This window comes from Diorhabda carinulata, chromosome X, assembly GCF_026250575.1.
Source record: "Diorhabda carinulata isolate Delta chromosome X, icDioCari1.1, whole genome shotgun sequence".
NCBI classification, from domain to species: domain Eukaryota; kingdom Metazoa; phylum Arthropoda; class Insecta; order Coleoptera; family Chrysomelidae; genus Diorhabda; species Diorhabda carinulata.
In genome coordinates this window covers 16,321,954-16,466,132 of record NC_079472.1, presented here as the reverse complement: position 1 = coordinate 16,466,132, position 144,179 = coordinate 16,321,954, and the positions used below count along the sequence as shown (strand labels likewise).

Genomic DNA, 144,179 nt, shown 5'->3' with positions numbered 1-144,179 from the left:
AAAATTGAATATCGAGCTATCATTAATGATTTAATTTTGAGAGACAAAGCGCCTACGAAAATTGAAGGAATGCAAATTCAAAAATATCTTTATGAAAAATCTAATTCGATCTGATAAACATTAGTTGACATACCCCCGTACATATTGTTTGCTATAATTTTGTTAACAATTTTTTTTTGAAATTTCTATGGTATTTGGGATATTCTACCTGTACGGGGTTGATTTATTCAAAACAAGAGAATTTTTATCTGGTTGATGGCTTAGGCAATAAATTTGACAAGTTAGTTCGTCTCATTGAGACACTAAACATGAGTCTGTCCCTCAGCTGGACATTGTCTTCCAAACGGAAGTCCTGTCCTTCTCGAAATACTTTACAACTTCTTCGGCGCCTCCATATAATATATACCGAGTAGTCGCATTTTCTTATCCTCGAAATGCGAATTAAAAATTTAACAAATGCTAATAGCTGTTGAAGTAGACAAAAAAATTAACGCATCTAGTTATAAAGACGATTTCATATATAGGTGAATTAAATTCCAATACTTTGGAGACACTCTGTATAGTTGTATTCTATTTTTATACCTCAATTGATTGTTGAATTAGTTTTCTCGATATTTTCCATCTTCATCATATTCTTTACTTTTGTTAATTCGTCTTCTATTTAATATTTTTATCTATCGACTATGAACACCTTTTTTTTTTCTTCCAAATACTATTTGATATGAAATAAAAGGACTTCTGCTGTACATCGTCCCCCAATTCCCAGCGTCGCGGCGACGTCGTCGTACTTCGAATTCACTTACATTCATACACAGTTATGCTTTTAGCGGACTCCGGGCTTTTATTCCGGCCAAGGGGAAAATACCCTCCGTCTCTCAGTTACTTCTCATCATCTACAGAGGCGTACAAGAAACGATGCTTAAAAAATTTTACATAAGTAACAGGTAAAATTAAGAAAAATCAATGAACATATTTAATGATATAAATAATAATATCAAAAATCGGTAATTATCTAGATTAGGTGTTACACCCCTCCGATTTCGTTAAAATTTTACTATGTTATAAAGAAAATACTTAACCTAACTTAACCCAACCTAACCTAACCTAACCTAACCTAAACTAACCTAACCTAATTTAACTTAACCTAACCTATATACTTCTCTACAAAATGAAATCCAATAACAAGCAGGGGTTACTGTTATCGAAAACTCTTCCATGGTTTTTTCTTTATGAGGTGGTCGACAACAAATAAAATAAGCGATGATTCTACATACAGTTTGTATATCTATTTTATTTATTGTCGACAACCTCATGAAGAAAAAATCATGGAAGCGTTTTCGATAACAGCAACCCCTGCCCTTGTTATTGGATTTCATTTTGTAGAGATGTATATAGGTTAGGTTAGGTTAGGTTAGGTTTCAACGATTAATTTAAATATTACAATCACTGAAAAATCATAACAATTATTTGATTCTAACGAAATCGCAGGGGTGTAACCTAATCTAGATAATTACTCACGAAATACACAGAATTAATGGATTGCGATTTTTTTTTAAAACTATTGAAGATAGAAAAGTTAAAACAGAAAGAAAAGCAAAAGTTTTAAATCAACCTTTCGCTGCATATCACAATTACGAAGCAACATTATGTGAAATTGTTTGTCTTCGGTTCCTGAAGATGATCATTTGCTTTTCGAAACGTGCGCCTGAAATTGTAATCGTCATGTGTGGAAGTAGTGAATAATGACAACACCGAGAACGTGCAGTTTGGAATACATTTTTTGTGTAAATTGATTCAGTGGGTTTGGGCTCTTTGTTGAGAAATGATGAAGTCAAAAAATGATAAAATGCTCATTTTATTGAACAGAGTTTCAAAATGTTAATCTTGTTTTAATTAACAAAACTCTTGCGCTAAACAATCGTCGAATTGTTGCTCAGTACTTAACAATTCTTGAAATTACAAATTGTAGCACGTTTTCCTGTCACCATTTCATTTCACTTTTTTTTTACTGTCACTTGAACATATCAAAAAGTGCTTTTCGCCTGCCAACTTAACTAAGTTGAAATTAACATGAACATGGTTACCAACTTTGATTCTATATGAAACAAAATAGTGTCTGGTAAGGATCAAGGTTGGGTTAGGTCGCGTCAGTTGTCAATTTGATCAATTCTCAACAAAAATGGAGTAAAATTTGGATTTCTATGGATTTTTTTGGGCACGACGTCATCCAAAACGTCAAACGGTCTTTCACCATAGTAGCTTTTGTAGTAGTCCTTCGGTTATCAGTTATTACCTGGTACTAAGAATACATTTGCAAGGTGTTTTAGAAAAGATGTTGATTAAACTAAATCCTTTGCACTTTTTTAGTGCTTATCCTCTTAAAGTATGTTCAAACAACTTCTGGTTTGTTTGTGGAAACGATATTCACAGATGGAGTAAAATCTGGGGTACAGTTTGCATGCTGTTGGCATGTATGGGGTTGGTTTCTTCAAAAATGAAACCGGGGGAGGTTATTATATGTTTGAACAAGATGGCGTTTGCTTGTTAAATGTGTTTTAGCTGACACATAACCAGGAATGCTTGAGAAATTTGGCTTTTTGAACAGTTAGATGCCCAAACTCATTGTTGAAAATAAATATGTGATAACAGAGAACGATGCAAACTAAAAGATATCAGAGAATGAATGGTCTGCAAAAACCAGTTTTGATTGGAAAAATAGCAGCGATATTTCGAATTAAAAATTTTAGCAGCTTAAATCTAGAGGGTTTAATAAATTGTATGTACGCCCCTGTTTTTTTCTATGGGATAAATATGGGATGTGTGTCACTGCACTTATTCAGTGTCATTTCGAGACTCAGTTTTGGGACTACTTAGTGCGTTATTAAGGGGGTTACACACTTGATATATGTGCATTTTGTTTTATTTTCTTCAACGCTAGTAAAATTTTGGGGAACATAAAAAAAAATCGCCGATATGTCAATAAAACTCGAAGTAATTGTGAAGCTTTTCGCTCAGCTTTAAATACTACGTTAATACGATTCATAAACTTGACTTTCCGTTTCGATTGTTATGTTAATGGTCATCCCTGCTTTACTCCTTTGGTTATTTAGAGCATATTTGATATCATTTGATGCTCCTGTGTTTGCTCTAGATCCTTGTTTCTCTATGGTTGTGCCTAGTTCATGTTCTAGTCTATTTTCTATTATTCTCGTCCATATCTAGCTAACTATACACGAAGTTTCTTCATCTAACACAATGGTAAATGTTAATGATCATCTCTGCTTCAATCCTTTCTCATATATTGGTTGTAATTATTGTCACTTGTCAATCTTCTGACTCGTCGCGCCTGCGTAATATATATCTAAATGTCCCCATAGAACAGTTTTTACACAGTTTTATTACAAGTACTACAAGTTTTTTGTCTGCATGAGTTTTGTAATGAAATTGGTCGAATCAAACGATTAATTCTGTGATAAATTTTCCATAATTGTTTCATTTGGACATTTTTCTATATAAAAATGAAGCTTATAACATTTGATGAACGTTTCTAGCCCCTCGCTCTCTTTATCAAAGTCGCCCCATAGAATTATCACTTCCGACAATTTAGTTATTACGAATCGCTAATAAATTTCGACGTCGGACGTCGTTCGCACTCCCCGAGAGTCCCATAAGAACCGTGCGTCCGACTCGGTTTCATACATATCCTAATCAACAAATATTCAAAGTCATCACGTATATAAAATCGAAAAATAAGCTACAACACAATCGACACTAGGTCCGAAAATATCGCCCTCTTTGTTCTACTCGCTATAAAATCCTATACGTCGATAGGTAGCGAAGCGAGACGACACACTTGCTGGTCACGTGACCGCCGTAACTTCGCTATCCACACGTGGCGACGCCCTCTCGCCGCAAATTGCTCTTTTACCATCAGACTGTAACTCTATAACATGTGAGATTAATAACTGAATATTGAAAATTGTTTGATAAAGATCAAAATTCCAAAGTTATTTCTAACTAAAAATACCTAAAGTCGAATGATTTATTAATAAAATCATGCGAAAAAAGATCTAAGTAGGAAGTTTAATACCAAACACAAATTTTTTAACAACGATGGTTAACATAACCTCAATTTGCTTCAACCCTGATATTTGTTTAATTTACACATACTTCCAAATAATGATTTTACAAATATTAATTGATAAAAAATTCTAGTGACAAATATAATAAGTATAATAGAGCACAGAAAAAAAAATTGTATATGTGAGTTACAGTCTAAGCGTTTTGTTTTTGATGATCGTTTTTGGTTCATTATCCGGTCACGTGTCTCAGCAGACGATGTTTATGGAATATCACGTACAATTATGTTGAATTTTCGAACGCATGTCAAGGGAAGGTCGAGATGAATGGGTTACGTATAAGGGTTGATTAATATTTTTATGTATAAAACTAATTTTTGTTTGATATAAAATCAGTTCGTTATTTCAAAATGTTAAAAAGTTACCGATCTAAACATATTGTTGCACTGTGAACAAGAAACTATTAGCTTTGAGATTCTACTAAAAAAAATACAATTTCGTATTCAGAGCGTAATTAAATTCTAATTGTTAGACTGTAACTTTATGTTTAAAGTAATCATCAGATGAAGCCAGTCGTTTCAAAGAATTGATGAATCACTTCATCCTCCGCATTTAGCTTAAAGACTAAACAGAAATCACACATGGTTAATCAAGTCCATTGCAATCATTTTGTGGTTTACCTGTTCGTCAATCTTCAAACTTAATTGCTCCAACTAATACTGTACTACGAAAAAAAACTGCTAACATAACTTTTTTATCAGTGTTGATGAATCTTCATGATTGCACACGGACTCTCTTGGCGATTTTTGTACGAATCTCACTCGATGTTTTTTATACGTAGCTTGAAAGACAACGTAACTTAACCTCACTTATCTAAAATTGGAAAAACTTTCTTTTACTCATACTTGTAACTAAATATGGATCCAATATAGGCTTTTACGAGGGTTTTTTTAATTAATTTAAAAAACATACCCAGGTGTTTGGTTTGTTTCTTATATAATAACAGTACATTTACATTTTAGAGTTTAATAACTTTTAACGACACGCTCAACGTTAACATTGTTTAAATAATTAAGAAATATGCTCAAAGATCCCACTTTATTCTTATAGATTATTCATACGGGCAGATGTGGCTTCACTTTATTTCATATTTCTCTCAAAATTCTTCTTCTCTTTCTGATATCTTTATAATTCTAAATTACAAGAAACTGCGTAGTTTGAGATATTTTAGTGAATGTTGATTGCACTTTTACTTATCTAATTCATTTAAACACTTACACTACACTTAACTAATTTATTTAAATTCTTTTGTTAGTTATCTATGTCTAAACTAACTAAACTTCGCTAAGCCTAACCTAACCTAATCTAACCTAACCTAAACAGGCTCGATTTTATATCAAAAACGACTACAAAAACTAATAAATAATAACACCTTCCAAGAAATTAGTTAGAAATTAGTAGCAACTCGCCACTGTTTATATAAAAACAGCCGACAAAAATCAAACGAGTCGGTATATATGTATTTTAGAGTTCTATTATAACAGGACCGGCTGCACGGCTCATGTCGTTGACTTATTCGTAGCAATAGTTATAAACTGAATTATGCTGATTGTATCAAATCTGACATTGCAATCGAAAAGTTTGACATTTGACACGTGACAAGTGGTGTACATTTCACTGAAACAAAAATAAGATAAAGTTTTTGATTGTTTTTATTGTAGATATGTCGAAAATTTGATTGATTGTGTTGAAACCATAATTTTTTGTAAAAGATTTAATCAAATTGAATGACGAGCTTTTTTCGTAAATCGAATTTATTACCCCATCTTCTTTTTATCATAATATTACACCCCCATAACAAACATCGATTTACCAAACAGATGATAATATAAAGACGTAAACACTATTATACCCAATTTGAACCCTTTATCGAACCAACGTATAGTTCGTAAGGCATTAAGGGCATCGGGCATAACCTAATAAGGGCTCTGTTGTCATCTAATTGCAAAGTCGAGAGTGCTTTGCGTTAGATAATTGAGTTTCGGCCCTTAGTTACCGATCGCCCTGTAACTAACTCCTTTTGATAGTAATGAAGTTTTACGTTAGGTCCTTCAGTTACTAGGGCTATTTATTATAATTAAAGGGTCGCTTTTCTCTAATGGTAAAAGTCAATTGGTAAATTGTCTGTACAAATTTTTTTTATACAAAATGGACGACATGATCGTGATCGTGATGAACAGGTGAATATTTGACGTTTCGACCTACTTCGGTATTTATCAAAATATGCTATAAGGCTTTTCAATAGGTTTCCAATTAACTCTTTGGCTCCTGGCTCCAAACAGCTCCTATTTTTCTATCTTTTCAGCAGAATGTTATGCTATCATGATTGCTCCAAAAAAAATCTCAAATTCCAAAATCTCCAATCTCCGATTCCCAATTAATTGTATATCTAAAACATTCTCCTTTTCATCGTTCAATCCCTTCATTCTTAAAATTAGGGAAGTGCTTTATGAGTTTTATCAGTAAGGAAAAGAGATCCGAAGACAGGAAGAACCATCAGACGTTCTATCTTCCCTAGAGGACTTCACTCAGATGTGGTACAGTTCCATTAAAAGTGGTACTCATTATTGACAGCACTCAATTGGCCAGGAGGAAATTTATAGAAGAATACGATCCAACCTCTATGCCACTTTGGTCTTTTTATATATTTTTTATAAATGCTCGTTCAATAACTCTAATATTAACTCTATCCACAGTTCTCTGGAGACTACGAATACAACTTAAAGTCAATTCTTAGTGTTTTAAAACATACAATTAATATCAAAATTTTCAAATGCTTCAACCATGAAATTATAATTCTAGAGCTTAATTAGTATTAACAAGTCTACAATGTAAATAAACCCGAATATTAACCATAAATAGTCAGATAAAGTCACTAAAAAGCAGGCCGAATAGTCCTGTCAGCGGATACTTTATCAGCCTTAAGAAAAAGAAGAAGAAGGTTAAGCGCAGGGTATTGGTCAAGAGTATAGAACTTTAAGTATAATAATAATTCATTTTTTTATATTAGAACCACAGATAGTAGCGTCTGCTTGTGAAAAATATGTCTCTAAATATCGCTTGTTTTGACTAGTACATAAGTTCAGATATCGATTAAAATCGATATCTCGAACAGTCAAAAACTTAATATCATTCCTTCCTACTCTGTACGACCCACTTTTGCACGTTTAACAACCGCACATCTTCTTTGTAAGCTTGTCCCAAAATTGTGAAAGAGGATTTCGAAGCTCTTGATTCAGATCAGCCGACCAAAATAATAATGCATGGACCAAAAGCGCATTCGAATCAACATATCCCAAACCTTGAAACAACTTGGATGCAGTAGTACACTCCTGGAACGAAAAAACCATCAAGACGGTGGATTTTATATGAAGAATTTGCTCCCTATGAGTCTGAAACGTTTGCATCTTGTTAGAAAATAGAAATCTGTATAAATAATCAACGTGGCGTCTTCTACTTTCGATTATAGTAAGCAATTAGGCGCCATCTCTAGGTTAGGCCAGATACCTCGTAACGTCATCACGGAACCTCGCCATCTTATTTACTTATTTGTCATTTGACACATTTTAAAAATATTATTTCTTGTTATCAACATACAAATTGTTGGAAATCTTCTGTAGTTGTATATATAATAACATAAACACCGAAAAAAAAAATTGTATGAAGTGTTTACAAGTGATAATATTCTTCATCGCACCTTATGGTATACTTCAAATGATAATGTTTAAGTACACAAATGTTGGGGTAAACGATATGGATATGACAACGTAGAGCAGTGCAATATGGTTAAAAAAATGTCATTTGATAGCGTTATCTTTTTGTAAGCGAAAAATAATAAATAAAGTGGGTTAATAGGATCGATGTTCTTTTTTTAATAAATAAACTTGATAATTCTACAAATTCCGGAATGTTTTAATAGTCCCGGGAAATTAGTAAACCATCATCAACTTTTTTTCATAAGGAATTTTATATCCCTATCCCACATCATTTTTCTAAATTCTCTAGGTTACTTGACAAGCTGCAAGACAATTTGCATGCGATTTCTCGCATTATTTTGCATAGATAAATATTGCACGTTGTCTGACATTACGCATGTCTCTTGTCATTGCATCATGGCTGCCAATAAAGGCCGTTTGACATGATGGAAGACAACGTCAAATGCATTACTAATTTTATCTAACTGTCATTTATATTTCCGGTGGACATTTTAAATTATTGAATATAAGCACAATTTCTGATCATTATGATCCCCAAATTAACTGTGTGGGTATTTCAAGACGAGTTGAATCTAGTAGAATTTTCGTCAAAACTCTCACATCGTGTCCTATGACTTTGGCTTTAGCAACTGTGATGTTAAAGTAAACTGGGTTAATAGTATCGACGCTCTTTTTTTAATAAATAATCTTGTTAAATATACAAATTCCAGAATGTTTTATAGTCCCTGGAAAGTAGGAAACCATCATTAATCGATCCCACATCATTTTCTTAAATTCTCTAGGTTACTTGACAAGCTGCAAGACAATTTGCATGCGATTTCTCGCATTGCTTTGCATAGATAAATATTGCAGGTTGTCTGAAATTACGCATGTCTCTTGTCATTGCATCATGGCTGCCAATAAAGGCTGTTTGACGTGATGGAAGACAATGTCCAATGCATTACTAATTTTATCTAACTGTCATTTATATTTCCGGTGGACATTTTACATTGATGAACATAACCACAATGTCTGGTCACTATGATCTTGAAATTAACTGGAATATTATTATGAGAGAGAATTTATTCTTCTATTGATGGGAAAAATATTCCAGAGGAGGATCATCCGTGAGAAAATAAAATAGGTAAGTCAATAAGTTTCAGTCTCTGAAGACGATAATTTGGTTCCAAAAATTCTAACTTAGTAGATAACTAAGATTGTGAGGTTATGAGAATATGAAAAGAATGATTAATACAACAGATACATGAAGCACGAGGAAAAATCTAATCAGAGAAGATCGACGAAAAACTAGAACAAAAAATAAGAGAAAAAACGAGGAATAATATTATAGGAAATAAAACAAAAGACATATGATTGGAAATAATGGAAATAGATGTGGAAAAAGCCCAATCCAATCCTGATAAAGTGGAAATACATGTAAAAAAAATATGGAAATAGTATTGATATGATAAATAAATTTGTTTTTGCTACTTTGGTTAATATGATGTATTAAATTATATTGAAAAGGCACGAGACTGGAAAATAAAGAAACCAAACTGAAATAAAATAAAAAAGGTCCAACTATTTATTCAGTGTAGCCTGTCAATAGTGGCTGACGCGTTCAGTGGGATTAGTAGATGAGACGATAACCGACCGATGAACAGAGGGATAAGAACCTTTTTTTTTCGGTGTTCTACCCACTAATTCTCGATCGATTGTCATCTGGACAACGATATTTTCGAATTCGAGACACCTATCTAGAAAGGTATCTACATAATATCTTGCAAATTAGTAGCTTTTGTGCTGTTGTGATGACTCTTTTAACGAAAATAGATTGACTTGTCCAGATAAGGTGAAGGTGAATTTCAAAAATTTCAAAGTTTTCTTTTCAATTTATGCAGACAATATTGTTGATAATCTTTACGTTTAAACCCGTTATGGTTTTTCAACCGAACCACCTTGTAACTTTATAAATCTATAATTTTTAGGTACATAGATTTTGTGATAAGTCATATATCCTATCATTTATGGTCAAATAAGACTAATTAACCTAACTTAACATATCATAACATAACCGAACCTAACCTAACCTAACCTAACTTAACCTAACCTAAACATTCTTAAATTAAAAGGTTTTCTTGTGAAAAATCATAATTATTTCGAACTTATAACAAAAATTAATTCATTCTTAGAAAAAATAACTTTTGTACAATATTTTATATAATATTGAACATTTGCTCATTTTGGAAAATCTTAGATTTAACCTAACCTAAACATTCTTAAATTAAAAGGCTTTTTGGTGAAAAATCATAATTATTTCGAACCTAGGACCAAAAATGAACTCATTCTTAGAAAAAATAATTCTCCCCATCAATTTTAGTTCAATATTTCATATAATATTGAACATTTGCTCATTTTGGAAAATCTTAGACCTAACCTAACTTAACCTAACCTAAACATTCTTAAATTGAAAGGCTTTTTGGTGAAAAATCATAATTATTTCGAACCTAGTACCAAAAATGCACTCATTCTTAGAAAAAATAATTCTCCCCATCAATTTTAGTTCAATATTTCATATAATATTGAACATTTGCTCATTTTGGAAAATCTTAGACCTAACCTAATTTAACCTAACCTAAACATTCTTAAATTGAAAGGCTTTTTGGTGAAAAATCATAATTATTTCGAACCTAGTACCAAAAATGAATTCATTCTTAGAAAAAATAACTTTTCCCATCAATTTTTGTACATTATTTTATATAATATTGAACATTTGCTCATTTTGGAAAATCTTAGACCTAACCTAACTTAACCTAACCTAACCATTCTTAAATTAAAAGGCCTTTTTGTGAAAAATCATAATTATTTCGAACCTAGTACCAAAAATGCACTCATTCTTAGAAAAAATAACTTTTCCCATCAATTTTTGTGCAATATTTTATATAATATTGAACATTTGCTCATTTTGTTCAATCTTAGATGTTGCTGATGGTTTTTCGATTCGTCTTAATGATAATAATTATCCAAAAGTTCGAATGTTTGCACATCTCCAGGACTAACTTCGGCAGATCAAATTTTCTTATGGCTTATCCTAAGCGATTTCTTCAAATGTAGTGAATGCAGGATCATCCGCTGGCATGGCCATCCAGAACGTTGTTCGTCATGGAAACTGTATGAATTCTCTGCATCATATACTTTTCCCATACACCTCACAGAGTTGGGAATGAATGTCCACCAATCATCAGGATGGAAGCGTCATCTTTCACGGACACCAAGACAAGAATGAACGTTATGTAGACAGTTCGCCGGGAGCCAAGCTACACGTAAATTCCGCTCAGTAGCGTCCGTAGCTTCTTGGGAACCTCATATTATGAAAAACATTTGCACTTGAACTTGTTTTGAGCCCAAAATTTTCCAAATGCAGAACTTCCTGTAAATTTAGGTCCAAGTGCAGAACCTTCAAGAATTATTTGTCTCTTGAAGCTAAAGAAGGAGTGAACAACGTCTACTTTGGTTTAATTTAACGATTTATTCAAATCTAAACCAAACAGCAAGAGAATACTCAAGGTACCATATTCTTAACTGTGCAAAATATACTGCATAACCTCAACTTCGATAGAAACATCCGTTGGAACTGGAGATGACAAAAAAACAATCTAAACTTCTTTCTTCGATGCAATCTATAGTGTCTAGTTAGTCTGGACATTTAAATCCCAGAGCTTTGATGAATCCCATTATTAGGAAAACTTCGATCTCAATAAAACTTCATTCCAGGGTGTGATACCTGTTATTTTGGTGCATGCAACCACCATCTTCTCCAGTAGTTTCAAGGTTTATTTTCACCTGACAATTAGTCCAATCAAACTTTCACGGTCATAGTTTCCGAAGAACTGGACTGTCTAAGATCCTGACATGGTATACCGAAGCTAGTTACTCCTATCACGCTCCACATGAATGTGGATATAACTCCTTCTTAAAAACAACCTCTATTTGAGGTAGTTGTACCAATCATTTGGAGGTTGTATCATCTACTGCAATCGCATCTACTAATATCTCGATGGCATCATGTTGATTGTTGTCAAAGGTGTTTTTTCCACGTCGAAAAATGCATATATTTTGGTTCCTTTTTACGTCAGAGCAGTAATCGACAGCTTCTTTCATCGTTTTGAGTGAAAGCAATTTTGGTATAAGTGTCTCAGAATGGGCGCTGTTGATGATGCAACTAGATTCTTTTTAACATTATTGCCTTGCTTGTACCACACACGATTTTGTATATTTAAAATTTCGTGATCAAGCTAGTGCATTTCCATATTGAAAATTCGAAACAGAGAATTCAATTGACCGGAGGTAGCGAAAATCAAATCGGATAAATACAACGATTTATTTGTGGGTCACCGAAACCGTGGGTATAATGAAATATCTAAATCAGAAGAGAGCTTTTACAAAGATTTCCCGAAGGATATTTCATTTAGCCAGATCCGGTCGATGGAAGCTCGGAATGTCGTCGATAGACACGCGATACAACAATGGGAATCGCGATTAGGGTAGTTGAAAATCGAAGTTAGCAATAAGAAAATAATTACATGAATAAAAGTAATTTAAGTACTTTGCAGGGAAACTTTTTTAGTAGTAAGTTAAATTTTATTAAAAAAATATTCCGAAAGAAAGGTTATACGAAAATTCGTGAACAAAAACTAATAATACAGAAATAGAAACAACAGGAAAGGAAAATAACAAAGAAGAAACTTAAGGATGAGATTATTTGAAAACAATCAGAAGCAGAAGTTTAGAAATATTGAAAAAAAGTTAAAAACACTTGTAACAGAATACGATAATAAGGAACAAAGCAATAAAAAAATGAGGTAGGTATGAGAAACTCAAATAAATAAAGGAGTAGAAAAAAACAATGAAACTAAATAAATTACGAAGTAATAACCATCTTATATATGTTATGATGAAAAAATTAAAGGAATTATAAACAAAACATATAGAACAAAGTGGGCTGGGATAGTAGAGGTAGAGGTTGATTGAGTAGGAAAAGAAGAAAGTAGAATGAAGAAAAGTTAATGACGAAAATGATGAAGTAGAATAAAATGAATAAGAATCGTCAAGATACTCAAAATAGCCTTTAACTACCGCCGACATTGTTGGAAAATCTTTGACCTCCGAGATACTTTTTCAAGTCTGGGAACGGAAAATAATCCTATGGGGTTGAATCTGGTCAAAAGGGTGCATGAGGTGGCAATTCAAGCAACACTTTCTTCTTAGCCAAATGCGGCTGTTTTTGCTTGATTTTTTCGATCTCGAACGTTGTAATAATTCTCGTAGTTGATAGTTTTTACTGTTTTGGAATAATCAAACCGACGCGATTACCTTGGTGGAATTTACAGATTGTTCACAATTATTCAAATTAAGTTTATTTCAAAAAAATCTCAAATTTTGATTTGGAAACTAAGGGTTTCTGTAAGATCCTTGATTATTTTCACAAAGAAGAAGTTTACTTTTTAAACATCGTCTTTTCTAAGTTTAATTTTGTTAATTATTGTATTATTTGAGTTGCATTTAGTTGAAAATTAGCTTTTTCAAGTGAAACGTGTTCAAAAATTGGATTTTCTACATTTAATTTTGACATAATAAACTTTTTGAGTTCCATTTGGTCAAAATTTTTTCGTTATAAATTAAATGTTGTCAGAAACTAGTTAATCCAAGTTTAATTTTCAAAAATTTACAAATTAAATTTTGTCAAACACTAACTTTTCAAGTTTACTTTTTAAACATCGTCTTTTCTAAGTTTAATTTTGTTAATTATTGTATTATTTGAGTTGCATATAGTTGAAAATTGGCTTTTTCAAGTGAAACGTGTTCAAAAATTGGATTTTCTACATTTACTTTTGACAAAATAAACTTTTTGAGTTCCATTCGGTCAAAATTTTCTCGTTATAAACTAAATGTTGTCAAGAACTGACAAAAATTCGTTTTCCTGATAAAATTGTACTTTTTGAGTTCAATTTGCTAAGAAATTCTTGATTATTTCTGTAAGATCCATGATTATTTTCACAAAGAACTGTTAAAAAAACAATAATCGAGCAAAGTTGAATCATGTACTACTTTAGGATGGTGAGGTATGTTTTAAAACTAACCAACACTTATATATACTTTGAAGGAAACTTTTTTTTATTAAATTCACAGTTTAACAACAAAATAATTAATTACGAAGATTGTCCCACCAGAAGTATGTGACCCAACAAAGAAAACACAAAAATTCAGGCTCATCAAAATAGCAATTAATTGCCAACATCAGCTCTTCATTGTTGGAACATCTTTGACCTCCGAGCCGTTTTTTCAACTCTGGAAACAGAAAATAATCCGTGGGAAATAAATCTGGTCAAAAGGGGTAGCAATTCATTAATTTTGGCCATTGCAATAACGGATCTTTGATCTGGTGCATTGTCTTGAAGAAACAACACTTTATACTTAGCCAAATGCGTCTGTTTTTGCTTGATTTCTGCTATCAAACGATGCAATAAGCTTCTACAATTCTCGTAGTTGATAGTTTTTTCTTTTTTAGGATAGGTAGGATGAAAATTATACCAAGCGTGTCCTAAAAAACCGACGCCATGACCTTACCTGTAGATGAAACGGTCTTTGCCTTCTTTGGAGCCGGTTCTTCTTTTTCAATCCATTGTTTTGATTGTTATTTTGTGTCAGGTGTGAAGTGATGGACCCACGTTTCATCCATAGTTATTAAACGGTGCAGAAATTCGATGGAAACATCTTCACGACACTTCTTGAAATAAAATTTAAACAACAAATACAGTGCGTCCAATAATTCGTCCAGAGACTGTATATCATGGCAGATTTCCCAAAAATTTCCTATTTTGTTCGTAATTGACGATAATAATCCTTTTGATTAATTTCTTTTCCTGTGATTATAATTTCAGTTTTTTGTATTTTTAATACTTAAAAGTCGTGTTTCAATGTTTTACCAAATACAAACACAAATTAATGTATTTCCTTTATAATAATAGTAATAATAATAAATTTCTGTTTTAATCTTCTTAAGGATTAATGAACAAAAAGAAAAAATTGTAGATTCAGTGGAAGCCCGATTCGTCTATAGATTAGTTTCGGTTTGACACGACTTCGTAATCCTTATATACAAGAGAATACATAACTAACATGAATATGGAGGACAACATTAGCCTTCGGGCAAACGCGATAATCCCGTGCTTATGTTGACTTTGTGGGGCCACAATAAACACACAAATGGCCAAATTCCTGCCTCTATTCAATTATACATGGTGTTATTGTAACCTTACTGTAAGTAAATAAGCCTAATTTCTTTTATGGATTATTATAGCAGTAAAGATATCATAAAGGGGTCGTTTGTAATGTTTATTCATTATCCGTATCTTAGAAATAGTCGAAAGTGAAATGAATAATCGAAAAAACACGCAAACAAGAAGGATTTAGAAGGTGTTGATAGTATTTGATGACGTACCATATAAGAAAATGATAATGTTGTATCAAGTTGACTTTTAACTTGTTTTTTTAAGTTTAGAAGATGGACATTTGATTCATTTTTTTTTGCAATACATTTTTTTTATATATCCCCCCTTGTGTTCTTTTCTTTATTTCAAAAATCAAAATTTTTCTTCTTGTTAAGTTATTAAGCATTATTATTATTATCAACTTTGCAAAAAATAAAAAAAAATTCTCGCAATTCGCAAAATTTGGAAATATGGACTTGAGTGAAAATTAATGTCTCAAAGTTCAATTTTCTCAATTCTCTAACTTCAATTTGATTGGATATAGACTTTTTTGTAAGAGTTGGTCAAAAATTGCCCCTTCTAATTCAGTTATATGAAAAAATATGCGTTTTGAGTTCTTTTTGGTCAGAAATAGTTATTTTCAAGATTAAATTTTACCTTTTTCAAGTTTTTTCAAGAAAAAATCTGTTATGAATTCAACTTGGTAAAAATGGGCTTAATTAGGTCAAAAATTTTGTCTTTCCAAATTTAATTTGGGCTACTTGGTTTTTCCAAATTCAATTGTCATTTTTATATCAAGTATGTTAAGAAATTAGTTTTATAAATTACTTTTTATAAAAATTCAACTTCCCTAATCTCATTTGTTTCATAAAACAAGCTTCTTCAAGTAAAATTTAATTGAAAATTGGCTTCAACTTAATTGAATACCTCCCCATTCTTTTAGATCTTTTTGGGTCCAAAATTTGCTCTTTTTAGTATCATTTAATCAAAAACTAGCTTTTCCATATTCAATTCAGTTTAAAAATCGATTCCTTGAGTTCGATTTCGTCAAAAATTTTTCTTTGTGACCATATTTCGTCAAAAACTGAAAATTGGATTTATCGATTGTAACTTGATCGAAAATTGGAGTGAGAAATTGGATTTTTCAAATTTAATTTGACAGGTCGTAGTCTAAAATTCTCTTTTTTATATTGTGTATGTCAAAATATTGGCTCTATGAGTATTTGGTAGAAAATATTTCTTTTTGAGTTCTTCTTTGAGTATGAAACTGCATTATTGAAGGTGAAATCAATCGAAAATTGATTGCTATTGGATGGACTCGACATTTTCAAACTGTTATTGGTCCACAAATCGTAGTATAATTTACTTAAAAAACAAATTATTTTTATTTAATTTACTCTAAATTTGTCTTTTATATTCAGTTTTTCGGTTTCCTGAATTGAATTTGGTCAAAATTTTTCTTTTTGTAAACTAAATTCTGTCAAAAAGTAACTTTTCAAGTTTAATTTTTAAACATCGTCTTCTCTAAGTTTAATTTTGTTCACTATTGGATTCTTTGAGCTGCACCTTGTTGAAAATTGGCTTTTCCAAGTGAAACTTGTTCAAAAATTGGATTTTCCAAATTTAATTCTGATAAAGCAAACTTTTTGAGTTTCATTTGGTCAAAAGTTTCTCGTTATAAACTAAATGTTGTCAGAAACTGGCTTTTCCAAGTTTAATTTGCAAAAATTGGCTTCTCCAAGTATAATTATGTCAATTATTGGATTCTTCAAGCTCGATTTGTTAGAAAATTGGATTTTTTAATTTAGAACTTGGCCGAAAATTGGTTTTCCTGAATCCGATTTTGACAAAATTGTCCTTATTGAGTTCAATTTACTAAAAAATTTTTCTCTATAAACTGAATTTTGTCAAAAACTGGATTTTCCAAATGTAATATCATAAAGAATTGTGCAGAATTTGTTTTCATTATCCAAAATTTGACTTCGTTGGTAAAAATTTAAAAAAAAACTGGCTGTTCCATATCCAATGTACTCTAAATTTGTCTTCCATATAATTTTTTTTAAAATGGATTACTTGAACTCTACTTGGTCAAAAATTTTCCTATATAAAATACCTCTCTTCAAAAACTGGCTTTCTAAGTTTAATTTAGCAGAAATTGGATATTATATTGTCTTAACTGAATTTCATTGACACAAAAATGCACTTTTTGAGTTCCATTTCGTAAAAATTACATTTCAAAGTTTTCGTCTATATATTCAACTTTGTGGACATTAACTGTTAGTGTTCAAAAACGTGCCTTCAAAGTTGAGAATAGGAAGAAACTGGTTTTTCCTAAATTTAGTCTTAGACTTCAATCTTTCATTCATACATCTTGAAAAATTGGTTTTTTGAGTTCATTTTCGTCCAAAATTTATCTTTTTTAGTTTAATTTTGCTTAAAATTGGCTTCTACAAGTTGAATTATTTCAACTTTTGGATTCCTTGAGATCGATTTGATCAAAAATTGCTATTTTTAACTAAAATTGATCAACTAATTGAGTTTCATTTGATAAAAAAAGCATTTTCCAGTATAAGTTTGTTTGAAATTGGCTTCTACAAGTAAATTTTGATTTAAAAATGGCTTCAACTGAATGGAATACTTTAGAATTACTTTCAAAATGTTCCTGCTCCAAAATTTTTCCTTTTTTAATATAATTTATTTGAAAAAACTGAATAATTCGTGTTTTCCCACCATAATTTAATTTCGTTTGAAATTGGATACAGTCGAAAATTGTCCTTAAACTCAATTGATTTAAAAATTGGCTAATCTGAGTTAGATTTGGTAACAAATTCTCTGATTTTTTGGGCCTCCCTGTAAGTGGTATCCGTTATTACATTCCAGCAAATTGGTGAAATGGAAGTAGAAGATTTTTTTGTATAACTAGCAAGATCTCCGGATTTAACACCTCTAGATTATTTATCTATTATTACAAAGGATGAAAATATGAAAAAAAATACGGGGAACGAATCTATCTTTTCACTATTTTAGTTTCGCCTCAATTTTCACTTAATTGAAATGATTTCAATAAACTGAACTCTCTGATATTTAACGAATAAACACTTAACGTCGTAACAAAAATATGGGTAATAAAACCTCAAAGCATCTACATAAATCTATAATAAAACGCACGAATGATTCTGAATAAGTCACATGACCAGGCACTTATGGTAATGTTTCCGCAAGTCGACCGCAAAAATCACTCATTCAAAAAATATCCTCGTCGCCAAACAAACAATTAAATAAATAAAACATCCGGTATAACGGCAGCTTCACGTTATAAATCACCGAAAAAAAAAAGATTCCAAGTGGGGGATGGAGAGATAGGGATGATTTGCCGAAGGTCATTTGTTATCTGGACAGACGCGCGCGTGCCGGAAGTTAAACTATCCCGGAATCCGGGATCCATCCAGAAATCCATGGAGAAGAATTACTTGTGGTGTTTTCTACTTTCCTAACGTGAATATACGGGGTGGACGATAAAAATCGAAGCAAATTTATTTGGAAAATGATATTTGAAATGTATGTTATGCGTCCCGATTAAATATCGAAACTCTCCCCTCGATAAAATCGAGTTTTGCCTCCGATTATAATCGAAAACGCCACGAATACAGAGAATTGAAGTGTAAAGAAGAAAATCTCCAATTTCTCCATACAATAACTTGTAGTAATCAGTGACGTGCCGTTTAACCTTTGTTCGAAGAGTTTTAATCTCGATAAGGGTGGGCCGCAACTCCTCCCCTTTCCCCCCCCCCCGCAGGGTGCTGATTACAGAGGACATGTAATAAAAACCGGGATACGACAAGTGTAATCAGGCCATTCTATTGAAACGCATTTCAACAATCGTTTTGTGTAAAATGCGAATCGGTATTTACGGGGTAAGAACAACGAGAAGACAGGGATGGAATTTGGCTTAAGAAGTGAGATTTCGTTGGGTTATCCCTTTATTACCGTGGAAAATGCATCGATTATTATTCTGGTACCGTTAAATTGCAATAATGTTTGTTCTCTGGTATCTTATTGGATTTGCAAATCTATTTATGACAGGTTTTTCAAAATTTTCACATATTATGGTTAAAGAAGGAAAATAATAAGAAAAAAACATTAAAAATCATCTTATTTAGTCCGGAAATTACACTTTTTACATCTCTTTGTAGAAAATAAGATAATGGAGTGAAATCCATTTATATAGGACATCTTTTCAAGGGTAAGATCAGATAAAATAAAGGGTTGAGAGAAAATTGAGCAAAAAGTAATGATTTGTTTCGATGGTGAAAAAAATTGATTATTTTTCAGAGGATTATGAAGGCTGAAAAGTTATGGTAGATATTGGGATTCGATAAATCCTAGTATTGAAACTAAATGCCGGAGATTCAACCGGTTTCTAACGCTGTCTTTCCGAAACTCGAACTAGAAAACTAGAATTACATTGTAGGACGATTTAGGGAATTTTATTTGACAGAATCTTGTAGAAATCGATTGTAAAAACGATAAAAATAGTTAATTCGATTCAGTCTTACGCTCAAACTCAATCAGTTCCAATTTGACTGTTTCACAATCCACATTAAATGGCAGGACGAAAATTTCCAGATCCTGTTAGATAACTTTGAAATCTTGAAATCTTCATTCAAATTCTTCATGAAAACATTTTAACCTTTTTTCATAGCTCTTGTATTTTTATCTTGAAGAACTCGAATAGTGTTTTTGGAAATAATATCAAACTATTTTTTCTAATATATATAAACTAATATTTTCGTATCTCCAATAATTTGAAAAGATTGATTTTGACAGAATCTTGTAGAAATCGATTGTAAAAACGTCGAAAAATAGTTAATTCGATTCAGTCTTACACTGAAACTCAATCATTCCGATTTGACTGATTCACAGTCCACATTAAATGGCAGGATGAAAATTTCCAGATCCTGTTAGATAACTTTGAAATCTTGAAATCTTCATTCAAATTCTTCATGAAAATATTTCAACCTTTTTTCATAGCTCTTATATTTTTATCTTGACGAGCTGGAATAGTATTTTTGGGAAATAATATCAAACCATTTTACAAGAATCATTTTTTCCTATCAATTAATTAGGAAAGATTGTCGAATATTGATTTATTTCTTTTAATTGTTTGACAAATATTTTTTTAAAAATTTGGCGATTATTTTCGAGTCCGTTACTGCGCATGATGATTGTGTACATGGGGATTTACAGAAACTACACTTTTATCCAGAAAATAAGAGATAGGGAAGCAAATAATACCGATTGAAAAGTCAGCAATATGTATAGAACTGAATGGAAGCACTCCTGCCATAACGATTATTTCCGAAACAATGCGTGTCTTATTGGTCTCAAAGGAATGATTTCAATAAAAAAAATACACGAACTTGCTGATAATATTTAATAAATGAGCTATTAAATACTAGTTTCCTACCAAACACAAAATTACTTTGACAAGAAATTGGAGATTTTAATTTTCAACAACTTCAACAACGAAAAAGGGTTTTATTATAAAAATTATTCCACATTCGAATGCTCCCCTTCAATATATTTTCCTACCCTCACCACACACCTTTCCATACTTTTTTTTCCATTAATCGAAGCAGTGCTGGAAGTCCTCTTTGGTGATGGCCTTCAGGAGCTCTACTTTACCGCTTCCATCGAGTCAAATCGGGTCCCTTTCAAAGCAGATCTTTTTCTAACCTTCTAATTTTTTAAGAAAATCTAAGCAGACCAGTTGATGTAAGAGCTTTTGATCAGAAGTCAGATTTTTTGGCACCAACTTTGCACAGACTTTTGTCATGTGTAATACCTCGTCTAAAATTTTTCTAACCGTCCTTTTTTCGGCGTTTACAGCCTCGGAAATCATCTGGATACTCATTCGACGATCTGCACACACAATTTGGTTGATTTTGAGCACTGAAGATGACCTGAGCGCTGGTCATCTTCAAAGCTTTCTCAGCTTTCATTAAAGCGCTTACAACACTCAAAAACACGCGCACGAGATAGAGGATTGACCCCATAGAGAAAAATCAAAATAAAGAGATTATAATCATATTTAATAGCATAGAAATAACCATCTTATGATTTGGTTAGGTCTAGCATACAAGGGTGGTGCCAAAAGTATCCGACGCAGTATAAAAACCTCGAAAATGTTTTAAAATAATTTATCGCAATATCTTTCATCTCTATACACTTTTCCAATTGATGTTAAATAAATTCGATGAACTTTTCGACAAGATTAGGAACAGAAAATACTACGAGGGGGCTATATGGGAACTATAATTCATTAAATTTAGCTATTACAGAACGAGGTTTTTGAGATCGTGTGTTATTTTGATGAAGAAACGCCAAATGCATTCGTTTTTATTAGATCTTCGGCTGAAACGTTGCAATACGATATTGAAAACGCGCCTTATCAGCAGGTGAAGTGGTTTTACTCTTCTTCGTAGCCGAATCTTCCTCTTAAATCCAATGATTGATATGGTTATTATACAGTCATCAGCCTATACCTGCGATGATAATTCTTGTGCTGATCTCAATCACATTTGCTTCAGATGCAGCAATCACAATCATAAAACAATTTGCTACACTTACTTTTTGAACAAAATTACTCTTTATCTCTAAACCTCACACACCTATCAAGCAGAAATATCTGACGTATTTTAGATTTATTAGTAAATGTTATCATGGATATGAAAATTAATATTTGGGTAGAATCATTAGAAAATGGACTCGCTTCCAAGCCATTTCCTTCCGCAAATACCCACACAAACATTATTGAGAAGGACATGTTGAGAATTCTTGTTCTAGTCGTATTTAAAAACAAGGAATTCAACAAGAAAAAGCAAGATTACAACCAAAAGATCTGGTAGTATAACAAAAGGAAATTAGAATACAGTAGTTTCAACTACTGTTTACTATCTGATCTATTGATTGAGTTTCTGGTCAATTGAGGACAACCAAAGTGGTTACTACTATCCAAGTGATCATTCACACTGATCTAAAATGTCTATGTACCAGATTTCGTTAATGCAAAATGAAATAGTGAGCTTCAATATCGAGATATTCCTAGTGATGTAATCATTATTATAATCGTTCTCAATATTATTCTCAACAGCCGGACAAAGACGATGAATCTTGTGCAAGAAAAGTTTTTTTGAAAACACTACAGACTACTTTATACCAGGTTCCACTGCGCAAATGCCAAAAGATTCGCTATGAAAAGCGTTAAAAGCAGGAAGATCCAGAAAAACATTGCAGGAATGAAATTCTGTATTATGTTCTGTAACAGTAGGTATTTGTCGTTGCGTAAGATGTTTTTCTTATCTTAATAATTGTCTTTGGAAACCAATTCGTCGTTGGTGATTCTGTCACTCCGGGGTATCTTCAGGATGCGTCTATGGACCCACATCTTAAATGCCTCAAGTTTTTTTGATAATTTCAGCTTTTGAGGTCCAGGTTTCCACTTCGTACAGCAGTACTGACCACACGTAACCTTCCATGAATCCTATCCTGACGTGGAGGTTTAGATTTCTGTTTCATAATTAACAACAGCTTTCTTTTGCGACCAATTAGTCTCAGTACTTCGTTGTTAGTGATTCTGTCAGTCCGGGGTATCTTCAGGATGTGTCTATAGAGTCACATCTCAAATGCCTCAAGTTTTTTTGATAATTTGAGCTTTTGAGGTACAGGTTTCCACTTCGTACAGCAGTACTGACCACACGTAACCTTCCATGAATCCTATCCTGACGTGGAGGTTGAGATTTCTGTTTAATAATTGTCAACAGCTTTCTTTTGCGACCAATTAATCTCAGTACTTCGTCGTTAGTGATTCTGTCATTCCGGGGTATCTTCAGGATGCGTCTATAGAGTGACATTTCAAACACCTCAAGTTTTTTTGATATTTTGAGCTTTTGAGGTCCAGGTTTCCACTTCGTACAGCAGTACTGACCACACGTAACCTTCCATGAATCCTATCCTGACGTGGAGGTTGAGATTTCTGTTTGCAAACATTGAGGAATACTTGACAGATGGCTTTCGAACCATTTCAATTTTGATTTTGATTTCTTCGTCTGGATCCATTTGTTTATGATTGAACCAAGATCAGTGGCGGCGCAAGATCTAATCTTAATGTGGGCAAGGTACATGAGGAATGGCCCTCTGATGGTGCAAAAAAAGCGAATATAAAATAAAAAAATATTTGAAATATAACAGTTTTCTATTCATTAAGAAAAACTTAATTTTTATTATTTATTAATGATTGTGTAGTTATTTAAAATTGGGGCACCACCTCAAACACACTCCAAACATTTTTTAGTGCATATAGGGTTGTTTTTTTAGTATTCCTAAAGTACTCTAAGGGTGGGGGAGACACATGTTTCCGTCATAACAATCATTATCTTATACATATCAAATGTCAACAATTATCCAATCATATCGGAATACGCGGTCATCTATAGGTTAGGTTAAGTTAAGTTAGGTTAAGTTAAGTTAGGTTAGGTTAGATAAGCTTAGGTTAAATTAGGTTAGGTCAATATTTGAAATCTCATCGTGAAATATTTATGTATTTCTTCCATATAATATTATAGGTATCAAGGACGTGACATATGGATCATATTAAATTCAATTGTTAATTATTTTATAATTGTCGATAATTCATATAATGAATAAAATAACTTTTTATTGATGTATAAACAAATCATGAAACAGTCAAATGGAATTATCTTATTCTATCCCCTAAAAGGATCTGAAGTGCAGCAAAAAATTTTTGGAGTTACTTTGAGATGGAGCCCCATTTCTAAATAATTACCAATAATTGTTTCGTAATTTATCTTATCTAGATACTTGTATTTTTGCACCCATTCTATTTGTTTTTAATTCAGTGTGAGAAAAGGGGTTAATATTAAAATTTTGTTTTTCACTTATAACCACGAATTTAGTTTTTTCAATATTTATAGTGAGCCCTACATTTTCACATTCTCGATTGATTCTTTCTAATAGGATTTGAATGTCTCTCCTCCAGTACATTCTGAAAAACAAACTGAGCTGTGGAGGAGAAACGCAGCCTTGTCGAACTCCCTTTTGAAATTGGATTTCATTCTCTATAAGTTTATCGCATCAGACTTTATCAAAAGCCTTCTGGAAATCAATGTTTTTTAATTTTTAACTACTATAAATTACTGAATATCAATAGTTATTTCGTTTTTATTAATAATTACGTGTTTTCTTTCGTAGATTTTCGTCATTTATTCACTTTTATCAATTTCTTATCCCACTAAACCTTAATTAATTGATATTTACCTATATACATATTTCCAATACGCCCTTTATCGCATCGATTTTCAATTAGGGCCGATTTCCTGGACGAATAATTATTAAAAAATATAATCGGCACGCGAAGAGTCAACGCTGGTTAGTTAACTTTTAGCGTGTTCGGTCATTTCGAAAAAGGGGCGATCGGAAGGGGTAGGGGGGGTGTTCAACACACTGATAGCATTCTAGCGTGATCCACTAGGATATATAGATGGACATCGTCACCGTAATTACTGACGTCGGTTTGGCTTTTCGCCGCCTACGATGCCATAAGCGTCGATTTAAAACTACACATTAAAATCTATTTTGAATAATAGAAAAAAATAAACTTTGGTTTGGAAATACACCTACTGTAAACTTGGGCTAAAATGGCCTCCGATATCTTAAGCGAATAATTTTTTTATCTCATATCGCGTTCCCCGAAGAAAATTTCTTAGTTTCTAAACGAGGAATAAGTGGCAGTGAGCCAAAACTAACGAAATCTAGTGGCTGAATCATGAATCATTTCGTGTTTACCAGAAAAATCATTTTGGAATGTAAACCTCAAATTTATGATGAAAAATGCATGAACTGACTGCCTACAAACGTGGTTTACTCTACGTAGAAGCTTCAAAACAATCAAGTACCATTGAACTTTCACCATAATCCAAGAAAACTGTAAGTTTCGATCGAATTTGATGTGGTTGAACAGCTTCGATCCCGTCTATCACCAATAATGATGCGTTTTATGAATGTCTTTAGCTACGTTGTTCAGTTTCATTTTTTGGATCTTTCGATTTAGCATTTACGCTCTTAATACTCAAAACAGTAACCAAAATATGTCAAAAGTTAATCCACAAGAAATTGAGGGTCTCAGGTATCTCTAGAATGCCGTAATGACGTTTTTCGAAAACCATTTCTTCAACTGTTTTGATGTTATTGACGTTAATAGAAGTGACTAATGTTTTCGATGTTCACTAAATCCTTTTTACCACTCGTATACTTACCTACGTAAAAAAATTGTCTTCCCAAAACATCCCTGACCATTATTCTTATGTTACTTTAATTTTTAGTCTAACATGTGATGCATCTTTGGAGTCAGAATGCGAACAAAAAATAGTCGGACGGAGCCAGATCGGAGCTATAAGGTGGGTGTTTAATGTCCAATTTCTGTGTAGACACATTGTAAGTCACAGCAATTTAGTAGTAGTCCACTGATTTAACGTTTTCTGTGTGTCATCTTCTAAAGTTTCTTAAGCTTGAACCAATTATTAATCACCGTAAACAGCTTACATTTTGTTTTTGATATGGGTTTTTGGAGTTAATTATTATTATTAATCATTAGTTTATTAATTGATATATCGTTCGAGCTTTGCTATAATAAAATAGTTGTAGTTGAAACTTTTTGTAAAGCTTGTTGAAGGCGTCCATAAAGATTTTTTCGAACGCACTCTATTTACTATGAGTCCAACAAGTCATGGACCGCACCGGGATCAATTATAATTACACTTATCTAAAGTACGTTATCTTGTTAAGTTACGTTATATCAATTACGTTAAATTCAATTCACAATATACAATTAGTAAGTATTGAGCTAGAAAGTAGGAAAAAAAAACATTTTGTACGTCTATGGTAAGCCTTCTTTCCCCAACCCCATCAAGAAGAGTCAAGTCATTTTAATTTTAGTTATATTTCGGTATCTGTTGTATCGATGGACACGCGATCACGTAGCCATATGTCACTACGATGATTTCAGATAATTTTCACTTTTCTGTAGACTTTTCGATCTAGTCCACAACATTTTTGAAAATAATTCGTGAATATCGACATGATTATTCTCAATCATATATTTCTATATTGGAAAGATAAAATTTGACGCTTTGACTTAAGCCTTAAGATTCACCTCTCGACTTTTCTTTAACTCTCAAGACTTAAGTCGAAAAAAATATATCAATTCATCTAAATGTTCTTGATTTTAGACCTCTACCGTTTTAAAATTAGTTTTTCTCTCAATAATTTTTGCTTGGAAGATAAAATTCGACGTTTCGACTTAAGTATCGACTTTTCTTTAAGTCTGAAGATTTAAGTCTCCACTTTTCCTTAGGTCTTAAGACTTAAGTATCGACTTTTCTTTAAGTCTGAAGATTTAAGCCTCGACTTTTCTTTAAATCTGAAGATTTAAGTCTCCACTTTTCCTTAGGTCTTAAGACTTAAGTCTCGACTTTTCTTTAAGTCTGAAGATTTAAGTCTCGACTTTTCTTTAAATCTCAAGATTTAAGTCTCGACTTTTCTTTGAGTCTGAGGATTTAGGTCTCGACTTTTCTTTAAGTCTGAAGATTTAAGTCTCGACTTTTCTTTGAGTCTGAAGATTTAAGTCTCGACTTTTCTTTAAATCTCAAGATTTAAGTCTCGACTTTTCTTTAAATCTTAAGATTTAAGTCTCCACTTTTCCTTAGGTCTTAAGACTTAAGTCTCGACTTTTCTTTAAGTCTGAAGATTTAATTCTCGACTTTTCTTTAAATCTCAAGATTTAAGTCTCGACTTTTCTTTGAGTCTGAGGATTTAGGTCTCGACTTTTCTTTAAGTCTGAAGATTTAAGTCTCCACTTTTCTTCAAGTCTTAAGACATAAGTCTCGACTCTTCTTTAAGTCTGAAGATTTAAGTCTCGACTTTTCTTTAAATCTGAAGATTTAAGTCTCCACTTTTCCTTAGGTCTTAAGACTTAAGTCTCGACTTTTCTTTAAGTCTGAAGATTTAAGTCTCGACTTTTCTTTAAATCTCAAGATTTAAGTCTCGACTTTTCTTTGAGTCTGAGGATTTAGGTCTCGACTTTTCTTTAAGTCTGAAGATTTAAGTCTCGACTTTTCTTTGAGTCTGAAGATTTAAGTCTCGACTTTTCTTTAAATCTCAAGATTTAAGTCTCGACTTTTCTTTGAGTCTGAGGATTTAGGTCTCGACTTTTCTTTAAGTCTGAAGATTTAAGTCTCGACTTTTCTTTGAGTCTGAAGATTTAAGTCTCGACTTTTCTTTAAATCTCAAGATTTATGTCTCGACTTTTCTTTAAGTCTTGAGACTTAAGTCGAAACATCAAATTTTATCTTTCCACCAAAAATTATTGAAGAAAAAATATATCAATCCATCTAAATTTTTTTGATTTTAGGTCATTTCGGTTTTAAAATTTTTTTTCTCTATAATTTTTGCTTGGAAGATAAAATTTGACGTTTCGACTTAAGTCTCGACTTTTCTTTAAATCTGAAGATTTAAGTGTCCACTTTTCCTTAGGTCTTAAGACTTAAGTCTCGACTTTTCTTTAAGTCTGAAGATTTAAGTCTCGACTTTTCTTTGAGTCTGAAGATTTAAGTCTCGACTTTTCTTTAAGTCTTGAGACTTAAGTCGAAACATCAAATTTTATCTTTCCACCAAAAATTATTGAAGAAAAAATATATCAATCCATCTAAATTTTTTTGATTTTAGGTCATTTCGGTTTTAAAATTTTTTTTCTCTATAATTTTTGCTTGGAAGATAAAATTTGACGTTTCGACTTAAGTCTCGACTTTTTTTAAGCCTTAAGATTTAAGTCTCGACTTTTCTTTAGGTCTCAATACTTAAGTCTTGACTTTTATTTAAAATCAAAAGCATTTAGATGCATTTGTATTAAAATATAAGTAGAAGATTCTTTATTTTTCCACCACCCACGGCCGGTATTGTGGTTTTATCTACATTGGGATGTTGGTTGGGATATAAATTATTAAAAAAGAGATTTTGAAAAGAGGTCATTATAGAGAAATTTTAGTAGTTTTATATCATTAACCACACGTAGGAAAGTTTTCCTTTTTTTTTCTTTTATTTGCATATTTTATGTTCGATGTGTACTTTATATAATGAATTTTTAATTTTTTTTATATGGCTCTAATACACCCCATACCTCACCTTTATATGATTCATACACGAGATGATGTGCAGATGTTTAAAGAGACCATCTGCGCGATTTATTGGTTTTACACACCTCGACCCTAAAACGCCCTACCTTGTTAAACTATGAACTGACCATCATACAAATTTAGTTCATCAAATGATACAGATCGACACGTCACGTTAAATAATATTCTGATGAATACCGAAACCTCAAATTTCTATAAAAAAACACGTTTTTGTTGATACGAAAATAGACAAAAAAACCGCGTAGGATTGGTTGAAAAAAAAAAAAGAAACACCTTAAATAAAATAAAGCCGAGTCATGAACACCCATCAAAAAAAAATCGTATAGAAAAAATAAAATGCATCAACGAAACAAAAATCACTAATGCCTGGGGAGGAGTCATCCTCGTAGCCCATCTTCTACTTGTAAGCCGCTTCAAAGATGATATCGGTCCCTCTTTTTTAGGGGCGCATCGCCAAGTGACTTCCGAAAGGTAGACGAAATGCATTAGCGGAGGCGGGACGTCGAGCGAGTTAAAAGGTGCACTGACTTGCATTTTCTCATCTTACCGGGGTCGTATGAAACATGGAAAATTTCAAAAAGTATAAAACTTATTCATAAACAAATTTCTGACCCTCACTTTTTTCATATTATTCTCAAAATATCAGCAATTTCTATAATTTACCAAATACTTTTTCACTATAAAGGTGTTAAATACATTGATTTATGTACGTTCATTTTGGAGTTTTCCTTAATAAAAGAACTACTTCTTGTCGAAACTACGAGACCTTTGTATTAGCATTCAAGAAATTTTATTGTTTTAGAAAACTCGATTGACTAAATTGCTTCGAGGTACTGGTTTTTTGTGCCTATGTCATTTTTGGATGTGTAATTTAGTTTTTTTGTAAATCTTTTTATCAACGACATACCATACGGCATAATTTTATGAATTCCTTTGATCCAGATTAAACAACTTTGTTTTTTTGTTTTTGAGGTCCATTTTATAACTCCTTTGGACTAAGAGCAAGTGGTTTTCAATTTAATAATCGACAGAGGATTCGAGCCTGCAATCTCCTTGTTGGAAATTAAGCACTTCGACAACCTAACCAACTACACGGTTCGAGACAAGTTTCGACGAGATGTAGGTATATAAGCAGCGAAGCCAATATACGAGGGAGGTAATAAATTAAATAAATATAGTTTGAAAAACTGAAGAACAAGCTTTCAAAGCACATCAAACTAAAAATTGAAAAATAATTTTCGAAATAAGCGTGGGGTACTTATTTCTCGTACATCGAACATTTTTTAGCTTTATAATGAAGGTGAATATAACTTGTTTCAACATGTTAATAGAAAATCATTTGGTTTTTCTTTATTTTATATTAATATTCGGTAATAAACTATTTGGTGTCCCTCGGTAAATGTTGTTGCACTCTTAAAAGCTATAATAATTTATGCACGTCGTCCTCCTGCCGATATGCTTTTGTCTTTGCTCTTTGATCCGTCTTAAAAGAGATAGAGAGAAATATGAGAAATAAAATGATTATGTTATGCAGATTCGGAGTTATATTTTATTCTTGTACCCGTTTTTTCAACGTCGTCAATAGACAACAAAAAAATTGTACAACTAAATAAATGTATTAGTTGAATCATCTGTCGTTGTGATGACGCTACTTATCAAAATCGAAATCTGTCAATATTAAAACAACAACGAGGTTTTCGAAATATGATTATTTTGTTCAATAATGAGAAAGTGAAGACCACACCATCGGTCAGTCTCATGGTTTCTCGAGAGTACCTCCGTTACCAAGAGACGGGTAACTAGATTGAGATGATCTATTCACTATCAGCACATCAGAAATCCAGCGCTCACGCTAGAAGTGACTGTGAGTAGTCGGACAGTCATAAAAAGCTAACTGTGAGCAAAAAAAGGCAGCTACTGGCTCCGAATCAACCCAAACTCACCAAGCAACCAGTCTACGATTGGCCAGCAAACACGTTAATTGGACTGACGAATAATGGGGACGAAAACAGAGTGTGCCTGCATGGTAATGATGGAAGAGGACGAGTCCCCAGAAGACCTGAACATTCGCACAGTTTCGCATAAAAGAAAACGTGACTTTCGGAGGAGATTTCTGGATGATTAACGGTGAAACAATACGTAGAAAAAGTTGTAGCCAGTTCTCATACTGCAGGTTCCGTACGGCAGTATTTACAGGATGTTGAAATTACCGCTATAGATTGGCCAGCGTGTAGCACGGACTTAAATCCTATCGAGCTATGGAATCGGATTTCAAAATGGCGCTCACTGGATAGGGAACACTGAATATTGATGACATGAACCATTCATTATAAAGCTGAGACTGATGACTTTTTGAGGTTAAAATCAGATAATAACGGAAGTTACAGCCGGGAGCGTATGATTTGAGTCGATTTTTTTGCTCACTAGTGTAGATTCATTGAGAGTGAGCAAGAAGAATGTATCGAAGCAAACTTCGTGGAAAACTATATTTCTGTTTGAGTCTCGGTATGTCTTAATACTTAAATATGGTGTATGCGAGACAAGCTGATTTAACAAACTGTTTCATATGCCTAGTTTTAATTTTATTACGAGCTACTAATGATTCTGGACTATAACCTAACCTAACCTAACCTAACTTAATCTAACCTAACCTAATCTAACCATGCTCATTATTTTCCAGCAAAGGACAGTTTCTTCTTAACCAATATTCTTGTTTAGCTCCGATGTTTTAAAGACATATAAAACAAGTGTATAATACCTAGTTTTGAAAAATTATTATATTCCGAACGGTTCTCCTGGTAAATTTTCATTCAAATCGGAGCATATTGAAAATTTGCCTTCTAAAATCGGTCCTTGTACTGGTTAATGGGCAAAATGAGCTCGGTTTTTGGAGGTGAAGGAGATGTCGTTGAAAAAAATTATAAAAGGGTTGCATAGGGAATCAAAAATGATGAATATTGAGATAGCTTCTTACCCCCCAAAAAAATCTTGAGGGGGGAAGTCCTTTTTGGCCATTTATCTAGTCATACTTTTTGATAGAGGGTCTGAATTATTTGGACAAAAAAATCATGCCTCCCTCAAGTAAATCTTGCCTCCTCCCCTCCATATCGAAAATAAAAAATTAAATAATTTTCTCAATATGTAAGATACGAAAAATTTGCAAGACACCAGGAAATGTTGGAACAATCAAATCACGTACATAGACTTATAGATATTGCCCTCATCCAACATGATTATCCTCGAAATTTTGAGAATTCGATTTGTAAAAGATAAGAAAGATTGTTGAGACCACTTTGTATATGACCACAAAAATTCTATTTTCCTACTCTATCCATTGATATAATTAACTGTACCTATCGGTACACGTGGCGACAAATTTTGAGGTTAGAATTTGCGCATATACTTAATTACCGTTTTCCGGTACCATTGGGTGACACTGTTGTTGAAGGTAGTGGGGGGAGGGTCATAAAATTACTTCGAGCTCAATTCAATTATAGGCACTAAAAATCCGAAAGATCTTCCGAAAATTACGGCTCCAGGTTCAATATTTAGCGATTCCTGGACCCCTCACAAAAAGGAAGAAATTTACTGTTATCATATATCAATGACTATGGTATAGTAAAGTCTTAAAATTTCGGAAAAACGCATTTTCCTCCATTAATCTCCCAAATGTCGTCCATGGAATTAAGGATATTTTTTTGTTTTCAAAACGTACCCTGTTTTCCCGCTATCGTGAAAGGTAAAAATTTCGATTTTTGGCATTTCCTAGACCCCCCAAAAAGAAGAAAAATCGCAAAAACTCGGATATTTCGAAATTAGAAAATTCAAGTCTCTCACGCTGTTCTATACATTTTGAGGAATTTACTTTTCAATTTTTTCCTGTATAACAACTTGGATGACCGAGAAGAATGTTCAAAATATTCAAATTGACACAAAGAGTTTTTGTTGCTGCTGTTTTTGATGTGATTGTGTTGCTGCAAGGTCTCTACTCTATAGGAAAATTCATCGACTGTGTTTGGTGGTCAATGAGTAGCATCGTAGCCTCAATTTGGAAAAGGATTTATCAAACAGAGTTCCTCAATGCGTCGGTCGATGTGCACATTACCAAGAATACGTAAACTACTTTTTTAGTTCTGTATTCATTTACATACCGAAGTTGCGTTTTTAGTGTTCCGTGCAGTGAAAGTGACAGTTCCGTACTGCAAAACACTTTCCGGACGCTCTGGAGTAGACAACTTCAATGTTGACAGTTGACAGTTTCCCTTCGATGATTTTGCATAACATTAAATTATTAATTTTCTGAAATTAATTGTTTTATCCGAAGTTTTGTCTAAATTAATGAATAACATTACTGGTAATTTCCAGATTCGTCCAACAAAGTAGCACTTTCAGTCCTTGGCATACAAAACGCACAACTTTCAGATGACTTCGTCTAAAAATAACTATTGTATCTATTATAAACGTTCAGTTAGTTAAAGATTTGACATTGGAATTTCTATGTACCGTAATTTCTTTTTTCAGATACCGTAGATTCTTTTTTTTTGGAATATGCTACATATTTGGCAAAAAACAAAACCGTCCAACCCATAGGAAAATTCCTCTACTATCCATTTGTATATATATGTTCCTAGTAGATCGTAGAAATTTCTTATAATTTATGTGGATGCGGTGCTAATGTGATTTTTTTTAAGGAAGAGCTTTTAAAGTAATGCGGAGAAGCTATTAGGGTGTCATGTCGCCGGCTTGTAACTACTTGTCATCTTCACCCATTTACAACGCTCTCTTATTCTTCTTCTTCTCCCACCCCTCGCTGTTCCATGTTCTACTTTTACGTTGTTCTTAAAAACGTTATTTTTAGAATTATTAGAATACCCATATCTCTTTTGCAGTATACAGTGTGTCTGTCTACTTTAGTGGAAAACTTTTTTACTAGTGGTTTTATCGAAAATAGTTATTCTTGATTAAATGTTCTGCGTGGTCCGAAAGTTAAAATGCAACCATCAGATATCAATTTTTTAAAGCAGTATACAAGGTTTGTCGAAAAATTCAAAGTAATTCAGAAAAATGTTATTAAGTTGTTTCAGATTTTAATTTTATTTACTAATCATTCCGTATTTTAATTATTCTGATTGGATACAATTTATCTCTCTTATCTGTTAAAAATATGAAATATTTGGAGTAATTTTTTGGCAAATAATCCTTTCCAAATGGTCTACATCATCAAATGATTCTCGCTGATAAACCTGCAGTTTTAAGTAACCCCATAAAAGCCAAAAAATATTTTTATATCTGTAAAACACCTTCCCATTAACCCGGCATTGGACAGGTGGTGTATGACAAAACCCAGCGTTTAAAAAATGCAGAAAAAATATTTAAATTAACCGCCAAACGACGCTAGCGCCTCAGTACCATCAAAATGAGAATTCCTCTACACGTGGCTGTTAGATTTAGCTCCAGCATAGACACAGTGCGAATAGGACCGTTTCAAAGTTGCTTGGGGTTAGGTTAGGTTTTTGAGAGATAGATAAAATTGACGTTTCGACTTTATCTTTATCACAATATAGTATTGACACTGACAATTTGTGTATTTATATTGATCAATGATCACCTTCATCATGATTATCAAAATAAGAACTTTGTTCTAATAAGAAAAATTAATTTTTCCTCAGTTTTTACATCTCAAATATATAGTAGTACTTATTCTTTTTTTTTCTTCGCGATTTAGTAAATTCTCCATTTTTATTTTAATATTATAAACAACAACTCATTCTGACATTAACTGTCATATAATCAGGGCATCCTAGATTGCATTAAATTTTATTCCCCCAGAATAATTGATACGGAATAATTAATAAATAATCACTAAACCTGAATTTTCATAATAAATAGCTTTTAATTCAAAACAATAACATTTTTCTGAATTACTCTTGCACAAAATTCAAATTTTTAGACAAACCTCGTATACTGCTTTGAAAAATTTATATCTGACGGTTGCATTTTAACTTTTGGACCACGCAGAACATTTTATCAAGAATAACTATTTTCGACAAAACCACTAAAAAAAAGTTTTCCACTTAAGTAGACACACTGTATGTAGATATGTTATTTTTATAGGCCAGATATTTCGTCGGGGAGTAAGAAAAGCTCTTGGTATTTATTAGTAGACTAAAATTTTTGTTATGACGTTTTAAGTACGTTGTAGTAATGGATAGTGTAGTTATGTAGGGTTGTATGTGTTGACTACCACGCGAATGGATTTTTCTCATAAATAAACTACGGTTCCAATTTTTTTTCATTACTTTTTAAATAGGTGTCAGAAAAACGTTAATTATTCAAAAATAACACCATCGACAGGCCTTATTGACTCATTGACCTCATCATTCATTAGAGCCCTTTTATGTATTTGATACTATATTGTTTTGAATTTAGGCTTTTTCTGAATGAAAACTAGATTTTAGAAGAGGTATCAAAATATTTCGACTCATAGTTCTTTTTATAAATGAAAAAATGTTGATAAAGATCGAAATATCAAGTTTTTAACTGTTTTAAAATCTAATTTCCATCTAAACGATACCTAAAATCAGTCACAGTGAGCTCGATGACTTAAAAACGTGGTCAAAAGTATATGTAAACCAACACTGACTAACGCGCATTTCGATAACAAACTTATCGTCTTCAGACACTGAAGGTAAACTAAAATCTAATGACTTGACCTGTTTTATACAAAATTTTCCCACCAATAAACCTTCTCCCGCGAAAATTAATTCCATCGGGACTATTAAACCATAGGCTGTAAGGAATTGGCCCTTTGTCACTATTTAAGCTACTCTTACATCTAGTAATTTCAATCCTTTCCAATGAAGATTATCACAAATGAGCTCATACTTCGAGAAAAATATTTATTAGACGACACCATCTGAAAGTTGTTCGTTCTGTTTTCATTTACATACCGAAAGTTGCGTTTCGATGTAGTGACAGTTCCATACTGCAAAACACTTTCGGAACGTTCTGGAGTGACTCTAGCCACTTCAATGTTGACAGTTGACAGTTTCACTTCGATTATTTTGCATAACCTTAAATTTTTAATTTTCTGAAATTATTTGTTGGTTTGTCTAAATTAATGAATAACAATGAATGATTATGAAAAAGAAAACATCAGCGATCTGATCTTTATTTATTTTTATATCATTACTTTAGTGTGGAACAACTTCTAAATATATTTTTTGATAATGAAATAAAGTAGACAATCTTTTTTGGCAGATTAAATGTCACGAAAAGTTTCTCAGACGTCATAACGTGAAGATACATTTTTAATTTTATCTAAATTCGTCTGGAAATGAATCACGAGCCACTATAAAATTCCTGGCGCGCGTAGCTTCGACATTTTTGTCTCTCTTATCAAAACGGTCAGAGTGCTTGTAATGATAACATTAAGAGACCTGTCTGTCTGCACTCTGATTTGATTCCGTGTAGGTACTGCCCGTCAAGATAATTCAAAAAGTTGACATTCGAAATTGGGTTTAAATAACTCGATAGGATATACGGGGTGACAATGAATTAAACAACATATTCTATCGATGAAAAAAATTCTATTAAAATAGGTATAGAATGCGGTAAACATCTAACAAACCGTCAGTCCACGTGGACATCGAATCGTAAACATAAATGAATCTGTCGGAAGCCTTATGTACACAATTTCTTCGAATAAACAGTGGCGTCACTAGGTAAGATTCATTAAATTCATAAATTTATTTTCTTTTATGGTTTTTGCTATCAAATTTCGTTTTCCAGAAAAAATAAACGAACCATTACAAAACAACTCAGTTCACGTCTGGTATCTTGTTTAAACCAAACTCCCTTACAGTCAGTTACATTTTATTCGTCTATTTACATTTTATAATTTAATATTCAGTTGTAGCAAGTTTTTAAAATGAGTTATCTACGTCTAGATCAAACAAAATAGTCGAAAAGGGTTTTTATAATCTGCAATTGATATTGGGATTCTCCTCAAAGATTTGGCTGGTTTTTATTGCTAACAAACAAAGGAATCAATATAGAATAATACTTATAACTAAAACAATATTCCCTGGTAAATCTTGATAAGAATATAAATTAATTCTGTTTCATTCAGAAGGGCTGGGATTCTGAAAGGCGTGTATAATCCTGGGACGATGTCAGTTCTCTTTCCCTTAGACACAATTCGAATTCACGGTCACGCAACTTCTCAAAACAAACACGAAATCAAATCGGAGGCACATCGGCAAATAGTTACATTGGAATTTTCTTTTCTAAGATACAAAAATAATAAGAAAACAACTAGTTTGATGTAAACATTGAAATAAATCACTTTAAGTAGATTCCAAAATCATTTTAACGTGCGAAGATATAAAAGTAAGGTTAGTTTTCATGAATCATAAGCGTAATTTTATAAAATGATTCATTTTAATGTTTGGGTTATAATAATAGTACGAAAAAAGTGTATATTAATAAAGCTTTAATATTCGAAAGAACCAACATTCAACACCCTCTTTGAGATCTTGGTAAAACCATTATTTAAGCTTAGATATAAAAAATTGTCGCACTGCATTTTCGGCATCTCCTTCCTCTGTAAATGGTAAAGGAAGTTTCTTATGAGGATAGGAAAATCAGACTGGAAATTCGCCATCAACTATATTGACTTTAAGCAGGCTTATGAATCCATTTTAAGATTTAAATCTTGCTTCAGTAAAAGAAAACAAAAGATGTTTCATTTCAAAACAATGACTAAAATAGGTTTTTCCTTTTAAATACTACTCGATCAAAAAGAAAACTAAATAGTCTTGTAATCAGCACAGAAAAAAAACAATATATATATAGGGTTGAAACTAAATATAATCGAGGAAATGGAAGAAGTTACATTGAAAACAAACAACCAGATATAGATTCGGGATATTCTACAATCTGAATCATCTAGAATCAACGATTAAGAATTATAAAGCAGATTTAAGACTTTTTGGCAACCACTGGTACACATTAGCTTTGTTTCTTTGACCGTTTCCTCGAATGTGAGTTTAGGAAATGACAAGGGATTAGTCAAAGATGTACTTTATGGTATTTGATTCTCCTCGGTATCTTCTACCTAACCTAACCTAACCTAACTTAATCTAACTTAACTTAACCTAAACTAACCTAACTAAAGTAATCAGGCATGCCGCAAAATGTGCAAAAGAGATATTGGGTTTGTAATAGGGTGCATTAACATATGCCTAAACCGAAGTTTTTTCTTATTTCTGATAATTTGAATGTACGCACCAGTACGCATAGGACGTTTGTTCGTATATTGTCTAAATGTGTGAATCTGAAGAAGATTTTGAATTATTTGTGTTTTGGATATAATCTAGTTATGATTGATCGTAATCTGAATATGTAGATTCAACCCTGATGATCTTTTCTACCCTGATAGACCAAATGCGATCATCTTTCAGCAAAAAGCCAAAAGTTCAGGTTCAGGTTCAGCTGATATATGACCTAATTGACCTCAGATCATGGAGCCCTAAGTAGAACAGCTATTGAAGTATTTTTCTTTTGAATATCTCGCGAAAATAGTATTAAAAAACTAGTTTTTCATCAGACCAACAAATTCCGTTTTTTCTGACATTTATGTTCGTTAATTATTTTTTGGAAAGACCTCTTTGCTTGTCCAATATACGAGGAATTATTTTCGTTTTTTTTTCCTTCAATGAAGTCTTTCAGTGAATTGCATTCTTCGAAGCCTTTGTTAACAAATTGGTGTCTTTAAAGCATCATTTTTAATAGAGAAAATAGTCAAAAGTCGCAGGAAGTTACAGGAACTGTATGGAGGTTAGCGAAGTTGTTTACAGCTTTGTTAAATATTTCTGTACGAGATTTCATAAATTTGATGTTGGATTGCAATGGTGAATTAATGTTTTGTTCGTCTGAAAATGCTGAAAATATACTAACAAAATAAATGAACGAACGCATACGAAACCACCACGTTCGGGATTTTGAACGTGGAGATATAAAAGTAAAATGTACTTTGTAGATACATCTAAAATTCAGTTTTAAACAATTTTTTTTTAAATTAGTTTATAAAATTTAGGAGTATATTTACCAATTTTGCAAATCAGCGTGAGAAAAAAATTAAAAAATGGAATTAAAATAAATCCACAGCGAATGTATTAGGGAGATTGTGAGTGGTTATATAATACATTTATATATATACATAGGATGATAAATGATGCTTTCTAATTTTTGAAAGATTTGATTCGATGCGGCTTTCAGCGTGTCCTCTATTGACAAATGATGGGAAAATGGATGGTGTTCTAAATAAAGACGTTTTTTGGAAAGATTAACTACTTAACCAGATCAATCAATATTTTTATGTTGGCAATTCTCGACAATAACTATCATACTTGAATGGAAATTTAAAATTGGAATATCGAAATTCAAATTGTATTTGAAAAGTGTTTCTCGAAATTTATGTTCCAGAGCTTCAGTAATAATAAATAGATACAATTTGATTAATGAACAATTGATTTTCGTTGTTTTCATATATATTGATTCGTACTTTTCATTTGATTCTACGAAATCCATATTTTTGACTCTCTTTTTCATATTCAGACCTTGGAATATCGAAATTTGAATTATATTTGAGAAGAAAGCGTTAAACGTTCAGCAAGCTTTGTGTTCTCATAATTATGATCATTAATTCTTCTCAAAACATTTGTTCTTGTTTGCCAAACATATATTTTGTATAAAAAGATACAATTTAATTAATGTACAATTGATTTACGATGTTTTTATAAATATTGATTCATATTTTTCATTTTATACAACGAAATCCATATTTTTGACTCTCTTTTTCATATTCAGACCTTGGAATATCGAAATTTGAATTATATTTGAGAAGAAAGCGTTAAACGTTCAGCAAGCTTTGTGTTCTCATAATTATGATCATTAATTCTTCTTAAAACATTTGTTCTTGTTTGCCAAACATATATTTTGTATAAAAAGATACAATTTAATTAATGTACAATTGATTTACGATGTTTTTATAAATATTGATTCGTATTTTCCATTTGATCGTATAAAATCCATATTTTTAACTTCCTTTTTCATATTCAGACCTTGGAATATCGAAATTTTAATTAAATTTCGAAAAGAAATGTTAGAGTTTCAGTAAGCTTTGTGTTTTCATAATTATGATCATTAATTCTTCTCAAAACATTTGTTCTTGTTTGTCAAACATATATTTTGTATAAAAAGATACAATTTAATTAATATACAATTGATTTTCGTTGTTTTGATAAATATTGATTCGTATTTTTCATTTGATTCTACGAAATCCATATTTTTAACTTCCTTTTTCATATTCAGACCTTGGAATATCGAAATTTTAATTAAATTTCGAAAAGAAATGTTAGAGTTTCAGTAAGCTTTGTGTTTTCATAATTATGATCATTAATTCTTCTCAAAACATTTGTTCTTGTTTGTCAAACATATATTTTGTATAAAAAGATACAATTTAATTAATGTACAATTGATTTACGATGTTTTTATAAATATTGATTCATATTTTTCATTTTATACAACGAAATCCATATTTTTGACTCTCTTTTTCATATTCAGACCTTGGAATATCGAAATTTGAATTATATTTGAGAAGAAAGCGTTAAACGTTCAGCAAGCTTTGTGTTCTCATAATTATGATCATTAATTCTTCTTAAAACATTTGTTCTTGTTTGCCAAACATATATTTTGTATAAAAAGATACAATTTAATTAATATACAATTGATTTTCGTTGTTTTGATAAATATTGATTCGTATTTTTCATTTGATTCTACGAAATCCATATTTTTAACTTCCTTTTTCATATTCATACCTTGGAATATCGAAATTTTAATTAAATTTCGAAAAGAAATGTTAGAGTTTCAGTAAGCTTTGTGTTTTCATAATTATGATCATTAATTCTTCTCAAAACATTTGTTCTTGTTTGTCAAACATATATTTTGTATAAAAAGATACAATTTAATTAATATACAATTGATTTTCGTTGTTTTGATAAATATTGATTCGTATTTTTCATTTGATTCTACGAAATCCATATTTTTAACTTCCTTTTTCATATTCAGACCTTGGAATATCGAAATTTTAATTAAATTTCGAAAAGAAATGTTAGAGTTTCAGTAAGCTTTGTGTTTTCATAATTATGATCATTAATTCTTCTCAAAACATTTGTTCTTGTTTGTCAAACATATATTTTGTATAAAAAGATACAATTTAATTAATATACAATTGATTTTCGTTGTTTTGATAAATATTGATTCGTATTTTTCATTTGATTCTACGAAATCCATATTTTTAACTTCCTTTTTCATATTCAGACCTTGGAATATCGAAATTTTAATTAAATTTCGAAAAGAAATGTTAGAGTTTCAGTAAGCTTTGTGTTTTCATAATTATGATCATTAATTCTTCTCAAAACATTTGTTCTTGTTTGTCAAACATATATTTTGTATAAAAAGATACAATTTAATTAATGTACAATTGATTTACGATGTTTTTATAAATATTGATTCATATTTTTCATTTTATACAACGAAATCCATATTTTTGACTCTCTTTTTCATATTCAGACCTTGGAATATCGAAATTTGAATTATATTTGAGAAGAAAGCGTTAAACGTTCAGCAAGCTTTGTGTTCTCATAATTATGATCATTAATTCTTCTTAAAACATTTGTTCTTATTTGCCAAACATATATTTTGTATAAAAAGATACAATTTAATTAATATACAATTGATTTTCGTTGTTTTGATAAATATTGATTCGTATTTTTCATTTGATTCTACGAAATCCATATTTTTAACTTCCTTTTTCATATTCAGACCTTGGAATATCGAAATTTGAATTATATTTGAGAAGAAAGCGTTCAACTTTCAGCAAGCTTTGTGTTCTCATAATTATGATCATTAATTCTTCTTAAAACATTTGTTCTTGTTTATCAAACATATATTTTGTATAAAAAGATACAATTTTATTAATGTACAATTGATTTTTGTTAGTTTTGTATATATTCGTTCGTATTTTCTACTTTGTTCTATAGAATCCATGTTTTTTGACTGTGTTTTCTCAAATATTCTTCAAATGTGAAACATATAAAATTTCTACTTTCGAAATTAGATTCCTTCTAAAACTATTACTCTGTATATAGTAACAATGACAGACAAGGAATAATAGCGGAAATGATTCTTACTTCCGGCCAAAACCGGTAGTGGCACCGCCATTACGACCTTCAAAGGCAGAATGATACATCAAGATTCTTTTGTTTGTTCGTCTTCTCTTCTCCATTCGAATTCGCACAATACGAGATCTTAATTAATTACTCTTACCCCTATTTGTGATCTTTGACAACAGCCCTCACTCAAAATATACGCAAGATAATTTCCTCGTGAAAATATCGATTCGAATCTTCTATTTATTTTCAAAAAAAAAAGAAAGAAAAATCGCTATAATAAGACTTAGATTAAGATTTAACGGAGTAATTCTCCACAAATCATCCATCCATTCATATCAAACGTTTATTGCTTATCAAGCAGATTGCAGTTACTATGGGAGTTTAAAACTTCAATTTTACAAGTTCTCACTTATCGACTGGCTTAAAAGCTTTCTCAAAGGTCGATTGATCCAGGTAACTATCGATGAACACACCTCAGAAGCTTAACTGAGGCAGCTTCACATAAACTTGGACAAAAAAAGCTCCGCAATAGCTTCTAATCCTCTATAAGGCCCAGATTCTTCTATCTTTAGAATATTGCTAGGAGCTCGACTCCCAGGTATACCCTGAAGATGCTCGAGTCAGTTCAGAAGAGAATAGTTCGACTTATATGCCATCCAGAGTTCACCAGAAACTTAGACAGCTTAAAGTAAAGAAGAAAGGTCGATGATCTGACTCTGTTTGACCGATACTATCACTCTTCAGAGCTGTATAGATAATCCCACACCAAGAGCAGTTTCTGCAAGATCTACTCGACAGGCAGACGTAGCTCTTGAACACCTGCAGACGCCCAGAAAGTCTATTTACTTCTTTCGAGAAGTGCAAGCCTGTGAAATCAGCTACTAAGGCACGTTCACTACAACCAACAGGAAGTTCAAGATCAATATCCACAGACATCTTCAGGGTTTACCCTCTTGGTCTTCATACATAAAAAAAGTTATTTTTGATTTAGTTCGTTAGAGAGAGAATTATATGCGTGGCTAGTGGGGGTCCATGAAAATCTATTTGGTTTTGATGTGAAGAACTGAAATGTTGATTTGACTTCTCTTATCAACTTGTGAAGACTTGAATATTTAATATTTAATCGGGACTTGACGTCGCCGTCCAACTCTTGGACGGATCAATTAAAATTACTTGCAGTGTAAGTGCCTATGATCTTGCACGAACTTTACTGATTCTTCATCAGTATAAACACGAATACCAAGCATCAACGTTCATCATTTGTGTCAAGAATTTCAAAATAAAAAGTAATTAGATATTAGAGTTTGCGGGTTTCGGAAAAGTGCTACTTTATTTTCATAACAAGCCTATTTCAATTAATTTTTGCGAAGTTTTGATATCAAAATTTTATTTGAAAGTATTTTTGGAGAACAGTTAATGTTACCTACAGTTGAATACTGTTCTGTACAAGTCTTCATTTAACTTTAACTGTACAAAGACGTATTGATGGAACGAGCTCTGATTTTGTGTAAGTATCTGCAATGAAGCATTTTTATTGGAATATTTTCGCGAAAACTTTGGAAGACAGACACAAGATCCAAATTTTGAAAGTGGTCTATGAGAAAAATGTTTGGGAACATCTGAATTAAATATAAGTTTTGTTTTTACAGCCCGTTCTGTTTATTCGGGGTGAAATAATAAATAATCTTGTTAATTATAAAAGTGGTATTTCTTGCTCCGGATATAAATTCTAAAACCTTTTAGCGAGATCTAAATTTAAATCTGAAGCGTCTAAAGAAAAAAGTGACGATGTACCGAAGTGGCCGTATCCTAGTTTAAAAATATGAAATGTTCATCTTTACATGTGCTACTATATTTTATGTGGCGCTTAGACGTTAATTTCATCGTGTCAGGAAACCGAAATAAGCAGAACGAATATTTTACATAATATATATTATCGTATAAATTTTTTTGAACAAATTTTGAAATACGAGGATGTATTGATATCTAGTTGGCCTAGACCAGCTCCATGCATAAACAAAATATTGCGTTACCATAGCAACGAACAATAACTTATTAGAAGTGTCAGTGTAAAGTTTGACGTCAAAAAAGTAAACCAGAGCTACGCAATAAATTAAAAGAAAAAATATGTCCACTTAAATTGGGGTATCGAGCCATCATCAAGTAGGTACCTGTTATTTAAAAGGGTTAAGAGGTAAGTAGATTTATTAAGATACGCTTAATACTCTTGGTGATCAATGTCCTTCGTATACGACCGTGAAAAATTGGACTGCAAGCTTCAAAAGAGGTGAATTTTCCATTGAAGATAATGACCGAACGGGAAGGCCAGTTTCTGTGTCAGTACCCGAAAATATCCATGCAGTTCATGACATCATTTTATCATGATATTCATATTTCATACGAACTCGTTCATCATATAGTTCACGTCAATTTGGACATGAGAAAAATCGCTGCAAAATGGATCCCCAAATGTTTGAATGTTGACCAAAAGCGTTTGATCTGTGCTCGATTTGAAAACGATGTAGACTTCCTAAACCGAATTGTTACTATGAATGAGATTTGGGTACATTTCTACGATCCAGAAACAAAGCAATAATCGATGGAATGGCGACACTCTGGTTCTCCAAGACCTAAGAAGTTTCGTGTCCAAAAATCTGCTGAAAAAATTCTTGCTTCAGTTTTTTGGGATTGCCATGGAGTAATCATGATTGATTTTTTGGGTAAGCGTAGAACAATAACTAGTGATTACTATTCTACATTACTGACCACTATACGGGAGAAAATTAAAGATAAAAAACGCGGAAAGCTGTCCAAAGGTGTTGTGTTTATGCAAGACAACACCTCTGCAGACAAATCTCATGTTGCCAAGCAAAAAAATTCGTGATTCTATCATCTCTTTCCTCAAGTTAAAAAAGAGTTTGAAAGGTCGTAAATTTTCTTCCAACGAGGAGGTCTAGTTTGCAGAGCAAGAAGAAACATTTTTTTTGAAAGGTCTAGAGACGTTGTAGGTTCGCTGTAATGAATGTATCCAATTAAGAGAAGAATATGTTGAGTAATAAAATATTTTGACATTGGAATTTTGTTTGATACTACAGTAAGCTAAAAATTTTTCAATATATCCTAGTATGTAGAGCTTTAGCAGGATATTTCGAAGCAATTACTTTTAGGCGAAGAGCCGGCCGCTGAAAAAAGCACCTGATCGGTTGAAGGACATATATTATTAGCAAAGGTAATACTCAAATAGACGAAAACAATGATATAGGAGTTGTAGTCCTCAGTAAGTCACTTATCTAGGCAACCATTTTTTGATTTTTAAATTTTGGTATAGATACTTAGCTTATTAGTTAAAACATGATTTTGGTATCAAATGAAAGCTTGAACTTTCTAGTTTTAGAGAAAAAAATGGTTGCCTAGCCTCTGACTGTTAGAAATTTTGGCAGTCTACTTTAAAAACGGGCAACCCAAGTGTACGCTATAATTATATCAAATTATTTTTTATATTTAAAATATTTAAGAAATAAATAATGTAATTGATTGTTTTCTCAATCAATTTTATTATACTAATCCTTGAGTAGGTAGTCAAACGGTTCAAAGAAAATATTTGGTTATTCCAACCAGAGAATCAAAATCGTTTAAAACCCTTAACCAGTTCTGTTGGGCGGTCTGCATGGGGCGTAGATCAATTTGTATCGGCTCTTATTTATTTTAATCTTTCAAAGAGACAATATCGATTTGTGCTTTATAGTGTTGAAGATCCAGACGCTACCCCATAAGTTGAATTTAGAACATTCTAATCATCATTTTTAAGGAATAAGCAAATTAAGGGTTTGGAGTTACCTCAAAGGGGTGTTTCATTGCGTACTATGGACAGATTTAGATCAACAGCGTTTATATTGAATGGCGCAGTTAATCGGATCAGCTGTAGACATTGAAATGATATATTTGAAAGTGAATGCGATACAAATACTAGATATATTCGAAAATATAAAAATAACTGCGATTATTTCCTTCAATAAGAGATTAAATGACATTTGGCTTCAGCAAGTTGAAAGACCAGCAACGATGAAAAAGGCGATGTTAACAACTTGAACAACATATGTGTGATTATTGATAAAATGAATTTTATTAAAGCATCAATAAAGGAAAGAATATTGGTATAGATTAGCGCCCTATAACTTCAGAAGCATGTGGCGAATTCTTCCACGTCATCGGACTCTTTATTTAAGGACTTTTAAGGATTAAGGGTGTATAGGGCATTAGCGTAAGCTCCTACAGGGGCGTAGATAGAAACAAAAATAGTTGAATTCGATGGTTTATCAATTTTTTCAATGAACTTGGTTAGGAAATTTCACTTAAATATGAAGGTAAACTGGCAGAAAATTTCTATTTTTCTTTATTTTCAATATTTATTTGTACAATACAAGATTTTCTTTAAATGAACTGCTGCTACATGAATCCCATTGTCCGTCTCAGAGTTAACATCGAATATATTGTTGATCTATTGGATCTAAATGTTGACTGGGTATCAATTATTGTGTTGTCTACCTCCTTTATTAATCTATCTTCAATTATATATTCGAATAGTTTGTATGTAATGCAAAGTTGTCATATGTCTTCATTATTTTATTTCATTTATTCACGACGCTTTTTTTATTTCTCCTTTTATTTGTTGCCGATTTTCCTTTCCAATAGTTCTTCATCTCTTTCTGTTTCTATATGTCACGCTGTTAGTAACTACTCAAAGTTTTCCTTCCATCTGGTTAAAATTGCATTATCTGCGTATATAATATTATAGTCGTCAAGCTGCCTAATGGATTTTTTTTCTGATTAACCACCTGCGTTTTCCTTCGTATTCACTCCAAACTCTTTCCCGTAGCTTACTTTGTGTGTCCTGTAACTGACACACAGATAGCGCTGTCCATATGACGTTTACGAAATACCAACTTTCAAAAGGCTATGTGTCAAATTTCATGACATTTCGATTAGTCAGAAAAAAGTGACAGCTATTTAAGTGAAGTTACTTTTATTATTTTCAAAACAATGGATTCTAAACAATTTCGTGTGTTAATTTATCATTGCTTCTTGATAAAAAAATACTGTACAAGCTCAGCAATGGGTTCCAAGTGTTATCCGAATTCTGCAGTCATATGTCCAAGAAAAAACCATTGTTTCACAAAGACAGTGCACCTATTCAAAAGTCGATGGCTAAATTGAACGAATTACATTTCGAATTGCTTCCTCATCCACCGTATAGTCGAGATCTAGCCCTCAGTGACTACTGGTTATTCGTTGATCTAAAAAAAATGCTTTTTGGAAAGAAATTCAGCTCAAATTGAGAAGCAACTGCTGAAATTGAAGCTTATTTCGAGGCAAAAGACGAATCCTTCTACAAGCATGGAATCGGGAAGTTAGGGAAGCGTTGAAATGATTTGCAGTTGTATTTTTTCGGAATACAATTTAAATAAAGTTTGTTTAGAAATATGCAATTCGTTAGGCATTGAAGAAACAAATCAAATAACAATAAATGGTAATTCAACTAACAATTTGCCACGACTTTTTTTTTAATTTTGTCTTCTACGCCGCTGGTTTGGATAATGAGATTTGATATCTACATTGACATATGCACTGTAGAAACATATTACGAATGTTTACGTATCCACTAACGAGGTGAAAGGAATTAATAATCGGGAGTTTTTATTCGTTTATTGAGTACTTTCCAGTGATTTAAACTCTTTTATATTTAATGAGAAGGAAACTATTTGATTTTATTGGTACATTGAATAATTGTAACAAGGGTTGAAGTGAAGATTTCACAAATGACATACAGATAAAAACTTGACATTGACAATGACATTTTGAATTGTAAATTTTCGTCTACTATTACGGTTAAAAAGAAAACTTGAATGATTAAAATGTTTTATTTGGTGTGTGCTATTGTAAGAAACTTGATCCTTGAAGACTACAAGAATCAACCTATAGAAGCATTTCAAATGTGGTTACATGGACAATTACTAAGAATATCATGGATATGCAACAAAATCTTAACTAATGATAAAAAAGTTTTTGCCAACCCCATAATCCATCCGTTCAATAAATTTTAAAATAATACACTTTAAAAAGTAGCTTGAGCACAAAGACCAAGATGGATAAGTCACATTGCTATAATGCCACGACAAAGACTTGTGAAAATGGTGCTGGAAAGGAGAGAAGAAGTGAAAAGAAGAAGATGTTAACCAAAGAGTAAATGTCTACAAGAAGTTAAACTTGATACAGAGGAAGTAGGCATTATGGAGTAGAGAGAAGAGAAGAAAGAGTTTTTAATAGGATAAATACAGTTTGAGAATAGTTAAATGTTGTAAACTGTCATACCTTGATCATGTTCTCAGAAGAAAATGGTTACCGGATTCTATAAAATATATATAAACGGTAAAATAGAAAACCTCAGAGGTGTAGAAAACAAAAATCTCCTGGTTGAGGAAAAAGAAACATTTTTTAAATTGTATTATAACAAAAAATGGAAGTGCAAATCATTCCAACGTTTCTCTAACTTCTCGATGCCGTGCTTGTAGAAGAATTTGTCTTTTGCCTCAAAAGAAGCTTCAGTTTCAGCAGTTGCTTCTTCATTTGAGCTGAATTTCTTTCTAAAATGCATTTTTTTGAGATCAACCAATAACCAGTAGTCACTGAGGGCTAGATCTCGACTATACGGTGGATGAGGAAGCAATTCGAAATGTAATTCGTTCAATTTAGCCATCGACTTGTGAATCGGTGCATTGTCTTTGTGAAACAATGGTTTTTTCTTCTACATATGACTGCAGAATTCGGATAACACTTTTGAACCCATTGCTATGCTTGTACAGTATTTTTTTATCACGGAATTGTTTGGAATCCTTTGTTTGGAAAATAATAAAAGTACTTCATAACTTCACTTAAATAACTGTCACTTTTTTCTGACTAATTGAAATGTCATGAAATTTGACACATAATCTTTTGAAAGTTGGTACATCATAAACGTCATATGGATTTGACAGCAGCCATCTGTGTATCAGTTACAGGACACACAAAGTAAGCTACGGGAAAGAGTTTGGAGTGAATTCGAAGGAAAACGCAGTTGGCAATAAAATCATGCGATATCAAATTTGAGGTCAATCAGAAAAAAAGCCATTAAGCAACTCAAAGACTACAATATTATATACGTACATAATGAAATTTTAAGCAGATGGAAGAGAAGGAGGAGTTACCAACATAAAAGCGATGTAAAAGCGGAAAATGATGAATAGGAAAACCATCGGGAAGATAGACTTATAAAGAAGATAGACAACACAATAATTGACAACACAGTCAACATTTAGATCCAATAGTTACACTCGATGTTGACATGTTGCAGCAGTTGATTTAGTATTTAGAGGAAATCTTAGATTGTACAAACAAATATTGAAAATAAAGGAGAATAGAAAAGTTACACTAAATTTTCCTGTTAGTTTACCTGCCTATTTAAGTGGAATTTTCTAATCTCCTGATTAAAGATAAAGAAACTTTTTATAAATTGTAATTTTCAATAAATCAGATTCTCGACCAATCCAAACCTATTTCTATTGATCTGTACAAGTTTTAAAAGACCAATGGAAGCCCGAAAATTTGTATTAAGGGGATGGTACTTGGCCCAACGAAGACAACACAAAAATTTTGGAAAATAATATATTTGTAATCTCCTTTTAGCTCCATACACTTTTCCCAGACATTTTCCAAAAGTTAAATACCTTTTTTATCATCAACCCTTTATTGTTGGGAAATATTTGACCACCGAGCTATTGTTTCAAATCTGGGAACAGGGTTAAGACTTCTTAAACGTAGTCAATAAAAATGATCCATGAACATGACCTTGCCAGCTGATGAAACAGTCTTTGCCTTCTTTGGAGCCGGTTCTTTCATTGTTTTGATTGTTCTTTGGTTTCGGGTATGAAATGATGGACCCACGTTCCATTCATGGTCACGAAAATCTTTGAAATATTGTCAAACACTCGATGGAAATATCTTCACCATGCTGGTTTTGTTTGCCTACAGACGGAACTGTCTTTGCCTTCTTTCGAGCCGGTTCTTCCATCTCAGTCCATTGTGTTGATTGTTCTTTTAATTCTGGTATGAAGTGATGGACCCACATTTCATCCATGGTAATAAAGCGGCGCAAAATTCGGCCTCATTTCTATGAAACATTGGAAACATCTTCACGACGCTGTCCATCCATTAATTTTGCGTACAGCTTTCTCACGTCCAAATTATCAGCTTCAGCACTTTTTGAAATACCTTCCATGTCTGGTAGCTCGCGCACTTCCAATCGTCGATCAACCAGTGGATTTTCTTCTTGCTACCTTGCTACCCAATGTTTTACAGTTAATAACGAAAGAGCAGTCTCATCTAGGTATTGTATTATACAACGAAGATCAATTTTTCCTATCTTTACAAAGTCATTGAAAAACGTGGCGTATTCAAACTTGAAACATATGCTGTATGGATTGTGGTATTTTTCAAGCAACTACCGCCATCTCTAGATGAGATCCTCGAAGTTCAGGTACATTTACGAAAATCCTATAATAATATTTGAAAGTTTTGCATTGGAAATTAGATTTTATTACTTTCTTTTACATAAAATTAGACTACATGAACTCCAATCTGTTCGCGCGAAGTTTTTGAATGTATCGTTCGCGCTAAAATTAACATTGTTGATACAAAGTAATCTAGATTTGAAAGAAAGTCGTTTTTGTGTGTAATAAATCAAAAAATCATAAAATGATCATTTTTGCAATATCGTTCTATTCATTTCCGAGAAAGATCTGATTTTTTGTTATCTGTTATCATCAATTAAAACCGATATGAAGTCGGACATGACAAGAGCAAAATTAAAGGCAGAAATTCGATAGAATCGGAACGCACATTCTAAGTCGAGTTAAATAAACAAGTCATGATTAATTCATAATGTAAACAGTGATTCCATTTAGAAAGAGCAGGAGGAAATACATCAAACGTCGAGGGGAAAAGACGGGAGGAATGTAAATGACGGTAATCGATACTACTGTAAATTTCGAAGACGTCCATTGCCTATAATACCAGAAATTTTGACGTTTTCTCCATAAAAACACCTTAAATAGATTTCGGATAAAAAATATCTGATATGTTTAATCCTATACCGATTATATGAGATAGATTATAAAGCAATTTTGATCTACACTTGAATATAGCTCAAATTCAAACGAAATATAAAAATTTGTCAACGTTCTGCAAATTATTTCAATTGCAGGTGACTTGAAAGTTGAAATAAAATTCTCACGGAATATAGGGGTATATAAATTATGTTTGTTTCCTTGTCAAGAAATATTTAAATCGACATTACAAGCTGAATGCTACTAAATAAGACGCTTTACTTCGATCTAAGACATGGGCGTACCTTAAAAAATAAAGTCGAAAAAAAAGGTTTTTGGTGACAAAATGAACAGTAGAAAAATAGACAACGCCATCGTGTTCTAGGGGTTAAATAAAAGTTATGCGCATAAAATTCAACATTTTTTGTCTATGCGTTATTTTTTTTAAACAATAAAAACACCAAAGAATCGGTACAAATTTTGTTTTTTGCCTTTTGCGCTAAACCTATGCAAAATTTGTCTTTGTTACTATGGACAATATTGTAGAGAATTGAAAAATCTTCAAAATAAGCTTTTATAAATTAAATTTCGATAATTTATTGATTAGATAATTTAACCGAAAGGAGAAACTTTTTAATTTTTTAAATTGTTTATAATTTGTTTAAATATAAATATAAAGGTTTCTTATTCATTGAAAACCGAGAACTCGATGTACTTAATCAATGCTCTAAAGATGGGCCCTGTGACCCCAATAGTTTTTGCAAAATGGCAATTAAACCTTTTTTTCAAAGGGCTATTCTTCGTCACCGTACGGTCCTATCATTATTTGGATAGAAGAAAAGTTGAATTAAAAATTCCTTATTTCATTTTTTTAATTTTTTTTACCTCAAAAAAGTGTTCAAAAAAGGGGTAAAAACAAATTGATAAACAATTGATTGTTTTTTAAACATTTTATAAAAATATCGTAATACCAATGTCATATTCGGAAAGCTGGCAGTTTAATTTGGGGCGAAGTTAGACATTTTTTTTTAAATTCACTGCGGCTTTCTTTTCCAATATTAAGGAATATTTTTTGCGTCATTTTGTAAGGGAAGCTTGAAATTTTTATCGATGAAAGTTTCAATAATATATTATTGAAAATGTGTATTTGGTAGCAGTATAAGTGACACTGTTTTTCTTCGCAAAGGCGGCGCGCTCAAAAATGCTCCGACAGACTTCAAATCTGCGGAGCGCTGAAAAATATTAATTATCTCAGTACTATTGGGCCGATTTTTATCTTTTTTTTTCAACTGGGCTAACTCGTACAGCTAAAATTAGTTGTCGCATTAGTTTTTTGCGAAAATTAATCATTTTCCCAGAATTTTGCAATTTTTTGTAAGACTTATTTATTTACTAAATAATTCATACTGGCATAAAATACTTTACATTCTAGGTGAAAATATTTCCCCATAAAATTTAGTATATGACGCAAAAAACATTCTTTAATATTGGAAAACAAAGCCGCAGTGAATTTAAAAAAAAATGTCTACCTTCGCCCCAAATTAAACTGCCAGCTTTCCGAATATGACATTGGTATTAAGATATTTTTATAAAATGTTTAAAAAACAATAAATTGTTTATCAATTTTTTTCATCTCTTTTTTGAACACTTTTTTGAGGTCAAAACAAAAATTCAAAAAACTCTTGTTTTTTCCAACGCGACTTTCCAAATGATTATAGCACCATCCGGTGAGGAAGAATGGCCCTTTGAATAAAAGGGCCTCCTATGGTTTAATTGCCATTCTGCAAAAACTATTAGGGCCACAGGGCCCATCTTTAGAGCATTGATAAGAAACCTTTATATTTAAAATTAAACAAATTATAAACAATTTAAAAAATTGAAAATTTTTTCCTTTCGGTTAAATTATCTAAGCATAAATTATCGAAATTTAATTTATAAAAGCTTATTTTGAAGATTTTTCAATTCTCTACAATATTGTTCATAATAACAAAGACGAATCTTGCATAGGTTCAGCGCAAAAGGCAAAAAACAAAATTTGTACCGATTTTTTGGTGTTTTTATTGTTTAAAAAAATAACGCAAAACTTTTATTTAACCCTTAGAACACGATGGCGTTGTTTTATTTTCTAGTCAAGTAATTTCGAAATGCTCTGGCTTACATAGGATGCTTTAAATAAAGCAGCAAAAGTTTTACTAATAAGCGTCTCCTTTCACCAAATGATCTACTGTCATTGTCGTTGAGAAAACTAAATAGCAAGACGACAAAAAACCTCTTATGCACGAAAGCCACGAATGGCTTTTCTAATAACCTTCCTACGTTCAAACGATCTTCGTCGCATTAAAGCCTAACAGTCTTCAAACTTGAAAAGCGTCGTGTTGTAGCTCAATGAAGAGCTAATTGCTTTTTATCTGCCTTTCTCGTTGTGACGCACCTTCTTCTATCAAAAACGATAGTAGATATGTAGGGGTTCGTCGAAGCGGTGTGTCCAAACTTACCTGCAGCCTGCATTGCACAAGATTTTCACCTAGGAAAAGACACTGCTGTCCTAGGCTGTCCAAGTCGTCCATCAATGGACCTCCTGATTAATAACGTCCCCTGGACACTCTAGCTAATCAAGAAGAATCTCGTCATACACTGTGTTATTTTCTAATGTATCGATATCGTTTGGAAAGGTTATCAGACATTTTGGCTTCAAACTTATAACATCACTATTCTAAAGTCTGCTTTGTATATCAATCGGCTCCATCATTTTATATTGTGTGTCACCAAGTACTTTATCAAGTTTTACATGAGGTGTGTTTAAAAAGTTCGATTAAAGATCCGATATCTGAATAGAAAATTTTAAAACACGCACGCGTTTATACATGCCAAAGAGCTCCACCGAACAGGAAGCCATAGGAAGACATCAGTGTGAAAGGTAGTGTCACACATGGTGTCAAAAACGGAGGGGGAATACCTGGATTCCAAGCGGCAATCCATGAAATGGTGTTTTCCTCGAGACCCAAAAAGTATCGCTGTATGTTAAACTATGAATGTTTATTCAAGGAATTTGCTTAGATGCAATCAGCATGTGGAGCAGTACTGGGCAGTAAAGTAAATTCTGCTTCACGATAACGCATCTGTTCACTCTATGCGCCTTTTCTTGATTCAACGTGGCGTAACTGCTCTAGATCATCCAACGTACTCCCCTGACTTGGCACCTGGGGACTTTTTTCTGTTTTCATGTATGTAGGAGGTCCTTCATGAGTTCGTTTTAGGCACGTGTCGGCCATCGAGGAGAGTGTGACATCCGTTCTGCGAGCGATTCCAAAGAAGGTAGTTTTCAGAAGCTTTATGAAAGTTTTATATACTATGGTCAATAAATATAATAAAATCGAGAATTTTGGTACTTCAAATGTGACTTCGGATATACCTCTTCTTAGAGATGTTCAGGACTTGTTTAATCATAAGTATACCTTTCAGGGATATGACAATTTTTGACAGCAAACAAAATATCAATAACAATATGAAGCAGTTTAATTATAATGAAATGAATTTTTTATTCGTACAATTGGAATTTCTTATTTCTAAATTTTTCGTACGACTATGTGTTAAATAACAAACTATTATTGGAATGTCTCACACTATATCTTGTGATACAGGTGGTTAGAAATGCAAAACGCACCTGATAGTTCCTTATAAACTATTTTATGTTACTTCCGTTTTATCCAATGACACAGGTGTTTCAGAAATATTAAATACATGCTCTTTATTGAGCATTAATTAAATTTTTATTCGAATGAGCATACTATTATGAAAATATAGATAACAAGCTATTTTTATTTATGAAATTTCGTGTGAACTAAAGACATTTATATCGATAAAGCTATTAAGATTAAACGTTGGCAAATTGTGTCTTTAGAAATTGTATTTTTTGGAAACAAATCTTTCATCTTATGTTGAAAGTATCTACTTCAAAAACAAACCGTCAATTGTCTTTAGGAACTGTCTTTTGCAAAATCAAACTGTCATTTGTCTTTGGAAACTCTATTTTGCAAAAAAACATCGCCATTTGGCTTAAAAACTGTTTTCCTTTAAATCCAGTGACATGTGTGTTTTGAAACTGCTTTTTTCAAACACAAACCGTGATATGTCTTCAGAAATTGTCTTTAGAAACTGTATTTTGCGAAAACAAACCAACATTTGTCTTTAAAAACTGTTTTGTTTTAAAAAAACCATCGATATGTGTATTTTGGAACAACCATTTTCAAACACAAACCGAGATATGTCTTCAGAAATTGTCTTTTTCAAAACAAATCATCCTTCTTATGTTGAATCTGTCTACTTCAAAAACAAACCGTCATTTGTCTTAAGAACTATCTTTTAGAAAATCAAACTGTAATTTGTCTTTGGAAGCTCTATTTTGCAAAAAAACATCGCCATTTGTCTTAAAAACTGTTTTTTTTTATATCCAGTGACATGTGTTGTTTTGAAACTGCTTTTTTCAAACACAATCCGTGATATGTCTTCAGAAATTGTCTTTATAAACTGTGTTTTGCGAAAACAAACCAACATTTGTCTTTAAAAACTGTTTTGTTTTAAAAAAACCATCGATATGTGTATTTTGGAACAACCATTTTCAAACACAAACCGAGATATGTCTTCAGAAATTGTCTTTTTCAAAACAAATCATTTATCTTATGTTGAATCTGTCTACTTCAAAAACAAACCGTCATTTGTCTTAAGAACTATCTTTTAGAAAATCAAACTGTAATTTGTCTTTGGAAGCTCTATTTTGCAAAAAAACATCGCCATTTGTCTTAAAAACTGTTTTTTTTTATATCCAGTGACATGTGTTGTTTTGAAACTGCTTTTTTCAAACACAAACCGTGATATGTCTTCAGAAATTGTCTTTATAAACTGTATTTTGCGAAAACAAACCAACATTTGTCTTTAAAAACTGTTTTGTTTTAAAAAAACCATCGATATGTGTATTTTGGAACAACCATTTTCAAACACAAACCGAGATATGTCTTCAGAAATTGTCTTTTTCAAAACAAATCATTTATCTTATGTTGAATCTGTCTACTTCAAAAACAAACCGTCATTTGTCTTAAGAACTATCTTTTAGAAAATCAAACTGTAATTTGTCTTTGGAAGCTCTATTTTGCAAAAAAACATCGCCATTTGTCTTAAAAACTGTTTTTTTTTATATCCAGTGACATGTGTTGTTTTGAAACTGCTTTTTTCAAACACAATCCGTGATATGTCTTCAGAAATTGTCTTTATAAACTGTGTTTTGCGAAAACAAACCAACATTTGTCTTTAAAAACTGTTTTGTTTCCAAAAAACCATCGATATGTGTGTTTTGAAAATCTCTTTTTCAAACAAAAATCGTCAGTTGCCTTTAGAAATTGTCTATGACAAAAACCCGTTGTCATTTGTCTTTAGAAACTGTTATTTGCAAAAACAAACCGCCATTTGTATTTAAACACTGTTTTGTTTTCAAAAGCCCACCGATATGTATGTTTTGAAAAACTCTTTTTCAAACAAAAATCGTCAGTTGCCTTTAGAAATTGTCTATGACAAAAACCCGTTGTCATTTTTCTTTAGAAACTGTTATTTGCAAAAACACACCGCCATTTGTATTTAAAAACTGTTTTGTTTTCAAAAGCCCACCGATATGTGTGTTTTGAAAAACTCTTTTTCAAACAAAAATCGTCAGTTGTCTTTAGAAATTGTCTATGACAAAAACCCGTTGTCATTTTTCTTTAGAAACTGTTATTTGCAAAAACAAACCGCCATTTTTATTCAAAAACTGTTTCCTTTTCAAAAACCCACCGTTATGTTTGTTTCGAAACACTTTTTGTAACACAAACCGTCATTTGTCTTTAGAAACTGTTTTGTTTTCAAAATCCCACCGATATGTATATTTTGAAACATCCGCTTAAAAAAAATTGTCTTTTTAGGAAACAAATCGTCCAGCGTCGTTTTAAACTGTCTTCTCCAAAAAAAAACTGCCAGTTGTCTTTAGGAACTGTCTTAATCAAAAACAAATAATCATTTATCTTTAGAAAATGCCTCTTGCAAAATCAAACCATAATTTTTTTTAGCAAGAACCCAACAACAAGTATTGTGTATTTTGAAACTGTATTTATCGGTAAAGCGGTTAAAAATGAACGTTGCCAGATTTAAATAATAGACAAGTAATCGATTGGTTGGAATCATACGAAAAAGTTCTTTTCCGCAAAATTGCATTCATTATCTCTATTATTAGAATATTTTTAATGTAGGTTAGGTATGGAAGGTGTAAGGTTGTATTTTGAAAGGAGCGGCGTAAGGGATTCCATCTACAATTTCACCCCTTTTCCTTTTACCGTGATGAAATATCGATTACCTGCCGGCAGTTGTCACGACACCCACGCCCTTCCCTGAAGATGGATATTGATGATTTTTCACTTTTTTTCAAAGAATTACACAATATATAGGGTAATTCAATACATCGGTAGTTGACTGAATATTACTTATTTTGAATATAACACAATAACCAATTAACCATGTTTTTTTTTATCAAAATCAAAAAATCGGAACGTTTCTTTTCAGTTTAAACACTCCATCCCCCTTTTCTTTATGTCACAATCAATAAATTCGAAATCTGTTACTAACTATAACTTTTCTTTCGTCCTTAATTCAACTACGTTTCGTCTCTGTAATCACGCTCCTAGCCATTCACTTATAAACTCTGATTCAATTATTCTATTAAGCACATAACCTCAACTCCCCTTACTCCAATAAAGGAATCTCTCAGTAGTTTGTTTCGTTTTTTTTTTCTTCTTTGATTTCGTAGCCGATACGTTGATAGATTTTTAACATTAAATTGTTAGTTTTTTGAACTGAATATACAGTTTGCGAATTAGTATCACTAGCATGTAAATGGCTATTTGATGATAATAAATTATTCTCATTAAATCCCAATTGACTTGATTAAACAAGGCTTGAAATAAATCAGTAATCATGTCAATGCAACTGTCGATTGGGACCAGAAATGTTTATGTTAAAGTCCTTTACATTGAATCTGGTATTCTTTAACGTGAAACACATTTTTCACCCTCTTGGACCATTCGACGGCTACTTCCCTTCAAACTCAAGCGAAAGCTACTGTACTTTCCTCTTTAGCTACCAGCAACGACCTACAGCTACTTCTCAAAAATTCCTTATTTTTTCTGTTGATTCCTCTTTCGCCATTAAGTGAAATCCATATCCCAGAGCCCACCTCTCAACTCATAGGTGTTTCTCTGGAACCTGGCGAATTGATAGTTGATAAACTAATGTGTCTTTAGAGACTGTCTTGAAAAAGTAAAGAGTCATTTGTCTGTTTTTTTTAAAGTAAACCTCAATTTGTCTTTAGGGACTGTCTTTTTCAGTCACAAACCGTTATTTGTCTTTAGAGACTGTCTTTTTCAAAAACAAAGCGTCTTTTGTCTATGGAGACTGGAGAGTGTCTCTTTCCAAATAACCGTTCAGTGTCTTATGAATGAAAATGTCTCCACCAAAACCTAACTGTCATTTGTCTATGGAGACTGTTTCTTTAGAAGCAAACCTCAATTTGTCTTTGGGGACTGTCTTTTTGAGTCATAAACCGTGATTTGTCTTTAGAGAATGTCTATTACCAGAACAAAGCGTCATTTGTCTATGGAGGCTGTCTCTTTCCAAAAAACCGTTCAGTGTCTTTTGAAACTGTATTTTTCATAAACAAAAGGTCATCTGTCTATGGAGACTGCTTTGTTAAAAGCATTTTCTCTTTACGGACTGCCTTTTTGAAACACAAACTGTCATTTATCTTTAGGAACTGTCTTTTTGAAGCACAAACTGTTTGTCTATGGAGATTGTTTTAATAAAAACAAACATCAATTTGTCTTTAGAGACTGTCTTTTTCAAAAACAAAACGTCATTTATCTATGGAGACTGTTTTTTTAAAAGTAAACCTCAATTTGTTTATATGGACTGTCTTTTTAAGTCACAAACCGTTATTTGTCTTTGGAGATTGTCTTTTTCAAAAACAAATCAACATTTGTCTGTCTTTAGAGACCTTTCAGAAGTTCAGATAATTCTGGAATGTTCTATCTCTTATTCATAACGAAGGTTCCTGGTTTTTACTTTTGTGACCAAAATGTGTTTTTGCTCAACTTCTCCTTTATTTCTCATTTACCTACGATTCTTATATAAATATTACATCGAGCTGGACATAACGTAGTCAATAGCATCTCCCCCATCGGCCGTGTCTCGTTGTGATAGTTGCAGAATGTTTGTTTATAGAAAGATGATCGTCAATGTTTATAAAATAAACGTAAAGGTGGAAGGTAACTTGATACGTTTAACCGTTACAAGTCAAACTTAACCTCGTTGTTTACTATTCCCAAGTATATACGAAATGGGATATTTTATTTCATCCCCTTCGATCGTGAAACTGCATAAACTCACTACAGGAAGTATAAGATATAATTGACGTTGCCAAAAAAATACTACGTCCGTTATAATATTCACGTTTTTTTTTCATTCATTTGCATTCATAAAGAATGTAAAATCCATTTTGTGTCTAATTAAAAGGAGTGTCTCTTTCCAAAAAACCGTTCAGTGTTTTAGAAATGAAAAATTTTCCACCAAAAACAAACTGTCTTTTGTCTATGGAGATTGTTCAATCAAAAGCAAACCTTAATTTCTCTTTAGGGATAGTCTTTTTCAAAAAAACAACGTTATTTATCTATAGAGACTGTTTTTTTAGAAGCAAACCTCAATTTGTCTTTAGGGATTGTTTTTTTGAATCAGAAATCATCATTTGTTTTTAGAGACTGTGTTTCGAATCACAAACCGTCATTTGTCGTCTTTAAAGACAGCCTCTTTCGATAAAACCGTTCAACATCTTTTGAAACTGTCTTTTTCATAAACAAAACGTCATCTGTCTATGGAGATTGTTTTGTCAAAAGCATTTTCTCTTTACACTGCCTTTTTGAAGCACAAACTGTCATTTGTCCTTCAAAAAGGCAGTTCATAAAGACAAATGACAAATTATGCTTCAAAAAGACAGTTAATAAAGATAAATGACAGTTTGTGCTTCAAAAAGATAGTTTCTTAAGATAAATGACAGTTTGTGCTTCAAAAAAGCAGTTCATAAAGACAAATGCCATTTTTTTTTCAAAAAGGCAGTCCGTAAAGAAAAAATGCTTTTGACAAAGCAATCTGCATAGACAGATGATGTTTTGTTTATGAAAAAGACAGTTTCAAAAGACGCTGAACGGTTTTATGGAAAGAGACTGTCTCTAAAGACAAATGACGGTTTGTGATTCAAAAAGACAGTCCCTTTAGACAAACAACAGTTTGTGTTTCAAAAAGACTGTCTTTTTGAATCAGCGTTCAGCGACTTTTGAAACTGTCTTTTTCATTAACACAACGTCATCTGTCTATGAAGATTGTTTTGTCAAAAGCATTTTCTCCTTACGGACTGCCTTTTTGAAAAAAAATGGCATTTGTCTTTATGAACTGCTTTTTTGAAGCACAGACTGTCATTTATCTTTATGAACCACCTTTTTGAAACACAAACTGTCATTTGTCTTTACGAACTGCCTTTTTGAAGCACAAATTGTCATTTATCTTTGAGGAATGTCTTTTTGAATGGGGACTGTTGCTTGAATACGAAGAACCGATTTGTTAAAATGATAAGTTTATATTTTGTTTATTGATGTATAATTCTGACGAAAGAAAATGAGACTGTGGATATATCTTCGTTTTTTACGACTACTCTGGCTTAGAGAGCTTCCATACTATTTCCAAGTGTGGGTTATGCAATCCCCACTTGTAAAATATCACAAGAATACTGTACAAGACTTTTTTCTGAATCAAAAACCGTTTTTTTCAAAAACAAAACGTCATTTGTCCGTGGAAACTGTTTTTTTTTCCAAAAGCAAACCTCAACTTGTCTTTTCGAATCGGAAACCGGCATTTGTTTTTAGAGACTGCTGTGAAAAAATTTAGAAATGATGTTGACGGTTAAAATTCACCATATAATTGGCTATTTCCAATGTCATTATAAAACAGATTATCACCTCCGAAAAAGACGTGTCTACATATCGTTTTGAATGAAACAGGAAATTAAAGTTTAGGTCTATAAATTTATACCGGGTGAAACATATAAAAAAGGAGTTATTTTTGGTATAAATTTTGTTACTAGTATGAGAAGATACTTTGAACGCCTGGGCAACACACCAAGTAGAAATATCTGCAATTGAAAGTGTCTAGTTCAATCTAGAAATGATTTAATTAATGAATAAAGTTACTCTGCAATGGATTGCTGGTAACAATGAGTTGGGAGGGAAACGAAATAGCTGACAGACTCGCTAAAGTAGAACCAGAATAATTTTGTCATATCAGCTACGAAACAATAAAGAAAACACTGGAAATTAAGGTAAAACCAGTTACTGGGTGAATCAGCAGGGGTTGAGACAGGTAAAAAGACTCCTGGGTGGCTTGAACCAGATAATATCTTCTGATTATATCAACATAGAGTTCTATCAGGGTATTATTGTCGTGGATTTAGCAGCATGCAGATTCTGTTGCGTAGAGGACGAAGATCTTTAGCAGCTTTAGCCATGCCGCATTTTTAATCTTCTGGAAGGAGTTGAATTAACACACACTAGGTTCCCAAATGCACTTTATACTTATACTAATTTATTTTTGTTTATTGTTGCTTGTTAACGAATAGTTTCTATTCAATTTTTTTTTGTTCGTTGATTGATTTCGTCTTGCATAATCTCCATCCGGGTGGTGTTTAGCTTTTGCAAACGATGCATGTCGGCACTTTCGCAAATTACATCTGTATATTCATGAGTGTCCATCTATTTATTGCGTAACAGGGGTGGAGGAACGAGGGAAAAGTTTCAGGGGACGTTTAGTACGATGTATACGATATATCGGAGAATTTGAAATATTCATTAATTTAATTAATTCAAAGAAATGTTGAGAGCTGTATAGAAAGGTTTTTTTTTAATTGAAACAAAGTTTCGATTTTGATAATATTTATTCAATACAAAATTTAAATAATATATTTGGAATAAATAGAAATATATATATATATAAAAAAAATCTCCATTTAAAAAAAAATCGCGTGTATACACTGAAATCGAAAGATTAAAAACTTCAGCTTCGTATCTATCCAGTGCGGGATTATAATAAAAACACGTTAGTTTAGCGTTTACAAAGTCGTTAAATCCATTCATCTAAGTCCTAGTACTTACGGTTTTACCGTTGAATTCCTATTCGAATGTATTTATGAATCAAACAAAAACGACTCTTATCTACTTTGTCAACTGGAATAGGTTATGGGAGTACTCAAACAAATGGCGGTTCCAGATCACTGAATCAAAAATCTTTACTTGGAAATTAGTCAAAATAGAAGATACGATAGGTACAGACATCCACCCACAAAGAGGTGTGACACTATAATGAAGAACTTCCTAGATAAAGGAAAGGTTAGATTTCTGGGAGAATGGAGAAATAAATGGCGGTTTTCTTAAAGAAAATAGTGCAAAAAGAATGGAATAAACGGAACCGAAACAAAACTAATGATAGTATGATAAGCTTAACGTGGTTAACAGGACTTATTTGCTCGATGATCTTGAAAGGAAAAACGGCTTTACATGTAACATGGATCGTGGCTCAAAATCGTGGACACTTAGAGCTGAGGAGCACAAATGTATTGATTCATTTGAATTTGGTGCTACAGAAAATGATTTAAAACTCCCTGGATTGCGAAGGGGGCTGAAAGGGTTAATTATAACCTCCACACCATCATCATTATGCATGAATAATTTTTTACAGTATTTGGGAGACGTAGTTAGAAGAAGAAATGATTTTGACAAGCTTATAGGCAACCATAAATCATCGATACCGATATTCAAAACATTCTGGAATGGGGTAGAAGCGATCTGATTGAGTTCAATGCAGTGAAGACCCAGGTTGCTATTTTTACAAAGAAAACTGGTACTGGAGCTCAGGATTTGGTCTAGTCTGGACATAAAATTTGTCCTGGCATAGTCAAGTGACCAATTTAGCTGCACAAAAACTTGGAACCCTCTTCAAGACTAAAAAACTAGAAGTTGTCCGTTACTAGACAGTTTAGAAAGTTTTGGAATTGTTGTAAAAATATATATAAGACGAAAACACACAGTAGTGCAAGGAATTGATTATAGACTTAATACCAAGAAGCTACAACAGCTTCTAATCGACTACAAGGCCCAGATTCGTCGTATATTTTGAGCTCGGCTCTTAAGCATACCCTGAAGATGTTCGACTTAATACAGAAGATGACAGTTCGACTTATGGGCGATCCAGAGATGATCACAAACGTGGAAAGCTTAGAGCATAGAAGAAAGGTCGCTGAGTCGACTCTGTTTTACCTTTACTACCACAAATGCCCTCTGAGATGACCAATACAATTCCAGTTTTCATAAGACTTACTCGACAGGCACCGAATTCGCCTTACAGGCGCACAGAACTTCAACTTATCGGGACTACAAACTACAGGAAGTTCAAGATCAATATCCGCAGGTATCTCCACACGGCGAGCACAACTCATATATAAAAAAAGAGGAAATACGGGGAAAAAGAAATAGAGGTTGATCACCTTTGAGATATGATAACGAAAAATATGGGAGGGGGCAATAAAAAAAACGAATAGAAACGTTTCAAAGAGGTGACGACGCTTATGACTGAAGAAACGAGTAGAGAGAAAATTTTTTGAGAAATGTGACCTTGAAGGAAGAGAGGAGAGTCGCACAATTATTGGCAAAATCGAGATTTTGAACTCGATTAATGGATTCTTCGACACTGTCATTTCGCGTATTTCAAGTTCTGAAAGTCGAATTGGAAGCTTCGATAAATGGATTCTACGACCTCGAAAATCCTAAATTAACATGTTTTTGTTATGATTCTATACCGGGAAGATACGAAAATATTTCCAAATTATATTTTTTTACATAAAAATCAGCTCAACAGATAAAGTTACAAATTTATTAAAGCATAAATGACGTGAAAACGCTAAGAATCGTTTATTAACATAAAAAAAATGTTTGTGAATGTTTTTCATGATCAATTTTATTAATTTAATGGTTTAAAAATAATTTTCGTTAGGAAATATGTCGATCAAATTAGATTAAAAATACTGAAATTTCGTTTAAAATATTTTAAAGTTAAAGTACGTCGCTGATATTGAATTGAACAATTTAGAACATTTTTCAAATAATTTTTCTAATGAGTTTTCCGGAAAAGTAGTTTGTATTCCATAGATAAAATCCCCTTGGAAAATTTAACGTATTTCTTTGAAATACAATAATTTTTTTTATTGTTGATAAGGCCGTTTAAAAAAATATTATGGGCGCCAATAAAAGTATTTGAAACAAGTTATTTTTATTAGAAAATTTTCGGGTGAAATATTTTTCAAAAAAACCCTTAGAAATTCTAACGTAATCCATTTTAAAAAAATTCTCGAGCCGTCTTCCCAATAATTTTTTCAATGCAATATTTTAGTTACCAATATATTGTAAGTGATGAATATCCCTTTAAAAATTGTCGTACGTCACTGGAATTTATGATTTTTTCAAAAACTCGTTAATTTCCATAGAATTTTTTCAGAAATGTACAGTGAGGTATTTTTAAATTCCATCTTCACATAATTCAAACTGTTCATAAAATTTTAAAACGCCAAAAAAAATATATTTTTCAAATATGTACATGAACGAGTAGAAATGAAATTCTTCAAAGCACTTTTTAATGAATAGAAAATTGATTGCGTTGGTACTAATTTCATAAAAAAATGGAACATTCCGCAATTAATTTTGATATCAATGAACTTTAGAAGATTTTTTTCAAGGCAACCCCATAGAAATTATAGTGAAAACTTTTTGAGGTCAAAAAAAATTCCTAATGGAACTTAGCTTCAATTATTTCGCACGTCACTGACTTCTACAAGATTTTTTTCAATGTAGCCTTACAGAAATACTCACAGTAACCCCCACTGGAATTATTTTCAACGCCAATGTACTCAAAAAACTTTTTTCTTAGGAACAACATAGAAAAGGCGGAGAAAGTAATTGAATTCGTAAAAAAATTTCTGACGGAAACTTACAGCAATTATTTCGAACTATTTTCGAATTTCAAAGACTTTTTTCGAGAGAACCCCATAGAAATTATGGTGAAAGTATTTGAATTCGTAAAAACATTTCTGACGGAAACTTGCTGTAATTATTTCAAACTTTTGTAAAGAAAACCCCATAAAAATGATTGTGAAAATAATTGGATTCATAAAAAAATCACTGGAACTTTACAGAAATAATTGTGGACGACAATGGATTCAAAATTCAAATTTTAACACCTTAAAATGGAAACGAAAAGATTACGCACGCCACTGAACTTTATAAACTTTATATTATAAGTAAAACAACAAATTAATGTTAAATGAATTGAAAATTAAAAAAAAAACAATTACAAAATTAGTAACCCTCCAAAATTTGTTTTAATAGAAATTATTTTAAAACATTAAATTCGCCAGAACATATAATTGTGCGTTAATTGATTTCAAATTGAAAATAAATAAACTCGAAATTCAAAACTTCTAATAATAATATTCACATAAAAAATAACGTTTCACTTGACTGCCTTTTTGGACAACAATTTCACCAAGCGGTGTCGTCTACCAGCTTCGGAATTTCTGAATTCTTCCAAAATCTATAGGAAAAAATAAAAAAATCATCGTATATTTGGACTTTTCGGAAACTATGATGTTCGGAAACTGATTGACATTTGAACGCCACGTTCGTAAACTGGGATTGAAATCAGATGATTGGTGATCCATCTGAACCAAGATCATAGTTTCCGAAAATTTCAATTTGAGAAACAACATAAATCAGTATTTTAACTAAAACTGATCTTATGATTCGTTATTCTTCTTGTTTATAACTTCTACTGAGTTTTTTTATGCTCAGTGTCAAAAATTGTAGAGTACAACATGAATCATTCAACGTAAATGATAAAAAAAGAAAAGAAAGTGTTGGAAATATCCAGGAAAGTCGTTTCGAAATTATTAAAAAGTCTAGAACAAGTTGAAAGAATTTCAACTGATGTTATATACACTAGCGATCAAAAGTTTTTGTCTACCACATAATCAATTGATTAAATTTCAAAATAATACACTTTATCAAATTTTTCTTTTTTATATTTTCAAGCGAAGTTATGTCCTTTATTTGTTTTACATGTTTATATTTAACAAGTTAAAAATTGCGAGTTCCAGATAATTGGTTTATTATTTTTGGATTGTTTATGATTGTAGTTTAGAAACATTTAAACAGTAGATTTAAAACAATTTCTTGTGTTAATTTATGATTTTTCTTGATGGAAAAAATACTGTAGAAGATCAGCAAAGGTTTTAAAAGAGTTATCCCAACTCTGCGCCATCGAAAAGAACCATTTGTGATTGGTTTGCTGAATTTGAAAGGTGGTCATATAGACACCGATGATGGTGAACGTTCTGGTCGTCTAATTGTGATAATTACTCCAAAAAACATCAAAAAATTCCACAAATGGATACATCACTTCACTACGGAATCAAAACGATCATCATTTGAGTGGACTGCAGCCGGTGAACCACGTTCGAAGCGTCCAAAGACCCAACAATCAGTTGGGAAGGTTAAGGCTTCAGTATTTTAGGATGTGCAGAGAAAAGTGTTCTTGGATTATCGCCAAAAGGTAGAGATATCAATAGCGAATACTACATAGAGTTGTTGGATCGTTTAAATACAAAAATGAAGCAAAAACAGCTTCATACATAGAGGAAAAACACCAGTTTCACAAAAAGATTCACAAGTCGATGGCTAAATTGAACGAATTACATTTCGAATCGCTTCCTCATCCATCGTATAGGTCGGATCTGGTCTACAGTGACTACAGGCTATTCGATGATCTCACAAAAATGCTCGCCGGTAAGAAATTCAGCTCGAATTAAGAAGCAACTGCTGAAATTGAAGCCTGTTTTTAGGCACGAATGTGAACCATTTCTAAAAATTATTTTCTCGTTCATTTGATTCAGTTGCAATTTTTGATTTTCGTAGTGAAATGCGATGGATAAAATTACTAATCAGTGAGCGTGAACTCAAAATCACTCAATTTGAGACAATTGAGAAAATTTACTGAGACTAGACGTAATTTTACGAATTTTCAATATAATTTAGAAAATAATTATAATAAACTGTTCATTATTTACCAATAACAATGTTTGACGATTAAAAAAAAATAAAATTTTGATTTACTATGTTTTATCACAAATCACAAAAAAAATTAAGATGAAATCATTTGATAGATGGCACTAGCTACGCCGTCGTTTCGAATTTTGATTTAGTCTAAGGCACTTAGCCTTTTATTTTCAAATAAATTTAATAAGTTTTTGATTTAGAACAAGATGAGGATTTTATGTAAAAATTAAACTAAAATAAATCACAACTATATCAGGATAGCTTCTCAAAAACAGTTAAATTGTTGTAAAGTAAATAAAAAAATATATTTTTTATCTTCCTACACATTTTTAGTAAAATTACCAACGACTAATAATTGAATTTTTGATATTTGTTGGTTCGTAACTGCAGTTTTATCGTATTGATGAACTTTTAGTCTATTTTTTAAAAACTGAGATGTCTGCCTAATGTTTTCCTTCTTTTGTTTAATCGATTATATTGTTTTAATTTGTTGCCTATCACGTAAATTATATAGTGGGCAAAAACTTTTGATCAGTTAAGTATTTTCTAGATTACAAATACAAGATAAATAAGAATTTAGTAAATTTTCTTTTGACCGATTCAATTGTTATAATTAAGATATTGAAATTTTGGCGGAGGACGCCATTTCAATTGCAAAAAAATAGGTAAAATTTTCATATTGCGTTTTAGGTTAGGTTAGGTTAGAAGAAAATACTTACGCTGTAGGATAGTTCTTGTTTGAGTATAGATGTCGTGTGCTCATTTCCGGAACAACATGCCAGAAGAGTCGGATATAATATATTGGAAAGCGATTCCACTGAGAAATAAGGAAAAGGTAGAGAACACATTTGCTGTAACACCGACGGAGATTGACCGCTAACCAATAGCATCTGCAAAAAAGGGAAAAAAACGACAATGATCGATGTGAAATCATTTTTTTTTCGCTCAGAAATAACCTCCTTAAAAAATACCTTTAACAGAGTATAAGTTTTATAAATATTTTTCTTAAAATTTAAAAAATAAACTATCTAAACTATCACAAAATATCACAGCTTTTTATACAATTTCGGTCTTAAAACATTATTCCGGTTTAAATGGGAATTTTTTTAAATAACTTTCTATATTTAGTTACTTGATCAAACCATGAAATTTACACCCTTTTCAATGATGGTGTCTGATTAACAGACGTAAGGCAACAGGAAAATCGTTAGAACAAGAAAACAGTGGAGGAAAGTTGTGGAAGAAGACCTTAGAGACACTGCGTTAGGATGGACGAGGAGATCAAACCATGATATTTACAAAATTTTCAATGAGTCACCAAACAGCACATTTATAAAGACAAGAAGATTATAATGAGTAGTTCACTTAGAACGAATGGACAAAGACAGACTCTTGAAAGGAGTTGAATGGAAGATACCAGAGGGCAAGAGGAAACTCATTAGACCAAGAAAACAGTGGAGGAAAGTTGTGGAAGAAGATGTTAGAGCCAGAGCGTTTCCCATAATAAGTAAAGTTTCCGTGCAATATAATGTTGTTAATATCGGAATTCATAGAATCTTTTTGATTTTAGCTAATGTTTTTCAAAAACTTCATCTGGAGGTTTAAAAACTTTTTATAAATCTCAGAAAAATTCGAAATTTTATTTGTATTTTGGAATTATTTCGATTTTTCTAAGAAATTCTTCCAAAATATGCCAATTTTTCAATCGATTTTGGAAATATTTTTGAAATTTCGGAAAATTTGTCTCAAAAAAAATTTCCGTGCAATACAATGTTGTTAATATCGAAATTCATAGAATCTTTTTGAATTTAACTAATTTTTTTCAAAAAATTCATCTTGAAGTTTGAAAATTCCAAATTCTCCTTGGATTTTGGAAATATTTCGAATTTTCTGAAAAATTCTTCCAAAATACGCTAATTTTTCAATCAATTTTGACATTATTTTTGAATTTATCAATGTGAAATATATTCATCAAATGCTATGAATTTTTTCTTTATTTTCTGAAAACATGTTCTGAATTTGAATTGTTTTCAAAATTTGTCATTTTTTTCGACTCTTTGCATCTCGACCTTCAAAAATTGTTGAATATTTACAAATTAATCATTTTTTATAACTTTGGGATTCATTTATCGTATTCCAAAATTTAAAAAAAATATATTCAAAAACATTTAAATCAAATGAATTAGCGTAATAAATATAATAAAGTCCAAAAATTTTTTCGAATTTCACCAATATCCAATAAAATTTTGAAAATAATCTTAAGTTTGGGAAGCTTTCCACGAATTTCGAAAATATTTCGAATTTTGAGACTTATCCAAGTTTATAAATTTGGTTTTCTATTTCTTTTCATTTATTACGAATTTCCATAGTGAATTTTACAAGTAAGTTTGTTTATACAGAGTTTACTTTTAGAATTAGTATTGCGGTCATAAAATTTCTTCAAAAATGTACACAAAAAAGTAAAAATAAAACAAAAATAGATAGATGACAATGCAAATACCTATTAAATTGATGTACATTTATTGACGGTTTTAGAAACTACAGTATTACCACATTATATACAGTTATTTGTCATAAATATACAAATATCAATTTACGGGTATGAATAAATTATTCTAATGGCGTGTATATCGAACCGCCCAGATTTGAATTATTCACCCGGTGGGCGGTTGTTCAGATACTAATCTATTATAACTACTAAGTAGAAAATTTTCAGCTACCGACGGTTTGTACAAAGTAAACAAAACAACGTTGCCACGTACCGCAAACTAAGTATTTCTAAATAAATAAATAAATAGATAAAAAATCAATTTTAATTGTTCCAATTCTTTTTATTTGTACACAACGTCGCTGGCCTCTCGAGGAATACGAAAACTATTAAAATTTGGACTAATGAAGATCATTATCTTTAATTCCTTTTTGACCAAAAATCCGGATTGAGAAATTGTTCTTATTCGTTCACATAGAAAGAAAAAGATAGTTTTCCCCGAGTGCTAGTCGAGTTGTTTACATATTTACATGTTCTTGCGATGATTTTCGACGTGGATCAAACCAACAATATCCATCAATTCGCTCCGAATTTTGGTGATGAAGCGCCATCTCGAACCACCGCGTTTCGTACTTCTCCGAATTCAATCGTGGTTGTACTTAGCTACATTATGAAGGTCGTTGAAAAAATTCAATTACAGAGCTTCAAAAGACGTTTATAAGATCGTGACTTGAGATATGGTTCTATATACGGATCCTAAAGATAACCTGGTCTGACAGAACCACCAACGACGAAGTACTAAGACGAATTGATCGCTAAAGAAAGATGTTGACCATTATTAAACAGAAATCTAAGCCTCCAAGTCGAATTAGGACTCATGGAATGTCATGTGTGGTCTGAACTGCTGTACGGAGTGGAAACCTGGACCTTGAAAACTCAAATTATCAAAAAAACTGGATGTATTTGAGATGTGACTCTATAGACGCATCCTGAAGATACCCTGGACTGACAGAATCACCAACGATGAAGTACCAAGACGCAACGACAAATACTTACTGCTACAGAACATAATGCAAGAAATCCTGGCTCCGGAACATAAGAGAATGGACAAATCTCAGCGTCCGAGGATTGTTTCATGTTGCGAGTGACAGGTGAAGAATAACGGATCTATACATATGAACCCGAATTTGAACAGCATTCGACTGTATAGGCCAAATCCAACAAAAGCCACTCACGCATTAAGCACTTCGAATCAAATGGTCAATTAGAACAATGTAGGATGGTCAATTCTGATGGTACACAAACGTTTGTTTACCAGAATCATTCTCCACCACACATCAGTTCAAAGAAAAACGTTTTTGAACAGTTAAAACATCGAATCGATGGGTCTTCATCCACCGTACAGTCCTTGTTTGGCACTAATTGATTTCGTCTTAAAGAAGCTGTTGATGCGTTCAAAATGACATGTTTTGGAGGTACCTCAATCGGATGGTTCAAACGCATCCCGAAGTGTACTAAACTCAATTTAACACAATAAAGCCGTATCCAATTATGAATATTTTTATTGTTTGATATCTAATAATGTTGATATCGTTGTAAAATAGAGGATCATTGCCAAATGGTGGACTATTTTGTCACGGCTACATCGGGAAAAGTAAGACAAGAGTTTCTCGTACAATTTGACAACAACGCGGATTATAGTTTCGATAATGAGTTGAAACGAGCTACAACAAACCCGTCAAATATTTCATACAGTTTGATAAGTCTATTTTGCATTCGATCATGTCGAACCGAAAAATCCTTTCAAGTATGGGCGTTTCGTCGAAAACGTTGAACGTATGAAAAAATCGATGTTATCTTTTTAGTATATTAGTGAAATTATAGCATTTGGAAAATTTATTATGATATAAATCACTATCAAAAAGCGTAAGTAGTCCGTATTTTATTTGCGCCATGTTTTGGTCAAATCAATATCATCATTCAGTATGTGTTTAGAAAATGTTATTGTTTTCAATTCACTGATCTGATTTACTACGTTGTTGGTGCAAACTTCGCACCATAGTCCAAGAAGATTTGGACAAGAGCAACAATCGTTACAAGAGTTGAGACCTGGTGCTACCAATTCGTTCTGGATCCCAAGAAGCAATTAGCGGAATGACGTTCACCGTCTTCTCCGCGATCCAAACAGTATCGTTTTCAAAAGAACGAAGCTGGTTGTTTCCTTAGATAATGGATGCGATTCCTGTAGAGGTAGTTTCGAAGCGGTTAATATGATACATCCCACGTGTTAGATCATAATTGGGCAGTCGATCCTGCTGAGCTTTTGCTCATCTACAATCCGCGTGCGACAATTCTTAATAATCCATTGTAATCTCCTGATCTAACTCATGCGACTTTTTTCTCTTTTCCAACATATAGGAGATTCTAAAATAGGGGATATTTGTGAACGTGTCGGCTATTCAAAGAGGTTTTGCGATCTATTTCGAAAGAGAATTTTCATGACAGGTTTAGGTTTTTAGACGTACAAAACAAATAAAATATTGGAATTTTTCGTGGTTTTTTTGCAAAATATCATAAAAAATATGGAAACCCAATTCCTCAAATTAAAAAATGACGAAATGATTGCAGATCGGGGAAAAACTTGAAGAAGATGTTTTTTCCTGTACAAAAATTTGTTCCTCATATAACATCACTTAATAAGTGGTGTGACTAACTAAGAAAAACACGTTTTTTTAACAAAAATCGATTTTTTCGCATCAATGTAATCTCCTTGAATACCAATACAATCATTCCAACGCTTCTCTAACTTCTCGATGCCGTCCTTGTAGAAGGATTTGTCTTTTGCATAAAAATAATCTTTTGATGAGATTATCGAATAGCCAGTAGTCACTGGAAGCTAGATCTGGACAATAGGGTTAATGAGGGAACAATTCGAAGGGTAATTCGTTCAACTTAACCATCGTTGCCATCGACTTGTCAATCGGTCCATTGTCTTGGTGCAACAATGGTTTTTTCCTTGATTTTTGCATTGAAACGATCCAATAACTCTATGTAGTATTCGCTAATGATTGTTTCTCCCTTCTGACGATAATCGATGAACACTTTTCCATGCACGGCCCAAAATACTGAAGTCTTAACCTTCCCAACTGATTGTTGGGTCTTTGGACGTTTCGAACGTGGTTCACCGGCTGCAGTGCACTCTGATGATGATTGTTTTTTTTCCGAAGTGAAATGATGTATCCATTTTTCCTCCATTGTCACATATCAACCCAAAAAACATGGCCAAACACTGTTCTGAATCATCAACACTTTGTTTTTGATCGACTTTGAGTTAACGCAGGACCCACTTTCTCGTGGTCAAATCTTCGCGCATAATTGTAAACACGTTGCCTTCTGTCTCACGGAATTTCAATTCACGATTAGATATAACCAATTTGTGGACTCTTTTTATGTTTTCTGGAGTATCCACTTCGATAGGACGACCAGAACGTTCACCATCATCGGTGAACGTTCGGTGTCATTTTTTTTTTCATCAAGAAGCAATGTAGGTATTTTGGAAGTTAGTACTTCATAAAAGTCAAATGGATTTAACAATAGCAGCGCCATCTGCGTATCAATGACACGACTTATCGATTGATTTTATGATAATTTGAACAGTAATTTGTAATCTCCAATCTCCAATTTCTTAATTTATTTCTCAAATGATCCCTCAGAGAATATAGAAAGTGCGAGCGAATTCGTGATTTTATCGAATCCCGTATTTTCATCGTCAATTTCGTTATCCTTCCCATCATATTCTTCTGCAGTTCAATTATTCCTGATTCCTTCTTTCCACTACGTCCTCGTTCTGTCCTAAATATTCTCTTTGGTAATAAGCGTCCTGGATACTAATCTTTCAATTGTTTATACTGCTCCTGATATTTTTATGTAATTATTTTTTATAAAAATCAATTTTCACCGTCTCTATAATTAATTAATTAGGATAAATATTCATTCTTGATGTTTTTTCCATGTAGGCGAAATACCAATAGAGATTTTTCAAATCCAAGTACATAATTACCCACTTTTTTGTATCTACACACATGTTTTACATTTAAAACGATTAAAATTGATATTTTCAATTATTCAAAACAAGTCGCTATCTTTTTAAACGATAAAAGTATATCTCTATCGTACATAGGTGCTCATTAGAGCGAAAACGAATATGATATAAAGTTTGTCCTAGGATAGAAAATATTTTTAACAGACACTAATTTTTATCTCGTCGCCAGAAACCGTTTCTTCACTAACAAACATCGTTTTTCACGAAAGGCAGTTTCCATATTTCAAATTAGACATCGTATATTGTAGCAAAATATTTTTTTTTTTATTATTGGAAAACGAATACAGAATTGATTATAGTTCGAAGTATGAGGAGATTCAACGAATCTAATCTTTTTAGTCTTTTGTTCATTGCCTGCAGAAATTTATGTAGAAATTTACGTTCCAGGGGGCACTGTATATCTGATTTCATCGTCGCTGTTAAATCTTTTACCCCTTAACTCGGCCGTCAGCTTTGCGAACGAAAAAATAGTCGTACAGGGACAGATCAAGCCTATATGGTGGATGTTCAATTTGTTTTTTGATACGACAGCCGATTTTGGTTAGGTTAAGTCACGTTCTGAATACGTCCACCATTAGAAACGACAAACTTTATTATAGCAATGTTAGATTATTCCTATCAGCGTTGCCGCATATCGAAACTTTCCTGTTTCTTTGTTATATCGGAAAACCCTCGTAACATTTTTATTCCACTGTATTGATGGGAAAGTATCGTCTCTTTTTTTACAATAATAATAATAATACCAAAAGATTAAATGTTGGAAAATGAAGGTGTGATAGCGAGATATCGATAAAACACAAAAAATATTTTGAGTCACGTTTCCTCTGTAAAACGCGACATTAAACTTTTGGTCACAGTGAAAAATCCTAATCGCGAAGAGAAAGTTGTGATACGTTGATCGGTTTTGATAATATTGCATCTCATCAGAGCTGTCAACTCCCGAAATCTCTTAAGCACGCGAATAATTATAAATGACAGTTGATTTCTGAAGATTTTCCACATAATATACAAGAGATGCTACTTCAATCGTGGTCACACTTCGCTACAGGATGAATTTCGTGAAAGTTGTGCTACAAAACATCGATTATATTCGTAAAGTGATATTGCAATATCGTCATGTGACAGAATGTGAGATTGAGGCATACTTGTGCATCAGTTCCACTCAAATACATTCAACATTGCATGAAAATATTAATACATCGAATTGATAGATCATCCACCGTACAGTCCTTGTTTGGCACCAAATGATTTCGTCTTATTCTCGCAGATCAAAAATAAATAAACGTTTTTCTACACCTGAAGAAGCGATTGAAGAGTTCAAATGACATATTTTGGAGATACCTCAATTGGTTCAAACGCATTCAAAAGTGTATTCATCTTAAAGGAGAAAATTTTGAAAAACAATAAAGCCATATCTCCAAGAAATTCTCAAATCTTCTTTAAAATAAACCCAGAACTTCCAAGCCTTTCTATGGCAGGATTATCTAGATCATATCTAAGCGAATTAAATTTCTCCCTTCCTGCAAGTCTTCCAATAGAATTTTCTCAAACTACTCCATGGATAATAGAAAGCATCAAATTCATTACCAAGCTCCAAATATATGCTAAAAGCTCCTTCAACCCCATCCACGTTCACTGCTGAATTATAAGCAATATATCGAGCTAACTTAGCTCAAACCAAAAAAATTCGCACCACAAAAAAGATACCAAAAAAAAAATTCCCTCACGTACTGGAATGAAAGAAAGCGAAGAGGCAGGCCCGGTCGCCAAGGAAACTGTAAATTGTGACAATGAGGAGTGGGTGAACTTTTTAACCAGTGCCCATATTAAATCAACGTGAAGTTGTTCAATGAATGAGAGACAAATGATTAACATACAAGCTTCGTGAATTGCAACCATGGTCAGTGCTACCGAAAAGTCGTAGAGATTAAGTTCTTCTGACGCGTCTCCGTCTAAGCCATACGCGACTGATCCATACAGATGCTAAACCTGAACCCAAATGTGACGACTTGACTATAAAACATAATCGCAGAAGGGCCAACGAAAATCTACCAAGAAATTTTAGGACCTAAATGCAATATCACCAACCTCAAAATTGACTTTGGACAGATCTCGATCCAAACGTTAATTTAACAAATATCTGTAGATAAAATACTAACATTTAATTTGTATAGTTAAAAAAAATTGAATCGCTAATAACTACTATAGGGTTGATGCGAATTTTGTATGACATTTAGCTGTCAAAAAGATTTGTTCGCGTTGTATACATCATAATTTGAGAATCGTTGAAAACAAAGTTCGTGTCAATTTATGGAAAGAAATGCGGAAAAAATTCCAACACGGTGCTTCCAAAGATCGTAACAGGCGACGAATTGTGGATCTAATCACGTACAACGATTAATTTCGAATGGTACATCAGCAAGTGTTCGAAAAGATCGCAGAAGACGCATTATTATCCACATCATCCACAACACATCGAATTAATGGGTCATTCGGCGTACAGTCTTTATTTGTCTCAAAACTTAAGTAACAACCCTCGTATAAGGATTAGAAACAATCGTACGTAATAAACTGAGGTGTTATTATAGGGACACACTGTATACTATAGGTGATTATGTCACCTGTTTCCCCCCCTTTTTTTTTCTTTATGCAATTTGATTTCGCATCCGGTCACACGCGTACATCGATAACAGCGAGATAACGACACGTGACATAACCGATGCGCGTCGTGACGCCGAACGGTAAATCGACAATTGATTTGTCGGCTGTACAATTTCCTGTAGTAATATCGAAAAATAATAATAATAATAATAAAATTAATTAAAGTGTCTCACTTACTTGGTTATCGTTATTTTCTACGGCGAAATACCCGGTAACGGTGATTACTTGATGTAACAATTCTTGATAAGCTAATTCTGTAACGGTATTTTCCTTACCGTGATTTTTTGGAACGTTTGGAGAAGCGCAACACCAAATTAAATGACTAGCTATGTGGCGGAACTGTAGAGATATCCCTTCCGCTCCGAGTACTTCCTGTAGCAGAAATAACACTTTGAAGTTCGTGAAACGTCCTCGATCTGCATGTAATGTCATATGAACGTTATTACATACAGTATGACTCTAAATTCATGCTACAAAATTCGGGAGGTAATTCCTCGTATTAAATTAAGATGGGTCTTTCCTACAACGAGATTTCCTCAGCCCATCCCTTTCCACCATTGAAAAGTGGTGACTAATATTGAGTCTTCAATCTCTGAAGACAATAAACAAGTTATCTAGTTTACCTGCAATCTCTGAAGTTGTAAACTGTTTAACTTCAGTCTCTTAAGACGATAACCAAGTTATCCAGTTTACCTTAAGTCACTGAAGACGACAACCAAGTTATCCAGTTCACCTTGAGTGTTTGAAAACGATAACCAACTAAATTATCCAGTTCACCTTGAGTCTCTGAAGATGATAAACAAGTTATCCAGTTTAGCTTGAGTCTCTGAAGACGATAACCAACCAAGTTATCCAAGTTCACCAGTTCACGAAGTTATAGCTTGATTATCGTCTTTTTACCTTCAATCTCTGAAAACGATATTTCGACTTCAGAGACTAAAGGTGAACTGGATAATTTGGTTATCATCTGCAGAGATTAAACGTAAACTAGACAACTTTGTTATCGTCTTCAGAGACTCAAGGTGAGCTGGATAACTTGATTATCGTCTTCAGATATTCAAGGTGAGCTAGATAACTTGGTTGTCGACTTCAGAGACTCAAGGTAAATTGGATAACTAGGTTATCGTCTTCAGAGACTCAAGATGAAGTGGATAACTTGGTTATGGTTTTCAGAGACTCAAGTTAAGCAGTTTAAGTCTTCAGAGATTGAAGGTAAACTATTTAACTTCAGTCTCTGAAGACGATAACTTAGTAATCGAAACGCGTGTCAGACAGTGTAATCGTGAGTCTTGATGTTGTGGTGGTCTAAACAGTGTGCTCAGCGTGAATATCACAAACGGTTCCAGGAATTGCCAGTACTTTTCAATCAATCACCTTGTATAATATGTCCATGAGATACTGTCGTTCTTAGTTGTCCATCCGGTACTTTACATTCCGTACAAATTTCGAAAACTCCATTTTCGCCTATTCTCGCCTATCCCCGTTACGTAAATTTTAACCTCTTGAATATTCAGTTAACCTCCGCCAGAAATATCCAACCGATGTTTGTTCACGGACCGTGTGTATGTGATCCGCCATCATCGTATTTACACTAGCCGATACGTCATCTCTCTAATTGAATCATTTTCCTCTCCAAATCTCGAAATTGGCTTCGCGCGCCCTCTTCACGTTCTTTGTATCAGTATATTATGTAGATGGGATTCCCAGAGGAGATCGCAGAGACGAACATTTTGTTTGGTTTACATTTCGTGCATCCAAGTTGATTATAATTGAAATTATGATTGGGTGTTTATTTTAGAGTTTGAGGGGCATCTGATAAAAAATTTTTATCGTAAAATTATAGTTAGAAAAAAAAGAGGGACCGTGTGCAAGAGGAGTTCACTTTGTTCCTATTCTCCTTTGTCTTTCTCCATCTTTAATTTCTTTCATTTTCAATCTCTTTCACATCTTTTTTCTTTTGGATTTCTTTTCCTACGTTCCTAGTTCAAATACAAGTTTTATTATTCTTTGTATATGCCCAAATCATCTCAATTTATTTCAAATTTCGTCATGTCGGTTTGCATATGTGAAAATTCTAAATTTGAACATGTCTTAACTTGTCATGTCGCCCCGTATATGAAAGACGGCCAAGACGCCTCCATTCTTGAGCTACTTAATGGCAAACATGAACGAATCACGGTTGGAGAAAGAGTGGCTACTGATGGCGACGACCCATTCAAGAGGTAAAGATCTGGTCAGAAGCTGAAGAAATACTGCAAAACGATGATCATGGTACAGAGACAAAGTGCGCTGCTACCGGACTGTCTTTGTACAAGATCTTCTAGTTATAGTCATCGCCGTGGACCTTCTGGCTTTCGAACGAAAGAGGCGACATGATGCGACAAGCATCGAACTCGTTAGAACGTGGAAAATTTGGTGAATGAACGCGACGACTAATAAAGGACCTTCATGAAATGAAGAAGTGCAGACATTTGAGTGAACGTATTTTCAACTGGAACCAGATGATGTCGCACGTTTTTCATGTGCAACCATTGGAGGGATTCGAAGTAGAGAAGACGTTTTACAGTATAACTCCTGATAATATGGTCCAGGTGATGCTGCACAAGATATAATGATGATAACTGGTTGCTAGCTATACAGAGACAATTCTAAGGACCTAAATAACGAATACATTGCCTATTATATGGCTAGGCAGGTGTTTAGATTTAAAATAAACCCACAGGAAAAAGTTTATAGGTATTAAATCAGGAATACGTGGAGGCCAACGAGTGTTACCTCTCCTTGAGATCAATAACCAAAAATAATGATGACGACTCACTCAATTCTTGTGTAAGATCTAGTAATACGACCCGATGATGAAAATATACTGCAAAACGATGATCATGGTACAGAGACAAAGTGCGCTGCTACCGGACTGTCTTTGTACAAGATCTTCTAGTTATAGTCATCGCCGTGGACCTTCTGCCTTTCGAACGAAAGAGGCGACATGATGCGACAAGCATCGAACTCGTTAGAACGTGGAAAATTTGGTGAATGAACGCGACGACTAATAAAGGACCTCCACGAAATGAAGAACGTGCAGACATTTGAGTGAACGTACTTTCAACTGGAACCAGATGATGTCGCACGTTTTTCATGAGTAACCATTGGAGGGATTTAGATTTAAAATAAACCCACAGGAGAAAGTTTATAGGTATTAAATCAGGAATACGTGGAGGTCAACGAATGTTACCTCTCCTTGAGATCAATAACCAAAAATAATGATGACGACTCACTCAATTCTTGTGTAAGATCTAGTAATACGACCCGATGATGAAAATATACTGCAAAACTATGACCATGGTACAAAGATAAAGTGTGCTGTTACTGGACTATCTTTACCCAAGTTCTTCTAGTTATAGTCATCGCCGTGGACCCCTTGACTTTCGAACGTAAGAGGCGACATGATACGACAAGCAGCGAACTCGTTAGAACGTGGCAGAAGGAAAATTAGATAAATGGACCTTCATGAAATGAAGAGCGTGCAGACATTTGAGTGAACGTACTTTCAACTGGAACCAGATGATGTCGCACGTTTTTCGTGTGTAACCATTGGAGGGATTCGAACTAAAAGACGTTTTGCAGTATAACTCCTGATAATATGGTCCAGGTGATGCTGCACAAGATAAAATTGTAGCAACTGGTTGCTATCTGCACAAAGACAATTCTAAGGTAAAAGAATGCAAACAGCCGTCTGACATGATAAAGTAATGGACAATTAACTAAAGGAAAGGAATTTAGATTTGACATAAACCCACAGGAAACAGTTCATAGGTGTTAAATCCGGAATGCGTGAAGGCCAACTTCTCGTGGAAATCAATTTTCCATGAAAAATATCTTTTGAGACGAACCGAAAAATTGTAAATATATTTCGGTCAAATTTTTTTAACAGAAATTCCGTTTATTTTCGAAATGAATTTATCAAAGTTTCACAAAAAGTTTTGTTTCGAAATTAAATTACTCGAAAGTTCGTTTTGGTCTAGCCACGTGATACACATTCTATTCGGCTACCGCATTCTATTCAGTTGGTTAGTTAGTTTTCGTTTCGTCGTCTCAAGGGACAACAACACTCGGTAGATGCTCGCTTTTCGGCACGCGTCTATACCCTAGAGGCCAGTCTCGACTTCCCGTGTCCACATTCGAGAATTCCCATGAATTTATACAAGTGAATCTTTACAACTGGATGTAGTACGAATATTTTATCAAAAAAAAAAAAAATATTTTCATTCAAATTTCTACTCACTTGGAACTTCTTAATGTCCAATTCCGCTACTCTCTTCAATAATTTGAAGGTAACGGAAGCTAACGATAGACAAGGAGTCGGAATCGAAGGCGGTTGTTGTCCTTCGACCCTAGGTGTTGAATCGGGAGGTAGAAGAGATCCGTACAACATCGAAACACATCCTAGTAGCTCCGTAGCGTGTAAAGTACTAACCTGAAAGAAAATTTCTTATTTCTAGATCACAAAGCACCAACATCTATTTGGTCTACAACTATCACATCACTAGAAAGTCTGATAGTTAAACGAACTTAGATGGAAATGTCTGGTGACTAATCTTTAAAGCAATCAAAGCATCATGAATGATCCGGAATGCCGCTGGCGCATGAAGGAGGAAAAAGCTGCGGACCATGTTGGTAAATGCAGTTGGACAGTGTTGTTGAAAGGTTGCAAAAGACATCGGTCTTTTAAGTGAGACAACACGGATCAACTACCATGAATTTTTCTTTGGTTTATAACCGATTTAAATGTTTTCTATAAACTTACCAAATGTGTGGTATCGGAATCTTCGGGCGCGTGATCGGTTAAAGCAGCTAAAAATTCCAATGCTGCCAATAAGAACGAACAAGCAGTCGGTATATCGTGTACTGGTTCTCTAACTGATAAACAACATTTCGCTAGTTGTTCCACTACACCAACGCATACGGAAAAACTGTAACAAACCAAATGTTTTCAATTTTTAATAAGTTACCTCAAAAGTATTTGTTTTATATCCGATCGTGCCAATTAAATATAAGAAATACGCTTTGACTTAAGGAAAGGATATGATGTGTAATAAATAACTAGAAATACGAAATTTCTACAATCGAACAAAAAGTGGCTTGTATGAGTTGTGGCATCACTGTATTGACGTTTTAAGTTGCGAAGCCAGTAAAAATTTATTGACAGTGAACGTTTAAAAGAACCATGTTTGTGAAAAAATGGAAATCACCCGTAAAGGCGTACGTTGGATGATTGCATAGAATCGCTTCGTACAACTTTTCGTAATGAAGCACTATCATGGAAGACTGTTCTGCGTCCGTCAAGCACAAATGTCAAGAAGGTCGGCTAAAGTCGACTGTCATTTCGAGAAACATCGATGTTGTGCGCAATCTGAACAAAGAAGATCGGCAAGTGATTTACAGACATATAGAGACGTCTCTTGAGAAATTGCAGACTGCGATGCAATCGATTTTGCAGGAACATTTAGATGCGACAACTGGATTCCGCATCCAGCTCCCATGAAGCACATCAAACCTGAATATTTGAAGAGGAAACATCGAATTGATGTCTCGTATTTACCCGATTTATTGCCTAATTAGTTTATATTGTTCCCGCGGACAACGATATTCGTCACCTCAAGAAACTGTTGCAGATTTTCTAAACCATATTTTTTCGATATCAGCTTCCAGGATTGATTTGAATTTATGTAAAAATATACAGACCTCAAGAGGAAAATCAGAAAGCTTTTCTATTTGTAAAAACTAAAAAAACAAACATAAAAATAACTAAATAAATATACAAATAAAATAAAATTTCAATATGCAGAAAAAAACCACAATGAATAGCGACTGTGTAAGTTAGCTGGAACCTCGAACCATCTATAAATGTAGCAACTTTTCAAATCATTTTTAATTTTGGCGAGGATGATGATATTTTCGATTTACTATGCTGATTTAATAAATTTTGACAGTGAAAACAATGATTTATAGTAATTTACGAGCTCCCCTCCTGATATAGACCGTGACGCCAGTCCTGTTCTAATTTGTCAATTGAAGCTAAAGGCCTTTTTGTTTGTTTACGGCAAATCAGAGATTGCCAGGAAACAAAGATTCTAGAATTTGATGATAGTATATAAAACGGGACTCTACCAGCCAGAGGAAGTCATTAAACAGGGAGATACGAAATCGGATCATGAGAAGGAGTTTTTGGATATATTCACAAAGTAATTATTGAGGTTATCAGGTGAAGTCGAGATTATGCTCGATGAAGAAGTCTTATTTCTTAAGTCATTCGCAATGGACCATGTTTCTTTAGAAACGAGAATTTCCTTAGGTGAGATAAAAATCGCATGTTCTTTGCAGATATACGTGAACCTTTAGTGGACCAGGTTTTATTTTAGTTATTTTTAATATTCCTGTGGGGAAAAGAATTAGATACCAATCTAGTTAGTGTTTTTATTAATCTAGAAGTCCACATCCCCATAGAGCGTGTTCCAGTCAGTTGTTTGACAACGGTGCTTGAAGTATTGAAAACTTTTTTCCGAAAAGATACGGCATAATTTGCGAGAAGCATTTTTAGCATTGGATTTTACGAAAAAGAATCAAAAATTTATATTTTTGATCAGCACACACACTGGAATAATCAATATTGGGATCGCCACATAGAATTAATTGGTTTTTAGAGGTAAGAACTCCAGTCAGGTCATTAGTTTGTGACAGAAAGTCAGCGTCAGGTCTTCAGATGTTCTGTAAATACAAGCAAGGTCAAAGAGATCATAATTTTTGTGGTAGATGATAGAAAATTCGAATATTTTCTCAGATATTAAGTCATTGAACTGTGTTATTTGTGGATATGATTATGGTAACTCCAAGAGATAAATTAGTTCTTAGTTTTTGACAAGAAAAAGCTTTATATTATTTAAACAATGTTCAGTGAAGGCAATAATTACTGGAAAATTAAGCTCATCTAGTAAAAGATACAATTCATGTCTTGGGGATTGAATATTAATAAGAAACAGACCGAGCACGCTATCATTCAGCCTTTCAGTCGATAATTAACGAGATTTCTGGAGGAAATTCAAAAGAAAACGGCCGTTGTGTTCCAACCCGATAACGCCATCAAATTCTCTTTTTTGATAACTCGCCAAAAGTTTATTGAACTCGTTAGAGTTAAAAAGTTTTAATGCATCCATCGTATAACCCGGATATTGCACTGTCTGACTATTATTTATTTCGATATTCGCAAAAAAAAAGATGAAACAACATGTCGAATATAAAGTTTTTTGCCTTTGACTCACACAGAAGTTCTACACCGATGAAATTATGAAATCCTGAATGTATTCAAAAAACGTCACTCTATTTCTGTTCAAATGACAAATATACAGATTGTAATACGACAATATACAAAAATACAACTTTCTATACAGATAAATTGTTCCCTATACGCCTATGTTGTGCGTCGGTTCTTCTCCGAAACACCCTGTATATCTACATAAATTCAACAACAAACAATTCTCCACATTTCGAAAACTATTAAAATATTTCAACGCTCAACTACATTCGTCAAAAAATAAATTCGGCGTAAAATAGCAAAGTGACCCATAAATTGATTATGGTGATTTATCCTGAGGAGACCGCGCCATTTAGTCGTTGTATATGTGTCGCATGTGTGCGCGGTTAAGTAGTCATCTCCGTGTTGCGGACCGGTTCTTTTTCGGATCTTGCCGACTCTTCCGTCTGCCACTTCGCTAATCTGATAAGGTGTGAGTTATGGCGCACTAGCGTTGTTTATTATGGGTTCTATATATATGTGAGAGCATCGCCACATGGTTTCGGGAGGCAGGCAATTTAGTCGACAGGATAAATATTAGTCCGTGGGAGGATTTTCTAAATTTGAAAATAAAAAACTATTCAAAATATTCTATATAATTAATCAGACAGTTCTGTTTTCCTGGATATTTCAAATGTTTACGATCTTAAATCATATTCATGTTATTTTTCTAGTTATAATTAGGCTTTAGCGCACTTTTTGCGCGCGTAGAAACACCATGTGAAACCCACTCTCAGAATAGTTAAGTATCTTACCCCTTAACTCGACCTTCAATTTCGCAGACAAATAATCGGGATAGATAGATCAGGGGTATATGTTGGATGTGGAGCCACATTCGTGTACAGAAGTCTTGAAAAGCGAAGCAGTGTGGACTGGAGTATTGTCATGAATCAAGCGCACAACTCGGCAGATTTTCCTGCGCATTTTTTTCACGCAACTGCCTCGCAGTCACAAAATATAGTAGTCATAATATTTTTATGTTTATCGTGACCTTTGGTTGTTTTGGCACAGGCTCTACTTTCCGATGCCATCCCATGGAATCTCTTCTGTATGTCAGATCATAATTTCATCACCCGTTTCAATTGCAAGGCTCTAAAAATCGCTCAACACATCCTAGTCGACGCTCTTTTTGAACATTGGTGAAGACGTGAACCTGAACTTGAGCATATCCATCATGATTGCCCATGAAACTAGTTCCTAAGTTGTAAAAGTCTTGTTTCATTTTCCTAATCAATTGGAATAGAGATTGTTGTTCATTATCAGACATTATGTTGTGGAAACTATGTATATCGTCAATTTTCTTGTATAAAAACTTAGAGCTTCGACATTTTCTAGAGGGATCTGAGATTTCTGTAGCTGTGACAGTTTATCGTGGAGATATTTTAGAGTTAGTTAGTTAGATTATTTAATATTCATGTAGGATGTTTAGAACACTTGTTTCGAAAGGTTTTTGCTGCAAATTTTGTTTTTAAGCGTCGACAACTTTTTCCTAATTTAATGTTTCACGGGACCTCCAGCACGTGGGTCAATTTTTAATGATTTTCGTCACTAGTGAAACGACTTAGATCAAGTTTTCATTGTTGAAAATGATGGACAAAAATCACAGTAAACTACCTTCATTCTGATTTTAATTCGTGTTGGTGTTATTTCTTCTTTAGTCAAAACTTCTCAAAAAAAAGTGCGAAACTCAATTTGAAACATTTTTCAAAACAACTTGATTGAGTGATCGTTCGAGTTCTACTATAATTTATTGAAGCAGCAAGTTCAAATTTTTTGCAAAGCTTATTGAACACGTGCATAAACATTATTGCAAATGCACTACATTTACTTTACGAGGACAAGTGCCCTTCAAAGGGACTACCAAGGAAACATATACTTTATAAGAATTAATTTTCTTTATTTTTAGAAAATATTAAATAAAGAGGCATTTTGAAATTACGTAGCGTATAATTTATGCCGAAGATATCTTCAATCTTGTTCGATGTGACTGCCAAATCTAGAGGAATTGACAAATGCGGAAAATTTTACACGAAATTTTCAACATGCCCCAACCCACTTATTCGCAGGATCTTGCACCGCGCGACTTTTATCTCTTTGGTAAGAGCGTTAAAGGGAACAAGTTTGAATGTGTTGGATTTGTGAAATAGAAAGCGTCGCGCGTCCTGGAGGAATTGACAGAGAAATTTGCATAGCTCGTTATATTATAAACGATTTCTTTTTATTAGGGCATCCGGTATTATCAGAAATTGCGAAATTCCAAGCCCACGGATCATTTAGTTTACGAGATAATCACATTATGGACGTGTCATGTGCTCGGGAGTGTTTATCAATCTAGATTCTGGATCATACACGTCGGTTTTGAGTGGGAGTATAATGGAACAAGGGGATGTGAGGGAGTTGGCCACTTATGTTGCTTACGTAGGTACTATTGGCGCCGTTCTTCTACACATACGGCGGGTTACCGACAAAGTGACAAAATTATCTGCAGCTTATCAAGGAAGGTCAAAAAAAAATTACATCTGACATCTGGGAAACGTTGACGAAATAATATGAAAAATTCAGTTTCTGATAACAAAATATTTATTTGTGAAACTTGAAAAATAGTTTCACGCAATGTCGTTTTCTAATTTTGAATAAGTTTGTGTTCAAATTGAAAATACTAATGCATAAAATTGGAGATTTGACAAAAAAGATCGTCCGGCTATCAAATCACTATTTCTGCGGATTCTGGAGATTATTGAGCAGCTTGGGGGATGGAACTCGATTGTACAAACCTCAGATTACTACGAACATCTTAGGTGACAATAAAATTTTAATTTATCTATGGGTTATGATGTCTATTATAGATCTGTCATGGATGTCACAAATGTCACTGTCACAAATGTCAATTTTGTTTGATTAGAATAAGATAATAGAGGCTAATTAATTTAGGTTAAGAAATATTGCTTATTTAAGAAAGAGTTCAAGAAATAAACATTAAATATCGTTTCTTTGTTAAGAAAATCATCTAAAGAAACGATATTTAATGTTTATTTCTTCAACTCTTTCTTAAATAAGTAATATTCCTTGACCTATATTAATTAACCTCTATTATGACAGTGACATTTGTGACATCCATGACAGATCTATCATAGACATCATAACCCACAGATAAATAAGGTAAAACCATATTAATACCAAAGAAATACTATTTCTTTACACAAATGTTAAGTGGTGTGCAATTTTCGCTTACAGCCCAACAGAAATATAAAATTGCGTGAATATTTTTGAAAAAAAAAGTTTTCTTTCATTGCTAAACGTCAAACAACAATTAAAGTCATGTTATGACTCTTTGCAGTGGAATAATCCGGATAGGAAGGTGATTCATTTTTTTTTGTTTTTTGTAATTTTTTTTGATAATTTTCAATTAGTGCAGACAATTATACTTAGTTTTGGTTATGGCTTCATTGTTTTTTCGAAATATTCTTCATTGAAATTCCGTAATTTTCGTGCACTCGAAAAGAACTAACCACGGGTATTTTTTCAATATATTTGTTACATTATACGGGGGTGAAATTAGCCATCCTTACTTTATTTCATATCAAAACTATTTTTCAAGATGAATTTTGATGAAATTATAACTTAAAGTTTTTGTTTTATCAAAAATATAATTCTTTTTCCCAAAACCAATAGCTGCAGTAACAAAAATAGTAAAGATGTAAAATTCCATACAATTCATAATAGATGCTGGAAATAACCACCTCTAGCCCAAATACATGAATGTAGTCTACATATCATAGATTTTCGTACAAAATTATAAAAAAAAACTCGTGGTTAGTGGGTCCCTAGACCGGTCCTGTCCGGCTGCTGTACAATTTTGGAGATTTGGCGAATTCGCGCGGCGTCTTTCACATTTTTTATAAAAGGCTGAAGCGCTTTTGATGAAGTTTTTATTATAGCGGGCGGTTTATCACAATATTTCTTATAAATAATCTCTAGAAAAGTCTATTTATTTATTTTCTGTGTTTCTTCATGTTCTAGAATTTCTTAGAATTTTATTTAGGTATATAAACGATTTGTGTAAACGCGGTTAGTTTAGTTTTAAATAAATACATAGTCGTAGTGAAAATAACGAATTATTAAAAGTAATCGCAGAAATTATTTGAATGATATTGTATAGTGTGTCAATTAAAAACGTAAGAGACAGTGTTTATTAATGCACTCCACAAGTGCATATAAATACGAAAAACGTTACATTATACAATTTGAAGTTAGAACCACCCTGTATGTAATGTGAATATATAAAACCATTACATTGCCATCGGTTTTCGATAAATTTGAGCAGTGTGTAGCACGCCATTCGGCATTTCTTCAAACATTTTGGATATTCCTTTGTTCACGTATTGTGGTACAGTAGTCAATCCAGATTTATTTATTCTAGCGTTCGAGTTTTTGAAGAAATTAATTTGTTATCGACCACTCCATTCAAGAAATTCAATAAAACCTCGGAATGTATGTTGAAACGTCCTCTACCTATAAACACTTTAAATAAAAGAAAATTTGTGGTAATTTTATTCTTTAAATTCTCTGGTGAATTTTTCTTCGTTTTTTTTTATTGTGCCCATAGAAATTTCTATGGATCCCTTTTGTTTTAAGCAAATTTTTTATATAAATTCGTATTTCATATTTATTTGGGGAACATAACAAAAAGAATAGAACAAATTCCTGTTTGGTTATATTTTAAAAAATACAAATTCATTTTTTTTTTATATGTTAGAGCATAAGCTCCTTTTTATTCAAATCTATGTTTTCTACTCGTTCCTTCTTTTGTAATTTCCATTTCCTTCCTCATTTTATATTTTTTTCGGCAGTTCTTCAGCTGCCAGGTTTGGAGTTTCAAACGATGAAAGATCCAAGCACCAGACTACAAATTCAACTCACTCCAACAACTGGGAATTCAGTTGAGGGCTGCGACCATCTTGGATTTCCATAGATAAATCCATTAAAAAGCTGGTGGCGTCCATTTTAATATTAAACTAAGGCCGAATACCACTTCCTGAGGAAGAGCCTCCTGCCGGGGACTTTAAGGTTATAAATGATACTAATAAAAGCGTCCAAATTCTGAATTTAATCGTAGTATCATATTTCTAGAATCGATAATGTTACGAAGAAATACAATACTTGAGGCACTACCGACAAAAGCACGGATCGGAGATGCCTTTTAGTGGACACACAAACATTATTTGTGTAAATAGACAAAAGGTCGGGTCTGTCTTTGATTCTACTAACCGCCCTCCTTTATGTGTGTGTGTGTGTGTGTGTGCGTTTCTGTGTGACATAAGACATTAGTCGTGACTAACTTTCGAGATCTCACCTTGTTATTCTTGCGAGCTATTATAAGGTCCATTAGTGAAAAGACCGAGGTATAAGTTACACGGAATTACGTAAAAAATAGAGGCGTTAAACTCAATTTTGCAGAGGGTCACATATTAAATTTTGAATTCGTAGGCAGACCAGATTTAAAATAAAAAAAACGAACAGAGATATTATATTTTCTTGCTGCTAAGAGATGGCAATACTGTCTTTCTCTCTCGATTGTCTAGGCACGCGCTGTTCTTGAAATTACTTATAAACATCCGTAGACTTGAGAGTACGAATATTTAAAACATCGAATGAAGTATAAAAGCTCTAAAAAACATTATTCTTCTTCCTGTGACACATTGCGATCGCCGGCCTTATTGATACGGCCCAGGGGCCGGAAGCGGCCCGCGGGCCGTATATTTGACATGACTGTTTCATAATTTCGTATTAAACAGCACATTTACTGGGGGGGGGGGGCAATTAGTTATTTCAATTTGCTGTTTAAATTTAAATATACAAAGGGTTCCGCATATAGAGCCCAAAATAAGACGATTACGGGTCTATACCAAGCTGCATCCCTGAGAAGTTATGGGGTCCAAAATTTGCAATAATTTAACTTGAAAATACCGAATATGTATGTAAATCTGTTAAATGCGTTATTAAGGGCGAACCAGAAAGCGATAGAACCACTCTGTGGGTTAATTAGGAGCGGCATTGGTAAGTTTTTGTCAATTGTCATTTTGCTATGATTACAAACAAATGCTTGTTTATGAATAAACTGTCATTTCATTACGTTCTTATCCAATTTTTGTCACACTGAGATCATAAGCCGTCAATTTCCGAATTTTAAGCATTGCTACTTGTAGTTTCGCAATCACCTCGTCCGAAAACAACCCAAAACAAGAGAATGAACGTTGTAGACAATTGGCCAGGGCAGAACTAGAAGAAAGGAAGCCAAGCTACACGCCAGTCAACTTCCGCCTAACAGCGTTCTAAGCTTCCACGGCTTCTTGGGAGCTTTATTTTATGGGCAGACCTCGTAGTTCAGTCTAGAAATAGATATAAGCTCTTAACAGTCCTGCAAAAGTTGTAAAGATTTTAATTTTTTCGAAACTTTGAGTCCGTTCAGGGATCCAAGTTGATATAGAGCTTTATGTGGGACACTCTGTATATTTATTGAACAGAGGCAGAGTTGATGCAATTCCAAAATATTTGAGGCTCTTCAATATCACGTCATCCATGGATGAGAGGTTTCGTTTCAAATAACGACGTTGTTCGTAGCCGGAGCCCGAGCGCACTCCGTTTGTTGACTGTGTATTTAATAAGTTCTATTCTGAGTCTGTTTGAGTTTTCGAGGAGTTGCTATTTGCAAATTAAAACAATTTCTATTAGAATCGATTCAAAATATACGATGTGTGGAAATTTTTAGATTATATTGAATAAGCTACGAGGGTTGTTACTTATGTTTTGAGGCAAATGAAAACAAATATTTATAATTTTTCCATTCCGATTGAGGTACCTCAAAAACATCTGATTTAAGCTCTTCAATCGCTTCTTCAGGTGTGAGTATGCATAGATCCATGACTCGTCGCCTGTCTCGGCGAGAGCATGATATACCAGAAATTGTACTATTTAAAAAAAGAGAAAGAGCATCGGTTTACACCCTCAATCATTCTCTACTCGACATTCAAATCAAAAAACTTGTTAGTCTTTTCCTTTGCCGTTTCACCTTTCGAAACTTCGATGACAAGACAACTTAATCAGTATAGTGTAGAAAGAGATGGAGAACGGTATACCGATGTTTTTTCTCTTTCTACTAGCAGTTCGAATTTCTTTGAACTAGCTCCTATAATACGCTTTCTCTATAACTAATATTGGTTTTATGAAAGTTTAAAAAATGGAGGTAGCTAACCCATTCAGATTTATGTTTGAGTTCAGAACACCTTAGTCAGGAGTAATCTTCCTAGACATTGATTGATACAGGTTAAATTGAACCGCTCATGAAACTTCTGAGCACTCAAAGACAGGAAGTTTCGTATAAAAATTTGCAAACGAGAAATCGAGAGAAGTCGGAGAGCAGTAGGCAGGAGTACCGCAAGGAGTGGTACTATCACCGATGTTTTATAACATTATATACATCGGACATTCGAGCAACGAGATGCCTCGCCGTTCATCGAGTCATCGATCCGAAACAATCGATAAAATTAGATACGGCACACAACAAAGAAAGATTGAAAAATTTCTTGGTTGGTTTTTAATGTTCCATATTCCAGATTCGATTTCATTTGATTCAGGTTTAGTTCTGTTTGATCGATTATCTATTATTTCTTTAATTTCTTATTTCTTAGACCTTTTGATATATTAATGCATTTAAATCTTCTTCATTTTCGGTCTCTTCTATTTTAAAATTAGTTTTTTTTAATAATTTTTGAAAGGTAAAATTTGACGTTTCGACTTTTCAAACAGAAGAGACTCAAAATCAAGAACATTTAGATGCATTATCTATTATATTGTTAGATCCTGTATAATAATTATCATCCCGTTGAAAAGTGTCGGAAAAATCATTCCGATTTCCTTCCATTCCATTTCCTCTCGCCCTAACGGCAATCTAATAAATAAGTAATCTAAGCGATTGAAACAATTACCGATATTAACGATGATGTTTCAATAAGAATCCGAAACGCAGCAGTGACTCCGAGAGTAATGTCATTGTTAGCGAAGTAAACGTAACATCGAAGTCGGTCGTCAACTAAACCCTATAAATGTCCTTCGAATACACATGCAAGTACACAAATATCCAGTGAAGGACTTTTATGTTTTGCATTTAGTTCGAAAATGGACAACCAAAATTTAGTCCATTCAATCAGGAGAAAAAAAGTGTGTTTCTCGGTACATATTTCGATAAAAAAAGTTTAATTTACCCTGTAGATCATTTTTAAAAAGTTTATAGCACCGGATTTTTATTCCAAACGGGTGAAAACCACCCCTTATTTGGAATAATTAAAAAAGTTGAATAAATACCTTGCAAGAATTAAAATTAAACTTTTCTATGTAAAAAAGGAGTTTTTACATATTCTTGTAATATTTCTCATATATCAACCCCTATAAACTTCCCTTAATGAAAATATTATTAAAAAAGCTTTAAGACGTTTTTTTATTGCTACTAATAACTAATAATCATTGTAATACTTAGTGGTTCAAACATTAATTCATAATAATATTTTCACCCTTAAAAACAACCCTTTTATCATAAATTTCATGACCCTTTTTTGTTGTTTACTATTTTTCAATGATTAAAAGGAAAAATTAAAATAATGTATATGATAAATTTTTTATTAAGTGGAATGTAACGTTATGTTTCATCAACACTTTCGATTTCTTCATCATTTTCGTCATCTTGTTGTTCATGCTTTTGTTTTCCTAAGCTACTAATCCTTAGAAACAACGTTTGATCTATATTCGAACTTCATTATCATCGCTCGTCGCTTTTGGAGCATTTACAATCAAAGTGTTTCTTAAGCTTCAAAAGAGGTTTTAATCGTTGAGGAGGACCTGCGAGGACCGAGATATTAAGCTCTCAAGCTCATATTGATGGGAAGGATCGACGGAAGGAGAGGAACAAGGAGTAAACAACATTCCTGGGTACGGAATATAAGAGACTGGTGTGGCATTAAGGATGCGGCAATAATTTTTAGTCGTACAGATAATAGATTAGAACTTTTTGGACAAGAGAACACCCACACGTTCCAAAGTGTATGGTACTTGGCTAAATCCGGGCTATACGGAGGATGAGGCATAACAGTCCGCCCAATTTTACTCCTTCCTTCGTCAGTCGTACTCTCCAGCAATTTTTGATTGCTCGTGGGAATTTGGTCGATGTTTATTGTCCCGTGTTGTATGAAACCGATTAGAAGTACCCCCTACTGATCCCAAAATCAGTCGCCACAACCTTTCCTGTCGACAACGTTTGTTTGAATTTGTTTTGGAGGCGTAATGAAACAACCACGTTTCACACCCCTCACATTGTTGAAGAAACTTTAGCTTCCTAGCACAGTCAAGACATTGTTCTTTGAGATAATCCAACGTTTCTTTCTTTTCTTCAATTTTGCCGTGAGGAAGACAAAGACAATGATTCTCAGATCTTTGAGCCCTGGACCATTTTCGAACGTGCGGAATGGATATGCACGCTTCACCATAAAACTCAAACAACTCCTTTTCATAATTCAATCTTTGTTACATTTCGCTACAGGATGAATTTCGTGGGGTCTTGTATTTTCCAGAGACAATACTTTATAGCAGAGTCATAATTCGTTGTATTGTTTTTTTTTGTAAAGATACGTCCCTGTATATATCACTCCCCTACCATGATGTTGTCACATCCCTTTTTATTATTTTTTAATCAACGTAAGCCGTTCATGCGATTGCACACCATACATATACAATACATACTTACATACAGTCATACGTAGTTCGTTGTATCGGATTAATGAATTCGGTTTGTTTTATTTTCAATCATTTCTCACTATAATATTCAATTTCTTGTCGTGTGTAATCGGAGGGTTGGGGAAAGAGGGTAGATATGTCATTTCTTATTGTTAGAATGTGTATTTCTTTCTTTTATTGATAAATACTTAAATGAAGGTTTGATTGATAAAATGGACAATGGGGTGATGATTATTTGTTTTATACGAGGTATGGATCTTTAATATAGAGGATAAACATTCCGTGATTCATTCTACTCGGGAGAGCAGTTTCTTATTGGGAACGTGGCAATGAAACACCAAAAGTGTACTAACTTTAATATATTTTACGAGCTTTCGAATACTTATTTATTCATCGTCTCATACTGAAATTATGATCGAGTACATTATAAAAAATATGTATAGAAATAATAAAATTTCTTCTTACAATAATTAATTAAGATTTTCAATGGTTTGGAATGGTATTCTTGTAAAAAATTTTAAATTCATAGGTTTCAAAATTTGATATCCAAATTGACGTTCATAGAAATATTAGTTAATTGAAGTTTTTATAGGTTAGATAAGGATAAGTTGTAGTGAATGATGTTCAATATCTAACCTATAAATATTCAACGTCATTCATAACCTAACTAATTAAAAATTAATAAAAATTCCTATAGTAACCAGAATCAATATTTCAATTAATTAATATTTCTATCAACGTCAATTTGAATATTGAATTTTTAGACTTATGAAATTAATTTTTTTCACAAGAATACGATTCAAAACCATCGAAAATCTTAATTAATTATTGTAAGTAGGAATTTTACTATTTTTATACATATTTTTATATTGAACTCGACTATAATTTCAGTCCCAGACGATGAATATATCGAAAGTATTCGAAAGCTCGGAAAATATATTAAAGTTAGTGCACTTTGGTGTTTCATTGCCACGGCCCCAATAAGAAATCGCTCATAATATGGCAAAGGATATTGGCTATATATAGGAGCAGGGGAGGGGTGTTCCTAACCTATCCTAACCTAAAATAACCTAACCTTACGTTACGAGAAACTTTTTTTAAAGTAGAAATTCAGCAATGTACTGCCGATAGAGCTGCTTTCTATGTTTCTGAGTTAGGTTAGGTTAGGAAAACTACACCCCGTCTCCCTCCCTACTTACAACTTCCTTCACACTATTTAATTTAAAATTTTTCTAAAAAAACTATGTGAAGATGACGTTTCCGCGCCCACAATATATACAGTGTGAAAAACATTAAAATTTCTAGGTGATTGGAGGTGGGGGTGTTAAACCGCATAATTACCAATGAGATTTTTTATTATGAGCAGAAGTTGAGAATTTTCGTAATTTTTGGTTTTCAAACATTAAAATTTATTGTAGAGGCCGCGGTGGTGAATGATTCGTCTTCTGCCATTGATTTTCCTGTTTTTTTTTTCGAAATGCTGTTTTACCATTCAGAATAGACCGTTTAACGTTGCTCTGATTGAACGGTCGCGACATTTTCAGGTGTTTCCAGAAAGCAGGCTTCGGAATGCTTCGTGCGCGAACTACTCGAAAGACCCATACTTTTGATTGTTGTATCTCTTGAAGCATCGCATTTCAATTTTTTGTCAAACTATGCGATATCCAACTTTTTGACAGCCAAATGTTCATGCACTATTGAAAATATGGGAATGGAATTATTTTTCTTCTTCTCATGCCGTCTTCTCATTGAGATTTCTCCATTCCCTTATGTTTTTTTCTTTCCCTCTACTCTATACTGCATTATGTTTTGTAGCAGTAGGTATTTGTCGTTGGGTAAGATGTGTCCTATGAAAGATGTTTTACTTTCCTTAATAATTGTCTTATGCGACCAATGCGTCTTGGTACTTCGTCGTTGGTGATTCTCATCAGTCCAGGGTATCTTCAGGATGCGTCTATAGAGCCAAATCTCAAATGCGCTAAGTTTTTTGATCAATTGAGCTTTCGAGGTCCAAGTACAGCAGTATTGACCACAGTGGAGGTTTGCTTGATTTGGTGAATACCTTTCAAACCATTTCAATTCTGATATTGATTTCTTCGAGTGGAATTAATGTCCAAGTATTTCTCAATCTCAGTCTCAGGTTAGGGTTAGGTTAGGATTTTCTTGACACTACAGCCAATTTTGAAGACATTCATTCTGTAGTTCTCGATGGTGCTTCATCACCAAAAGTTGAAGCAGTTAATTGATATATTATTCTGGTTAAATCCACGTCAAGAATCGTAGAAAATCATCGCATGAAAATTTTTGACAAGTTGAATGTTTCGAGTAATTCAAATAGTAATCGTTCTAAGTACTTTCACCATCAACAAAGTTAAAATTTTTTATGAGGATGTCAAGTAACAACCTTCACAGATTAATCATATCAAATTAGATAACTTTTGTTGGAAACTGAATTTTATCAAATTTTTTAACGAAGTAATGCTCGTTCTAGCATATAGGTCAAGTGTCTCGATTTCATCGGAACATCATTTTTTCGTTTGTTTCTGTTCTCATAGGCCACTCATAAGTCGGTAATTAAAAATGATGGCGACTACAACGAATAGAACGATGAGTGAGTGAGTGAGAACATGCCGGGAATGTTATTTTTTTTTCGGCTATTTCGATGGGATTTTTCTTAATCGGACGATGAACTTGAAGCTCTTAGACAAGAGCCTCCATTCCGTCGCCATCGGTCGTATATCGACTTATACAAGGAGATTTTATAATTTATGAAATTTTTTTACAAAAAATTAGTTCACCCCCATTTTTCTTTTATTTGAGATAATTAAAATTAAAAATAAAATAGAAAAATATACTCATTGTGAAACCATAGTAAAACCAGCGACAGGGACGGTCTTAGGAGGTGTGTAGCGCTCGAACATCCATAATAACTTAACCTAACCGTAGGGCACATCTAATTTCATCAACTAAGATTTCTTGAAATAAAAATACTCATGGTTAGGATAATAGATCGAACAGCAGAGAGAAAAATATGGGGCTTCAGAAACGGATTCTTAATATCAATCCTTATAACTTGATTTAATCAATTTTCTACTGGCCCACTTCAGACCATTGGATACTCTAGTGATACATAAGAAAGAAAAAGAAACGTAAAGTAACGAGAAGGAACAAATGGAAACAAACAAGAACGAAAACGAACAAAAAGGAACACAAATGAACAGAAAGAAACGAAAAGGAATAAAAATGAACAGAAAGAAACGAAAAGGAATAAAAATGAACAGAAAGAAACGAAAAGGAATAAAAATGAACCGAACGCAACAACAAGAAGCAAAAGGAACAAAATGAACATAATGGAAACACAAAGAAACAAAAAGAAGCACAAAGGAACGAAAAGAAATAAAAAGAGCCGAAAAGGAACAAAAAGAAACAAAAAGGAATAAAATTGAACAGAGAAAAACAAAAAGGAAAGAATATCAACTAAAAGTAACTACAAGGATGAAAAGAAGCAAAAAGGAACAAATATGAACAAAATAAACAAACAGGAATAAAAAGGAACAAAAAACAAAAAGGAACATAAAGAAACGGAAAGGAACTAAAAGAAACACAAAGAAACGGAAAGGGACGAAAAGAAACACAAAGGAACAAAAATGAACATAAAGAGACGAAAAGAAACAAAAAATGAACAAGAAGGGATAAAATTGAACCGAAAGAAACAAAAAATTAACAAAAAGCAAGAACAACGAACAAAAAGAAGCAAAACAAAACAAAATTTAACAGAAAAAAATAGACAGGAATAAAAAGAAACAAAAAGGAACACAAAGGAAAAGAAAGGAACAAAAAGAGACGAAAAGGAACAAAAATAAACAAGAAGGAATAAAATAGAACCGAAAGAAACAAAAAAGAATAAAAATGAACAAGAAGGAACAAACAGGAATAAAAATGAACAGAAGAAAACATAGAGGAACAAAAAGGAATAAAAAGAGAATAAAAGAAACAGGAAATAATAAAATTGAACCGAATAAAAACAAAAAGGAATAAAAATGAACAAGAGGCAAAAAGGAAACAACCAAGAACAGAAAGAAAGAAAAAAGGAGACGAAAAGGAACAAAAAGAAATAAGAAGGAATAAAACTGAACCAAAATTAACAACAAGGAACAAAAAGAAGAGAAAAGGAACAAAATTGAACAGAAAAAAATAGAAAGGAATAAATAGAAACAAAAAGGAACACAAAGGAACAAAAAGAGACGAAAAGGAACAAAAATGAACAAGAAGGAATAAAATTGAACCGAAAGAAACAAAAAAGAAGAAAAATGAATAAAAAGAAACAACAAGAAGCAAAAAGGAACAAAAATGAACAGAAAGAAACAACCAAGAACAGAAAGAAACAAAAAAGGAGACTAAGAGACGGAAAGGAACAAAAAGAAATAAGAAAGAATAAAACTGAACCAAAAGTAACGGGAAGGAAAAAAAAGAAGCAAAAAGTAACAAAAATGAACAAAGAGAAACGAATAGGAACAGAAAGGAATAAAAAGTAAGAAATAAAACGAAAAGGATAAGGAAGGAACATAAAGGGACAAAACGAACAAAAAGGAACAACAAGGTACAAAAAGAAGCACAAAGGAATAGTACAGAAAGAAACCAACAGGAAAAAAATGTTAGAAATGTAGTGGAATGGAACAAAAAGCAACGGAAAATAACAAAAAGGAGCAAAAAGGAACAAAAAGCAACATCAAGAAGCAACGAGGAATAAAAATGAAAAGAAACATATTTTAAGTTACATGTACAGGAGGAAGAAGGTACAGTAAAAGATATACACGGTATACAACTCTTTAATGAAATAATTCAAAACGAAAGATTTTTCTCCTGGTGAAAAACATAATAGAAAAATAAATAAAATAGAGAAATAAAACATTAGATTTTTCAGTCACAAATCATTTCAATCCCTGTTTTCCGAGTTTTGATGTAGCATCAAGATTTTTTAACCTTACCTAAAAGTAGTGATGCCCAAGAGACAATACTAAAAATTTAGCTCAGTAAAAGAAGCGGGTATTTCTAATTTCTAATACATCTTAAATAGAACCACCGTATATCGCATAAACGAATGGACTATAACGACTAAACATACAATAAGAAGGAAAAGAAATATACCTTAGAGAAAGACTAATAAAATACCCTGTACATTTACACATAAAAACGCAGTCGGTTATAAATTTTGAAACCGCTTACCGTGAGACCGTTGTTGATTAAAAACAAATAAAATCGATGTACATGAATGCTGGGTAAACACCCATCCCAACTTCTCGTTATCATAATAATCAGTACGAACAAGTGCATCATATCGTTTGGTTCCCATCACTTTCCGACTTTCTCCGTCGCCGGAATGGTATGGTGCATATTCCCACTCTCTCGGGAGATTATAATCATCAGACGGGATGCGGTGTAGCGATGGCGTCGGAGTGAGAGGAAACATAACTCCCTAGATGATAGTCTTCGGTAGTTGTTATTGGGGAATTAATATATAAATCAATTTTCAATCGGAATATAAAAACCAGGAAGGTTTTAATAAACACCATTTATTTTCCACAATTTTGAAACTTACTTAATCCCGCTCTCATTTTTTTCCTTTCATAACTCGTGATTACGCGTTTTACGAAGTGTCGCGAGACTACAGAAAAAGTACGCACGCGCCAAAGGTTAGCGATTGACAGCTGGTTAACCTGAAACCGGCTCTGTAAACGCGTCTGTAAACAAACCAGTCTAGCGGTTGTCTCCGTTTGTACAGGAGCTACTTTTCTGTTTTGCCGTAAATATGTTGTGAAATTTTACATGAAACTTGGAAAAACTGAAACAAGTGATGATTCACGTTTGGATTTCCCTTCCACGTCAAAAACGGATGTCAATATCGAAAAATGTCGTTAATCTATATCGACTTAACTGTCGATTAATTATTCAAGAGACTGTTGAGTCTATAGGAACTGATAAAGAATGTGCGCTGAAAATTTTACCAATATAAAAATATTAAAGTGTGCAAAACTAATGTTTAAAATCCTCACGTTTGAACTACCTGTATTGACACTGTATTGACACTTTGAAAGCGATTGAAAATTAATTAAACTTATTACAAAGAGTAATAACGTCCAACGAATGTCAGTTGCATTACGAAAAATAAGATTGGAGACTGTTGGAGATTTACTGAACACACAGTTTACACCAACACTCACAATTACACTGTCTGATATGAGCGTTTCGATAACCGAGTTATCGTCTTCAGAGACTGAATGTGAACATTTTACCTTTAGCATCTGAAGACGATAACTTGGTTATAGAAACGTTCATATCAGACAGTGTAATTGTGATTGTTGATATAGCGGTAGTATAAACAGTGTGTTCAGTATGAACGGTTGAAGAAATTGTTACTTAACTGTCGCGCGCGTCCTGAAGGAACTTACAGAAAAAGACTTCCCGCACTATTTCGATTCCCATGAAGCGATGTAGGGATAGAAGATGGAAATATATTGTAGGTCTTCCAGAATTTAGCGCCGTTTTCCCATCAAGACAAAGTAGATGCTCAATCTTCTCTTCTTTTCCATTACACTCTTTACAATAGTCGTTAGTCCCAATTGCTGGAGCCTTCTGCCATCAGTACAATGTTTAATGATCACTTTTTCGTATTTGACCATACATCCTGATGTTTGTCTTTGACCCTTATGTGAATAGGTGTTTATCATCTCTTCGACAACTGCCTTGTTCAAGGTGGTTCACTTTTTTGGTACTTTTCGATACCATTCCATGGGATTTCTTACGTAGTAGAAGATTATAATTCCATTAGACGTTACAAACTTTTTTGTTCCACGTAGCAAAGCTCTAAAAATCGCTCAAAATTTTCTACTCGGCTCTCCTTCTGCATTGAGTTGAGAATTCGAGATGCCCAACTTTCACTAATTTTTGTCATATTTAAAACACTTGTTTTGGAAACTCAATTTGGGAATGGTCGTTCGAGTTTTACTATGTGAAAATTCATCGAATCGTCATGTCGAAAGTTGCGTGTTGAAACTTGTCACTGACGCGTGTATAAAGATATTTGCGAACGCACTCTATGTACTATAATAGGCCAAGAACTCATTGACCTTGAACATTGAACTTTTCGGGATACTACATTTTTCACAATTATATAGAAGAAACAAAAAACATATATTTGTATAGGAAAAAAGTGAATAAACAAGAGACAACCCCCCTTATTTTGAATGGTTCTTTCTATCTGCTGCATCTCTTCTATATAGAAGCTCTCGAGAGTAACGGCTGTCAAAGCCAACTACACATCGTTGTGTGTGTATACATTGTGGTGCTCCGTTTGTGCCCAGTGGAATTCACTATATTGACAAATCGAGTTAGGAACATTCGCCAGGTCTCCACGGTAATATCAATAACAGAACAAACAGAAAAGTATGTTGTTAGTTTGATGTATGTATCGAATGCAGCAAGTGTTATTCAAAAGACATTCAATAATCGGGAATTGTGGGAATATCGAATGCAAGATCCTTCTCTATTAAAATATTATACTTTCATAATATCAACATATAATTTTTTATTTTAAAACATCTGTTTAGGTAGTAGGTAGTTTAGTTCTCTCCGATCCTTAACATTATAAGAACATACCTCTGAAACTAGAAATGAATTAATTTTCCGATTGATAACGTAGTTTTTATCATAAATACACCGTTACCTAATCGATAAACCCATATAATATAATTATATATACAGAACGTCCCGAGGTAGAAATACGACGTCATTGTTATTATAGAAAAATGGTGAAACTGCCTATTTTCATACCAATTACAAGTTGATTCAATTACAATGTCAAACATAAAATTAATAATTTAATTAGAGAGTATTTTTTCCTATAAGAGTTTGTAAACTACGGAGCATCCTTTGAATCAACTTTTGAATAATGTTTTGCGATTATTTTCGTATAAATTGGCGCAAAGAATTTGTGGGGGTCGATAGATACTACCATAAACGACCCAAGCCAAACCCAAACCCCATTTTATCCCAAACAAATTCGAACGGATTTAAATCTGGACTAAAAATTGGCTCACAAAATGCGTTATTTGAACAGATAACTAATAACCATCCGATCAATCTAGAGCATAAATTATCATGCAAAGTTGCGTCTTCTTTAAAAATAACCCGGATCCTACAACACAGTTTTCGTCAGGTATTTATTTACTTTCAAAGTCATATTTTGGAAGCTTCGAAAAATGATTCAGCACCTAATCGGATCGCTTTTAAATTATGGCGTTTACCGTTTCGTTTCAAATTTCGTCAAAACAGTTCAATTCGCCTCAGTTAAGACAATTTAGAAACATTTCTAAACGAAATAATCAACTCTGTAGAAGTCCTTTGGATAATGAGCAGTTGCCATATCTGTCCAAAACACGAAATTTTCTTTAGGATGATTTTTTTATGCACTGCATTAATCTAGATCTAACACACTTTTTTTCATAGACAAATTTATCTCCAGCATACATGAAATGAAAATGAAAGTGAAAACGGGAACTGCTTTTCTTACATTTACCAAAATGTTCTTCAGTTCACAATGGGAAATATTGAAGTCAGTAGTTTTAATAACCCCCAGCTAACGAAAAATACTCAATTTAGAAATCCTATGACTGAGTTAGAACCAAAGGCTTGGACAGATTTTGTTTCCAACGTGAATTTTCTCGGAAATGAAAAGTTTGAACATTATATTGATCTTCTACAATTAAAAAAGTGTGAGATGCAGAAAACAACTCCACGTGCTCCATATCCAAAGTCTGAACATTATATTGATCTTCGACTACGATTAAAAAAATATGAGGTGCAGAAAACAACTCCACGTGCTCCATATCAAAAGTCTGAACATTATATTGATCTTCGACTACGATTAAAAAAATATGAGGTGCAGAAAACAACTCCACGTGCTCCATATGAAAAGTCTGGACATTATATTGATCTTCTACAACAATTAAAAAAATATGAGATGCAGAAAACAACTCCACGAGCTCCATATCAAAAGTCTGAACATTATATTGATCTTCTGCAACAATTAAAAAAATATGAGATGCAGAAAACAACTCCACGTGCTCCATATCAAAAGTCTGAACATTATATTGATCTTCTACAACAATTAAAAAAATATGAGGTGCAGAAAACAACTCCTCGAGCTCCATATCCAAAGTCTGAACATTATATTGATCTTCGACTACGATTAAAAAAATATGAGGTGCAGAAAACAACTCCACGTGCTCCATATGAAAAGTCTGGACATTATATTGATCTTCTACAACAATTAAAAAAATATGAGATGCAGAAAACAACTCCACGAGCTCCATATCAAAAGTCTGCACATTATATAGATCTTCTACAACAATTAAAAAAGTGTGAGATGCAGAAAACAACTCCACGAGCTCCATATCAAAAGTCTGCACATTATATAGATCTTCTACAACAATTAAAAAAGTGTGAGATGCAGAAAACAACTCCACGAGCTCCATATCAAAAGTCTGCACATTATATAGATCTTCTACAACAATTAAAAAAGTGTGAGATGCAGAAAACAACTCCACGTGCTCCATATCCAAAGTCTGAACATTATATTGATCTTCTGCAACAATTAAAAAAATATGAGATGCAGAAAACAACTCCACGAGCTCCATATAAAAAGTCTGAACATTATATTGATCTTCGACTACGATTAAAAAAAATAAGAGATGCAGAAAACAACTCCACGTACTCCATATCAAAAGTCTGAACATTATATTGATATTCTACAACAATTAAAAAAATATGAGGTGCAGATATAACTTAATAACTCATGTTATCATCATCGAGTGTCATCAAATATTAATTATCCGACATTAATCAACTTCAAACATTAAAATTGACATTCCTCTTGAAAAACATTTCAATTCAGTAACTTTTTACTCTATCGACAAAATTCCAATTGTTTCCATTAACCATCGAGAAATTCGCTTATAATTATGGCAAAGTGGCGGTAAATTAAATCGATTATGCAATAATAATTTTCGATTGGTTTTTGTCTGTTACATTGAAGTGTTATGGAAAATCCGGCCATCTGCGGAAAAGTTCTTTCATTTTCCTCGACGGTTCGGAATGACAAGTTTTGAGAGTCGCAGTCACAATAATCACAGTATAAGTAGTGAGAGTGGATGACGCTTCGAAAGTGTACAATTAATAGATGAAGTACGTGGGTTACAGTTCGAGGGTGTATTTCAGGAATGAATAATGTCGTTTGGTAGCGAATCGTAAAGTTTAAATGAACAAATAAACTATCAAGTCCTATATGAAAACACTTTTCTTTATCATATCAAATAGGTATCTTCCCTGCAGATTGAAAACTTTCTTAGGATCAAACCATACAAAAAGGAGCAAAAAAGACGGTTCCCAATAACTACCGTTCGATTGTTTTAGTCCTAACCATTACCAAGGTCATGAAGAAATCGTGAGTAGCTTTCTCAAAGACCGATCCACCTCAGAAAGGTTTGAGGTCAACGTTGCTATACCCAAGAATGCATCTTGTTATCTACTCTTAAATATCAACGATCTACTCGACAAAACTACAAACCTCTACTACCCAAATCCAATAGAATCACCACAATCAATACCCGTCTTAAGATCAAAAAGCTTCTGATTCTCTACAAGGTCCGGATTGGTCCATCTTTGGAATATTGCTCGCACATTTGGAGCTCAATTCCCAAGCATACCCTGAAGATGCTCGACTCAATACAGCAGAGAGCATTTCGACTTATAGGCGATCCAGAGTTGATCAGAACAGTTTAGAACGTAGAAGAAAGGTCTTTGGAGAAGTGCGAGTGTGTGGAATCAGTTACCAAGGCACGTCTTTCCCGAGTATTACAACCTACAGAAATTCAAGATCACTGAAACCAGGAGATTTATCACCAACCACCAATTAATCTCATATCAATTGCTTCACCGAATCGGGGTGATAATATTTCAATGAAAATATAATGATACAAAAGCTTCTATCCCGTGAATTGAAAAGAGGACCAAATTCGCTCAACATAATAAACAAAACAAATGAGTAGGAAAGTTCGTAGGCTAGCTCAAAATAATGCTATAACTGTCAATTGGATACTAGAGTAATATTTGATGAAAGGTGAAGTAAAAAGTGCAATAGATTAAATAACATACCAAAAAAAGATGAGGAAAGAATAATTGGAGGAATAATACCAGAAGCAGAAATAGGAACGAACCATAGACTTGTGAAAACAGTACTAAAGGAGGAAGAAGGAAGGAAAAAGAACAAAGGATATGAGAGAATTTCGATAGATAACTTGAGAACAAAATAAAATAGAAGGGAATATCGAGAAATAACGGAATATGTATTCCGTATTTGCTTGTTTCTTTGATCTCTTATTCTTGTTATTTACTGTCAGTTTCTTCCTCCCATTATTCTGATTTAGTTCCTGAAGCTTCTGTTATTGTTCCATGTTTTCTTTTTTGCTTTGTTTAAGCTACGAAAACGATAAGTAGCACAGAAAGGGAAAATACAATGGAAAACAATACGACCGATAAATGAGATAGCAAAAGAAATGTTGGAAAAAATAGGTAAAGGAAGAATAAAAACGAAAATCCCAATAGTATGATGCCCGAAAGGGCATAAAGGGGAAATAGGAAAGACAAAATATTTTGAAGGTTACGGTTAAATGGAAATCGTATGGATTTAATAGTAGTAACGTGTTGTGAACAATTCGGCCACCTAATAAGTGGATTCAGCCGTCACTTTTGGAATATTATACCAAACGGCATATTTCGGTATGGTAAGCATTATGTCGGGCATTACAGGAATACACACAAGAGCCTCCCTTGATGCAGAACCGATAATGTTTCGGGGGCGGAATTTTAAAATTGGCTTAGCGAAAAATCCTGTACGTCTACCGACAAGGAAACGGTTTCCCTTTTCCATTGGAGGAAGGGAGAACGGAAAGCAGTAGGAGGTCGATATGGAATAAAAAACGACGATTTTATAAACAACTATTAATATTAGAACGTAGAGTTCGATTCTTTTGACAGTATCCTGTCCTGTTTTATTCAGAATATTTAATCTATTTTGAGATGCTGAGCTCCGGCTTTCATTGCATTCCTTTAATGGTTTCTGTCCATTCCACCCAACTGTTTTCTGGTATGAATTTCTATAAAATCAGTGTGCCCATCGATTCTCTTCGATTTTTGATGATGAAGCAACATCTCGAGCCTTCGTGTTTCGCTGATTTCTTGATTCAATACTGGTCGCACTTCACTACAGGATTAATTTCGTGACGGTCGTCCAAAATGGGCTTGTGACATACAGTGAGATTTTGGCATGCTCGTGCATCAGTTCCACTCGCATGAACATTTGGTTGTCAAGATAGATCGTGGATCTGTGAAACTAACCAACAATCGACTGTATAGATCTTTCCAGACGAGACAAATAGAACATTTTTTCACCAGAAGTTTTCGATAAAATCAGGGAAATCAATAACAGAAAACTAAACATTCTCCACCACACACCAGTTTAAACAAAAACGATTTTTAATAGTCAAAACATCGAATTGATGGGTCGTCATCCACCGTACAGTCCTTGTTTGGCACCAAATGATTTCGTCTTATAGAAATCACATGTTTTGGAGGTACCTCAATTCGATAATTGGTTCGAATGCATGCAAAAGTGCATTGATTTGAAAAACTTCCTAGTAGGATTTTTATTTGAAGCAACATCTCGAGCCTTCGAGTTTTGCTGATGTCTTGATTCAATACTGGTCGAAATTCCATCAGTTCCACTCGCATGAACATTTGGTTGTCAAGATAGATCGTGGATCTGTGAAACTAACCAACAATCGACTGTATGGATCTTTCCAGACGAGCCAAATCGAACATTTTTTCACCAGAAGTGTTCGATAGAATCAGGGAAATAATAACAGAAAACTAAACATTCTCCACCACACACCAGTTTAAACAAAAACGATTTTTAATAGTCAAAACATCGAATTGATGGGTCGTCATCCACCGTACAGTCCTTGTTTGGCACCAAATGATTCCGTCTTATTGAAATCACATGTTTTGGAAGTACCTCGATTTGAAAATTGGTTAAAAAACATGCAAAAGTGCATTTATTTGAAAAACTTCCTGGTAGGATTTTAATTTCTTTCCAGACGAGCCAAATCCAACATAAGTTGCACGAAGCACTTCGAACCAAATTGTCGCAACTTAGAACGGTCAATTCTGAGTGTTTTTTACTAGAAGTGTTCGAAATCACATGTTTTGGAGGTACCTCAATTCGAAAATTGGTTAAAAAACATGCAAAAGTGCAATGACTTTAATAGAGATATTTTGAAAAACTTTCTAGTAGGATTTTCAGTTAAACTGTTTGTTGTTTATGTTTAGCTAAAGGTATTTGAGTTTCTTTAATAATTTTTACAAATTGATATAAAATTCGTATCATCAATCAACTTTAGAAGCTTACGCAGACCATGTTCTATCAAAAATTGGGGTTAATTTTCTTGGTGTCCTAAAAATTTTGTATTCCTTTTCAAATAAACTATAATAATCGTAAAGTCAGCAAGTTTATTCCAGTTCGGAAAGCTGGAAAGACAAAACTAATTGACATCGACAAAGAAAACTAATTTGAAAATTTTCCTTCCAAAAAAAAAATGGAGAAGCTCGCGTAATTTTATATTTTAAATTGTGCAAACAGGCGGTGTCAGTTACCCCGAAAGTCAACTTTGCTTTATAACCAATTTAAAAGATGGAGACCGATTTAGTTGGAGTCTCTCTTTTAGAAAAATTATAACTGGAAACTGCTCGGAGAAAGGAAGTTCCGGAACTAATTAATTTACTTTTATTTGCACAGCCGCGTTTTACAAAGTAATTCAATTTGTCGAGTTTTAGTCTCCTTCATATTTTTCTGAAAAAGAAAGTAAACAATGTCGCGATATCAAGGGATTCTTCAATTTTTTTTCTTTTCGGTCTATCCGATAACCGCCGTCACATCGTTTTCTGTTCTTTATTTGAAATGTAATGTTTTCTCAGTGTATAATCGTAAATCTCTACATCAACTCGAGGACCATCGTTCCATCGTAAACAAGCTCATTTTCCAAAATGACATATTATCTCGGTAGAGTCCGAAAGTGACATGCCATCATCGGAGACCGCACAAAGGGCCAACTCTGTTTATTCTGAGGGAGACTAAAAGCAACGTGTACAGTTAGACGAGACGTTTCGTTCCCATAAACCCATCATCACAGCACGCTAGGGATACGACATGTGCATAGTAGTATATATACAATATCCACAATATCCAGCCCTACGCGGCTTTTGTGCGCCCTAATGGGGCACCCTTTTTACAAAATTTGTCAACTTTGGAGGCGCTACATCTTCATTAGTTCTTATTTTATCCGTATGAAATTTTCCAGGTAAAAACAACTAAAAAATGTTTTTACTATCCGCAGAAAATGAAATTGCTTATTATCATGCGAAAAGTAAATTTTTAATATCAACAAATGTGCCATTATACGGTATAAATGACACGCATTAACTCGTCGGTAACATATGTATATAAAATTTTGCATTAAATCGACACAATAATAAATCATAGACGGGGTTAATTTGGTTAATAAAATCACGGTGAATCGACCCCTTGTAATATTCATGAGGAGGTGAACTTTCAATTATAAAATTTATTTAATGGACTGGGGGCATCAACACACACACACATACATACACGGAAAGGGTCCGGGGATTTTATACGTCAATTCCAATCAATAGATTACCGCGAAATGTTTTTTTCGTATTCAAAGAAAATTGATAAAAACCAGCGGGAAAAAAAGTTAAATCAATTCTAAATATTTGATATATTTATTAAGCGTCGATACGAGGTGTATCCACAAAGTTCCGTTTGGTTGTATATAAAGAAAAAAGTGTTCAGATATTTCCGAAAATTTATAGGCATTTGTTATATCGTGGAACAAGTTTTTTTGTGTTTTCTATGAATTCAATCATATTTTCCAGCTCATTTTCAAGTGTTGACCACCAAAGAAAGATTGTGTAAGAGATTGAAATCAATTGAGATCAATTTCTCTTGGATTACGTGAACCAGTTCTTTAATTATTAAAGACAAATGTGCCATAATCATTGGACAAGATTTTGTCGGTGGTTTTTTCAAAACTGAAATTATTTCAGAATTTTAGTCCCACTACTTGAGGGCGTAGTTGAAAATAGGACAATTAAGTGGCATTTTATATAAGATAATCGAATTCTTCAAAAAATTCCGTGTATTTTTCGTTTAACAAGGTTCAATCTCTTCAAAAAAGTAGTAGAAACCTTGTTTTAAAAAATTCTAGTACTCAATGCATATTTCAATAATCTAAAATAGAAAATCTCGAAACAATAAAATATTCGAAGTTTTTTCACATATTTCTGTCTACATAAGACAAACATTTCACTACTAGGAAAATAGATTAAGAAATCATCATCATTTTATACAAGATCTTTGATGAACAAGAAAAAGACAGTCGCGAGAAACGAACCCTCGGATCGCACAACTGTATAAAATAATTAGATTTTTTTTATTCTATCGCACAAATTAGAAAAAAAAATTTAATAATATTTACAGTGAAAGCAAAAGGAAATGTTTGGTAGGACGTTCTGTATATAAAATTACTTCGATTATGCACAGTATTTAAATTTGATGCATGCGTTTTAAAGTAACCCGTATGTCGAAGAGTAAATCTGCGGATATCTCACCCCAGGACGGGGTGATTTTACTCGTAGGTCGTCCACCCCCCGTAGAGGGCTGATAAAGCACTTCTGTTGCTCTATATTATGTTTATTTGATAAAACCCTTCTTTAAATTCTATGCACGACTGATTATGATGACTTTATCTAGGGTTTTATCCTGTGTACGTGCTAATAATACCACCGCCCGTTATGATACGCCCGAAATATGCAAAAAAGGTAAATAAAAAAAATGATCATGATTGAAACCAAATATCTTAATAAAAATTCCGAAATTATCAAACGAAAGTTGTTTTTTTTTCCCAAATATCATTATTTTAATTTAAGTTACATTCTTTCTAATCGCTGGACCAGTTTTGCCAAGAGAAGGAAAATTTAATCGATGTAATCTTCAGACTGAAGCTAAAGCAATCCTCCAAACACTTGAGGAAATAACAATATGCGTATCCGGTTACAACGAAGGACATGGGAATGAACAAGCTGATCATCCGACGAAAAAAAGTCGAGACAATTCCTTCCATTGGACCGCAGCCTCTTACAGAGCCATCAAATCAAGGTCAACATGTAACAAGACCCCAGGTCTGAAACAAACGAAGATATTTCTTTCTTATTCTACCAAATGGTCTCGAAAGACCCTTCCATCGTTAACTCATTGCACACTGGTGAATTACCATCTGAAGAACCTTGGAGAAACTGTAAACAGCTCTTGTCTTTTCTGGAAGGAGTCAATGGAAACATCCGAATATCTCCTATGTGAGTTCGAGGCTGTCCATAGACAAAGACTAAAGTATTTACATTCAAGTTTCTTAAAGCTAGACGAAGTAAGCCGCATAACACTTTCTTTGCAAATCCGTTGATAGTAAAATCCAAAGAGATGTTTTGAGTTGACGAAACCTCCAGTCCTGATGTACGTACTAAGTGAAAGTGTGTTGAGTGAAAGTTAATTGAGAGTTCACAGATAGAGTGACATGAAAAGGTGGAAGTTTTGTTTTAAGAATTGTTTATATACGAGAATTGTCCCAAAAGTACCTGTTCTAACGTAGAGATGGCGGTAGTTTCTTAAAAAATACACAATCTATACGTCAAATGTTTCAAGTTTGAAGACGCCACGTTGAAGAATATCCACAAAGCGGTCGTGGATGATCGTCGTCTATGAGCTAGCAGACATAGTAGGCTTTTCAAAAAGGGCCGTACATCGTATATTAACTGAAAATTTGGACGTGAGAAAGCTGTGAGCAAGATGGGTGCCGCGTTTGGTCACTCTGGAAAAGACACAGCGTCGTGAAGATATTTCTATCGAGTGTTTGACAATATTCCACAGATTTTCATAACCATGGATGAAACGTGGGTCCATCATTTCACACCCGAAACGAAAGAACAATCAAAACAAAGGACTGAGAAGGAAGAACCGGCTCCAAAGAAGGCAAAGACCGTTCCATCTGCAGACAAACAAAACCAGCATCGTGAAGATATGTCCATCGAGTGTTTGACAATATTTCACAGATTTACATAACCATGGATGAAACGTGGGTCCACCATTTCACACCCGAAACGAAAGAACAATCAAAACAATGGACTGAGAAGGAAGAACCGGCTCCAAAGAAGGCAAAGACAGTTCCATCTACAGGCAAACAGAACCAGCATCGTGAAGATATGTCCATCGAGTGTTTGACAATATTTCACAGATTTACATAACCATGGATGAAACGTGGGTCCATCATTTCACACCCGAAACCAAAGAACAATCAAAACAATGGACTGAGAAGGAAGAACCGGCTCGAAAGAAGGCAAAGACCGTTCCATCTGCAGGCAAACAGAACCAGCATCGTGAAGATATGTCCATCGAGTGTTTGACAATATTTCACAGATTTACATAACCATGGATGAAACGTGGGTCCATCATTTCACACCCGAAACCAAAGAACAATCAAAACAATGGACTGATAAGGAAGAACCGGCTCGAAAGAAGGCAAAGACCGTTCCATCTGCAGGCAAACAAAACCAGCATCGTGAAGATATTTCCATCGAGTGTTTGACAATATTTCACAGATTTACATAACCATGGATGAAACGTGGGTCCATCATTTCACACCCGAAACCAAAGAACAATCAAAACAATGGACTGAGAAGGAAGAACCGGCTCGAAAGAAGGCAAAGACCGTTCCATCTGCAGGCAAACAGAACCAGCATCGTGAAGATATGTCCATCGAGTGTTTGACAATATTTCACAGATTTACATAACCATGGATGAAACGTGGGTCCATCATTTCACACCCGAAACCAAAGAACAATCAAAACAATGGACTGATAAGGAAGAACCGGCTCGAAAGAAGGCAAAGACCGTTCCATCTGCAGGCAAACAAAACCAGCATCGTGAAGATATTTCCATCGAGTGTTTGACAATATTTCACAGATTTTCATAACCATGGATGAAATTTGGGTCCATCATTTCACACCCGAAACCAAAGAACAATCAAAACAATGGACTGATAAGGAAGAACCGGCTCGAAAGAAGGCAAAGACCGTTCCATCTGCAGGCAAACAAAACCAGCATCGTGAAGATATTTCCATCGAGTGTTTGACAATATTTCACAGATTTTCATAACCATGGATGAAATTTGGGTCCATCATTTCACACCCGAAACCAAAGAACAATCAAAACAAAGGACTGAGAAGGAAGAACCGGCTCCAAAGAAGGCAAAGACAGTTCCATCTGCTGGTAAGGTCATGGTATCGGTGTTTCGGTCATTATGGTTCATTACTATAATAAAAAATTGGATAAATTACGTTTAATTTCGAAGTTAAAAAAAAATTGGGAAGTTAAAATAAAAAAAGCAACCCTTTGGAGTTGAACTAAAGAGTTCATGTGTTGTGAAGATCGTTTTACATTTTATAGAAACATTTGAGAGGGTAAGAGTTAGAACAAACTTTTTTTAGAGACACCCAAATATATATTTTGTGAACACTGTATCATTGATATGGAAACTTCTGTTATTATGCAACATATTTTTTTTACTCGAGAAGGTAGCTCCGTTTCCAGTAGGAGTTGCCGATTTTTTAACCGCCCACTATAATAATAATAATTATTCGAGATACTCCGACTTGAAAAACGTCCTTTCGTGACGTCTCGTCGTCATTTTTTTTTTCCTCCTTCGGACATCGTAGGATTAGATATCTCGTTAAATTATTGGTCTGTAGCGACTATAACGAACCAGTTTTTGTATACGAAAAAATCGTGTTTTTATTTATGGTTTTTAGTTATAACGAATTCTTAGAATTGTTTTTGTATCGGGTTAGATGTTTTATTGTCCATAAACGATTTGTAAAACCTGTTGGCGGTTCAAAAGAGTTCGTGTATCGATAAGGGGTTGAGTGCTTTAATGATCAAAATTCAACTAAATCCAACTGAATGTTGAATACCAGGGGTTACCTTCTAAGTTTTTACAAAAAATAAAACAGAAAAGAAACAAGTTCGTTCCGAAATATTCGCCCTCAAGTTGCATACATTTTTTCGTGCGTTCAAACCATTTTTTTCCACTAATACGAGGGTCGCTACTCAAGTTTTGACATATGACTGATGCGAATATATCAAATCTGACATCGCCATTATAAATTTTGACATTTATAATGGCGAACCTACGAAGAACGAGTGTTATTTGAGTTACGCGAAACATTCAACTTGTCAAAAATTTTCATGCGATGATTTTTGACGTGGATCAAACCAACAGCAATAGGCTTCGACTTTTGGGGATGAAACGTCGCCGATTTTCCGAAATCGAAGTCGCAGGATGAATTTCGTGAAGGTTGTACCAAGAAAACATCAAAAAGATTTGACCATCGGTCCAAAAAAATCTCACATGGTTGCCTATTTTATCTTAATAAGTGGACATGTCGCCACCGTACGTAAAACAGTCAGTTCTGAATTTGTTTACCAGGAGTGTTCGAAAAGATCAGGGAAACCCAGCGCAAAAGACGAATCATTATCCACCACGACAACGCGAATTCTAGCACATCAGTTCAAACAAAAACGTTTTTGAATAGTCAAAACATCGAATTGATGCCGTACAGTCCTCAAAACTTAAATAACTCGTCTCATATCGTAGAAACTGAAAATCTTCATAGTGATGATGAAAATCGCTGTACACGTATTTTTTTCTGTGTCAGTGGGAAACAAAAAAAAAGTCATTAGAGGATAAATCGGGTGAATAAAGGCATTAATTCGATGTTTCTACGGGAATATCGAAATAATCTTAGTCGCAGGTGCTTGGACGTGCTCAATCAATTCAAAATTGATCCCTTCTACGTCTTTTGGATTTTTAGATGGGAAAAAGATATCGCAAGGTGATATATCCGGCGAATAAGGTGGTTTTGGTAGCACTGGAATCTTTTAAGAAGCAAATTCTTTTTTTATCTATCAAATACTTAACAATAGACACCAATGCGGTTGTCACAGTGACAGATTAGCATCGTTTGTTTTTTAGATTTACTCATGGAAGCTTCTTTTCTTCTTGGATCATTTAGTAATGTCCAACTCCGACGTTTCGTTTAGTCTTATTTTAGTTCAACAGTAAGTTTATTTTTCTCTTTTCGACCAAAAAAACGTATGGCAAACTACGAATTTGCTTAGTGAAAAATCGCCTCGATGAAATTGAATAAAATCTCGTAAATAAATTTATTAACGCATTGTATGTTCTTACTTATAAACCCATCAGATTCGGAACATAATGAAAGCATGAAATAATCGGGGATTACGATTGTCCGTACGTCTCTTTCGCCTCCATTCACCCCTTATTAGCACGCCGACGACGGCGGAGGGTTGCTCTTTTAGCAGGCCATACGGTCAAGTTTTCGGAAGAATACACCGAAGCGACATGTGCACTGTTACATATATATATATTTCCCTTCACCTTTCCCCTCTCGATTTATGTGTATGGAACTGCAGATTTCCCATTCAATGTATCAGATTCTGTCTGACAGGTTCAATCATTAGGGATCCAGTTGCTGTCAAATCAATTCAAAACAAACCTCGGCGTTCTTTTTTTCAATAGCCGTTTGTTTTTGGTAAAAAATTCCAACAATAAAACGAAATTTGAGAAAGGAAAAAATTTATTAATAGGAAGATTGGTAACTGAATCGGAAAATTTTTGTATTAAAAAAAAAATAACAATTGGAATTGGTCTGGCTATTGAATAACGAGACTGGTTACGAAAAAAAGTTTTATTAAAAAAATAATCCCCTTCAATATACTCCCCATATCTCGCCAGACACCTTTCCGTACGTTTTTCCATTGATCGAAGCAGTGCTGGAAGTCCTCTTTGGTGATAACCTTCAGGAGCTCAGTCGATTTTTGCTTTACAGCTTCCATCGATTCAAATCGGGTCTCTTTCAAAGAATATATTTTTCTAACCTTTCAAGGAAATCTAAGCAGATCCGTTGAAGCAAGAGCTTTTGTTCAGGAGTCAAATTTTTTGGCACCAACTTTTGTCATGTGTAATTCCAATTTCTAATCGTTCTGCACGCACAATTTCGTTGATTTTGGACACTGAAGATGACCTGGACGCTAGTCACCTTCAGTGCTCTTTCGACATTCAATAAAGCGCTTACACCACTCAAAAACACGCGCACGAGATAGATAATTGTCCCCATAGACCTCTTGCAACAATTTATAGCATTCAGTCGGAGTTTTTTTTCAATTTAACGAGAAATTTGAGATTGAAACGTTCATTATTTAATAGCCCAACCTCGTATTCTCCGAATGCAAGACGACTGAGTGAACCTCAGGGATAGAATGAAAAGTCAGGATATTATAAGGAAGAAAATCAGGATGTGGTGAGATGGGAGACCACAAGGCAGATTTCCAATCTCCAAATATTCGGAACTAAACAACTAAATGTTTTGATCGTACAAAGAAATAAGTCAAAATCTTTATGTTTTTTCAAGGCTTTCATCATCCCAAGTTTTAATTTCGATAATATGGATTCCAAATCAATTAAATTTGGCTAATTACCGACATTAGTTTTTACCATCGCCAAAAAGGGGGTAAAATACACTTGTAGCAGACACTTACCAAATAAATATCGATAAATAAAGTTGATAAAACTAATAGAAATAATCATTTGAATTTCGAGTGCTATAACAAGAGCACAATATGGTGTCAAAGTAAAAGGTAACAGAAACTATCAATGGAAAGAAGACAACACGAAATAGATATCGAAAGCTACTGATAGCGACGACCCAATCGATTCCTATGAGACGGAGATCAAGTAATAAACCCCGAGGATGGAGAAATACTGCAAAACGATGAGCTGGGGATCGCCAACTAGTGATAGCGATCCCCGTGGACCTCCTGGCTTTCGAACTTGAGAGGATGTACAGGATGCGGCAACCATCGAACGTGATACAAAAATACAGACGTTGCAACAAGACGATTAATAAAGGATATGGAACCGTGGACTGGGAATGCCATACAGACACCTGGGAATATTCCTTGTGAACACGAACCGGATGATGAGGGACACTCGTTTTTCGAGTGTAACCACTGGAGGGATTCAAAAGAAGGGTTAGAGAAAAATATTGGCTGTATAACTGATAGAGTTATAGAAACTGGTTGCTATCTGTGCAAGGACAATTCTAAGACTTCATGACATGATAAATTAATAGACGACGAAAGAACGGAACACGTACAGACGCGCAAATAGAAGTGACATCACCATAGATCATAGTTAAATGAATATCACAGAAGATGGCGGTTGAGTTGTTAGGGTACGAGAGTCATTTATCTATCAGCGCTCCTGGTGGAATCCGTTACTTGGTCTCCGCATTTTCTTAAAAAAGCGTTTGCGGACGATATAGTGATAGAAGTGGAGAATAAAAACGTTGTAGGAATTGAAGAAAAAACGGGTCCCAAAATTAATAAAATCGAAGCGAAAATTTGAAGATATAAGTTTGAAGTTTGAAGGCAAAGATATACCATAACCTAGATGTAGATGGATATAGAATAGAAGAAGTTAAAAAAAACATATGAACAGCGAATAGAACGCTTCGTACAAATAGGAGAGCGAAGATATAAAAATAACAAACAAATAAAAGTAATAATAAGACACATTATGATTTTTGCTGCTGAGATATTGAGTATGGTAAAGGAAAAGGTTGAAATTATGCTGAGAATGGAAAGAAAAATAATATAAAATGACATATACAGAAAAAGAACAAATAAAGAAAAAGAAAAAGCGCTGGAGGGAAAAGATGTGGTAAAGATAATAAAAAAGGAATGATGAGATAGATAGTTGGGACATATGTGGAGAGCTGTTCACTTCTATAGGGTCTGATTTTCGGTTTAAATATTCAGTTCATTGGGAACGATGCCAGAGCTTCGAATTTCTGCTCTATTCGAACTAGGCGTTATTAATTTTTCATGGCTATACCAAATAGACGACGAGCTGGCTTCTGATGATGCTTGAGCTGGTCTTGGATCCGGAAATTGTCCTTGTCGCCTATGCTCTAAGCAAATGTCATTGCTGAGTCTTGAAATAGCACTGGAGACAGCAAGTGGAGTCGTTCACTCTTATATTTACCATACGTAATTAATTTATACTTAGAACGATTGAAATATTACGACAGTAAGTGGAATACATAATTAATAGAATGATCGATAGTTCCAGATAAAAAAATCGATAATAAAATCTCTGCGATGATTGATTCTCAAAGGACATAATTTGTAGAAACTCCTCTACTTATACGAATAAATCGGTAAAGGGATTAATATACATCTAAACAACCAAGATACAGATAGATTTGTGATCCCTTTTTGTATCCAGAGGCTATAGGGAGAACAAGTGATTAATAGAATATAAATACGTTTGAAATTCATGGTACAAACACCGTGACCCATCTACCGACTCATCTGTGGGTGGTTTATACACACGCACATACATACTGATGAATTAAATAGTCAAAATCCAACCCTCCTTCGAGTGTACGTACTTAATTGTGTGTATACCGTGTTAGATATACGCAGGACTTAACTAGCCCCGTTGTTATAAATAAAAAACATTTTTTTTTAATAACTTGAGTTATTTAGTACAAGCTAATAATGATTAAAGTGTTGAGATCGAATACCAATGTAATCAGAGCATGTTCAGCATTAAAAATGTCGAAATCCTTGATGGCAATTTTAAATTTGGTTCAGTCTCGAAAATTAAGTAGCAGCCTTCGTAGCTATTTTCCAGCGAATGGAAGTGTTAGATGAGAAGAAATTTCGAGCCCGTTATGAAGTAAACAAATAAAGGAACAGCTAAATTGTAAATCGTGCTGTTTGGAAGAGGAAAAACCAAAAATCAAGGAAGTTGTTAACATTAATCTGAATGAGGATACACTAAATGAAATTAACAACTTCATATACTTGTCTAGGAAACGAAGAAATAGATATAAATACTAAAATAAAACAGCTAATGTGTTAAAGAAAATATATTTTCAAAACTAAGTTAAAATTTTTGGAAGTTATCGTCTCCAGAGATTGAAAATAAACTCTGAAGACGATAATTTGTTTATCAAAACGCGCGTTCGACAGTGAGTTTTTTTAAAGTTTCAGAGTAGAAATTTATCATTTTTTGTTTCATTATTCGATCTACCAACCAAAAGTTTGTAAGCCGCGTTTGCGATCTTTAGGGCTACGATGCTATTTTACATTTAAAACATCATTTGGCAAGAAACTTATATAATATAATTGGTTTATGTTACAAAAAATCGTTGTGAGATTTTGTAAATCATGTTAATTTGATCAAAAATACTGAAAATACGCGTTTTTGGAAATTCAAATCGAATTCATAATTCAAAAATACGTCTTGGTAGATACATATCTTTTCAATACACCTCGTAGCATATTCTTTGAAAACGTGGTTATGATATAGAGTATTAACAATTAACAGAACTATTGATAAGTTACAGGAAACAAACGAGAAAATCTGGTTGATGGCTACTGAAAGGTAGTAAGATTCGAATCACGTACAGAACGTTTAATTTATTGTACATATTACTCATATTTTTGATTCTTTCGTGAACGTTCTTCCATTCCGCGAAGTCGCTTAACTTGGTACTGTTAGAATGTAACAACGTTCACGAAAGAATCAAAAATATGAGCAAGTTATGACCAAATAGAATTCTGAAGACGATTTAACACAATAACCAATTCATTGTCAGGACATCGCTGTGAAATCGAGTCCAAAAAAAGCTCAGAGAAAAGCTGGACAGTCGGGAGAAGACTTAAGGCAGCTAGTCTTGAGTCAAAAAAGTAAAATATTGATCTTAAATTAACCCCAGTACAACGAGTCTACGATTTACCAAAGGATACGTTAATTGGACTGACGAGTTTTCCTATGGTAGCGATAAAAGACGACGAGTTTACAGTAAACCTGGAGAAAAAACCGCGCAACGTTGCATTGAAAGAAACGTCGCTTTTGTAGGAGGTTCTTGGATGGTTTGAGTGGACATTTCACTGGAAACAAAGTTTGTTTTAATTGAATCTAGCGGTGCAATGGGGGTATTAACGACGAACCGAACAGAACAATGCCCGTCCGAATACTGCAGGTTCTGTACTGCGATATTCACAAGATGTCAAAATTGTCGCTGTGGAATTCAAAATTGATTCCTTCTACGTCTTTTTTTGGATTTTTAAATGAGAAAAAGATATCGCAAGGTGATATATCCGGCGAATAAGGTGGTTTTGGTAGCAATGTAAAATTCCCGCAACGTTGCATCGAAAGAAACGTCGCTCTTGCGGATAGATCCTGGATGGTTTGGGTGGATATTTCACTAGAAACAAAGTTTGAGTATTGAAACTAGCGGTGGAACGGAAGAATTAACGACGAAAAATGTCCGTCCGAATCATGCAGGTTCTGTACTGCGATATTGACAAGATGACGAAATCTTCGTTGTGGAATGTCCGGATCGGATTGGATGAACTTAAGGGAAAAGTTCGTGCACCAACCACTAATTTGGGCATCAAAACGGCGCTCACTGAAGAATGTGGTAGCATCGAACAAGATAGAGTTAAGAAACTCGTTCTATCGATGAAAAAACGATTGTAAGCTGTTATTAGGGCCTGTGAAGGGAACACTGAATATTGATAGGTTAATTTCGAATAAATTATTATTTCTTACGTCTTTATCCAACTACTTGATAAGTGATCAATTAGAGAAGAATTATGTTTAGCTTGTGCTAGTGGTGATCAAAATTGGATGCGGTATCCAGAGCACCAAAACCTTTCGAAAAAAACATATAAAAATTGCCAAAAGAAAAAAACACGAAGAGTAATATTGTTTCGGGAGGAGAAACTCCCGCGGAAAGTATTTTGAAAAGGTAAAAGGCTGAAATGAAAACAGAATTAAAGAAGCAAAAATAGTTAAATGAATGGTGACACTTAATTTTTTCAAGCTTGTATTTTTTTTCAACTGTTTATTATAACCCTTTCCGTACGATATTTTTTTTATCGGAAAATTTTCTTAATCATAAAAAAATAATTCAATAACAACGATTCTACAGAGACTTTCGAAACGCGAGCGTCGATTTCTTCGCTCACGATTCAAATAATTTTTCGATACGATCCTGTAAACGTCGTGTCCGATGGGGCGCGGACGAGTAGAAGAGAAAGGGGGTAATAATGATGATAAAAGAGATTCAAATATAAAGTAGCCGTGTCGGTGACATAAGGGATGTATAGAGGAATAGCGAAAAAGGTCTCCCTTTATCTATGTTAGTATATCTCGACATCTGTCGTTTGCGTTCCGGGATCTGTCAATTCGAGTCGTGTTTTTCGAAGGCCCTCTGGGTAATTCCATTTTTTTTAATCGTCAATATTGAAATCGAGCGGAACCTGGTACGTTATTTTCTGTTAATTTTTTTTTTTTTCAAATTTTGATACATACGTTAGATTTTCGCCGTACCGCTTCCACGTAAAATCCAACATGTATATATATATGGTAGGCCGACTCGGAAAGACCGAAAAGTGAAAAAGGGGGATACCCCCAAGTAATCTGCTAATGGACGGACGCCGAGCGTCGTCGTCGTCGTCATTCTCGGTAGGATACGCGTTATGAATTCGATTAGTGGCCGAGAGAAGGGCGACGCGGGGACGGGGAATATAGGGACAAAAGGGGAGAACTTTGAATAATGTCGGGCAATTTGTTGATACTTTAAGAGATGTTGGGGCGTAAATTATAATTTGCGATTGTCGTTGAGCATTCGTGTAAATTACGAGCGTATTTCACTAATTTTTTTAATAATTGGCGCTGCCAGTAGGATTTGTTTTTTTTTTTTTTTAATGACTTACCTTACGATGTCGTGAACTCTAACGGCGGGTGTTTCTGGAGGAGCATTTTTCAAAACGGTAGCCAGTAACTGCATCAAAGCAGTACATAGAGGTTCGCTCGGTAGAGTTTCTTCGTAATCTTCAAGTGTCTGAAGAAAACAAACGGTGATGTCCAAAAGAGATTTTATAACAAAAGAAAACATTATTTTGGGTAATAAATCAACTCCATTACTTTCGTTTTGATACTACATATAGACCATAGTAAAAACCTACTATAATATGTATCAAAGGAAAAATAATTTACGGGCGATCTACGGTCAGGAAGAGAAAAGGGGTGAGTTTTTAATGGTAAAAAACAGTTTATCTCGATTTCCGGCAAAGCTACAAGTCCTATGGAGAAAAGTCAAATAGCAAAATTGTAAGTAATGAGAAGATCTACAACTTTTGCCTTCTTACTTTTTTCACATAACCTAAAAATTCAAGAAACCGAGTTTTTTGTATGTAAGTTTTATCTTTTACAAAAAACATTCTTTTTTCACGAAATTTTGTGAAAAGTTGCCTTTTTATGTCCTATATACACTGTAATTTATTTGATTTGAATTATGTATTTTTTCACGTTTTTTTTTTGACACAATATCTAAAAATTTCGAAAGAAAATCTTCCCGTCAAAAAATCTGCTTAAGTCGGTTTTCGCTTTTATCTTTTAGGAACAAAATATTTTTTTTTTCACGAAATTTGATGAAAACTTATATTCTTACGTCCCAAATATATACTGTAATTCATTTGAATTGGAATATTTATTTTTTCACGTTATTTTGACATAATACAGTAAAAACCCCCTAATTTTCGAACGAAAATTCTCCCGTCAAAATATCAGCTTTATTTAAAAAGTCGGTGGGATTTTTATTCGGTGATATCTCTACATTGTGATGGTGTAAAAAATATTACCATCCCCATAGTAAACTTTCTCAGAAAAAGCAAATAAAAAATTCGCATCCGAAAATTTTATTATGTACAATTTTTATATATTTATTTAAATTTTACACTCCAATTACTCATGTTTATGATAATAACATGGAATCTCATGTTTTTTCGTGTAATGAGAGTGGAAACATTTAATAAATCACTAAAAATTAACATAATTGAAAAAAAATTTTGAGGTGTGGGTTTTTTTGTTTTATTTTTTGCCTTTTCTAAAAAAATTTACCACGGTGATGGTAATATTTTTTTACACCAACAGGAACTAGAGATTTCAACAAACAAAAATCCCGCCGACTTATAAAGAAAAGCAAATTTTTTGACGGGAAAATTTTCGTTCGAAATTTTTCGATATTGTGTCACAAATAACGTGAAAAAATACATATTTCAAATCAAACAAATTACAGTGTATATAGGACATAAAGAGGCAACTTTCCACAAAATTTCGTGAAGAAAAAATGTTTTTTGTAAAAGATAAAATTTACAAACGGAAAACTTGATTTTTTTTATTTTTCACATGAATTTTGAGGTTATGTCAAAAAAATGTAAATACAAAAGTTGTAGATCATTTCTTTGCCTACAACTTTGCTATTCAACATTTTTCCATAAGACTTATAGTTTTGCCAGAAATCGAGAAAAACTATTTTTCACCCTTAAAAACTCACCCCTTTTCCCTTCCCGACCTTAGATCCACCGTAAATTATTTTTTCTTTTATTTTTATCATCTTCTTCCCCTTTTCCTACTATTATTTTTTTTTTGGTTTCAAAAATTATCGACCATGGTCTAATAGAACCAAATCTATATTACAAACATTTACATTTATTTTTAACAAGGAAATAAGTAATTCTAATAAATCTAATACGCAAAGGAGAATAATATGCTAAAATTTAATTATCTTGATGCAGAATTTCCTCGAAAGCTTGCGTAATATCAAAAATAAAAACAAGTTTTAGTGGGTATCCCAAAATTAACGCATTAAGATATAAACTAAAAAGAAAACACAGTTTTTAGTCCTTTTGATTGTAATTTTTCCATTCAAACACAAAGTACAAAGTACATCGGACAAGTAACCTCCACGACTTTGCATACAGACATACGTATTCGTTTGTCAAAACATTCCACGACCATTCTACATAATTGTTTCTTAAATTCGTCGAATCTCCTACTTTACTCCACGTGTAATTGTCGGCTTGTTGACAGAGAACTATAGCTCTTGGTAACGTCATAAAAAAAATCAGATGGTGTTAAATCACAGGATCCAGGAGGCCAATACTGATCACCGAGACGAAAAACTACACGAGCTGGAAATGTCGCAAACAGTAATTCAAGTTTTATCATGGGCTGTATGGCATGTGACACCGACTTGTTGAAATCACATATTGACCACATCAGTATCAAGCAATTTCGACAAAAACAATTGTGTTATCATTTCGTGATATGAAGCACCGGTAACAGTCACTGCATGACCAGCATCGTTTTCAAAAAAATGGTCCGAGGAAAATTGCATCGTTGAGTGTACAAATTTAGCAAAAACAGCCGCATTTGGCTAAGAAGAAAATGCACCAGCTCGCACATCCGATATTGCATTGGCCAAAATTAATGAATTAAAATTTGAATGTCTCCTTCATGCACCCTATTCGACAGGTTTAGCCCTCTCTGATTATTTTATGTTCCCGGATTTTAAAAAATGGTTCGGTAGTCGTCGACTTTGGCTTTCGGAGTCGGTTCAACACGTGCAGTTCACTTAGCTAACTGTCGATTGGACTTCGATGTGAAATTTTAGAGCCATTGAGATATATATATAAGAATTCATTACGAAACAGCTCCGAACACTGCTCAAGATCATCAATTCGTTGTTCATTTTGGTCAATGGTGAGCTCACCATTTTGAAATGAGCTTTTGCACACCCAAATGTACATTGACTGACGGTATGTCCAACTCCTTCTTTTGATATATTCACAGTGTTAGCTGAACCGATGTCTCTTTGGGGCATCCACTTGACTTTCCTGGGGCAAAGTCCGAATAATAGTTATCAAACCGAGCTGCGGCTTCAATAGTATTTTCTCGTCGTAAATCGATGCTTTACGAAATTTCCTTTTTCCCATTTTTTCAAACTAACAAAAGTTGTTTTACTCAAAATAGTTAGACAGCTGTCAAATTCATACACCTTTCTTTCGAAAGGTAGTTTCATATAAATTTAACACAAGTAACGCCATCCATGTAACAGCCTACGAACTTTTCATCCAACCTTATATTCAGTTCCGGACGATAAATAATCAAAATAAATTAGGAAATTTGAATGCACGGATCATTGATTTCACTTTCCGAATATTGGAAGAAATTCTATAAAACCCTTTTATAGCAATGAATAAAGGGTAGAAAAAACCATATTTTGTGTAATTCAATGAAAAAAATAAAAAGCAGGGGAGAACAACCCTTATGTTAATGATCTTTTGGGATTATCGGCAAACGAGGTAATTGCTTGTACGATTTTTAGTTATTTTTTCAATGAAATCAAAAAATTTAAACCGTAAATGTTGAATTTTGAATATATATTTTTAAATTATTTTCGAGAAATAACACCAATCAGTATAACATGTTCCACTACGACCTCCCCTTGAACAAAAATCAATAAAACTTGTTCTACTATCACAATCCCCCGTACATTTTACAATATAACTTGTTCCATTTTGACTATTCCCCGTACACCAATCAATATAACTTGTTCCACAACGAATTACCCCTGTACGTAGATGAATATAACCCATTCCGCAACAATCATCTCCTATTTATACGTTTCATGTCAAACACCCCCGGTAAATTAATCAACATAGATATGGATAACCCCCGTATATTGATAAATATAATTCATCTCAAATACGTTTATCATTATTAGTTGTTCGATTTAGAAGAAACTGGATTCATTTAATTTATATACTATATTATATATATACCGAATGTTCCAAAACAATGAATAAAGAATAAAATGAAAATTGAAACGTGGATGAAGTTTGAAAATGATCAGAAAATATATTTTTCATAATATCGACTGCGCCATCTACTAACGAATAGCTACAGTTTGATGAAATACATACTATCACCATTTTTAGTCATCATTTCGAGTGAAAACAGCAGGATTATGAATTTAACGAAAAATTGAAACTATTTTATGGAACAGTTTCAAAAACACAGAAGGTCGTGAAAGAATGTGTGACAGAAACAGTGATCTCTAAAAATAATAATACGAGAAGAAAACAGGTATCTTCGGTAATAATGACTGCGCCATCTATGAATAGTTTAATGCGAGTTTCTACTGAAAATATTATAGATCCTAACTTATTTTGCCAAAATACTATGATATACGAATAACTCCAGAAATGTATAAGAAACGAAGAGCTTTAAATATGTTGAAAAAAGTAAGATAACTATAAGGAAATAAAATAATCGAGAGTTCGCCATCTAGTAACGAATTAACACAGTTTAATGCGACTTCCTATTCAACATTTCGGCATTGTTAACCCAAATTTATAACAAAAAGATACTGTATTATAAAAACGAAATAGAAATAAGACAATTATCAAAATATACTGCTGAACATTTCGCCATTTTTAATCCAAATTCATAACAAAAAAAGCTGTATTATACAGAATGACCAAAAAATGTTTAAAACTATGGAAATAATCATAAAAATGAAATAGAAGACAATTACCAAAAAAAAAATTTCCTGTAATACCGATTGCGCCATCTATTAATTAATAAACAAAGTATAATGAGATTTTATTCTGAAAATTAATCAAGTCATTGCTAAAAATTTCGCCATTTTTGTGCCAAACTTAAAATAATTCATTATACAGAATGTCCCAGAAACGTATAAAAAAATATAGAGAGCTAAAAAGGTAGGATAATCATACGAAAAAAAGAAATTTTCGGTATCAAGAAGTTCTCCATCTATTAGCTTGTAAACAAAGTTTAATGCAACGGAAAACGCCGCCATTTTTGTCCAAAATTATTGTAAAGAAACGAATTTCCACAAATATGTATGAAACGCATTAACAAATAAAAATGATAATAATATTCAAAAGAAAAGTAAGAAAATCAACAGAAAATACAAAGTTTGTCATAATAGCGAGTGCGCCATCTATTAACCAATAAACAAAGTTTAAGTATTAAAATTTTCGCCATTTTTGATCCAAAATTTTGATAGCAAAATACTGTATTATACAGAATGTTTTAAAAAATGTACGAAAAAAACTTTCAGATTTTAAAATATTGAGAATAATGGAAAAAGCCTTGGAGAATTACAAGAAAAAACGGAAATTTATATTAATGAGACGTGCACCATCTATTGACGAATTGATAAAGTTTGCGGTCACTTCCTACAGAAAATTCCGCCATTATGTATCCTTATTTATTTCAACATAAAATTAAATTATACCAATTGTCCCAAAACGAATGTATGAAAAACAAATACAACTATAGAAATAACAATAAAAGAGAGTGAGAGAATCATTGTAAATAACATGAATTTTGGGGAATAGGTAAGGCGCCATTTTTTTCCCAAAAATGTATGAATTGTGTGAGAAATGTATAAAAATGTAATAAAAAAAGAAGTGAAAAAAATGGGACATATTTCATAATACCGGTGGCTTTATCTTATAATTAAAATTTGATAAAAATACAAAGTTTAGCTATTTTTAGTCATTTTTTGAGTGAAAATGGAATCAAAATTCTATACCAAGGAGAAATTCAAAAAAAGTGTATTTCAACTGGTACTTTTGAATAATCAAATCAATATATTTATCAAAGTTGTTATTATTTAAAAAAAATCTAAATTGAATTTCGCCATTTTTAGTCCAAACTTATAATAATAAAATACTATATTATACAGAATGTCTAAAAAAAATGAATGAGAAAACCGTAGACAAATGAAAATTATAACTAAAATTAAAAAAAAAAAAAAAGAAATCTGAAACTTACCGATAATTTCATGTTCAAAATATCAATAACGGGTGCCAATCGATTTGACAGAATCACGTATTCGCAATTATTAGCCCCTTCGGGACCCCCGCAAGCGATCTGCCACAAATTACAGCAAATAATGAGCGTTCTACAACAACAAAAAATCATAATAAACAAAAATTATTACTCGATAATCGAACAAACTCACTTTACGGATATAGAACAATTACCATCTAGTCCTAAAGTTAATAGTTTCCCCAAAACGGCGAAACCACCGACACTTTGAAACATCAGAAGATCATTTTTCACTCCTTTACTCAACAATCTCGTCAATTCGTTCAATATTCTATCCAACTGGCTAGTAGTCGCCGGAGAAAGCCCCAAACTAGCTTGATTAGTTATAGAACCAATAGTGTTTATACTACGATTCAAACTACGTTTATTTGTACCTAAAAAAATTGAAAACGAAGAATTAATGAGTACAACAAGTATCGGAAACAATAGAAAAATAAATAAGAAGTATAAATACCATCGGTGACGTTAGGTTTGTATTTAGTTTCGTATTCAGCTCCTTTGATCGCCATCCTCTGTCTAATTTTCTTACAACGTTTTCTATAAGTTTTTCCACGTTCTTTCGCAGCTACCGCTTTGGGATCTTCTTTTTCTTCAGGCGCTTCCACTATTTGTTTAACGTTATATTGCTCCACATCACCTGGTGACAGATTTGCTTTGTTTACAGCTTCCTGGTGCATCCTACCTCTCAGATGACTTATCAAATATACTTCAGATTTTATCTGTAATTGAAAAAAAATTGTAATTTTCTACTATCGCTTCAAGGAATGGGAAAATCATTCGATTTCAGTGACTTTTTCCTAAAATTCTCGTTTTTACTAAAAAAATTACCAATTTGGAAAAAAAATCAAAATTTTAATTATTTATAGGGTCTCAAATGTTCATGTAAACGCTCTTTTTCACATTGGTATTATTTATATCTTTTTTACAAGTAATCAATGGAAGGTTTTATATTTTTTTCTTCTTAATTTCAAATGAAAAACAAATAAATGAAAAAATTATATAAAAATGGGATTCTCCATGGTTTTCCATCTTAAAATAATAATCCTGTTTCACATATTGTCCTTGTTTGATGCTGTTTTGTCCAATAATCATCATTCATAGTTAGATCATACAAAAAATTATAAGGTTAGGTTAAGTTAGGTTAGGTTTGATTAGATTCGGTTAAGTTTGGTTAGATTCTGTTAGGTTAGGTTAGATTTGGTTTGATTAAGTTAGATTCAGTTAAATTAAGTTCAATGAATAATGTCAAAAGCATACGGTCGAGTTAATGTGAGCATTTTATCAAGTTTTGAAGATAATTCAACGTGAAATGTGAGTAAAATCACACAAGATTCTTCTACTCACTAATCAGCTTAATTTCGATTCCATCTAATTCCCCCTACACTCTGTATCATCCTTTGTTAATTACTGCATAAAACTCAATTCAAACGGAAAGATTGCTCGTTATAGTGAGGTTAGGTGAGATTAGGATAAGTATGGTTAAGTTAGGTTATGTTAGATTCAACATAAGTCTAATCTTGTTAGGTTAGATTTAAAATAAGTACGATTAGATTATATTGGGTTTAAAATAAGTATGATTACTTTAGGTCTAGAATAAGTAGGGTTAAGTTGGGTTTGAAATAAGTACTATACGTCAGATTAGGTATGATGAGGTTAGGTTTGGAATAAAAATGTTGAAGTTCGGTTAGGCTAAAAACAAGTACGATTACATTAGATTAGGTTTGAAATAAGTACGGTTAAGTTAGATTAGGTCAAGTTAAGCTAGCTTAAATTTGAGTTCAAAATGAGTACGATTACATTAGATTAGGTTCAGAATAAAAATGGTTGAGCTGGGCTAGTTAAAGTTGACTTTAAAATAAGTACGGTTAAGTTAGGCTAGCTTAAATTAAGTCAAAATAAGTACGAATACATGAGATTAGGTTCAGATTAAGTAGGGTTAAGTTGGGCTAGTTCGGGTTAAGTTCAAAATAAGTACGCCTACATTAGCTTAGGTTTAGAATAATCACGGTTAAGTTATTTCAAGCTATGCTAGCTTAAATTGTGTTCAAAATAAGTACGATTTCATTAGATCAGGTTCATAATGAGTAGGGTTGAGTTGGGCTAGTTTAAATTGAGTTTAAAATAAGTACGATTACATGTTACGGTAAGTTTCGTAAGTTCCAAGTTTTAAGCAAAAAATCACCAAAATCGTACGACTTTTCAAATTTGTTCGAGGTGCTAGTAAAAAATTACCAAAAAAAGCGGCTATATACTTACTAGTACGTTACAGACCGAGCACATTTTCTGAGTAGCGTACGGTACCATATTAGGCGCTTGATTATCCTCGTTCTGACTCCTATGTATCGATAATTCCAAAGCCTTTTGTCTGATCTGTTCCATATTTTCGTCGTGTCTCCTTTTCGTATCTTCGTGTTTCTGTTCTATGCGTTTCTGTAATTCCTGAGTCGAAGCTAATTGTTTTTCGTGTAAAGCAGACAAACGTTCCTGGAAAAAAAAAATAAACAAAATCATTTAATAAACGATTAAATCGCACCACCGACGACTCACTTCTCTATCTCTAGCTTTCTCTCTGGCCAGTTCCTGTCGTTCCCTTTCTCTTTGTTGTTGTTGTTGCCCTATCCTTTCGTCTCTTTGTCTTCGTTCGTCTTGCATTCTATCCAATCTTTCTAATCGTTCGCGTTCCAATGCTTTTCTTCTTTCTTCGACGGCCGCTTCTTTGGCGGCTTTTTCTTCTTGTCGTTTACGCCTGTCCTCTTGGATACCGCGTATTCTACCTCGTTGTTCTCGGCAGGATTGTAAATAATCGTGTCTGAAAATAAAAAAAAACGATTATTGTCTTTAATCGAATTCGAATCGTCGAAAACGAACCTTTTATTTTGAGCTTCGAGTTCGTTGATAAAGGCGATCTCTTTCAATTTCTCCTCTTCGTCGTGCGCTTTCTTTATAATATCCTTTATGTGTCTTTTACGATTCATAGCTGCTTTTTGTAATCTGAAACGATACAAATCGAATATTTTCTCATTCTTCGTTTCGATTTAGATCTCACCTCATCTCCATTCTCTTTCGTTTTTCTTCTATCAATTGTAATTTAGCTGCTTTAACGTCTTCGACTCGAGCTAACAACGCTTGCAGCTTCTGCGTCTTCTCCTGTTGCAAATCCTGTCGCCTTTGTTGGGCTTTGGCTTGTTTCGCTTGATATCTACGGACGGTTTCGGCTAAGCTTCGTCTACGAGCCGGATTCGATAATTTCTGATGGAGTTCTAAAGCTCTACCAGGATGACGAGCCGATAGAGCTTCTAAAGCTGCCAAAGTATCGATGCGTTCGCTCCAAGACATTTCTATAAATAATATTGAAACAATATTCGTTAGTACAACTATTTGATTTAGTATAATACCCGCTAGCATCGGTTCGTATCTTGCTTCCAATGACATTTCATCGTCTTGGAGAATGGTGACGTCTTGTTCGGTATCGTCATCGTTATCACCCTGTAACTCGTCACCGTCCGTTTCTGTACCGTCGGTTTCGGTATCGACTTCGATTTCTAGACCTTGAAGATGTTCGATTTCTTTCGTTAGACGATCTTCTTCTTCTGAAAGTTGTTTCGCTTTCATACGGTGTTCTTCTTCGGTTGCCAATTCTTCTTGCATATCCTGTAAATTAAACCCTCAATTTCTGGAGCCTTTGGTTATATACAAACAGAATATCGCTACACCAACACTTACAATTATATTGCCTGGTCCTTCGAGCCGTATATGAACCAGCAACAGACTCGAAGGAACAGTTAATTCGAATGAAAAATAATAATCAAGAAAAATGTCAAACGAGATATAAAACATTGAATAAACTACGATCAAAATCACCTGGATAGTAAATGGAAAGTACTACACTCTTATTTTACTTGCAAATCCATCGAAATGACGCTTATTCCATTTCAAAACTTGTCACTTATATCAAGCAACAACAATATCTCATTTTATAACCTGATACTTATAACATTGACAAGAAGTCACTTATATCGTTATAAAATCCATCACTTTCAATCAATAAATATTTTAGCAAAACGTTCTCTTTAACTTTTCAAAACATATGGTTTATATCATTGAAAAAACACGTCGCTTATATCAACATCACGTCGCTTATATTGTTTTGAAAATCTGACACTTATATCAAACGTCAATATTTTCGTAGATATCCACTATACCTTCTCACAACATAACAGTGAACAATACGTCGCTCATATGGTTTTATAAGCTTGTCACTTATTGCTCGTATCAATTTGTAATATGTCGCTAATATAATAAAACAATAGGCCACTTATGACTTTTTTCATGTAATGTAACATTATATTTCTTGTACCCCTCGACAGCATGTCGCTTATTGTATACTGTAGCCTAACACTTATATAAATTGAAATGGTGTCGCTTATATAACTTTGAATCTTGTCACATATTCCATACAACAACACATCGCTTATATAGTTCTAAGCAAATTTGGTATTACTTATATTTTGAAGGATGTCACTTATATCAATAGATGATTTGCATTGCTTATATCACTTTAAATCTTGTCACACAAATCACACAATTAGTCGCGTATATAGTTTGAAAAAAATTTCGTATTATTAATATTTTGAAGTGTGTCGCTTATATCAAGAGTAAAGTACGTCGCTTATATCACTTTAAATCTTATCATCTTATCTTAAATACCATTTGTCACGCTTATCGCACAATAAAACGTCGCTTATATAGTTTTGAACAAATTTTCGTAATACTAATATTTTGAAGTGTCACTTATATCGCCAATTGTCACTTATCTCAATATGTTATTCGATAATAAAATAAAATAACTCACCTTTAGTCTCATCTCGTCGTCAGTTTCCGAATCTACGTCCGATATTTTCTTCTGTTCTCTTTCCACGGTCCTCTTGATCTGCATATTGGTCTTGTTTTTTTCTTGAATGATGTCGTTTTGATTGAAGGGCGTCTTAACCGTTATTTTACTGACGGTCGTATTGGATCTTTTTAAAATATTTTTGTTAGCGTCGCCGCTAGCGTTTTCCGCGTTATTTTTTAGCGATTTCAACGAATTTAGATTTTCCTTGACGCACTTCTCGATGGATTTTTGAGGTTTCGACGCATCCGAACATTCGGGGAGGAGGGCGAGAGCGGGTAGACTAGCCGTCGCACTAACCTAAGAAAAATGACGATAATAATAGTATACGAGGCGTGATACGAAAATACCTGCACTTACTTGATGAAATCTATTCGCCCACGATAGGGAGTTGTTAGAATTTCTCGCTTTACCGCCGTTCTTGAATCTCGATCTCACTTTGACGGTTAACCAACCGTCGGCCGGTTTTTTAACGTTTTCGTTATTTAGAGTCTCCGAAGAACTCGCTATGCTATTACTACTATTCGTATTAGCGGTACTCCTTTCTTGATTGACCAAAGTTTCCGCCGAACTAGCGTATTCGTCCAAAGAAAGTGATTTGGTCAACTGATCTTTACTTAAAGTCGTTTTACTCTTTTGTAAAACCGTACAAGGATTCGAAACGTGAGTTTTTTGCGGTTGAGACGGTCTCGGCGACGGTTTCGTATAATTCCTTGACGTAAAATTGGAATTTTTCATATCGCTAACTGTCTTGCTGCGAGCAAGAACGTTAACTTCCGGTTTAGTTGATCGTGGATTTGGAATAGGTCGCGAAGAGTAGGATTTTGTCGTCGGTTTTGGGGTCATTGAATTCCTAGAGATAATATTTTATAGTGATATCTGTTTTTAGAGCGAAATCTAAAATGGATCACACCTTCATACAAATTTTCACCTCAATTTCAAAATAAATGTTCATTCAAAGTCATAATCACATATCACGAAGTAACATATTACCTATAATATTTTATAACCCATCACTTGATGTTATATGTCGCTCCTAACTACTAAATTATGTCGCTTATATAATTTTAAAGCTTGTCACTTATATACTTAGAAAAATATGTCGCTTATTATTTAATTTTATGTTCGAAGCGTAAAAGTATGTCGCTGACTCAATTCAATAATTGTCACTTTAATAACTACTAAATTACGTCGCTTATATAATTTCTTATAGCTTGTCACTAATATTCTTAGATAAATATGTCGCTTATTATATAACTTTATGTTCGAATCGTATAAGTACGTCGTTGACATCAATTCAAAACTTGTCACTTCAATAACTACTGAATTATGTCGCTTATATAATTTCTTATAGCTTGTCACTTATATTCTTAGATAAATATGTCGCTTGATATATAATTTTATGTTCGAATCGTATAAGTATGTCGCTGAGTCAATTCAAAAATTGTCACTTCAATAACTATGGAATTATGTCGCTCATATAACTTCAAAATTGTCACTTATACAAACTCAAGTATTTGACACTTCGAATAATATTTTGCTTATATAATTTCAAACCTGTTACTTTTATCATAAAAGACTATAGGACATTTTAATCTAATTTCCAGAAACAGGCATTTCATACAATTAAAACAAAATACTTAAATCTTATATCACTTTAAACCAATCACTTATACCATGCAGAAATAAAGATTGAAGCATGTCTTTTATATTATTGCAACAATTTCTTGCTGATATGAGTAACTTCAAAATCTATCACTTATATCAAGGCAGCAATATGTCGCTTTTATCAAGATAAAAACTAATATGTAGTTTTTTATATATGTAATTTAGATCATTAGCCATTTTTATAGCCATAATAAGCCTGCCTCTTATATACTCAAGGCAATATATCGCTTATATAACTTCAAACTTGTCACTTATACCCTGCATAGACTTAAAAAAATGCCTTGCATACTACTGGGACAATATATCGCTTATATCACTTCAAACCAGTCACTTATACCATACAAAAATAAATATTGAAGCATGCCTCTCACATTATTGTAACTATCAGTCACTTATTTTTTACCTTTTGCTTATATCAGGAAGTATACATCTCATATTAATTTGGTACTTATACTAAATGTTGCTTATATTGTCTCTGATACCTTTTATCATGCCGCTTATATGATTTTGTGTCACTTATGCATGTTTATTATTAGATCAACCGATTTGCTTTTAAATGATAAAATATTTAGAAGCAGCAAAATTGATATTTACCTAATAGTGTTACTGCTCCTCACATTTGTTTCTACTTTAGTTCTTGGTGGTACAATTTTAGCTGAAGCACTTTTGGTTAAAGCTGTTGAATATGCCGCTCTTACAACAGGAGGTTGTTTCGCAGGTTTCACTTCTGGTTTACTACCCTTTGAACGCTTATCAACTTCCTTATCTTTCTTTTCTAATTCTCTATCTTTCTTATCATGTTCTCTTTTCTCTGGTTCTTTAGTTTCTTCTTCAGTTTGACAATCCCTGTTTACTTTCACGACGTTTCTTCTAATAGGTAATTTGGGGAAATCTTCATCAGTGCAGGTGCTTTTTTCTGCACTCTTTACACCTACTTTACGTAGGGTATCATAAGTTCGTTGATCTTCGCTTGGGGAATCTAAATGTTTTTTAGTCACATCTTGGGATTCCTTGAGGTTTAACTCCAAATTGTTCTTCTTCAACTGATTTTCGCTAGTGTTGTTGTCTGTGATGGTTTTTTCTTCATCTTTGACTGTTTTTTTGGTGGGTGTTTTAGTATTTGTTCTTGTAGTTTCCAGTGGTTTTGTTTTTGATTGAGAGTTTTTATCAGATTTTACACTTGATGTTTTTACATTTGTTTTTGGGGTAGATTTGATTCTGTTTTCTGGTTTTATCGGTTCTGGTTTTTTCTTTGTTGTCTCTGGTTTTTTGACGTTTCCATTAAATTTCTGTTCGACTTCTAAATTCACAGCTATGGAATCTTCTTCAACAACTAGTTTTTCTTTCAATGGTACAGTTTCATTAATTATCTCACTTATAACTTGTACAGTTGTCGATAGATTATCATTTTTACTATCAAAACTGTCCTTTTCGTCCTTCTTATCCTTATCATTTACTTCATCTACTTTATTTTCAACTTTTTCATCGACTCCAACTACTTGGGAAGTCATTAAAGGTTGTCCTTCGATTATTGGTAAATCTATTGTTGGTAAAGGACTAGTAGGACAAGAATTCGAGGATTTTGTTTTATTTTGTAACAATTTAGGACTAATTTTTCCTGAAGAAACATTAGGACTGTTCCTTCCAGATGCTAAAACGTAAAAAAAATTAATAAACTTTCAAATAAAAACATTCTTTATACCTAAACATGGTGAAGATTTACCAGATCTGCATGTTTTTGTCAAATTAGTCTTACAAATATCCCAAGTTAAGGATGTAGGTCTTTGTAAAGCAGGAGTATTTTCGTAATCCCATTTTAACCTAAACCAATCAGCTAAAGCAGAAAAATCTCGTAAATAATTTTCCAAAACTAAAAGCACCTCTTGACATTCATTAAGGCTCTCATGACTTTCAACTGTGCTGTAAATATCCGCGATCTAAAGATAAAATTATGTTATATACAATAAGTTAATTTAATATATGTTTTTACTAACAGATCTTTGTAAATTTCCAAAAAGCAAAGCCCAATATCGAGCTCTGAACTCAGATCTTTTGTCTCTTCCTGTAGAAGCCGAACGTACACGAGCCCCTGTTCTAGATCTTATATTCGATGACTTTGAATTGGCGTCAGTATTAGTTCTAGGAGAAAAAGGTGGTTTTCTTGCTACTTTACCTTAAACAATGTATAGAAAAACAATCATCAATTACAAGTGGTTGCTAAATATAAATAATTACGTATAAATCTTAATACAAAAACAAATACTAGATAGAAATAGAATCTTGAGAATAAACATACTTCTAAATTCCTCTTTAGCAGCTGAAATATTGAATGTTAATAAATTCCTAGCTTCTCTGCCCTGTTCTTGTACCAATAATCGCACTTGCTCCATTTTTTATTTCTATTAAAAATGTCTCAATTTAAATATTTTCGATACAAAAGAGCATCTTTCAAAAACGGATTTTGTTTTTGTTTCTGATGCATTGACAGTGACAGATTTAAATGCGCTGTCATTGGTGGAATTTGGAAAATTCATTTATCATAAAACATTTACAGGAAAATGTATTTAGTTTTAACATTTTCTAATAGATGGCGCTATCGACGTTTTGACTTTGTTAACTTTTTCACAAAAAATTATGTTAAAGCAAAAATAAGGATGGTGAAGAGAAGGAAAAAAAATGTTCGTGGAAATGTATTAAATAAAGTTTGCGCTACATTAGAATCAGAGTAAATTTCTTTTAGGTGATATTTACTTCGTTATATTGTATAACGTCAATCTTAAAAAATTTCAATAATGAACTGCTTGAGTGGAAAACGATATATTTTTTTTTATTTCGTCATACTTCAGTTCATCTACAATTGCTTTTTAACTATTTTCTTATAATTTCCCAATAGTACCTACACTTTTTTCAAACTTCATCAAAATATATTGATAAAGACTGAAATATATCTAAGCGTCAACTTTTTATCTATTATTTCGAACTGATTTTTCATCCAAAGGGACTTAAAAACAAAACAATTTATCACGAAAAAAATATAAATAGGTCCAAGAAGTGAAGAACTGAAGAAAATTAAACATTTTTACGGGAGTGGGCAAAAGATGACTGTGGAAAAGGGACATAACCTCTATCTTTCAAAATGAGTTTTCTCTAGAATCAACAAAGTCAATACACAAAAATAACAATATAGAACTGTTTGCATTATATTATCACCCGGTATGTTTATACTACTTTATATTTCAGTAAATCCAATGGAAAATCCAATTTCAAGTTTAATAATTTATTGTTTATTTATATCCTTACTCTTAAGCCGGTACTACACGATGCGTCCAATTTTTGCGACAGCATTCGCGGTCCAACGTACGGCTGAACATTGGGCGGAAGGCTGGAAACTTATCTAAACTTACCTAAAGGCATGAAAACGTGGCAAAATAGTGATGAAAAGCTGATAACAGATAAAAATTCTTTTAAAATGAACTTGATACGGGCATTCACCCACGAGGGGGTGTAGTTTTGTATGTGTGTGTATAGTTGTTGGTTGCAAATTCGTTCCAATGTTGGGTAATCCTTTGACGCGGGTCAATAGAACCGACTTTCCATGGCCAACGTTAGAAGCTAAATATTCGTCAAATAACAAGCGCACTATGACCACACAATGCATCCAATCAAACCAGCGTCCAACGTTGGAAGCATTTCACGCATCTGTGGTACTGGCTTTACATACTTTACTTTTGATATTATTTATAAGTGGTTATGGAAATATAGATTTTCATTAGGATAGGTCAGTGCAGAGACAACATACCGGTTTCATAAAATCATCATATTATTATGATTTTACGATGGTTTTTGTTTTTTAATCCGCAATGTTTAACCTTTTCTCGCTCAATGTCATCACATTTAAATAAATTCATTTATACTGCAGTCTTTTTGAATATATATTTTGAATTAATACTAACATATATTACCAGGTGGTTTCGATAAGTTTGTAGTCAAACATAAGCTTGTATAAATGCATTTTATGCATACAAATTCCACTGTCATAATTGTTCATAATCAGGAGAGAAATAAAACTACAATTTAAACAAAAATGCCTTGTTTATTTATTTATGAAATTTTTGTTGTTAATTGGTATAGGTACGGTTTCAAAGGGAATTCCCAAGTCAACGCGAAATTTGTTTTTCATTTTATGACGGCTTCTTTGTGTATGAACGTCGCTGACCTTTAGAAGGTCAAGGTGAAAACGCACATAAGCAACTTTATGCGATTTATATTAAAATAATATCAAGTTGATATTAACTGATTTAATAAAGTTTGGAAGAGGTGGAATTAGCCTTATTTAAATTGTTTATAAGGTTATTTGAACCCAATTCTGATGAAAAAATATCAAAAATGCAATTTGTAGAACTATTTATTATTTGAATATTCATTAAAGTTTCAAGGTGATGCTGGCATTAAAAAATTTGAAAATAAAATTGTATTAATTTACCTTGTGTTAATCAGAAATAGAATTGTATATAGATTTTCTCACTCGATCGATACACTATACTGCGCGTGCATGAAAATTAGCAGAATAGAACTGAAATCTCGGAGGATAAAGAAATCGTTATCATTTTGTCTTCCTTAGTCGGCTTCCACTTATAGAAACTGTATTACATATGTGGAAAAACCATAGACAGTTTCTTATGGGAAAAAACGTCTTTACGTTACGTTGTTGATGGTATTCATTTCTTCTCTCTTTTTCGAGACACTTTATCTATACTGCGCATGCTTGAAAATTCTCTAAAATATCAGTAGTGAGAAAATAACCTGAAGAATAATTGTGTTTACATTTTTATTAATAATAATAATTTGGAGAAATTGTGCTAAGTTCTTTAATTTTTGTTTTCTTGATCATATGAATATTTTATTTTCAATAACCTATTATTGAAAAATGGTGAATTTATGTTATTTATATGATAAAAAGGCATCTCAAGCTATTTTCTTCATTTTGTTAAATAATGTTCTAAAAGTAAAAGATTTACTATAAATTATTACAAAAATAAATCTCAAATGGACACTTATCGATACTGTCAATTTAGGAGTATTACATTTATGGGGTTTTCAGCATACTTAACCTCAAAATTCGACGTATATTCCTTATCCGCTTGTTTAGATTTCGATTTTAATTTGTATTCATAAACGCTTTTTTTCTCGTGTATATATTCCTGAAGACTATTTTTTTCAAAATATGTGTTTAGAATTTCTATTAGTTGTCATGTGAAGTTATATTTTTATTCATTTCAAACTAATTCGAAATTATAAGATAAGTTCAAATACTACGCGCAGCCACGTGACGGGGAGAGTAGGTAAAAGCAAAACTACAGAGTTTTTTTTTCCAGATGAAATTATTTCATTTAGCCAACAAATGTTAAATTGATGAATATATTGTTTGAAAAAAATGAACTGTTAATATTTTAAGTTATTTTTCTTCGATAAAAAGACTGTAGAAAATTGTTCATTAGACGTTAATTAAATTGTAAAAATTTCTGAAGCCACTATTTGAGTAAAAATCGTTATAAATATGAGATATATACAAATATATTAAAGTAAAAGATTTTCTTAATGAACATGTAATAGAAAACGTAAAATATTGTGGAACGAAACTATATATCATCGGGTAGAGGTCATGGAAAAGGCTACATTAGGCTACGTGTAGAGAGGGAGCAGTCTCAGAAGTACTATAGTATGATCACGTGGTTTATGGATGCTCCCTATCAATACTGTTGTATATAGTGGATGGATTTTCGTGTTTAAGAGTTGTTGGGCCAGGTACTTCTGGGACCACCCTCGTAGAAAACACTCTTAAACGATTGTTTTCGAGTCGAGAATAATGAGATCAAACTATAGACTTTATTCACTTATATTTGGTGTACGTGGCGACATCTATGAGTTATATTTAAGCCATTAACGCTAAAACGCTATCACATTACAAAAATTGTTTTTTCATTTCAACATCCTGTATCTCATTTTTGTCTTCTGAAACTCGTAATTACAATGTGACCTATTAGTTATGGATCACCCTATAACTGAATAGATTAAATAAAAGATAGAACGTTGAAGAATAATATGAACAAATATAATGAATATTAGCATGTTAGTTCAAGAGATATAGTTTGGAAAATGAAGCAAAGACATACGATTTAGGACAAGCCTATCAAAAAACATTGACTACCACAAGAAGCTGAGTATAAATATAGACTTGCTAACTCTGAGAAGCATCAGTAAGTTTGAATTCCACAAGAATAAAAGAGGTTCTGAAAATGATAAAGGTATGTACAATTTATAAATATTAATTTATTTATTTATAATAATATTTTGGTGTAAGAAGATGTATTTTGATTCTTTTAAGAATTATAATAAATAGTCAGAAATATTTAAAACGTGGTCGTCATTATTTTTATTAGAAACTGGACCTACTTATTTTCTTCAGAGCACAAAACTTTTTTATAAAATGTTTTTTATTTATACGGAATGTCATTTGTATTTAGATTGTTTCTACTATGCAAACGGTGACAGATTTCAAATTTTTTTCTTGTGGCTTTATGAACATCAATTACGTTACCGTTTACAATTAGTTTCAAACTTACAGGATGTCCCAAAAGTAGTTGAATCAAACGTACTATATTTGATCACTTTTTTTGGATTCGTAACGAAAAATGAGGTTGGAAAATGTCACTAGAGACTGTAATTCACACTGAAAATATTCTATGATATGTATTATATTTATACAGAATGTCATTTGTATTTATACTGTTTTTACTATGCAAACGGTGACAGATTCCAAAGTTTTCTTCTTATAGTCATACGAACATCAATTACATCAACATGTCAAATAATTTCCAGTCTACAGGATGTTTTAAAAGTAGTTAAATCAAATATATTATCTTTTACATGGAATGTACCATATTTGACCACTTTTTTGGATTCTAAATGGAGAATTAGTTTTTGAAAATGTATGTGTAAAGTATCCTGTGTATATCAACGACCTACCTAATACGTTTAGGACACTATAAGTATTTTATGAGTAGAGCTGTCTGATAAAAAAATTTATAAGAGTACTACGCATCATGGCTGGATGAAGTAAAGGGAGAAATTTCAAAAAACAACCGCTTTCGAAGAAAGTGCTTTTCCATTAGGACGATGCTTGCACGTCGAATAGCTTGACCCCCCACTGCTTTCCCAGATCTAGACCTCAGCGACTTTTTCTTGTTTCCTAACCTCAATGTTTCACTTGTAGGAAAGATATTTTCATTAGACGAGAACGCGTTATCGCCTACGTTGAGGATAAAAACGACTATCATGTGGAAGGCTTTGTTAAGTCTTCAATTTTTCTTGTAGCACAGTAAAAGACGTTTATTTATCTACACCTGTGTGTAAATATACAATTATTAAATGAACTTGTGTTTCCGTTTCACAGAAAATTATTCTGATATTTATGGTAGTATCAGCAGCGCTGAGTATCCCATTTGAGAATCCCTCAACAAATCTAGAAGCAAGATCAGCAGAAGATTCCTTACCAGATGAAGAACCAACAGATCTGGAATCTCCTAATTCAGATCTAGAACAATCCGCTTCTGCTTGGGGAGGTTACGGTAGAGGATGGGGCGGGTACGGAAGAGGATGGGGCGGATACGGAAGAGGTTGGGGCGGATACGGCGGTGGGGGTAGAGGTTGGAATGGATATGGGAGCTGGGGACATGGATATGGTTATGGAGGAGGATGGAGACGTGGATATTGGTAGTGAAAGGTACATAGAGGAATAAAATGTGCAAATGAAATGATGATTATAATAAAAGTAGAAAAAAATATTTATTATCTATTTCCTACTAATCCAAATAATTATTTAGAAGTAAACTTGTTTCAGTTGATTCTAAATAGTCAACAGAATTTTTCATATTATGAAAAATATATGGACATAAAGTCTCATAGAGACTTCTATGTCGAAGAGACGAATTTTATGGTGATAAATAGCGATAAAGTCCTAGCTGCTACAGGAATTGGAATAGAAATTGAATAAATATAAATTTCTATTTTTCTGTATGTATGTACTGTACTAACGGTACCTCAACTATGTTTTCTGATTTATCTATGGTCAACTGTCAGTATTTGTTAAACATAATATAGACAACACATAATACATGGTTTAAAAGAAATGCTAATTGCATAGAATTTGATAATTAATGCATCTAAATGTTCTTCTTCTTTTTTAAAATTGGTTTTTTCAATAATTTTTGGAAGATCAAATTTGACGTTTCAGCTTTTCTTAAGTTTTTATATTTTGATAAAGACTTAAAGAAAAGTCGAAACGTCAAATTTTATTTTTCAAAAATTATTAAATAAACTAATTTTAAAACAGAAGGGACCTAAAATCAAGAACATTTAGATGCATTAATATATCAAAAGGTATAAGAAATTAAAGAAATTTAATAATTATAGACATAGTAATACTAATTTTTATGTAAATAACATTTGTCCTTCAAGACAATATAGCGGATAGTCGTGATATCCCGATATGAACTATAAAAGGCAATTTAGTTTTATTAAAGAATAAACAGATGTCACTAAAATAAATCACATAGAAAGACGTATAGAGAAACAGAATAGAAAAAATTGTATATGAACAATGTAATATATAAGGTATTATTATTGGTAAATATGAAAAGTTTTTCGTGAATATGGAATTCAATTCCTATTTTGGGATCTTTCAAATTTTCTTAGAATCCCTTTCTCTAATTATAATTGTATATCACTCTTCATAGAGTTAACATATGTCAAATATTAGTATATTTGTAGTATAGGCAACACATAATAGCCTGAAGATATGCTAGTTGCATATAGCTTACATATTTTTAAAATATAAGATTAAATTTTAGATGGAATAGACAAAACAGTAAAATATATCAAATTAACATGCATTTAATTTTATCTTGAAGTGAAAAATCATGTATAGTAAAGACAGAATGCAAAAAATTACTGATGAGAAGATTAATGTCACTATAATAAAAGCGTGGGGTGCTTTCTATGGCATTTTCAAGCCAATTTTCCTCAGTAGTACTTCCCTTTCAATTTCAAATGCTGTATGTGTCTTTAGCATAACTTAATCTTCCCTTTCCTCTATTATCGATTTCCTTTTTTTTATTATTTGCTTTTTAGTTTAGTTTGTTATTTTAAGCCCTTCCTTAATATGAACAGATGCGTTGATGGCTGCATCTCGATTTTGTAAGTCTGGGACTGCACGCTTACGTAGTTCGACCACTAGCTCTATCTTTCTAACTCTCATGCAAAGGATAAAAATAAATTCATGAATCTGGAGAATCTAATCAGGATAATTGGATATTTTGATCGAATTCTTGCATTGTCGTCAGTCTTTGACAAGTGTAGGACAAAATTATGGCCATAAAGTCATTTATTATACAGGGGAAACTAATAAAAGCGTCATAAAAATATTTACACATCCAATATAATGAAAACCGTCACTTCTTTTTTGGAAAATTGGTAAAAAATAATAAAACATATTTTATAAATATGGCATTTTATTAAAATATTCACAAATAAAAAAATACGTTTCTATTACTTTCCGTAACCTCCTCCATAGCCTCCTCCATATCCAAATCCGCTGCCTCCTCCTGAACCACCGCCACCTCCTCCACCTCCACCTCCGCCTCCTCCTCCGCCTAAACTGCCTCCACAAGTACTGCAAGTGCTAACAACAGGCGCAGGTCGTTGAACACCACAAGTAGTACACTGTTGTGCAACAGGTTGTACGTAAACTGGTTGAACGCGTACTGGTTGTTGATAACAGCCTCCTCCACAACCGTTGCCTCCGTAGCCGCCGCCGAAGACTTTTTTAAACGTTGGAGAAGAAAGAATCGGACAAACAGTACATAGAAGTAGAGTGATTGTCTGTTAAATAAAAATAATATACGTCATTGTTTATATCTATTAAACTGAATAGATTTAAAATAATATATTTGAATGTGAGGTTATAACAGAAATTCAAATTAGAAGCAATGCAAGAAATAGACACCTCAAAAATACGATCCACATTTTGTGTGTGTGTAAGATCCACATTATTTTTTTATGACATTATGACAGTTGAATATATGAATTCGTCTCAAAATTAATCCTAGAGCTGGAATGGTAACTTCACAAATATAACTAGTTACAAGTTACATGGAAGAAGCTTTTTTTTAGAAAAGTAACTCGGTCATCTTCAAAAAGTAACTTACAAATTAGTTGTAGGTAAAATACCAGTAACAGATACAAATCATAACAATAACTAAGTTTGAAGAAGTTCCAATCATAAAGGCAAATATATTTATATTTTCCCTTAAAAATATTTGTCATGTCTTTTGCACCAAAGAATTCATTTATTTTTGAAGTTTTGTTTTATTCATTTATACTTCTTTCCTCCTGGCATAAAATGTTTTGATATTGTAAACTTCAACAAATGATCGGAACTCTGCATTCAACTATGAGATAATAATAGTAGCAAATTTGAATACAAAGTTAAAGAAAGTAATAATGACAAAACTCCTGGACAAAATGAAAACAGAAATTCCCATCTCTATATCACTTTGTATTATTTTTAATTTCCTGTAATATAGAAGATTAAATGACGTTTCATGTTCGCTATTTAAAGTGCAGATGGCGCAGTAATATCTTATATTATTACTACATTTAGTATTTTTGTTATTAGGAAAATTATCCAAAAAGGTTATAAACAAAAATTGTAGAAAACCACTTGCTCATTATCTGGAGAATAAGCCAATTTCTACGGGGTGTTTTATAGCTGGATGACAAAGTTTTATGAAATTATACATTATGAAGTTTTATCAAATTATACAGGGTATTTAAAAAGATATGTTAAATTGTATACCTAAAATAAATACTCTTTAATACTCGTTAATAACTACTAAACAAATGATTATTTATTTTGGTCAATATTCAAATTAACGGTAACAAAAAGCATCGTTCAACATATATATACAGTGACAGCTGAAAAGTAAACTCAAGAATTTTTTTATATATATTTTGTAAATTTTTGACTATAAAAACTCTGTCATATGC

At 33.1% G+C, this 144,179-nt stretch overlaps 3 protein-coding genes across 3 annotated transcripts in view; 1 reads left to right on the top strand and 2 right to left on the bottom strand.

Annotated features, from left to right (window-relative positions):
• Positions 1-65,373: 65,373 nt before the first annotated feature.
• LOC130900648 (S phase cyclin A-associated protein in the endoplasmic reticulum) lies at positions 65,374-135,580 on the bottom strand. Its single transcript, XM_057811392.1, has 20 exons — positions 135,370-135,580; positions 135,068-135,246; positions 134,776-135,010; positions 133,668-134,724; positions 131,766-132,258; positions 131,367-131,705; positions 129,910-130,165; positions 129,561-129,852; positions 129,383-129,505; positions 129,062-129,323; positions 128,771-128,998; positions 126,969-127,233; positions 126,648-126,888; positions 126,458-126,587; positions 120,523-120,650; positions 81,078-81,243; positions 80,556-80,747; positions 76,451-76,645; positions 67,742-67,912; positions 65,374-65,502 (listed from the first exon to the last, which is right to left on the bottom strand). Exons 1-20 carry the CDS (start codon positions 135,461-135,463, stop codon positions 65,422-65,424), a joined length of 5,127 nt encoding a protein of 1,708 aa, XP_057667375.1. The 5' UTR covers positions 135,464-135,580; the 3' UTR covers positions 65,374-65,421.
• Positions 135,581-139,340: 3,760 nt separating this feature from the next.
• LOC130900647 (uncharacterized) lies at positions 139,341-140,917 on the top strand. The gene is made up of 2 exons (XM_057811391.1): positions 139,341-139,378; positions 140,527-140,917. The coding sequence occupies exons 1-2, from the start codon at positions 139,370-139,372 to the stop codon at positions 140,848-140,850; spliced, it is 333 nt and encodes a 110-aa protein (XP_057667374.1). The 5' UTR covers positions 139,341-139,369; the 3' UTR covers positions 140,851-140,917.
• Positions 140,918-142,624: 1,707 nt separating this feature from the next.
• Positions 142,625-144,179, bottom strand: part of LOC130900646 (uncharacterized) — a 2,266-nt gene continuing 711 nt past the window's right edge. The window contains exon 2 of the mRNA XM_057811390.1: positions 142,625-143,012. Within this exon, the coding sequence (XP_057667373.1) occupies positions 142,680-143,012 (333 nt within the window). The 3' untranslated portion in view covers positions 142,625-142,679. The remainder of the gene's footprint in view (positions 143,013-144,179) is intronic.

Excerpts from the sequence above, each read along its gene's own strand:
- LOC130900648 (XM_057811392.1), bottom strand. The coding sequence starts at position 135,463 with ATGGAGCAAGTGCGATTATTGGTACAAGAACAGGGCAGAGAAGCTAGG. Across the intron at positions 128,999-129,061 it reads AGAAAGCTAGAGATAGAGAA|GAACGTTTGTCTGCTTTACA; the intron begins GTGAGTCGTCGG and ends TTTTTTTTCCAG. Across the intron at positions 80,748-81,077 it reads ATTCCGATACCACACATTTG|GTTAGTACTTTACACGCTAC; the intron begins GTAAGTTTATAG and ends ATTTTCTTTCAG.